The sequence below is a fragment of the Chenopodium quinoa genome, unplaced genomic scaffold (genome assembly GCF_001683475.1).
Source record: "Chenopodium quinoa cultivar QQ74 unplaced genomic scaffold, ASM168347v1, whole genome shotgun sequence".
NCBI classification, from domain to species: Eukaryota; Viridiplantae; Streptophyta; class Magnoliopsida; order Caryophyllales; family Amaranthaceae; genus Chenopodium; species Chenopodium quinoa.
Window position 1 is genome coordinate 3,860,700 of NW_018743252.1, and position 144,179 is coordinate 4,004,878.

The 144,179-nt window shown below is 36.5% G+C and overlaps 5 protein-coding genes and 1 non-coding gene across 8 annotated transcripts; 4 read left to right on the forward strand and 2 right to left on the reverse strand.

Moving 5' to 3' along the window:
• The first annotated feature begins 315 nt into the window (after nucleotides 1–315).
• On the forward strand, nucleotides 316–7,200 carry LOC110735039 (proteasome subunit alpha type-3). Its single transcript, XM_021915158.1, has 9 exons — nucleotides 316–604; nucleotides 725–808; nucleotides 2,633–2,706; nucleotides 3,284–3,370; nucleotides 3,467–3,551; nucleotides 3,673–3,719; nucleotides 4,073–4,138; nucleotides 5,603–5,693; nucleotides 6,881–7,200. The coding sequence occupies exons 1-9, from the start codon at nucleotides 461–463 to the stop codon at nucleotides 6,950–6,952; spliced, it is 750 nt and encodes a 249-aa protein (XP_021770850.1). The 5' UTR covers nucleotides 316–460; the 3' UTR covers nucleotides 6,953–7,200.
• Nucleotides 7,201–60,482: 53,282 nt separating this feature from the next.
• LOC110735040 (pectinesterase 31-like) lies at nucleotides 60,483–67,934 on the forward strand. The gene is made up of 6 exons (XM_021915159.1): nucleotides 60,483–61,105; nucleotides 61,215–61,319; nucleotides 61,629–61,706; nucleotides 62,744–62,931; nucleotides 65,602–65,775; nucleotides 67,489–67,934. The coding sequence occupies exons 1-6, from the start codon at nucleotides 60,845–60,847 to the stop codon at nucleotides 67,649–67,651; spliced, it is 969 nt and encodes a 322-aa protein (XP_021770851.1). The 5' UTR covers nucleotides 60,483–60,844; the 3' UTR covers nucleotides 67,652–67,934.
• A 3,877-nt stretch (nucleotides 67,935–71,811) lies between these two features.
• On the forward strand, nucleotides 71,812–75,912 carry LOC110735041. Its single transcript, XM_021915161.1, has 5 exons — nucleotides 71,812–72,368; nucleotides 72,454–72,540; nucleotides 74,435–74,584; nucleotides 74,709–74,906; nucleotides 75,500–75,912. Exons 1-5 carry the CDS (start codon nucleotides 72,144–72,146, stop codon nucleotides 75,599–75,601), a joined length of 762 nt encoding a protein of 253 aa, XP_021770853.1. The 5' UTR covers nucleotides 71,812–72,143; the 3' UTR covers nucleotides 75,602–75,912.
• A 3,725-nt stretch (nucleotides 75,913–79,637) lies between these two features.
• On the reverse strand, nucleotides 79,638–79,710 carry TRNAA-UGC. The gene has a single exon. It is a non-coding gene; the product is annotated as a tRNA-Ala (tRNA).
• Nucleotides 79,711–79,776: 66 nt separating this feature from the next.
• Nucleotides 79,777–102,208, forward strand: LOC110735042 (CSC1-like protein HYP1). 3 transcript variants are annotated; one of them, XM_021915162.1, is made up of 11 exons: nucleotides 79,777–79,884; nucleotides 82,799–83,219; nucleotides 83,307–83,459; nucleotides 83,671–83,734; nucleotides 87,814–88,023; nucleotides 90,830–91,000; nucleotides 92,778–93,076; nucleotides 93,981–94,257; nucleotides 96,150–96,425; nucleotides 99,598–99,831; nucleotides 101,669–102,208. In XM_021915162.1, the coding sequence occupies exons 2-11, from the start codon at nucleotides 82,939–82,941 to the stop codon at nucleotides 101,828–101,830; spliced, it is 2,127 nt and encodes a 708-aa protein (XP_021770854.1). In that variant the 5' UTR covers nucleotides 79,777–79,884; nucleotides 82,799–82,938; the 3' UTR covers nucleotides 101,831–102,208. The 3 variants fall into 3 exon arrangements, with proteins under 3 accessions (XP_021770854.1, XP_021770855.1, XP_021770856.1); XM_021915163.1 differs by having other exon boundaries at nucleotides 87,913–88,023; XM_021915164.1 differs by lacking the exon at nucleotides 87,814–88,023.
• A 16,323-nt stretch (nucleotides 102,209–118,531) lies between these two features.
• LOC110734850 lies at nucleotides 118,532–119,964 on the reverse strand. Its single transcript, XM_021914991.1, has 2 exons — nucleotides 119,248–119,964; nucleotides 118,532–119,165 (listed from the first exon to the last, which is right to left on the reverse strand). Exons 1-2 carry the CDS (start codon nucleotides 119,302–119,304, stop codon nucleotides 118,845–118,847), a joined length of 378 nt encoding a protein of 125 aa, XP_021770683.1. The 5' UTR covers nucleotides 119,305–119,964; the 3' UTR covers nucleotides 118,532–118,844.
• Between the last annotated feature and the right edge of the window lie 24,215 nt (nucleotides 119,965–144,179).

The following is a 144,179-nucleotide window of genomic DNA, read 5'->3' on the forward strand; positions in this document are numbered from 1 at the left end:
TGTACCAAAGCCTGAACAATGGTCGAAAATACTTCACCCAAATTTTAAACAAACACGACCCAAGTCAACCCGACTCAAACCGACCTGACAATTAATACGTAGTATATAAAAATGACTCAACTCAAATCAAACCTGTAATAAATAAAAATTAGACTAACTTAAAACTTTATCCAGACAACCCGATTGTCACTTTTTAATTGTGTGACGTGGTCCAAAATAACAACTCGCAAGGAGAGTCCGTGAGGCGCACCAATTTGTGTCTCCCCCCTTGGCCCTTGCTCTTTACATTGAAAACGAAACACATATCTCTATCTTGCTCTCTACGAAATCACCTGCTTTTCTACATTTTCTAAGTCCGCCTTTATAACTTTGTAGCACAAAGCAGCAAAAATACACTCACACAAACACAACCAAACCAAAATTAGAGGAGAGAGAAAAAGCAAAGCAAAGCAAAGCGAAAATGAGCAGCATCGGAACAGGCTACGACCTCTCGGTCACTACTTTCTCACCCGATGGTCGAGTTTTCCAGATCGAGTACGCTGCTAAGGCTGTCGATAACAGCGGTACTGTTGTTGGCATCAAATGCAAGGATGGAATTGTTTTGGTAATTTACCTTTTTTAATGTTTAAGTCGAGATTAATTATTGTTTTTAGGGTTTTAATTGGTTGATATTTTGATTTTGAATTTGATTTTGATTTGAATTTGTGAATTATATTGAATTTAGGGTGTGGAGAAGCTTATACAGTCGAAGATGATGTTACCGGGTTCGAATCGACGAATTCATTCAGTTCATCGTCACTCTGGAATGGTATTTTCTATCCCTTTTTGTACTGTTTTTGAACTAAAATTAGGAATTGGAATGGAATCTGTTAATGTGGAGGATTAATTGCATTTCAACTCTCTTTGCCTTGTTATTTCCAGCTAGTTTATTAAACCTGAGAGTATGAAACCTTTAAGTTTGTCTTTGATTACTTAGTTACGGAGTGCCATTATTTGGTTTTGAGGTGTTATCGAGCTTGTTTCATTGGCTGGTTTGGTTTTGTATCTCTTGTTCGTTTCGTTACGTGGAAGTGGGAAGGATCATTTTGGCTGTTAGGTTATGTGGCGATACTGATAGTTTTGGGATGATAGTGAAGTTAAGGCTGCCTGGGTGGTGATAATGAGTTATGGAGTCGAGGGTATATGATACCCATGGGAGGCGTAAGGTTTTAGTAAGGAGGACCGAGATTTATTATACATAAGGAGGGAGTGGTTTTTCATTTTGTTTCTGCAGACACAATAACAGTGAGTGAAGCCAAATGATTCTGTAATCTGTGCTTCGTTGGCTGTTCAAATTTCTTTACTTCGTTTATCATATGCTCTAGTGTAGGGGCATTGGACAATCTTTTAGTGTTAGTCTTATAAGGAACAAAGAGAAATGTATTTGGTGGCTGGAGTAGCAGCTGTATACTTGATGCAATTTGGGGAAAGAGACTAGGTAACAGTGCCAGTTGATGGCCTAGAAGAGGCAAAATTATATGGGTTTTTAAAAGGCAATATCTTTGGTTGTTTGATATGATTGTCTGAATCTTTAGGAAAGAGTTAGTGAACTTGCTGATGATCAGACCTTGAGAAAATAAGATTTTTATGTTAGTCCGTCCCAAAACGTCTCTCTTTCTACTTATATGCTGAACTATCCAATTTATATTCTGCATAAAATGAAATTCAATTTAAAGGTTTGATATAGTGGTGCTGTACTTAAGGGGTTTGTACAAAATATTTAGCAGTAGTTGTGATTTATAGAGATGGGATTAAAGATTCCTCTCTCTCTCTCCTCTTACTAGACTGTACATCTCACCAACCTCACTTGTTCTCAATTGATGTCTTTGTACTCTTTGTGATTTTGGCCTAGTGCTTGGTCCATAGCTAACTAGTTTACTGATAGTATTATGGGTTTTAATTTTTAGGGTTATTAGAGATTATCTATGTGTGTAGGTTAGGTAACTTGAGTACTTGACAACATCAAAATTCACTGTTGGATCCATACTTTTACATTGGCCAGTTTTTGTTGTTGTGGTGATTTATTCAGAGTGGGTGGGTAAAAGGGGGGATAGAGGGAGGAGTATAGCAAAAGGCACAAAGGTATGAAGATCTTGCAGATGAAATGATGTTTAGAATCTGATGAGCTTTTGATGACAGGGAAAGGATTTTGAAGATTTTATTATTTTTTAATGTTGGTTTTTTTTATCCCCCTCCCCCCCCCCCCCCACACACAAAAAAAAAAAAAAAAAAAAAATGATGGATGAGATTTAAGTGTGTTGAATAAAAGGTAGATTAAAGCAAAAGATGGGGTACACAATTCCTAGCATGTGAGGTTTTTTAAGTTCTATATTTTGCTTTCATTTGTTGACTTTGTTCATGGCCTGATATCTCTTTCAAGGATTACTTTCACTTCTTTGGTTCTTTAGCAATGTTTCTTTTTTTGCTATCTGACTGTGTGGGTTATTAGACTATGTAACTAATCTAATTCTTAGCACCTTTTTCCATTTTCATTATGTGTATATGTCTATTTGTTATTGTTTTTTTCTCCCAGTTGTGTGTATTTGCATTTTCTCACCCTTCCAAACTTGCCATTTCTTTGTTTGTATAACAGGCAGTTGCTGGATTAGCAGCAGATGGAAGGCAAATAGTTGCTCGTGCTAAGTCAGAAGCTACAAATTATGAGAGGTTGGTAATGATACGTGCTTATGCCTATGTCTTATGTGATCATATACTCATTCGGCCTAGTAATTTTTAACTGTCTTTTGGTAGTTTGTAAGCTGTAGTTTGGCTTTAGTAATTTATCTTGTGAAATTCACAAAGGTAGCCTCATACATTAGCTGTTGATATTTGGTAACCTGAAAAAGTAACCGAGTAATTTTAATTAGTGGCGATGGAGTAGCTGTTTATTTATTAGTTTGAGGTAACTATGACTATGTATGTTTATGCTAGCAAAATTGTATTAACCTCAAAAGTTGGTCACCACCGCTATGTGGCACATGATATTTTGCTCCCCAAATTATACTTTAAATTATTTTATTTTATTATTATTCCCCTCCAATTCTATTCTCTTTCTCCTTTTATAGTCCCCTTCCCCTACTTACACCACTAGCAGTCCCCCTCCCTGACCTTTACCTAGCCACCACTGCTCCCCTCTCCCTAGCACCACCACCACCATTTCCACAATAACCCCCACTTGGGTAACATATTTACAATTTGCTTGCTATTTTCATGAAAGCTAACTCTGGAAAATACTCTTCTGTAGTACCTATGGTGAAGCTGTCCCGGTGAAGGAACTTGCTGACCGCGTTGCTAGCTATGTGCATTTATGCACACTCTATTGGTGGCTCAGGTGCTATAGAATATGCCATAATTTAAATCACTATGAATTTTTTGCCCCTACATATGTTTAAGTCTTGTTAGTGATCTTTGATGATTCGTGGTGCAGACCTTTTGGATGTGGAGTCATTCTTGGAGGTTATGACAGAGATGGACCTCAATTATATATGGTTGAGCCTTCTGGAATTTCATATGTAAGTTAACAGGTTTATGCTTCCACTTTCTTTTGCATTTTTAGAGTTAAATTTACACTTTTATTTTGTAATTGCTCTGCTAGCTCTATGCTTAAACTCATCTTACTATATTTTGACGCAGAGATATTTTGGCGCTGCTATTGGAAAGGGGAAACAAGCTGCTAAAACGTAAGCTGGACCTTCATGCTCTAGATTTTCCTAATAAGGGCCTCCTATTGAATACTGTGACTAGTTTTTTACTCCCCCCTCCACCCCACCTTAAATGCATTATTGATTGTCAAATTGCAGAAAAATGTGGTTGTTTGATTTGGGTTGCGTTTGAGTGGAGATAATGATTAATGCCTTTTTTTTTTTCTGAATAATTTTCTTATGCTATAAGTAACTATTTTTTTTTTTTTTAGTAACTAATTATTCTTCCTATGTAATTATATTATCCATATTCTGTTATATGTAATGCATCTTCTGTAATCTTACTTTGTTATTATATTAAAATTGAGATCTTTAGATTTATTACATCTCAGGGAAATCGAGAAGTTGAAGCTCTCTGAAATGACCTGTAGAGAAGGGATCATTGAAGTAGCCAAGATGTATGTGCCTTTTTCTTATGGAACAAATTCCTTATGGTTTTATATTTTCCTCATTATTTTTTGCCTTCTTTTATAATGAAGATATTGTTTTGCAATTTAATTGTTCTGAAAAATACTACACTAGTGAGTTTTTGGCAGTTGGAGAGCTATTTTTCTGTGCATATGGACTATAGTTGATGGAGATGGTGTCCCATGCATCTTTTAGGGGTCTTGATGCTGTCCTTTCTTCTTGTATGCTCCATATTTTAAGTGTTCAGTTTGACTTTTTTACTATTTACATTCACCACTGACTTTGACCAATGTTTGTGTATTATACATAAGATTAAACAGTCATGTGGGTGCTTGTTAGAGTTGTTTCAATGTATAGTTTCCATATAACAACTTTTTATAATCTATTGATGATTTAAGATATTGGTCAAGTTTTGCTTTGTTATATGTGTCGGTCAAACTAGGGCACTTAGAAAAACAGAGGGAGTATTAATTTGAATGCTCTCCTCTTTCCAAATGTAATTGTTCACATGTGCCTTTGTAGGCAAACATTGATGGAGAATATTTTTCATGATAAACAACCACTTATTTTAAAAAGATGATCTTTTAAAAGTAATCATAAAGATATCTCTTAGAACATTTATGTTGAATCATATATCATTTTAACAATTTAATTCAATCAACTCAATTGACAATTATGGCTTGTTAATTAGTAAATTAGAGATAGTGTCTGGCTTTTGCACATTAAAGTTGGTTTATGGAAGCTGTGTGATGCCCTCTTTTTGCTGATACACCTAAAGCCTTAATAGATAACTAATATTGACTTATATTATCATTGGAGATTACTGGAGCTCATGATCAAGTTGATCTTCTCTATGAGCCTTACCTGGCCATTTGGATGCTTTATATCTTGGCTGTTCTAAAAGGCATTATGCAGAATTGTGTAGCATATCAAAGGTTTAGGATATGGAAATGATGTAGCACTTTTCCAAAGAGTAGGAAATGGAAAGAAATAGTTTTTTTCATTAATATTCAAAATAGCAGCGGGCTTCATTTTTAAATGAGAAAGAACTTGGTTTGTTATTTCAAATCTGAAAAATTAAGATGTTAAAGTAAATGAGTTTTAATTCGAAAATGTCCCTACCTTCAACTGGTCTTACCACGTTTTAAATGTTTAGCCCCTACTTTTGCATTGTTTTTCGTCTACCATGATTGATCATTGATACCACAACTTTTTTCTTGATTGATAAAATCCCACTTTTGATATTGGGTAGCTTTGTATCTTTTTTACTTTTGATAAGTAGCTCATCATAGAAGATGGGAACTGTTAACTGGAAATCTTATGAAGGGTCACTTGGAATAGTTTGTATATATTTTTCTGCTATCTCATCCGTGTGTTTAAAATGAAGTTTGCTAAAGTGTTATGATTGCCTGCTGGGATCATGATTGCATTCTCACACTTGTTTGCAAATCCAGCATATACAAGGTTCACGATGAAGCAAAAGACAAAGCTTTTGAATTGGAGATGAGTTGGATTTGTGATGAGTCAAAACGCGAGCATCAAAAGGTAATCTCTTGTACTGTCCTTATTTGGCATTGCACCTTGTCATGTAGAGCCATGGATTAGACTTATATATAGGTTATTTTTCTTGAAGCTTAAAATTTTGTGTAACTCAACTCAAATACATTTATAAGCCCACCAAATGTCCTTGTTTTTATATGAAATTCGTCATTTTATGTGAAATCTGTCAAAGAAAAGTATCTTGACAAACCACCTATTTGTCAACACCTTTTGGATATTTTATGAGCCATATGATCCTATACTGCTAAAATTACATGGTTCAGTTTTTGTGCTTTCATTTACTGTTCTAAAGTTTTTTATGGTCAAGATGGAAAAAGGTTTTTATTGACTGAAAGGAAAGAAAGAACCGAAAAGTAATCATCAAAGGGAGAGGATGGAAAGGAATCAGATTAAGGGTTTATGTTGTTTCGTTGATGTAGGAACTGGGAATAATTATCTGTGAATCACCCCCAAGCATCAGTTATCCTTCATCACAACTTTCATCCTCTACCTATTCCTTACCATTATGGGCATTATCATCCTCCCACCTGCGCTGCTATTAATGCCAAAAATCATGGATGTTCTGGTTTTTATGGTTAGCTGCTCTTGGTTAGTTATTATGGTGTTTGGCGGTCTGATTCCTGTACTGAGGTTTGTGGAGTCCTTACAGTGAGGGCTGGTATGGTACTGGGCTGGGTGTTGGATGGTTTATCAAGTACTCAGAATTTTGCACAGGTGGAGGTGATTCTTAGTAATTATTGTTTAGTAGCTCCTGTGGTGAGGGTAGAAAATAGAACTGATGGTGAAGTTGTATGGCTGATAGTTTCAACTCTGACGGTGGGGCTAGAATTGGTTTTATGGTAGTGCCGTGGTGGTGCAGGTTGTATTGATTTTTGAGGAATTCTGAGAAACTTGGGGGGGAGGGGTTGATTAATCAGGATATTAAGCTTTGAGACATTAATAAATGCCAAAAGTGGTGAATAGGGACTTGCAGAAAATTCGAATTATTCAACCAGGGAAACAAGGATGTTCATTCCCTTATTTTTGTTGTAAACCTATAGTGTGTTTTATGGTTTCATAGATCAGCAGTAGATTATTTCGCTCTTGTATATCCAAGATGTTCATCGTTAATTGTTTTCTGTCTACGGAGTAATATTTGCTCATTTATCATTCTTTTCCCTGTTGGATGGCAGGTTCCTGAAAATCTTCTACAAGAAGCCAAATCTGCCGCAACTGCTGCACTGGAAGAGATGGATGCTGACTGATATGGTTATACGGAGTTTATAATTAGAGTCATGTATTCAAGTGAACATTTCTGGAGTTTGCGATTGGCAGTAATTTGTATTCACTTCTTGACAGTTGCCGATGTAGCTGGCCCTTTATTCCAAACTTTTGAGCTTTTAGATATGTCCCTTCAGTTGAGCTGCAAAATTGTTCACCCCCTTGGGTAAGTTTAGTTTTTAGTGGTGATAAAATTCTTAATGAGAGGAGGTTGAACCCAATTTGCTTTGTACTCAGCTATTTACAAATGGCATTAGATGTTGATGTTGGGTGTTGATGGTGTGAGTCAGATCAATGCGAGTACAGGTGATTAGGGGATTTTTCCCCACCAATCACCATCTGACAAGTGGACCAATCAGGTTCCGCCATGTGTCCGTCACATGGGCCAATAGGAGCCTGCCACGTGTCAAGCAATGATCCGTCCACTATGGACCAATTACGACACGACACGTGTCCTTCCCATGACACCTAGGATAACCGGTCACCTAGGCATAACTTCCGTGGGAAGCCCAATCAGCCCAAGGTTAACCTAAACCTAGATTGACACGTTTCCCGAGGTTATAAATACCTCCCTTAATCCTCATTAAGGGAGATTACGCAGATTACACACATTAAACTCTCTCACCTAGAGAGACCCAATCACTTTAATTTCCGCATTAATTACTCCTTAATCAAGTACTAACTTGACCGTCGGAGGCGGATCTCCAATCATCCGGAGCATCCGTTTGTTTTGTAGGTACAGGCGTCCGGTTCCAGTCTCGGAATTGTAACTCTCCCGCAGGACATCAGAAAACCCCGAAACATCTTGGCGCCGTCTGTGGGGAGAGTACTTCTGAGATGGCATCCACGTGTACCGGCTCCTGAAGAGAGACGTCCCCTGGACGACCCTCTAGTTCAGTCGGACCACGATACTGAGAATGAATTTGAAGTTGAAACTCACACAGCTTCAGACGGGACCCTAAGGGCCCGACGTACCCGTCATACCGAAAGGAGGGAACGGGAACATCTTCAAACTGGAAGCGAGCCAGCAGGCGCACCGCCTGTTCGGCAGCAGCCGACTGATGGGTCTGCTCCCATCACAAGGAACGAACTCATGACCTTCATGAGGGACTTCAAGGGAGAAATTCAAGAGTTGATCAACAAGAAGCCGCCTGCTCTGGACAAGGAGCAGTCGGCTAAGAAACCCTCCACTTCACGGAAGAGGAAGCCAGTTCAAGGGCGAGAGGCGACCCCTCATCCTAAATCTAGGAAGTGGGAGCCACCTGCCCTTGATTTCACAAAATACCGTTTTCCTACTCTAGGAAATAGGAAACCTGTTCGTCATATTCAGGCGGACGGGTCGAGGAAAACATACACAGACGCTCGGCTACTGCTAGAGCAGAAGAAGAGTGACCGATTGTCAGAGTCGGCCTCTACTTCAAACTTCCAAGACAGTCTGCGAAATACCTCGATGAGGCATACTCAGTCGTATCATGAGAGTCAGTCAGGCGGCACCTCCCATCAGTCCGGCTTTCATAGCGACCAGGCGGTACCAAACTTACCGTTTGTACCGCAACAACAGTATTTTTTACAGCCACCTCCGTTTGGTGGACATGCAGCAAAAAATGTCCAACCTATGGACTGGCAGCTACGGTTGCTTAGACTTGGTGAACAGCCGTCGGCCTTCTCCAAAGAAATTACTGAAGCCGCTCAGCCGGTCAAAGTGAAAAATGTATTAGTAGGCGCCTATGACGGCACTACTAACCCAGAAGACCATCAAATGACATTCACCAACCTGATGTACCTTCAAGGGTTGGATGATCCCACTTGGTGCAAGTGTTTCCCAGCGACTCTCAAAGGAATCGCACAACAATGGTTCGACAACCTGCCGACTGGTTGTGTAAATAACTTCAAGACGCTTGCTTACTTATTCACCTCCAACTTCGCCATGAACATCCCTGCGAAGAAGACGACCCTTGATTTAGGAACAATTCAGCAGGGCGAGAAGGAGGGGCTTCGTTCTTACATCAGGTGGTTTAACCTAATGAGAATACAGATTCAAGGGTTACCGGATGAAGTAGCCTATACTGACTTTTTCAGAGGTCTCAAAGACGGGTCGACCTTCAAATTTGATTTGGTCCGAAAGAGGGTGGCGACTCTTCAAGAGGCCTTGATTGAAGCGGAAGCTTATATACAGGCGACTGACCTTTGTAGTACGGTAAAACAGTCAGACGGGAGAAGGTCCGACAAAAGAGAAGGACGACAGAAACAGTCGTCAAACAAAGACGAGAAGAGAAAAGAGGTCTGGGCGGCTGATTCCTCTAAACAGCCGGCCCAGAAAAGAAAAAAGAATTCAAACCATACTCCCCAAAGTATGCGTTTAACAAGGATAGCCAATTTATCCTAAAGGAAATCAAGGGACGGATCTCAATTGAGAAGCCGGTCCCCATGAAGGGTTCTGCAAACAACCGGAACCAAGAAAAATTCTGTGATTATCATGAAGATGTTGGTCATCACACCAATGAATGCATCAATCTCATGCGGTATCTGGACCGCCTGGCTGAGCAAGGTGATCTTGACACTTATGTCAAGAAATCTACGGGGAACACTTCCTCGAAAAAGCAGTCGGCCAAAAAGAATCAACAGGCCGACAATTCCGATACAGATGATGCAGTCGTCTACACCATTGCAGGCGGCTTCTCAGGAGGCGGCCCCACTATTAGGGGCAACAAAGACAATATCAGACGGTTAGATGTAAATTCCGTTCACCAAGAACGACCCTCCAAATATTCATTTCCTGAGATTGTCATCACTGAAGAAGATCTAGGAGGGGTAAGAGGGCCGCATGATGACCCTATCGTTATTGAATGTAAAGTGGCCAACCAGAGAGTTGGCCGAATCCTCATAGATACCGGAAGCTCCTCAGATCTCATCAGTAGCAAATGTCTGCCGAAACTAAAATATCAGACTGATTGCATACATCCGGCATCCCACCCTTTAGTAGGGTTTGGAGGAGGAGTCGTCCACCCAGTGGGACGAGTGGGTTTACACGGTCATGTCGTTTGGTCTTAAGAATGCCCCGGCCACTTTCCAGCGAATGATAAACACTGTGTTCTTTGATCAGATTAGGAGAAATGTCGAGGCATATATTGATGATATGATTGTCAAGTCTAAACTTCAGAAAGATCATCTGTCGGACCTCCGAGAAACTTTCGCCACACTCAGGCGGCACCATGTCATGCTCAATCCCAAGAAATGTGTCTTTGGAGTTGAGTCTGGGAAATTTCTCGGATTCCTTATCAATCAGAGAGGAATAGAGGCGAACCCTGAGAAGGTGCAGTCGGTCATCGACATGCAGTCGCCTCGTACCATCCGAGAGGTTCAGAAGTTAACAGGTTGTCTGGCGGCCTTGGGAAGATTTCTAAGCCGATCAGGCGACAAATGCCTATACTTTTTCCAGGAAATTAAGAAAAAGGCAAGGTTTGAATGGGGGCCGGATGCTGAGGCGGCCTTCCAGAAATTGAATGTTCACTTGCATTCCTTGCCGAGGCTGGTCAGCCCTTTGCCCAAAGAAGTACTCTACATGTACCTGGCCGTCTCTGATCATGAGTTAAGCGCTGTTCTCCTTGCTGAAAGAGACGACTGTCAGCTCCCGGTCTACTTTGTCAGTCATGTACTGAAAAATGCCGAGTTGAGGTATCCCTTAGTGGAGAAATTTGGTCTTGCACTCTTCATGGCTGTTAAAAAATTGAAGCCCTACTTTTTGGCACATGCAGTCGTCGTGTATACAGACCAACCTATCAAGCGGCCACTGACCATCATGGAGTCGTCAGGCCGAATGATCAAATGGGCCATAGAAATACAGAGCCTCGAAGTTACCTTCGAGCCTAGAAAAGCAGTGAAGGGGCAAGCCTTTGCTGACTTTATTGTTGAGATGACTCGTCCTCCTGACTCTCAAGTTCCAGACCAAGTCTGGAAGGTATATGTGGATGGAAGCTCTACTTCAAATGGTTGTGGAGCAGGCGTCATATGTCAGAGGGCGACATGTACGAGTATGCTCTACGCTTCAGTTTTCAGGCCTCAAACAATGAGGCAGAATATGAAGCTTTACTAGCCGGAATCCGCATGTGCAAGGCGGCAGGGGCAAGAAAAATAGACGCCTGTTCCGATTCACAATTGATAGTGAGTCAGTACAATGGCGAATACGAAGCAACCCATCCGGCCATAATCAAGTATTTACAGGCGTTACGATAGGCGGTCGGATCCCTTGAAGATTTTCGTCTGACCCAAGTGCCGAGATCAGAAAACAACCAGGCGGATGCACTTTCAAAATTAGCATCATCCGCCTCCTGTGATACTCCTCGAACTGTTTTTTGGGAAGTAATGGAGAGGAGAAGCATTGAGGAAGAACCTATTGGAATCTTAGACAGAAGCTCAACCTGGATGGATCCAATCAGGGCATATCTGACAAAGGGTACCCTGCCGGATGATCATCAACAGACGGCAGCACTGAAAAAACGAGCAACCAGTTTTGAAATAATAAAGGGAGAACTTCACAAAAGGGGGTACCTTCAACCCTTCTTAATGTGTGTTACTCCAGAAAAGGGGCGAGAGATACTAGACGATCTTCACTCTGGTTACTGTGCTTCCCATATAGGCGGTAGGACGCTTGCTCAACGGGCAAGGCGGCAGGGCTACTTTTGGCCTACTTTAGAAGCAGATGCTATGGAGATGGTGAAAAAATGTGACAAGTGCCAAAGGTTTGGCAAACTAATTCACCGTCCGGCTACTGACCTCACTACCATTCATAGCCCACTACCGTTTGCTAAGTGGGGCATAGATATTCTGGGTCCCTATACGCCTGCTATAGGCGGAAGGAGGTACATACTTGTTGCAGTCGACTACTTCACTAAATGGGTGGAGGCGGATGCTGTAAAGGGAATCAAGACGAAGGATGTAATTTCATTCATCTGGAAAAATGTCATCACTCGGTTCGGGGTTCCCATGTCTATGGTTTTTGATAATGGTCCCCAATTTGAGACGCTTGTTCTCAAAAGCTGGTTGGGTGACCAAGGAATTGCACACTACTTTGCATCTGTCGGCCGTCCACAAGCAAACGGCCAGGTAGAAGCCTTTAATAAAATAATCTCAGACGGTCTCAAGAAAAAGATTGAACGAGCAGGCGGCCTATGGGCGGATGAATTACCACATGTTCTCTGGGCCATTATGACGACTGAAAAAGGGACGACTGGAGAAACTCCATTCCTCCTAACTTATGGTGCGGAAGCTGTTCTTCCAATAGAACACTACGAGCCGACTCTTCGAGTAATGCTATATGACGAAGAGGCAAACTGGGAAGCCATGCGCCTGGCATTAGATTCACTTCCTGAAAGGAGGGGCAATGCTCTCTTGCGCCATGAAATTTACCGCCTGAGAATGACTAGATCATACAACAAAAAAGTACACAGGCGTCCACTCAAAGTGGGGGACTTTGTACTTAGAAAAATGGAAGCAGTTGGTAGGGCTAATGAGTCTGGCAAACTAACTCCCAACTGGGAAGGACCCTACCGAATCTGTGAAGAGGTCAGGGACGGTACCTACCGGCTGGAAACACCAGACGGACGACCGTTGCCTCGAACTTGGAATGTAGATAATCTTAAGAAATATTTCTTTTGAATGATGTAAATAATCAAGAGCTACTTAATAAAAGTTTGCATACTTAATATTCAATTTTGTACTAAGAGGGGCACGCCTACTAACAAAAAGTCGGCTACTCTCCATACTCAGTTTTCATTTTTACCTAAGAGGGGCATGCCTACTGACAAACAGTCGGCTACTCTCCATGTTTAATTTTTATTCTTATCGGCTACCCTCCTCTTACTTAGCACCTACGTTCACCAAGAACTAACCAATTCCACAAGCCGAATGATCAGTCCAGGCGCCAAGCCAACTGATCTAATCTTTAAACTAATACGACCTGTCCCAACATCATAGCAGGCGTCCGGCGGCATCCCTCCGGATGAAATTCGTCGCAGAGAGCAGCTCCCTTTTGGGTGGAACATTGCTCTATAAACTAATTACACGACACCTATACGACTGTCCCCAAGGGCAACCACGTAGCCGTTTTTGAGACAAGGATAACTCTATCACTAACCAAACCAGTGGTAGCAGTTGGCATCTGAGTCAGATGACCGCCTGTATTACTTGGGATAAATGCAGGGGGTACATCTTGAGTTAATAGCCAACAAACATTGGCGAATCAAAAGGTTCAGCCGGCCTCCGCCGCCTGGTACCTTTACTACTCAAGCAGGAGTGACGGCGACTGAGTAACACCAAAGTTAACTCATAGTCACTCTCTCAAACTTAGTATGGAGCCTAAAAGGTATGAGTCGTCCGCCTGTTTTTAGCAAACAGGGGCTCTCAACCACTACTCTTGCTAAGTTAACAACCTATGAGTTAAAAGCCAACAAACATTGGCGAATAAAGGGGAACAACCGGTACCCACCGCTTGATACCTCTACTACTCAGTTACTTGGCGACTAGGTAACAATCATGTTTACTTGGTCACTCCTTAAAAATTTTAGTATGAAACTAAAAAGGTGTTCATACAGCACCTGTTCACACTAGATTTAATATGGCGGGAAACAGTCGGCCTAGACGGCCTAAAGTCTCTAGCCTAAAAGCATGACAAGTAGGAAACAACTTTCCTACTTGGTTAAATTTTATAAATGACAGGACCGCCTGTCTAAAGGGGATCTAGTCTTTAAAATGGTTCGAATACCGATTGGATAAATGGCCGACTGATCGTCTAGCCTGGAAACAGACAACCAGTCGTCCAGGGGCATAGGCGGCGTGACTAACTATCCGTACCTGTTTGCAACTATCGGCCATGTAAAACAGTCGGTATACTGTACAATTGGATATCAGAATATTCAATACTTAAACAAATTTGAAGCAAAACAAAAAAAAATTCATTAAAAAGAAGCCGGTCATCAAAGACCGACAAAATATTTAGAGCCCCGGCCCCCTGGCCGGGTAAATACAAACAAACGGCACGCAGGCCGTGGAAAGAAGACATAAAGCTTAAGAAGGGGGCAAATCTTCAATATTAGCAGCTGCCGCCTGGTCAGCACTCTTCTTGCTGGACTCGGCTTCAGCTGCATCCTTCTTTGATGCATTACCCCCAAGCGGTACAAGCGCCACTACCGGCTGCTCCTCCTCCTCCAACGCCTCTTCCTCAGCAGCCGCCAGGATCTCTTGATTATATCTATCAGAACACTGGCGGTACGTTTTTTCCCATGAGACAAAGTCAGCGTTGGGGAAGTGGCGGCCCCAAGTCATGCGCTGGATTTGAGCAGTCTTCCGTCATCTCCCGGACCAGCTCTTTCTTTTCTTGCTCGGCCTTTTCCGAGAGCTCCTGAGTAAGACTCTTCTCCTGGGTCACCAGGCGTACCTTTACGCTCGCCAAGGATTTCTCCAAGGTTTCGTATGAGGACATCTTTTGGCGAAGAGGTCTCAGCTTGGCCTTGAGGTTGTTGATGGTCGCCTCCAGCTCGCTATTCCTCTTCTGGGCCGCCTCTAACTGAGCCCGGATAGCGGCGGTAGCCTGCGCCTGATAATAAAGAATATCAATGGTCAGAACTTCATTTTGGGCAATTTGAAACATTGCCTTATCACAGTCAGAGGCGGCCATAGCTTTTGCAGCCTTTACCTCTTTGTTCTTCCGGTCAAGCGGCTTGCGAAGGCCGTTCACCCGGAGCAGGGCCTAAGTAAAAAGGGGAACAGGCGTCAGTTTCCAAACAAAAAGAAAACAGGCGTCCTGGAATTCAAATACTCAAAAATATGCTAAGTATACCTCAGCAAGGACCCCTGCAATCCCGTCTAGGTCAAGGGTGCCGACACCCCTGACCGCCTCCCTTTCAGATGGAGGAACGACCTTGATCATAGACTTAACCACCTCGACCAAGTCAGGCTCCTGAGGGCCGGCTGCATCAAGCATAAACAAACGGATTAGACCTAGTAAAAAGGGAGCAAGTCTAAAATTTACAAGGACAACTTCATACTTCTAGGCGGCCCAGCTGGAGTTTTAGAAGAAGTGGCCGGCTGTTTCTTAGCCGCCGCATGTTTCCTGGCAGAACCAGAAGAGCTCGCAACAGTCGTCCTCCGGGCCTTGGGGTTCGGCTGTTGGGAAGAAGAAGCTCTTGGAGCGCCCGTCTAAAAAAGAAGAAAAAAGTCAGTATATGCATAAACACAACTCCAAAAAAAAGGGTGAAAGGTTCGAAGCCCACCAAGGGTGCCCCCTTCTTGGGGGAGTCGGTTGAAGCTTGTTGCATGATGGAGGCCCGCAACATGGCCGCCGCAGTCTTGGAGGCGGTAATTTTGCTCATGGCGTCCGCTGCAAAAACAAACAGCAAAGTTAATAAAAGTTATAACAAAAATGCACGGAACATCAGAGTATTCGACAAGCCGACTACCTCTTGAGGACCGACTGTTGAGGCCACAGGCGGCCAAAAAGTACTCGTCGTAGAGTCTGAACTCTCAATGATAAGGAAGGTGCTCCGCCAGTCCTTCCATTTGTTTGCTTTACATCTCGTCATGAGGTAGCCCCTGTGGCTCGTCAATTGATACCAGTCGGTATCGCCTGCCTTAGGGGTCCGACTGAGGTAGTTCATGTGGGCGAAAGCCTCGAAGTTCGGCTCCACCCCGTGCAGTTCGCACCCGGCCACATAGCCGAGTACGTTGACCCAGGAGTTCGTGGCTAACTGCCATAACCCCAACTCATACCCATCCAAGATCCGCTGAACAGCCGGATGTAGTGGGAAGCGCACCCCAGCCTTGATGGCCGCCTCGTAGCAGCCAAAGCAGGCGCTATCATAACTAGTACCAGCCGGCCAGACGACTGTGTCTTCTGGATCCGGCACGAACACTAAAAAGCCGGGGCCCATTGTGTGGTTTGCGATAAATCTCTCCACTTTCTCTTGCATGGCTGTGATCCGGCCCTGAGGTGCCGTGCAGTAGTAGGGGGTATTTTGCTCTCGTTGAGAGGCGGATGGCTCCGCCCAATCGTCCCCCTTCTCAACTGCGTGAGAAAGCCTCGCCTCTTGCAGGCGACTGTTTTTCTCTTCTGTGTCCAGAGAAGCATGGCCAGAAGAGCTATACTCGGAATCGTCCTCTGAAGAGTCCGAAGAGGACGACTCCTCCCCTCTCCCGGAGGGGCCCGCCTCCTCTCCTTTAAAAGGAGCAGGAGAGAATGTAGAATTGTCAACTGTAAAATGGGAAGGGGTCACTTTGACTCCTCCCTCAGAACTGCCGGCTTTCAAGCCGCTTTGTTTCATTTCCACATCTGGCGCCTGGTCAGATGTTTCACTAATCGGCACCCTGTGGGAGGAGCCGTCTGAGTTTGAGATCCTGGCAGTCTTTTTTGTTCTGGCCATCATGCTCTGCATAGACACAGATACAGTCGGACTTTGTATAAAGGGCAAAGATGGGTCTAGAAAAGGGCAGGCGGCACTCCTAGTCCTAGATTCAGCCGTCCCCGGTGACCGGCTGATCACTAACCTAGGTCGTGTCGTGTGCTTCCGTGGTGCCATTTAAAAAAGAATAAAGTATAGAGAAAATTAAGAGTAAGAGAACCGACGGTTACCTGAACGAGTGACGATTGATGAAGTTCTGAAAACCCTTTGCAGTCGGCTTGTCAGAGCAGGCGGTAGGCAGAAAGGGTCCAAAATGTCAGAGCAAGTTTAGGGGTCCGAATGTTCTCTCACAAAGTTTTCAAGTGTGAAAATGACCGAAGTCAACACTCGTTTATATAGGCGAAGTGAGAAGGCGAAGGGTCACTTCCAAAATTCAAAATTTTGGCGGGAGAATCTCTCGGCCTCTCGCCGAGTGACACCTGTAGCAGGTCGTCGCCTGTTACAGGGCGATACCTGTCACAGGTAACACGTGACCAGTCACATGCCACCTGTGAGGGGCAAATGATTAGGGGATTTTTCCCCACCAATCACCATCTGACAAGTGGACCAATCAGGTTTCGCCATGTGTCCGTCACATGGGCCAATAGGAGCCTGCCACGTGTCAAGCAATGATCCGTCCACTATGGACCAATTACGACACGACACGTGTCCTTCCCATGACACCTGGGATAACCGGTCACCTAGGCATAACTTCCGTGGGAAGCCCAATCAGCCCAAGGTTAACCTAAACCTAGATTGGCACGTTTCCCGAGGTTATAAATACCTCCCTTAATCCTCATTAAGGGAGATTACGCAGATTACACACATTAAACACTCTCACCTAGAGAGACCCAATCACTTTAATTTCCGCATTAATTACTCCTTAATCAAGTACTAACTTGACCGTCGGAGGCGGATCTCCAATCATCCGGAGCATCCGTTTGTTTTGCAGGTACAAGCGTCCGGTTCCAGTCTCGGAATTGTAACTCTCCCGCAGGACATCAGAAAACCCCGAAACAACAGGCACGAAATATAAGTAAAAATTCAGAAAAATGTAAGGTGGAGCTAATCATGAACGACTGATATAGAGTTAAGCATATAAAAGAGTACTAAGTTTTCACATTTTTCACCCTTTAGGTACTCCTTTTTTTTTCCACCCTTTACGTACTAAGGTTAGAAATCCGGCCAAGTAACCATGATCTAACCCACTGTTAACCATACATAATAATAAAAAATAAAAAAAGGATAGTGATATATGTAGCCCTTAGAGCTATATATAAGCATTAAATATACTTCTTAAAATGAAAATAAGTTAGAAATTCATGACAAAATTATGTGGAGATCGATGTAGTTAATGTTACTTTATTTTTAATATTTCCTTTTTTAGCATCTTATACATAGCCCTAAGGCCTACGTTTATCATTTTCCTAAAAAATATAAAATAATATAAAAAAACGGAAAATTAATAAATGCAACTTACCTTCAGTTATAAAAAATAGTCGTTTGAGCATGAATTAGCACTAAACCTGGGCATCGTGCCGTGCCGGGCCGCCGCGAGCCGTGCCTGGCGGGCCACGGTCGCCGGCGGGCCGTGCTGGGCGTGCCCAGGTTTTCGTGTCGTGCTGTGCCGACCAATTTCAAAGGCCAGCCCACGGCCTGGCAAGGCCCTCGTGCCTGGCGGGCTTGTGCCGTGCCAGCCTTCGTGTTGGCCTGGCGGGCTGGCCTTGTGTAAATAATATTTTTTATTTATTTATATTTTGTTAATGGTTAATAACTTATAAATTATAAAATTATAATTATAACTTATAAGTTATAACGTATAATTTATAAAATTATAATTATAACTTATAACTTTTATAAGTTATAAATTTATAAGTTTATAACTTATAAGTTATAAAATTATAATTATAACTTATAACTTATAAGTTATAAGTTATAAGATATAAAATTGTAAGTTATAAAATAAATTAAGTTGAACATGTATGTTTTATTATTTTTTATATTCAATAGTTATATTTATATATTTAGTTTATACTATTACTTTAAAATTCAATGTTTATGATTTATTAAATATTTTTTTGTATTATTAATTGGTATAATTTTCTTTTTGTTATATTAATATACAAATTATAACAAACGGGGAAAAAAGGCAAACTGGAGTTTGGATGTGAATAATGCATACTTCATATTATTATTACTTGAGTTGAGAAAATTGTACAATGATAACAATGAAAATTGGATAATGATAATATTGATAAACGATAATGATTAAAATCGTATAATATACAAAAATTGTCTATTCTTCTTGTTGCTCGTCTTCATCTTCGTCGTCGGCTTCGGCTTCATCAGCTAGTTGGATAGATTGGGAACTAGCCGAACCCGAACGGTCGAAAGCGGAGGTTCCTTCATCGTTGTCCTCGTAAGAACAGTCTTGTGAGCGATTTTCCGCATCCAACCAATCTTTGAAACACACGCACATTTCTAGTGTTTCGGGTTTTAGACTTGTTCTTCTATCGTCCAGAACCCTTTCGGATGCGCTGAAAGCTCGTTCGGAGGCAACAGAGGAGACTTGGATACCAAGAATGTCTTGTGCCATTGCCGCCAAAGTTGGATGTTTCCCGCTTTGTTGTTTCCACCATGCAAGGAGGTCGAGGTTGTTTATCTCATCGTCGTCCATGCCTTTGGTGAAGTCGTAACTCAGGTACATCTGCAACTCCGAGACGTCGGTTTGCGTTCTCCTGATTGATGAATCACCTGAAAACCTTGAAATCAAGTTAGTAGCTTGTGAAAATAAATGTTTGGCCTTCTTACTTACGTTTTTGGATGTCTGGGAAGGGCTTGAGCGAGGAACGGTGCCATATTTGATTTCATAGACTCTATATAAAGCAAAAAACTGATCCTTCACATGAGTCTTATAGGTTTCTACATCATCGTCAAGATTCATGCATTGAAAATAAATGTCAACTAACATAAATGTGTTTTCATACTTTTGCCTAGGATCTAATATAGATGCAAAAATATAAATCAAAGGAATTCCACTATAATATTTACGCCACTTTGTTTCCATTGCTGGAAGATACTGATCATAATCACTTTGGCTGCGATGATTAGCGAAAAGTTGGGCGAGTAAACATGCATTAGAAAGAAAGTTTTGAGCACAAGGATTGTAAACAGAAGAAAAACAATACGTCATGTTATATAATAACTGTAAAAATTGCATATATCTTTCACAGTTATACCAATCATCATCATATAAAGCAGTTTGTGGAAATTTTTGGTTGTAAAATATTGTTAACGGATTCTTGTACTCAATTGCCTTGGTTAACATGTCATAGGTGGAATTCCACCTAGTTGGGCAATCGGTTTTGATTTTTATTGCCCTTATCTTTTGTTGTCTTAGAAAATTCTTCCATTCTTGGTACCTCATGTTTGAGCTATTAATAGACATAATAGCATCTCTGATTTTGTTGTAGTATGGGCCAATTGCCCGAACTCCATCCTGTACACATAAGTTAAGTACATGGCAAACACATCTAGTATGAAGAGCATCACCGTCTAATATTACATCGGTTAAGTTTTGTTTGACAAGATTAGCTGTGTATGTCATAGAAGTTGCATTGTCAAAAGTCATAGACATCATTTTATCTCCAAGGTTGTATTCGTCTATTGCTTGCATTAAATGGTGAGCAATGTTAATGCCGGTGTGTGGGTATTCCAGCATTTTGAAAGGTATTATTCTTTTTTTAACAACCATTGATCATCTACCCAATGGCAAGTCACACATAAATAGTGATATTTATAACCACTATCCCAAGAATCGGCTGTCAAAGGCACTCTACAGTTAAGGTTACTCAGTTCGGCTTGTAACCGCAATTTGTACTCTAGGAAGTTTTTCATGGCGGCGGAACGAACGATTTTCCTAGAGATTCTTTTATGTTGGGGTTGTAGTGCTTTGTTAATGTAAGTGTTAAACGGGTCACTTTCCGAGAAAAGAATAGGTTGTTCGGCGTGTACTATCATTTTCCCTAGTTCATCCCTACCCCTCTCATAATTGTAGGTAAAGCCGTGTGGATGGTACTGGGAAATTTTTTGGCTGGGTTGGATCACTAGCTGGTTGTGCACAAGTTCTCATGTGTCTACTTAAGTGTCCCTTCCCGGATTTGGATAGTGCTGAGAATACACTATTACATGTTTTACATTTTGCATGTGTTTGGGGTTTATTTAGGAAGAAATAACGCCATACATCACTCTTTCGGTTTTTCAAAAGTAGCATCTCAGTTTCGGTTAACCATTCATGATGTGTGTTTGGGTTAGTAGTAGTTGAAGGGGTAGAACCGGAGGGAATTTGGGTATCTTCTTGTCTACTTTGGCTAGAATAATAGTTTTGTTGATCACCAAAATAATTAGGTGGGAATTGACCGAATTGTGGGAATTGCTGTGGTGGTTGAAATTGGTTTGGTGGTGGAAATCCCGACATATTATAGGGTTGAAAACCGGAAGTACCATCATGCCTAAATGGCTCAAAGCCCGGGGGGAAGTAACCGGGGTCGTTGGTTGGACTCGGAATTTGGGGGCTCGTTGTATTAGGTGATTCCCTAGAACTACTACTACGGCCAAGTCGGCCTTTCCCCCTAGATGATGGGTTGTTCGATGCCATAATTAACAATTAGATTTTTAATAAAAACCGATTAACAATAATAATAATTAATAACAACAATTTTAACAATAAAAATAACAATAATAATAATTAATAACAACAATTATAACAATAACAATAACAACAATAATAAATAATAACAATAATTGTAACAATAATAATAATTAATAACAACAATTATAACAATAACAAAAACAATTAACAACAATAATAATTAAACAAGATTATTCTAATAATAACAATAAAAAAAATAATAAATTAAAGATTAGTTTAGATCTTACAACCGTGCTTCAACGCTCCACTAATTACGATTACGAACTTTTTAATTTTTTTCGATATTAAGAAAATAATTAGAGAATTTAAGAGAATTATTAGAGAATATAAGAGATTAGAAGAAGAGATTGTGATTTTGTGATTTGGGAAGTGAATGGAGGTGGGTATTTATAGAAATTTTGGGGAGCAATTTGGCTAAAATATAGTCGTTAACTAGCCGTTAATGGCTGTTGTAAAACGGTAATATAGCCGTTATTAACAGCAGGCACGCGGGCTCTGGCGGGCCGTGCTTGCGTGCCGTGCTTCACAGCGTGCCACGTGCCGGGCCACGGTCGTGCTCGTGCCGGGCCGTGCCTGGAAAATCAGGATGTTGTCCGTGGCACGAAATTCGATGGTCGTGCCGTGCCGGACGTGGGGTCTGGCCGTGCCGTGCTGCGTCGAAGGGCGGGCCGTGCCGGGCGGCACGCGGGCCACCCTGGCGCGTGCCCAGCTTTAATTTGCACAAATACACAATGTACTTCAATTTCTAAATGACTATTGTTGCCTTAAAAAAATTTAATACACCATCCTTTGACCAAAAAAATAAGGCACAGCAAGCCACTTGAATATTTATATAGGAAGTTCTACATATTGAACTTATAAAATTATTTTGTGTTCACTAATTGTTTTGAAATGGTCTTGCAATAGTTGTTTCACAGGTATTCCCACCTTGAACATGTAATAGCTGAAGCAAAAAAAATATAATTAATAATATATATATATATGTGTGTGTGTGTGTGTATATATATATATATATGTGTATATATATATATATATGTATATATATATATATATATGTATATATATATACATATATATATATATATAATATTGTCTAATTATTGCAATGGTGAATGTAGTTATGTAACTGTGCTTGTCTTTGATGGCCATTAGGATAGGTGTATACTCCTACACCTCTGTGATGCATTGGTACATTACTTTCAGATTGTTGTGTAGTTTAGTATGTGCTAGTTTGATTATTGGACCGTCCTTCAGACGAGGGTGCTTGATGATGCCTGTGTATTCTACATGTTTATTTTTGTTGTTGTGACTTGTTAATCCACACATATGGCATTTGTGAGGTTGTCCTGCCCTTGTGACTTTAATACCCTCTGCTTCCCCAACAAATGGCCTTCTCTTTGTAACTCTCCTATTTTTCAGAACTTTAATTACAAGGGGTTCTATGGATGTTTCCATTGACTGTGGCCACTCATTAGGTCCATTTAAGGGCTCTAAAGGAAACTCATAAGCTTTCAAGTATGTTTCCTTACTAAACCAATGGGAAACATATGACTTAGGAGCTCTGTCACTACATGGTGGCATGGAACCCCACTAAACTGCCATGCATTGCAGTTACATGTTCTGTCTAACAAGCTCACAACATACTTGGATTGAGTCCTCCCCTCTCTGAATTCATAGGAGAAGTTGTCATCCCAAAATGCCACCCATCCTCTAGCATCAACCTTTTCCCTCTCAAGCCTCTTCTGTATTCTAGGGCATATGTTTGTTTCTTTCTTCATCATGAAACCTTTTTTTTTTTTTATGTATTCTCTCCATAAGACCCTCCCTAATGTCTTCAAGCATGGTTATAATGGGTTTGTTTCTAGATGAGAGGATGTAGGCATTAAAAACCTCATTTATGTTGTTGTCTACACTATCACATTGTGATTGACCAGTGTAGAAAGCCCTTACCCATTTTTCATAGTTCCAGTTCATCAAATCGTTCCCTGCATCAGCATCTGGAACCTTGAATTTGTCCATGTTTTCCTTAAATTCATTCTCAGTTGTACTTTTAGCCACTCTCCAAAAACCTTTTCAATACAAAAACCCACCTCCAAACTTACTTCTGAAATTGCAGTAAACATGTCTTGCACAACACCTTGTTTCTGCCTAGGCCACACTTTTGACACAGCTTTAAGGTGTCCTTTTTGCTAGTCAGACATCATAGTGTACCCGAATCCATCATATATGTGCCTAGGTCATTGGCAAGGAGCTGTAAGAACCACCCCCAGCTCTAAAAATCACACACATGTTTTCACCACCAATTAAGTGATCATAGTCACACACAATCATCAGCATTATAAAAAATACTACTGTAGATAAATACGAGTATGAAAACCATAATTCGAAAATAACATTCCAAAAGAAAAATTAGATGAAATCCATACCTCGTGCAAACACAATTAATAATGTGAGTTCCTTTCCTCTTTGAGATACAAAACAAGAGCAAGCTTTTGGATGAAAATGGCATCACATGAACCAATGTGAAAGGTTTTTTTTTTTTAATTGTTTAAATTTTTTTTTAAGAAAACCAATGTGAAAGTTAATAAAGAAGGAGCAATAGATTGAAGTGGAGTCAAAGAAAAATGCTTGTGGTCCACTTGTTTTGCGAGAGACGACTCGATTTGGGGAAGCTACATAAGTAAAATCATCTCCTATACGACTATACCCACATGTAATCTATATTATTTAATATAATATACTTCCTATGTTCTTTTTTACTTGACCTGTTTCTTTTATCACGCTTGCCAATGCAAAATTTTAAGAATCAATAACTTTAATTCTCTATAAATAAGAAATATAAAAGTTATATATTATGATATTACTTATTGAGACGAATATAAAAAGATCTCACATGAATATGTTTTTCCTTACATTATATTCACAAAAGACGGTCAAATGAGGTGTGGTGAATAGTGTAAAAGTCAAAGCGGGTCAAGTAATAAAGAACGGAGGAAGTACTATCCATTTTTTCTGGGGAAAAAAAAATTCATTTAATGTTGATTAGGGTACTATGCTTTCTAAACCAAGGTACTAAGTTTTTGACTAAATTTCACTGTTGAGTACCCAAACTGTGAAAAAAAAACATGAGAACTCAAACAGTGAAAAATATAGAAACATAGTACCTATTTGTGGGCTTAACGCACTGATATATGAGAATTAAATTGAGAAAAAAGATGCAGAAAATCTTATCATAACAAAACCCCTAAGGCTAAACTATCAAGTTGGATTGCGGATAGTAAGTTTGAGGAGGCTTACAAGTAATATATAGTTGTGATACAATAATTCTTTCTAATGCCTCCGTTTCGCTTTTTTTTTGCAATTTTTTCCAAAAATTGATGCTATACATTATTTGCAACAAATGTTTTATTTCCTTTTTAGGTTGTCATATCTCTCTATCTCTCTATTCATCACATGCATCCATTCTTTTTTCTCTCTATTTTACACTCACGAACAAATTTCGTGTAGGAGAATTCGTGCGCCCTCCAAAGTTGCAAAAAATATGAAATAGAGGTAGTAATAGTATGCAAAGAGGTCTCTTTGGCAAAATCTCATATTCGCCATAATATTTGATATTTAGCTTGTTTTATTAAAAAGATTGGAAGATGTTGAGTATGTGATTCGAAACCCTATAAAAGTATAATAGCTTATAATTTAGAAAGTTTTTTGTTTAATTGAGACGCTGATGCAATAGTTTAGATGGGAATTCATCGAGAATTTGAAAGAAACACATTGAGTGCTAGGGTTCTTGGTTTTGTACCCTTGTGCTTGAGAGTGAAAATTAGTGATCTTGGTTTTCTAACCCTTGTGCTTGAGTGTGAAAATTAGTGACAGATTACTCTTGAGGTGATGGGTTTTATAATATCATAAAGTAATTGCTTGAAGGACTTTTCAACCTTCCAATATCTTGTCTTATTTATCACTTCTTATTAATTGTCCTATTTGTTCGTTGCCAATTACTTTAATTATCAACCATTGCTCTCCTTACAGAAGTTCGGACATATAATGAGAGGAAAGATGAAGTAAAATCAACTCTTTTAATTATGGAGCATCAAGGGTGACATTATAGAATTAAATAACATGGCGGTAATCAAAGAGGATAAATCCATTCATTTGTGAAATAAGAAACATCAACAACACATGGATTGACGACTCGTGAGTAATTGTAACATCAGCACAACTTGGCTTTGATGATAGTTACTATGGTAATTGAGTTTATGAAAATGACAATGTTGATATATATATATATATATATATATATATATATATATATATATATATATATATATATATATATATATATATATATATGGTGTTTAGGTTACTCTGGCAATTAGGCATTTTGTTGATTCAAATAAAGGAGAAAATAATCCATGTATAACTTAGAGTATTCACGGAAGTAATATTTGAATGTGCAAATTTTAACTTTAGTAATATTTGAAACATTTTTCATTTTCATCCATTCGACCATTCCGAACTTGTGCAAAATTACGTCATTTAATTACAAGTTTGCCCTTAATAATAGTTACTGTAACATCCCATGTTTAATAAGAAGATAAACTTGTATTATCACTCAAGGAAGCCCGGATTAATATATGTGATAAACAAAAATTAATTCCTAACACCTACCCCCTAGTGTAGGTTCCACTACCTACACTCCCCCTAAACGCTGCGTATTGAATCTCCCCATTAACTACAGATTAACCGCCTCATCCCCCACTAATTGTAGTAACTAGTTAAAAACCGCCCCTACCCCACATATATATACATAAAAAAAAACCCACCATTTTCTCTCTATACAACCTTCTTCTTCAATTTTCCTGCATTTTCTCTCTCATAAAGCTCAAAAATCGAAGCAATTACAAGAAAAATTTGTACAAAATTACTTCAAAATTAGTAGAAATGTCTGACATTCAAGATGAAACTGTTCAATCGGAACATCATTTAACAAAAAAGTAATTTGTTCAATTTTGGTGCAATTTTATGTATGGACTCTAATTTTTGTTCAATTTCTTACGATTATCTATTCTAAAACGCAATATAGTAGAATATAACTAATTTTTATTCAAAATTGATTTAAATATTACTATGATTTGTGCGATTTTTCTAGAACAACAAAAAACAATTCGGAGAAGAACATTTTAGAGAAAATACTTCAGAGAAGAGTACTTTGGAGAAAAATTCTGACGAAATGTAAGTTTTCTCACTACTTAAAACTATAGAATTGATTGCAAAGTTGTTTTAGTGAAAAACATTAACAGTTTATTAAACAAAACAGAGATGATGATGATGTACCTATTCAATCAAAACTGGAAAAATTTGAAAAAAAAAACCCGCGAAAAGACTCTAGTTGTAGATCCAGGACTTTTAAAAGATATTAACAAATCAAGTGGTACAGATTTAAAAATGTCTCCATTTCCAAGGTATAATCATTTATAGTATATATTATGTTCATTTGTTTAATATGTTATATATATGGTTGTCATGATTTTGGTTATATACTATGATTTTAGTATTATAATATATTTGTATTTGTTCATTTGATTATACAAATATGTTTATATGCCTAAATAACAAATGTTCATTTCTGTGGAACTTTATGCACATTTATGAAATTGATAATTCATTGCAGATTTATGTATTCAAACTAATATTTCATAAACAATCTATATTGTAGCGATGTACCATTTAAAGTGAAATACTTGCTGCAATTAAGAGATGCAAATTCTGAATCATTAAGTCTAAAGAAGGTTATAGGAAAAAATGAATTGGGTAATATGTATCAAAGATACAGTTTGAACACCAAGTAAGTTTATATATATGAACATAATAATTCTATATACAAGCATTGTGTATTTTATATAGTGTATACATCAAAATTACTAGATAATTGTTAAAATTTTAGTGAAAAAAAAGGTCCGACTAAAAATTATAATGTTAAATCAAGATTAGAGACAAATCAACAAATGAGGTTCAAAAAATTTGTACTAAATATTGTAGTTCATCATTATATTTATTATATCACATTTAGTATAACAATTATTTTGATTTTAGTTTTCAAATTAAGGATGCTACTACTATTGATGCACCTAAAGATACACCTGATGTTACTGCTGTCAATGAAAATAAACCAATAACAGACAAATGGACAATTGAGATAGGAAAGACAAAGTAGGTGCCAGAAAACACTGAAGCAGATAAAAGGTAATATGAAATGTTCATACTCATAATGAACATTTTTTGTTAATATATTATTTGTTTCACTTGTTCAAGTTAACTTTTATTATTTTAAACAGGTGATAAGGAGACAACAGAGATAACAGACATGGAAAAGAACAAGATTGTGTCATCAGCAAACACTGAAGCACAAAAGGGTAATATGTTAAATGTGATTAATGATACACAAACATACAATGTTCAAATTTATAAAGAACAATGAACATTATTGATTTACATAATATTCATTTTCATTTAACTAATTTAATTTGATAAATTTAAACAGATGATAAGAAGAGAACAACAGAAGATGTAACCATTGAGGATGAAACACACCATTTGTACAGTGTCTTTGAATCTCAAATGAGTGAAGAATCATCACAGAAGCAACCAAGAGTTAAAATGGTTGCGAGAAAAGTCCTGAAAAAGAAAATTCACTCAAACTTGATAGAAATGCTCCTGCAGAAAATGTTGAGGATGAGGCTGCAGATGATTGCGAAAAAAGTTTTGAAAAAGACAAAAGCTCTTGCTGAAAAACAAGTGAACGTACCAGCTTCAAACGGACAATCAAAAGCACCTGCTACAACAAAGGGTAAATGTTCAACAAGTTTATCCTTATTATAATTTTAAAATGTTTATTTATTATATTTATAATGTTTAATTTGTTTATGTGGGAAAAAGAGACTTGCTCCCACTACAAAAGGTGGAGTGAAAAAAGCTTCTAAGAAAGGAGGTATAACATGTTAACATTTAAATATTCATTATGAATACATAGAATAATCATTTATATTAAACGTTTGGTTTATTTTGAATTTTCAGAAAACATTACCAGCCCTGCCAAAAAAAATGTAGGAAAAAGGAAAAAAATTGAAGAAGTACCATACGATGAACCTTCACATGAAAGTTCACATGAAAGTTTCAGTGACAGTTGTTTCGGGGTTTTCTGATGTCCTGCGGGAGAGTTACAATTCCGAGACTGGAACCGGACGTCTGTACCTGCAAAACAACGGAGACTCCTGGTGGTGGGAGCTCCGCCTCCAACGGTCAAGTTAGTACTTGATTAAGGAGTAATTAATGCGGAAATTAAAGTGATTGGGTCTCTCTAGGTGAGAGTGTTTAATGTAGGTAATCTGCTTTGTTAGCGTGATCAGCCTGTTATCTCTGTGTAATCTCTGTCCTCCCCCTTAATGAGGATTAAGGGAGGTATTTATAACCTCGGGAAACGTGCCAATCTAGGTTTAGGTTAACCTTGGGCTGATTGGGCTTCCCTCGGAAGTTGGGCCTAGGTGGCCGGTTATCCCAAGTGTCATGGGAAGGACACATGTCGTGTCGTAATTGGTCCAAGGTGGACGGATCATTGCTTGACACGTGGCAGGCTCCTATTGGCCCATGTGACGGACACATGGCGGAACCTGATTGGTCCACTTGTCAGATGGTGATTGGTAGGAGCAAAATCCCCTAATCATTTGCCCCTCACAGGTGGCACGTGACTGGTCACGTGTTACCTGTGACAGGTGTCGAACTGTAACAGGCGACGACCTGCTACAGGTGTCACTCGGCGAAGGGCCGAGAGATTCTCCCGCCCAAATTTTGAATTCTGGAAGTGACCCTTCGCCTTCTCACTTCGCCTATATAAAGGACTGTTGACTTCAGTCATTTTCACACTTGAGAACTTTGTGAGAGAACATTCGGACCCCTGAACTTGCTCTGACATTTTAGACTTTTCTGCCTACCGCCTGCTCTGACAAGCCGACTGCAAAGGATTTTCAGAACTTCATCAATCGTCACTCGTTCAGGTAACTGTCGGTTCTCTTACTCTTAATTTTCTTTTTATTTTATTCTTTTTTTTGAAATGGCACCACGGAAGCACACGACACGACCTAGGTTAGTGATCAGTCGGTCACCGGGGACGACTGAATCTAGGACTAAGAGTGTCGCCTGCCCTTTTCCGGACCCATCTTTGCCCTTTATACAAAGTCCGACTGTACCTGTGTCTATGCAGAGCATGATGGCCAGAACAAAAAAGACTGCCAGGATCTCAAATTCAGACGGCTCCTCCCGTAGGGTGCCAATTAGTGAAACATCTGACCAGGCGCCAGATGTGGAAGTGAAACAAAGCGGCTTGAAAGCCGGCTGTTCTGAGGGAGGAATCAAAGTGACCCCTTCCCATTTCTCAGTTGACAATTCTTCATTCTCTCCTGCTCCTTTTAAAGGAGAGGAGGCGGGCCCCTCCGGGAGAGGGGAGGAGTCGACCTCTTCGGACTCGTCAGAGGACGATTCCGAGTCTAGCTCTTCTGGCCATGCTTCTCTGGACACAGAAGAGAAAAACAGTCGCCTGCAAGAGGCGAGGCTTTCTCACGCAGTTGAGAAGGGGGACAATTGGGCGGAGCCATCCGCCTCTTACCGAGAGCAAAATACCCCCTACTATTGCACGGTACCTCGGGGCCGGATCACAGCCATGCAAGAGAAAGTGGAGAGCTTTATCGCAAACCACACAATGGGCCCCGACTTTTTAGTGTTCGTGCCGGATCCAGAAGACACAGTCGTCTGGCCGGCTGGTACTAGTTATGATAGCGCCTGCTTTGGCTGCTACGAGGCGGCCATCAAGGCTGGGCTGCGCTTCCCATTACATCCGGCTGTTCAGCGGATCTTGGATGGGTATGAGTTGGGGTTATGGCAGTTAGCCCCGAACTCCTGGGTCAACGTACTCGGCTATGTGGCCGGGTGCGAACTGCACAATGTGGAGCCGAGCTTCGAGGATTTCGCCCACATGAACTACCTCAGCCGGACCCCTAAGGCAGGCGGTACCGGCTGGTATCAATTGACAAGCCACAGGGGCTACCTCATGACGAGAGGTAAAGCAAACAAATGGAAGGACTGGCGGTGCACCTTCTTCATCATTGAGAGTTCAGACACGGAGCTGAACAAGCGCCTCAACAGGTGGAACAGGAATCCGCCCCTTCTTGCAGGCGGCCGTAGCATGCCGCTTGTTCCCCCCAAGGCTAAGAAAGAGATCCTGGATAAAGGACTCTTTAAAGTAGAGTCGAGGGTCGACTCTACTTCAGGGGTACGAGAGCAAGTACCCCTGCACTGCGTCCCGAGCTTCAAATGGCTCTACGACGAGTACTTTTTGGCCGCCTGTGGCCTCAACAGTCGGTCCTCAAGAGGTAGTCGGCTTGTCGAATACTCTGATGTTCCGTGCATTTTTGTTATAACTTTTATTAACTTTGCTGTTTGTTTTTGCAGCGGACGCCATGAGCAAAATTACCGCCTCCAAGACTGCGGCGGCCATGTTGCGGGCCTCCATCATGCAACAAGCTTCAACCGACTCCCCCAAGAAGGGGGCACCCTTGGTGGGCTTCGAACCTTTCACCCTTTTTTTTGGAGTTGTGTTTATGCATATACTGACTTTTTTCTTCTTTTTTAGACGGGCGCTCCAAGAGCTTCTTCTTCCCAACAGCCGAACCCCAAGGCCCGGAGGACGACTGTTGCGAGCTCTTCTGGTTCTGCCAGGAAACATGCGGCGGCTAAGAAACAGCCGGCCACTTCTTCTAAAACTCCAGCTGGGCCGCCTAGAAGTATGAAGTTGTCCTTGTAAATTTTAGACTTGCTCCCTTTTTACTAGGTCTAATCCGTTTGTTTATGCTTGATGCAGCCGGCCCTCAGGAGCCTGACTTGGTCGAGGTGGTTAAGTCTATGATCAAGGTCGTTCCTCCATCTGAAAGGGAGGCGGTCAGGGGTGTCGGCACCCTTGACCTAGACGGGATTGCAGGGGTCCTTGCTGAGGTATACTTAGCATATTTTTGAGTATTTGAATTCCAGGACGCCTGTTTTCTTTTTGTTTGGAAACTGACGCCTGTTCCCCTTTTTACTTAGGCCCTGCTCCGGGTGAACGACCTTCGCAAGCCGCTTGACCGGAAGAACAAAGAGGTAAAGGCTGCAAAAGCTATGGCCGCCTCTGACTGTGATAAGGCAATGTTTCAAATTGCCCAAAATGAAGTTCTGACCATTGATATTCTTTATTATCAGGCGCAGGCTACCGCCGCTATCCGGGCTCAGGTAGAGGCGGCCCAGAAGCGGAATGGCGAGCTGGAGGCGACCATCAACAACCTCAAGGCCGAGCTGAGACCTCTTCGCCAAAAGATGTCCTCATACGAAACCTTAGAGAAATCCTTGGCGAGCGTAAAGGTACGCCTGGTGACCCAGGAGAAGAGTCTTACTCAGGAGCTCTCGGAAAAGGCCGAGCAAGAGAAGAAAGAGCTGGTCCGGGAGATGATGGAAGACTCTTCTCAAATCCAGCGCATGACTTGGGGCCGCCTCTTCCCCAATGCCGACTTTGCCTCATGGGAAAAAACGTACCGCCAGTGTTCTAACACATACAATCAAGAGATCCTGGCGGCTGCTGAGGAAGAGGCGTTGGAGGAGGAGGAGCCGGTAGTGGCGCTTGTACCGCTTGGGGGTAATGCATCAAAAAAGGATGCAGCTGAAGCCGAGTCCAGCAAGAAGACTGCTGACCAGGCGGCAGCTGCTAATATTGAAGATCTGCCCCCTTCTTAAGCTTTATGTATTCTTTCCACGGCCTGCGTGCCATTTGTTTTGTATTTACCCGGCCAGGGGGCCGGGGCTCTGAATATTTTGCCGGTCTTCAATGACCGGCTTCTTTTTTAATGAATTTTTTGTTTTGCTTCGAATTTGTCTAAGTATTGAATATTCTGATATCCAATTGTTCACTATGCCGACTGTTTTACATGGCCGATAGTTGCAGACAGGTACCGATAGTTAGTCACGCCGCCTATGCCCCTGGACGACTGGTTGTCGGTTTCCAGGATAGACGATCAGTCGGCCTTTTATCCAATCGGTATTCGAACCATTTTAAAGACTGGATCCCCTTTAGGCAGGCGGTCCTGTCATTTGTAAAATTAACCAAGTAGGAAAGTGGTCTGACCAAGTAAACATGATTGTTACCTAGTTGCCAAGGAACTGAGTAGTAGAGGTATCAAGCGGTGGGTACCGGTTGTTCCCCTTTATTCGCCAATGTTTGTTGGCTTTTAACTCATAAGTTGTTAACCTAGCAGGAGTAGTGGTTGAGAGCCTCTGTTTGCTAAAAACAGGTGGACGACTCATACCTTTTAGGCTCCATACTAAGTTTGAGGGGGTGACCATAAGTTAACATAGGAGTTACTTAGTCTCCGTCACACTCTAGATTGAGTAGTAGAGGTACCAGGCGGCGGAGGCCGGCTGATCCCCTTGATTCGCCAATGTTTGTTGGCTATTAACCCGAGTGGTTACCTAGTAGGAATAGGGGTTTGAGTGCCCCTGTTTGCCAAAAAACAGGCGGTCTACTCAAACCTTTTAGGTTCCATACCAAGTTTGAGGGAGTGACTATGAGTTAACGTTGGTGTTACTCAGTCTCCGTCACTCTTGCTTGAGAAGTAGAGGTACCAGGCGGCGGAGGCCGGCTAGACCCCTTGATTCGCCAATGTTTGTTGGCTATTAACTCAAGAGGTACCCCCTGCATTTATCCCAAGTAATACAGGCGGTCATCTGACTCAGATGTCAACTGCTACCACTGGTTTGGTTAGTGGTAGAGTTATCCTTGTCTCAAAAACGGCTACGTGGTTGCCCTTGGGGGCAGTCGTATAGGTGTCGTGTAATTAGTTTATAGAGCAATGTTCCACCCAAAAGGGAGCTGCTCTCTGCGACGAATTTCATCCGGAGGGATGTCGCCGGACGCCTGCTATGATGTTGGGACAGGTCGTATTAGTTTTGAAGATTGGATCAGTTGGCTTGGCGCCTGGTCTGATCATTTGGCCTGTGGCCTTGGTTATTTCTTGGTGAACGTAGGTGCTAAGTAAAAGGAGGGTAGCCGCCTGTTAGGCACAGGGTCGGCCAGGCCCTAATCTTTTTTAGCTAAGTATAAGGGGGGTGGCTGTGTGTTTGGAACCAGTCGACCCTCTTCTATGGAGAGTAGCCGACTATATGTCCAGACGACATGCCCTTATGGTGAGTAAAATACTCGATGGAGAGTAGCCGACTGTAAAGGTACAGACGGCATGCCCCTCTGAAGATAGAGTAAATACTCAATGGAGAGTAGCCGACTGTAAAGGTACAGACGGCATGCCCCTCTGAAGATAGAGTAAAATACTCAATGGAGAGTAATCGACTTGTAAAGGTACAGGCGGCATGCCCCTCTTAAGTAAGAATAAAAACTATGGAGAGTAGCCGACTGTTTGTTAGTAGGCGTGCCCCTCTTAGTACAAAATTGAATATTAAGTGCAAACTTTTATTAAGTAGCTCTTGATTATTTACATCATTCAAAAGAAATATTTCTTAAGATTATCTACATTCCAAGTTCGAGGCAACGGTCGTCCGTCTGGTGTTTCCAGCCGGTAGGTACCGTCCCTGACCTCTTCACAGATTCGGTAGGGTCCTTCCCAGTTGGGAGTTAGTTTGCCAGACTCATTAGCCCTACCAACTGCTTCCATTTTTCTAAGTACAAAGTCCCCCACTTTGAGTGGACGCCTGTGTACTTTTTTGTTGTATGATCTAGTCATTCTCAGGCGGTAAATTTCATGGCGCAAGAGAGCATTGCCCCTCCTTTCAGGAAGTGAATCTAATGCCAGGCGCATGGCTTCCCAGTTTGCCTCTTCGTCATATAGCATTACTCGAAGAGTCGGCTCGTAGTGTTCTATTGGAAGAACAGCTTCCGCACCATAAGTTAGGAGGAATGGAGTTTCTCCAGTCGCCCCTTTTTCAGTCGTCATAATGGCCCAGAGAACATGTGGTAATTCATCCGCCCATAGGCCGCCTGCTCGTTCAATCTTTTTCTTGAGACCGTCTGAGATTATTTTATTAAAGGCTTCTACCTGGCCGTTTGCTTGTGGACGGCCGACAGATGCAAAGTAGTGTGCAATTCCTTGGTCACCCAACCAGCTTTTGAGAACAGGCGTCTCAAATTGGGGACCATTATCAAAAACCATAGACATGGGAACCCCGAACCGAGTGATGACATTTTTCCAGATGAATGAAATTACATCCTTCGTCTTGATTCCCTTTACAGCCTCCGCCTCCACCCATTTAGTGAAGTAGTCGACTGCAACAAGTATGTACCTCCTTCCGCCTATAGCAGGCGTATAGGGACCCAGAATATCTATGCCCCACTTAGCAAACGGTAGTGGGCTATGAATGGTAGTGAGGTCAGTAGCCGGACGGTGAATTAGTTTGCCAAACCTTTGGCACTTGTCACATTTTTTCACCATCTCCATAGCATCTGCTTCTAAAGTAGGCCAAAAGTAGCCCTGCCGCCTTGCCCGTTGAGCAAGCGTCCTACCGCCTATATGGGAAGCACAGTAACCAGAGTGAAGATCGTCTAGTATCTCTCGCCCCTTTTCTGGAGTAACACACATTAAGAAGGGTTGAAGGTACCCCCTTTTGTGAAGTTCTCCCTTTATTATTTCAAAACTGGTTGCTCGTTTTTTCAGTGCTGCCGTCTGTTGATGATCATCCGGCAGGGTACCCTTTGTCAGATATGCCCTTATTGGATCCATCCAGGTTGAGCTTCTGTCTAAGATTCCAATAGGTTCTTCCTCAATGCTTCTCCTCTCCATTACTTCCCAAAAAACAGTTCGAGGAGTATCACAGGAGGCGGATGATGCTAATTTTGAAAGTGCATCCGCCTGGTTGTTTTCTGATCTCGGCACTTGGGTCAGACGAAAATCTTCAAGGGATCCGACCGCCTATCGTAACGCCTGTAAATACTTGATCATGGCCGGATGGGTTGCTTCGTATTCGCCATTGTACTGACTCACTATCAATTGTGAATCGGAACAGGCGTCTATTTTTCTTGCCCCTGCCGCCTTGCACATGCGGATTCCGGCTAGTAAAGCTTCATATTCTGCCTCATTGTTTGAGGCCTGAAAACTGAAGCGTAGAGCATACTCGTACATGTCGCCCTCTGACATATGACGCCTGCTCCACAACCATTTGAAGTAGAGCTTCCATCCACATATACCTTCCAGACTTGGTCTGGAACTTGAGAGTCAGGAGGACGAGTCATCTCAACAATAAAGTCAGCAAAGGCTTGCCCCTTCACTGCTTTTCTAGGCTCGAAGGTAACTTCGAGGCTCTGTATTTCTATGGCCCATTTGATCATTCGGCCTGACGACTCCATGATGGTCAGTGGCCGCTTGATAGGTTGGTCTGTATACACGACGACTGCATGTGCCAAAAAGTAGGGCTTCAATTTTTTAACAGCCATGAAGAGTGCAAGACCAAATTTCTCCACTAAGGGATACCTCAACTCGGCATTTTTCAGTACATGACTGACAAAGTAGACCGGGAGCTGACAGTCGTCTCTTTCAGCAAGGAGAACAGCGCTTAACTCATGATCAGAGACGGCCAGGTACATGTAGAGTACTTCTTTGGGCAAAGGGCTGACCAGCCTCGGCAAGGAATGCAAGTGAACTTTCAATTTCTGGAAGGCGGCCTCAGCATCCGTCCCCCATTCAAACCTTGCCTTTTTCTTAATTGCCAGGAAAAAGTATAGGCATTTGTCGCCTGATCGGCTTAGAAATCTTCCCAAGGCCGCCAGACAACCTGTTAACTTTTGAACCTCTCGGATGGTACGAGGCGACTGCATGTCAATGACCGCCTGCACCTTCTCAGGGTTCACCTCAATTCCTCTCTGATTGATAAGGAATCCGAGAAATTTCCCAGACTCAACTTCAAAGACACATTTCTTGGGATTGAGCATGACATGGTGCCGCCTGAGTGTGGCGAAAGTTTCTCGGAGGTCCGACAGATGATCTTTCTGAAGTTTATTCTTGACAATCATATCATCAATGTATGCCTCGACGTTTCTCCCAATCTGATCAAAGAACACAGTGTTTATCATTCGCTGGAAGGTAGCCGGGGCATTCTTAAGACCAAACGGCATGACCGTGTAACAGTATAACCCCTGATCAGTGACGAAGGCCGTCTTCTCCTGATCTTTCTTCCAAAAAGGAATTTGATGGAAACCAGAGTAGGCGTCCATAAAGCTCATCAAAGCATGGCCGGCTGTTGAGTCGACCAGGTTATCAATTTTTGGCAGAGGGTAACTGTCTTTGGGGCACGCCTTGTTTAAATCTGTGTAGTCTACACACATTCGCCAGGTGCCATTCGGCTTTTTAACAAGCACCACATTTGCAACCCAGTCTGGGAAGTAACATTGCCGAATGAACCCTGCATCAAGTAATTTTTTAACTTCGGCGGCTGCCGCCTGACTTCTTTCTTCGCCATGGTTCCGCTTCTTCTGCCGTACCGGCTTCTTTTTCGGATCCACGGCTAGTTTATGTACCGCCAGATCAGGACTAATGCCTGTCATTTCATGGACTTCGAATGCAAAGATGTCCTTGTATTCTTTCAATAGTTTGTAAAAGTCGTCACCAAGGTCTCTCAGAGCAGTCGTCCCAACTTTGACTGTTCGCTCAGGACGTGAGTCGTCTAAGATCAAGTCCGTATGCTCACCAGCCGGCTGAGGGCGGAATTCATCCGACCGCTCCTCTGCCAATGATTGCTATTTTTTGTCTTTTCTTGCGGCCCCTGTCTGGGATGCCTTTCTCTTCTTGTCGCCTGCTCTTTGAACAGGCGCACTCTCCTTGACTTTGTCAAGGTCTGTTTTTCCACCAGTCGACCCAGTGGCCATAACAGTGGGCTTGACATCCGAGAGATAGCACTCTCGGGCCATCCTCTGATCTCCCCTTAGGGAGGCGACTGTTCCATTATCCCTCTCAAACTTGAGCAACATAAGAGATGGGATTATAACAGCCTTGGAATTATTCAGGGTTGGTCGTCCCAGAATCATGTTGTAGGCCGAGAGTTCTTCTACTACCAGGAACCGGACTACCATGTGTCGTCCTTCCCCTTTTTCGCCCAGACGGATGGGTAAATCCACTCGTCCCACTGGGTGGACGACTCCTCCTCCAAACCCTACTAAAGGGTGGGAGGCCGGATGTATGCAATCAGTCTGATATTTTAGTTTCGACAGACATTTGCTACTGATGAGATCTGAGGAGCTTCCGGTATCTATGAGGATTCGGCCAACTCTCTGGTTGGCCACTTTACATTCAATAACGATAGGGTCGTCATGCGGCCCTCTTACCCCTCCTAGATCTTCTTCAGTGATGACAATCTCAGGAAATGAATATTTGGACGGCCGTTCTTGGTGAACGGAATTTACATCTAACCGCCTGATATTGTCTTTGTTGCCCCTAATAGTGGGGCCGCCTCCTGAGAAGCCGCCTGCAATGGTGTAGACGACTGCATCATCTGTATCGGAGCTGTCGTCCTGTTGATTCTTTTTGGCCGACTGCTTTTTTGAGGAAGTGTTCCCCGTAGATTTCTTGACATAAGTGTCAAGATCACCTTGCTCAGCCAGGCGGTCCAGATACCGCATGAGACTGATGCAGTCATTGGTGTGATGACCAACATCTTCATGATAAGCACAGAATTTTTCTTGGTTCCGGTTGTTTGCAGAACCCTTCATGGGGACCGGTTTCTCAATTGAGATCCGTCCCTTGATTTCTTTTAGGATAAACTGGTTATCCTTGTTAAACGCATACTTTGGGGAGTATGGTTTGAATTCTTTTTTCTTTTTCTGGGCCGGCTGTTTAGAGGAATCAGCCGCCCAGACCTCTTTTCTTTTCTCGTCTTTGTTGGACGACTGCTTCTGTCGTCCTTCTCTTTTGTCGGACCTTTTACCATCCGACTGTTTTACCGTACAAAGATCAGTCGCCTGTATATAGGCTTCCGCTTCAATCAAGGCCTCTTGAAGAGTCGCCACCCTCTTTCGGACCAAATCAAATTTGGAGGTCGACCCGTCTTTGAGACCTCTGAAAAAGTCAGTATAGGCTACCTCATCCGGTAACCCTTGAATCTGTATTCTCATCAGGTTAAAACGCCTGATGTAAGAACGAAGCCCCTCCTTCTCGCCCTACTGAATTGTTCCTAAATCAAGGGTCGTCTTTTTTGCAGGGATGTTCATGGCGAAGTTGGAGGTGAATAAGTAAGCAAGCGTCCTGAAGCTATTTACACAACCAGTTGGCAGGTTGCCGAACCATTGTTGTGCGATTCCTTTGAGAGTCGCTGGGAAACACTTGCACCAAGTGGGATCATCCAACCCTTGAAGGTACATCAGGTTGGTGAAGGCCATAAGATGGTCTTCTGGGTTAGTAGTGCCGTCATAGGCGCCTACTAATACATTTTTCACTTTGGCCGGCTGAGCGACTTCAGTAATTTCCTTGGAGAAGGCCGACGGCTGTTCACCAAGTCTAAGCAACCGTAGCTGCCAGTCTATAGGTTGGACGTTTTTTGCTGCATGTCCACCAAACGGAGGTGGCTGCAAAAAATATTTTTGTTGCGGCACAAACGGTAAGTTTGGTACCGCCTGGTCGCTATGAAAGCCGGACTGACGGGAGGTACCGCCTGACTGACTCTCATGATACGACTGCGTATGCCTCATTGAGGTATTTCGCAGACTGTCTTGGAAGTTTGAAGTAGAGGCCGACTCTGACAATCGGTCACTCTTCTTCTGCTCTAGCAGTAGCCGAGCGTCTGTGAATGTTTTCCTCGACCCGTCCGCCTGAATATGACGAACAGGTTTCCTATTTCCTGGAGTAGGAAAACGGTATTTTGTGAAATCAAGGGCAGTCGGCTCCCGCTTCCTAGATTTAGGATGAGGAGTCGCCTCTCGCCCTTGAACTGGCTTCCTCTTCAGTGAAGTGGAGGGTTTCTTAGCCGACTGCTCCTTGACCAGAGCAGGCGACTTCTTGTTGATCAACTCTTGAATCTCTCCCTTGAAGTCCCTCATGAAGGTCATGAGTTCGTTCCTTGTGATGGGAGAAGACCCATCAGTCGGCTGTTGCCGAACAGGCGGTGCGCCTGCTGGCTCGCTTCCTGTATGAAGATGTTCCCGTTCCCTCCTTTCGGTATGACGGGTACGTCGGGCCCTTAGGGTCCCGTCTGAAGCTGTGTGAGCTTCAACTTCAAATTCACTCTCAGTATCGTGGTCCGACTGAACTTGAAAGTCGTCTAGGGGACGCCTCTCTTCAGGAGTCGGTATAGACTTGGATGCCATCTCAGAAGTACTCTCCCCACAGACGGCGCCAAATGTTTCGGGGTTTTCTGATGTCCTGCGGGAGAGTAACAATTGCGAGACTGGAACCGGACGCCTGTACCTGCAAAACAACGGAGACTCCTGGTGGTGGGAGCTCCGCCTCTAACGGTCAAGTTAGTACTTGATTAAGGAGTAATTAATGCGGAAATTAAAGTGATTGAGTCTCTCTAGGTGAGAGTGTTTAATGTAGGTAATCTGCTTTGTTAGCGTGATCAGCCTGTTATCTCTGTGTAATCTCTGTCCTCCCCCTTAATGAGGATTAAGGGAGGTATCTATAACCTCGGGAAACGTGCCAATCTAGGTTTAGGTTAACCTTGGGCTGATTGGGCTTCCCTCGGAAGTTGGGCCTAGGTGGCCGGTTATCCCAGGTGTCATGGGAAGGACACATGTCGTGTCGTAATTGGTCCAAGGTGGACGGATCATTGCTTGACACGTGGCAGGCTCCTATTGGCCCATGTGACGGACACATGGCGGAACCTGATTGGTCCACTTGTCAGATGGTGATTGTTAGGTGCAAAATCCCCTAATCAACAGTGATGATGATAGTGAGGATTTAAACTATAAGGCTAAGAAAGAGAATGGAAGTGAGGAGGATGAAGAGTTAGAGGAGGAAATTGAGTTGCTATAGAAGAAAAAGCAAAGACAAAAAATTAAAATGGTACGTCTTATATGAAGAAGAACCAACACCAAAGAATGTGGTTAGAGGAGGAAAGAAAGTACAAAATGAATTAGTTAAAGTGAAGGAGAAGGTTAAGGAGGAAGATGAAGAAGTAATTGAGGAAGAGAAATCAACAACCAGAGGGGGGCATGTGAAGTAGATGCAGTGGATAAAAAGAGATGAGTGATGAACAAAAATTAGAGGGAGAAGAGATTGGATTAGGGCCCCTGCTTCATATCTAGTTACCTCAGTTGGAGCAAAGTTTTTGTTTTTGGATTTTAAATAGTTTTGAAGAAAATAGTCAAACTTTTGAACTTCCAAAAAATCAATCAATAGAAGTGGAAGTAGAGGATGTTAGAGTAGTATATGGACTACCAATGGGGGAAATTCCCATTGTTGAAGGAAAATTAGAGAAAGCAAGTGAGGAAATGGAAGGGAAAATGGGATGGAAAAATTCCTTCTATAAGCTAAATTGTGGCAAAATACATCAACAAAAAGTTTAAGAACAATAGACTTGACAATGAAGATTTCATCACCAACTTTTTGGTGGTAGCAGTGAATGCATTGATAAAGTGCATACAAAACCATCAGTGCCACTACAAGTTTCTCTATACAATGATGCATAAGGAAAGAATTAGAAACTTGAATTGGTGTCAATATGTTTTTGATTCACTGATGAAGAATCATGTTGATTGAAGAAAACAGTCAAGCAAGGAATTCTACAAAGCCCCTACAATTTCTTATGGTATGAATAATCTATGCATAGTTTATGACCAATTTCGTTTTATTAAATGTTCATTATAAAAAAAACATGGAATTGACTGATTGTTTATTATGTTTATATAAATGTTCATTTGTTGATTGATAATTGTTCAAATCTATTTTGATAATTGATCATATATAATCTAATAAATGTTCATTATCATTTCTTTTGTAGTTGTTCAATTTTGATAGAGTTCAAAGATTGGATAAAAAGCCACCAAGAACAATCCCCATTGTTTCTGTATGGAAAAGGGACATGGTTCTTGAAAGAATAAAAATGAATTGGAATTGGGATCTGGTAAAGGGAAAATACTTCCTAGAATTGTAGAAAAAACTGAAATTAGTCCTCAGGTATGCAAAATGAACACTTTTAAATACATAAATGTTCATTTTTGTAATATGAAATATGTTATTTAAAATCTAATTATTTCTTTATAATATAGATTTTGATGAATGATTTCATTGATGTGGTGAATGAAACTAATGTTTGCTTGTCAAAACTATCAAACAAATTGATGAAAGCAAAGGAAATATTCCCCGAAAATAAATTGGTGAAAAAAGTTGATGAGGTTCTGGGGAAAATGGCAAGGGAACCATCTATCTTAAGCCAAGATGAAGAGATCTATGGCTCGGATGATTTCTTAAATGCCATTACAAAAGCTGAAAAGGAGTTGCTTAAAGCATCTGAAAAGTAAAAAAAACAAAAAACAAAAAAGGAAAGCAGAAACAAGAGGAGTACAATATCAAAAAAGAATTTAGCTTAGGATTGTCTCCTCCATCTCCAGCAATTGGTAAATAGTAAATTATAAATGTTTAAATGTAATACTCAATATATCTTATAATAAGTTTTACTAACAATTTTTTATTAAAAACAAAAGCAGATCCAAGTCATCCAACATCTACAACAATGGGTGTTATTATTCAAACCAAAAAATGTGAACAAGCCTCTGCTTCTGTAGCAGTTGAAAAGGCTGGGGAAAAAACTTCTTCTACAGGTAAAATAAAGAAAAATGAAAATAATATGTTCATATTTATTATTAATAATGTTCATATTTATATTTGATAATGTTTCATTTTTAGTAACTGTAGGATTAACAGATCCAAAGAGTACTGATCAGCAAAGAGCACCTACTGAAAAAGAAGTTGAAGATGAGCCCATTAGACAAAAAAATGGAGGAGACATTTCCGAAAACATGTCAACCCCGGCAATTAGTGAAGTTATGAAGAACAAGGACAGTGAACAGGGGTAAAAAAAACTTGAAGATGATCTATGTATTAGTAGCAATACTATAGTTTATTATGATTATGTAACTCTGAAGAATGTTTTATTAAATCAAGAACAATTAAGGTTTATGTAATTTATGAATTTTAATGTGAACATTTATTGTAATATTAAGTAGTTTTTCTATAATATAAAATAATTATAAATGAACTTCTATTGAGTATTTGGTTGTTAAAAGATAAACATAATTATGTTACTAACTTGATTTGATTTTTCAGAGAACAAAATAAAATTCTAACAATGGAGATAAAGAAGAAAATCTAACAGTAAAGAACAAGGAGAAAGATATATCTTCCTTAGAGACTAACCAAAGGTAAATATATTCCTCAAAAAAGAAATGAACATTTGTGGAAACCAACATGTTCATTGGGAAGACAATATGAAAAAAATAATAATAAGTAGAATAAAACAAAAGAAAGACTACCATGTCAAACAATCTAGAAAGAACATAGATGAGAGGTATAAAATAACATTTCTTTATTTCCTATTTGTATTTAATGTTCATTTGTATATACGTATATGATCATATTTAATTTATTATATGTTTAGTTCATCAATGAGGCCACATCGTCAATCCCAAACACTTCATCTTGCTTTTAGATCTCCATACATGGTCAAATACAAAGATCTTTATAAAGATGAGAAAACAATGAATCAACTTGTATGTGACTGTGCTTATAGTGGAGAAGACAAAAGGTAATTTGTTCATATTCAAATGCATTAATTTTTCTTAAGTTTCATGAAAATAACTCATTTATACATTGCTTAATGTTCATTTGCAGTGAACTTTTATATCATGATGGACTTAATCTCATAAATAGAGCAGAGATGAAAACACTTGGAGATGATGTACAAGTGATGAATTGTATTATAGATTCATGGGCAACAATCCTAAATCATAAAAAGCCAAAAAAAACAAGATATATTTCTGAATAATGCCATACGTAAGTTCACATCATTTATTTTTGATTTAATTTCAAAAGATTTATTAATTAATATTCACATGTTCAAAATGCAGCAAATTATGTGTACTGATCGAGTCGGTAAGGAAGGATCAACTATGGAAAAAAAAGATTTAGAGAATTCATAGAAAGAATAGACAGTGAGTGGTAGTTGTACAAAATCAAAAGCATTGTTGGATAAAAACAGGTAACAATAAGTACATTTACTATTATTTGTTCAATTATAATGACTTAAATGTTCATTAAAAATTTATTATTTGTTCAGATATTTTTTTCAGTAGCAACTTCCCAACATTTTTTCTTCTTGTGCATCAATCATATGAAGGATACAATTCATATCATCGACAATAGAAAGCTATCACAACATGTGTCAGTCCCTCAAAAGTATCTCGACCAACCAAAAATGATTGTAAGTTAAAATTTTAGAACAATTTGATAATTGACTAATTGTTTATTATGTTTAATATAAATGTTCATTTGTTGGTTGATAAATGTTCAAATCTATTTTGACAATGAAATATAAAGAACAATTTTCATAGAAATTGTTTAGTTATAAAATAATTCTCTAATTGCGTCTATAAAAAATTTATTCCCACGGTACTGTCCACGTAGGATTGGTACAAGGTTCGCTAATTTTTTTAATTTTTTTTTTTTGGTTCAGCATAGAACCGCTAATGGTGTTAGCGGTTCTATACAATAAAACCGCTAACACCGTTATTGGTTCTAATACATAATACGCAAATGACATTAGCAATTTTAACCAATAATAAATTGCAAATGTTAGTAGCGATTTTTAGCAAAAAAAAACCGCTAATGCCATTAGCGATTTTTAGCCACGAACCGCAAATGGAATTAGCAGTTTTTTGCTAAAAACCGCTACTAGCATTTGCAATTTTAACATGTGAGACTACCAATATATACCTGAACTACTTAATTAATGCAAATACATAGGTAGGCTATATGGAGAATCAAAATTAATCATGGGAAGTAACAATATAAGAATGCTACTGTACATTTTTGCTTAACCAATTCCATCAAATCTTCTTTCAATACCAAAAAACAGAAGTAAAGTTTGTAATAGAAAGCTATCAAAGTCCACAAAAGTAATAGAAAGCAAATGCAGGTCACCTTTTGATTTGTATTTGCCTCTGATAAGCCAAATAGGGCTTCCATTTTTATAAAAAAGAACAAAAGGAAAATAATTCTAAGGTACTCTACAAAATGACCACCACAAACCAAACTTAAAGAAGAAACCATACACAGCTGCTACCGCACCCAGGTATTAGTAGAGTTCAGCAAATTGCATTTCATTAATAACAAATTTAAACCAATTCGAAACCAACAACTCAAGAAACCATATACATCCGGAGATTAATTTAAAAGTTTAACAAAATGATCAAACTAGCAAGCATATGAAAAGTATTTACATAAGCTATAAAAAAAAAAAAAGCATTTCACTTGCTAACCATCTGTCCAAAGAACCATTTGCTAACTAACAGTCCAAAGTATCCAATTTCAACCTCAGACTCAAAATTCCAGCCACAAGATTCTAACAGACATTAATTTCATCAAAAAATGAACAAAATGTTATTCACATATCATTTAAGACCAAAAAAATTGTACTCAGCTATCTAACACCTAGGATCCACGCTGCTTCTTTGAATGATGTTCCGATGATCCAAACGTAGATTCATCAACCTCTGTAATGGGTGACAGCTCTGAAATAGTAGAACTCAAGGTGCGTGATCGTCTCAGGTAGGTTAATGGCAGTAGGGGAGTACAAGATTGAGGAGGAGGAGACTCGTAATTCAAAGACAATGAAGATAGGCTGAGTGTGGTATGTGGTGATATGAGAGAAGTAAGTGGTAAGGTAGGAGGACGAAGAAGAGGATTACATTGAGGAGGATTGGCAGTAGCAGCAAGAGTGGCAGTAGCAGCAGAAGAAGCGGCGGAAGTAGCAGAAGAAGTGGTAGTAGCAGCAGAAGGAGTGGCAGTAGCAGCAGAAGGTGTGGCAGTAGCAGTAGAAGTAGGAGTGACAGTGGCATTAGAAGTGGAACCGACAGTGGTAGTAGCAGAAGCCGTAGAAGTAGGAGTGGTAGTGGCAGTAGCAGTAGCAGTAACAGATTGAGGAGAAGCAAGGATACCTGACGAGGATGTTGATTTGAGTGGTGACACCTACATCATGGAACATGTATGCTTTGCCTACTGTATGTAAGGTCTCGGTGCAGGAACTTGCTAAACTTTGTAAGGTGTACAATGCCAAATCTAAAGCTTTGTCATCAGGTAAATCGGAAGTAGACTCTTCCGCACGATTGCACTTTCTCACCACTTCAACTACTGTTTCAGACTAAATAAAAAAAAAATATAGTTAGCTCTTTAAATTTTAAATGTCATCAGAATAAAAAAAAATAAAATAAAAAGAAAATAAAAAAGCTAATCTAATTCACATAAGCAACATTGTGTAAATCTTACAAGCACAAATTCATTAGAGGCGGGCCGATATTTAGTTGAAGGGCGCTCTTGGTCCAGCGGAGTTATAATAAGCTTTATAATTGTTCGATACCAAGATAAATAGGCATCCAGTGTTGTTGTTTGACCCCCCGGCCAAAGTGCCATTTACAAATCTATCTTCCCGCTTATTCCACTCTGCTAAATACTTGGCATGGATCTTAACATAATTCTTGTTTTTTGAACCTCTACGATCAATACGATGAAGTGAATCACCCGTGTTACACGGAAGAGGGATAGTTTGGTCAAATCCAAACTGACGCATCACTCGATCGGGATGATGATACTCAATAATGTCAAAGCAGATTAGTGGTGAGTAAGTGTGTCTTTCGCTTCGACATATGTCCGGAAGTAAAGCAAGAATATCCTCCGTAGACGGCTGCCATGTCATCTATTAAGAGCATATACCAAAGAGATGACATTCAAATTGTAAGTCTATAGTTTTAAAATAGTTGTCCTATTGCCTCAACTATTTATGACTTGGTAATAAAAGGCAGACACATAATTAAAACATATTTTCAAGATGACATAAAACCCAGAAAGTTAGCACTCCACAACAAAGATAACAAAGAAAAGACATAGCAGTTCTAGAAATTTTTACACCTAGTACCTGTTGTTTCAGTTCTTTTATTATGGAATCAATTGAAATATTCACATTAATGCCACTTAAATCTAGTTAAAAAAGAATTCATGAAATTTCTTCACATGAATATCATAGTATCATACAAATGCTGCATATTTCTGTAACACAAAAACCCATAGATTATTAACAAAAAAAAAGGACTTACTAGTTGAAACCCCACATATATAGCTAATGACAACAAAAAATCTTGGAATAAACCAACAAAAAAAAAAAAAAAAAAAAAAAAAAAAAAAAGGAAAGCTTGCTTCATAATGCAATGCCACTGCCACAACTTCACAATACATGGCAAACTCACACTTACAATTGCATATGATACATTGATAGACTATAGAATTGATACCTGCTCATCACTTTGGTGATCCAATGCATATGAAAGGCCACCGCTACCTGATTCCACATGCGTAAAGTACACACGTAACCAACTGAAATTAGAATATAAAGTTGAAGTGAAAAAAATAAATAAATAATAATTTACAGAAACTATATCTAGAATCAGACTGTTAGTACCACCTGCATGCTAAAGGGTCAATGCCTTTCTTATGTTGAGAACCAAGAATCTGAGAATCTGTTGGATCCTCAGGTTGCTGATCTGGAGGATTATTATCGGCCTGCCGAAGTCGGGAGATCGCCGGTACACCAATGTATATATGCTCCCATGACCATAGTTGAAGCAATAACAAAGGCCCTCCTATCTCCTTTGCCTCACGACTATAAGCTCGGCATAATTGCCTATACAAAAAGGCAAGAGTTACACTACCCCAACTATAGTTTCCCTGCTGTATGAAAATCTCTCAAAAGTGGCAAGTAAATAAGCTGGACTGCATCACCACTCTTATCAGCAAAAAGCACAGATCCCATAAGCATAAGTATATATGCTCTCGCAAATCTCTGCATGTGGTTCTTCCCATCCACTGTCCACCGCGGTCATTGTTTTCAAAATCCAGGCATGCCTATTTGAAATGACACAGAGACCCTCTCTTTGAGTAACAAATTGTCGTATGCATAACATGAACCAATCCCATGCATCACCCGTCTCACCTTCAACAAGGACAAAAGCAAGAGGAAACAACTGAAAATTAGCATATGTGGCAATGGCAATGAGAAGTGTCCCCTTGTAATAAACATACCTGTATTACAAGACAATTACAAATACGGTCATTTTGATACTGTGAAAAATTAAAATTAAGAAGAAGACCATGGCTATCATAATGACCAATGGTTCATGGGATTGGGTAATACATAAAGTAAGGTGAGACGGGTAATACGGCAAGTTGAGGTGAGGGAGTTGGAGAAGTCACATCCGATAAATGATCAACAACATCATGATCATCAGTAAGCATTCTTGTAAATGATACCCTCCCTTCATTAGGAATTCTTCCCGGCGGGTTTGAGACCATACCCAATATAATTGAACAGTAGGAAAAGAATTCGTGTTGTCCACCACACTTGCTTGCTTGGGAACCAATTCTAAATACAACTGAATATTAGACATTATATTGTCTTACAGTCCTACGTGAACAGTACCGTGAGAATAAATTTTTAATTGACGCAATTAGGGAACTAATTTATAATTAAGCAATATCTACGGAAATCGTTCAAATATAAATGTTTAATATAAATGCTCATTTGCTGATCGATAAATGTTCATTTGCTAATTGATAAATGTTCAAATTAGTTAAAAGGATTGACTGCATACATGAAACACATTGGGTATGAAGATGCAAGTTCTATTGAAGATTATGAAATTGTTTTGGAAAAAATGAAATACCGTAGCAATGCAGACTACACAAACCGTGGAGTCTAGATAATGAAGCATATGGAAATTTTCACTGTTGATCCTAATGAACAATGGGTTTGTGACTTGAAAGCAAATAATGTAAGTATATTAAATGTTCAATTACCTATGACATAATGTTCATTATATAACATAGAATTGTACTTAACTTATAATTCATTTTCATTTACAGCTGGACCAAATAAGGAAGCTGAGGATGCAATACACAGCTGAACTGATGCTTTTTTAAGAAAACACCGAGTCTAGGATTAATAGAAGAAAAGCAAGAAAGTTTGCAAAACTGTTGTATCAAATGTTCATTTATAAATAGCAATATAGTCATATTTCATACATAGACTGGTAGTTATTATTTTAAAAAGTTTTGTATTTGGATATTTCTTTTTAATCAATTTTATGTATAAACAATATTACATATATATTAAAAAATTGCAAGTGATGATAATATTCTTTCTAAATTAATGAATTTTAAAGTAATATTACATATTAAAAACAATAATATTTTATAGAAACACATTATAATATCAGTAATGTTTTAAAAAAATATATAAATTGACAATATAATTATTCTTTAATTTCTACAAGTACGAAATACTAATGAGCTCTCTTATTTACCACTATTAGCCAATCTCTTAGCTACATTAGTATTAAAAAAAAGCTAAAAACCTATCATACTTGGTAGAAAACTGTCCAGAACGAACATGATCATTTCTTGTAACATTTGAAGCACTTAGATTATTATTCCTTAAAACACTAGCACCGGCTTGAACATTCTTTTGAATAAAAGGAAGAACTTGATTATTTTTTGAAACAATAAAACGTATTGAAACTCTTTGAGCAACAACAGGATTAATTGGAGCACTAGCAACAACATTATCATTCACGGAATCACTAGATACAAAATGGATCCTTTTAGGGACTCCATGAGCGACATGAACATTTGTAGAAATATGTGAATCCTTTTCCTACACGAGAAAATTAATCATTATGAGACAATTAAATGTTCAATTTCTAAAACAAAAATAAACAATTAAGATAATATTACCTTAGCAATAGCAGAAATATCTGGATCAATAGATACATTGGATTGAAAAGAGCTTTCACCAGTAGCCTTTGAAATAACAAATATAAAAAATGTTAATAATGTACATATAAAATGGAAAGTAAAAAATTCAAATATTAAACAATTTTTAGATACCTGATCAACCTCATTAAGAACACTCTTATGAGATTCCTTTGAACTAGAAGGCATATCTTCTACAGCTAAATTACTACCAACCTACAATTTATTTTTATAAATTAATCATTTATAAAATATATATGAGCTCATTAATAAAATAAAAAAAATAATAATAATTTAACCTAATGTAATGGTTTTTTCAGCGCAATCAAGTCAGTAGGATCATTTATAGAATTGGCATAACTAACTGCATATCCATTCTCATCAAATTTCTGATAAAAAAACAAATAACAATATATTTCAGATACATAATCAAATATAAGTATATAAATGTTCATTCCTGAACATATAACTGTAATTAATGAAATAATATGTACATATACGAAAAGTAAATGAACAGATACGAAAAGATAAATGACCATAATTACCTGTACTACAGCTTGACCTTTAGCTTGTATGTGAGGAGTATATATTGCCTTTCCCTTCCTCCAATTACCCTTTGCTTTGTTGCATGCCTTCTCTAAGGCACTCTTTGGCCTAAAATTCCTCTCACCAACAGGCCTTGATTTTGGTGGATTCTTGACTTCATGATCAACAATTTCAATACCCTCAGGAGTCTCACTAAAATCAATAGCACCGGAAACACTCTTAACCTTTTCCTTTAAAAGGTTAAAATAACAATCAACATATGCCCTTGCATTCAATGAGTTTTGACAACTTATTACCAACTTTACAAATTTTCTTAGTGTTTGTGACCTCCATACACTAGTAAACACAACATTAGTTCTCAAAGTTGGTTCTTCAATACCATAACTACACATAGCAGCCTTTGTCCAGCGTTTCATTATATACTCTTGTGGAATATTGCGCACACAATGCAAATGATATACTCGAAGAGAATGAGAACAAAGCAAACAAGTTTCACTAAAGAACATGTAAGTGCAACAGATTGCATGTGTTTCTTTATTGAAAACAACTTCATGTTAGTCATATCCTTCCCAGGACGCCAAAGATGATACGAATATTCAGGAAAACGCAAACCAAAATCTTGATGATCATATGCAGTACCCTTAATGAACTACTCTTTAAAAAGCAGATAAGCTTGAATAGTATACAAAGATCTTGCATGAACTAAGATCCCAATGTTAGCAAAAGCTAAATGTCTATTTCCTCTCAAAGTATTGAATTCTTTGCCACCTTCCTTGCTTCTACATTACGAAACGACATCAAGAAAACATGGTAAAAGTCACATAGACCTTGTGTCTTATTAAGTCTTTGAGAAACTGACTTATTAGTTGTTTCACTATGTTAAGAAGGTAGAATAACACCAGACCAATACTTCTTAGAATAAGCTGGACACTATATCTTCTTTATTTTGTACAAATCACAAAACCAATATCATTTTCACAATTATATTTCACCAACATTTGGTGAAGCAAAAATGAACATTTATCATCTCAAAAATGAACAAACAACAAGTACTTGTATGAACATTTATATAAATATAAATGTTTATAATTAAACATATAATAAAATATGATCACTTATATAAACATAAAATGTACAGATTCTTAATAATAATACTATGCTAAATGATCAAATAACACAACCAATCTTAATCTGCACAATTATATTTCACCAACATTCTTTGAAGCAAAAATGAACATTGATCATATCAAAAATAAACAAACAACAAGTACATGTATGAACATTTATATAAACGTAAATGTTCATAAATAAATATATATTAAAATATGATCACTTTTAAAAACATAAAAATGTACAGATTCTAAAAAATATAACTATACCAAATGTTTAAAAGTAAACATGTAATGGTCATAAATAAATCGTAATATGATCATATTACCAGCATAATCAAATAGGAACAAAGTATAAAATATAATGATATTACCTTTTCCAGAAATGCTCAAACTCAGCAGGGGTTTCACAATATTTCAATAGATAGCTGAACAAATCTGTAAAACCATCTAAAGCTCTCAACGCTGCAATATGCTTCTTTGAATTTTGTTTAAGATGTCATACACGTAACCGATGATGGACAGTTGAAGGAAAAATGCTTCTTATACCCGCTACAATTGTTTGTGCTTGGTTAGTCATAATAGTGATGGGACGTTTCTTTCCCATGGAATAAAGAAATGTATCGAACAACCAATCAAAAGTCGGTGCGCTCATTAAGAATAAAATCCATACCAAACATCACATTGTTACCATGATGGTTCATCCCTACAAAGGGAGCACATATCATTCTATATTTATTAGTTTTATATGTTGTATCAAAGACCAACAAATCTCCAAAGTAATGATAATCTCTCAGCATTCTTCCATCACGCCAAAAAAAACTAAGGCGCCACTCTCATCTTACTCAAAATCATAATAAAAATCTGTCTCACCTACATGTCTCTTTGCAAAATAATTTATCAACTGATTGCTATCGCATCCATCAAGTTTGGCAGCTTTATCACATGATAATGCATTATACACATCCGAAGCTGTAAAAATAAGATTAGGAGATCCACCAACCTCCTTTTTTAAAGCCCTCAAAGAATCAAAAACTTTGACTCCACTCATTTTCAATCTAAAAATAAATCAAAGTTGTTCTTCATTAACACTCCTTTGAGACCTTATTAAATGCCTCTTTTCAACAGGAATCATATCATGAATATGAACCATTTCATGTCTTGTACATGTCCAAACACCATCATGATCAATAAAAAACTGTATAAAAGCTGAACAACCAGTTCGAACGCCAAGCGTTTTATAAGACCTACGATTCCTACACTTATCATCCTTATAACCCTCATTAGAACAAATAAATCGTTTCTTCAATAATGATTCATCTCTATGCCGCTTACTCTTCCCAACTCGGATTCCAAAACCTTTTCTAAAAGCATACTCATTATACATTTCATAAGCTTTGGCTTCATATTTAACTACTTTATGCAATAATTCAGACTTACTTGCTTGATAAGCGATACCATCCTTTTTTCCCATTGCATAAATATATAAAGTATAATTATGAATTTAAATAGAATTTTTAACATATGATCAACATCAATGTATAAAATGTACAATAACAAGAAAACAGATAATCAACTATAAAAAATGAAAATTTAATCTAATATAATTAAAAATGATCATTTATACACAAATGATCGTTTATCACTTAAAAATGAACAGTATTCAATTAATATATCAGTAACAAGAAAACATATGATAATATAACAATGATTATTTAGCATACTACATTTGATCAAAAAAATTAAAAATATTAAGCCAATTAAACAAAACAAATTAAAACACGTTAAAATTAGGATCTAGCAAAACAACATAAATTTATTAATGTAACTAAACAAAACAAATTTAAATACACATTACAACATAAAAACAATTAAAATTAGGATCTAGCAAAATAACATAAATTTATGAAACAAACACATAAATAAAACAAAAATACAAAACAACAAATCGATATACAAAATCAAAATTACAGGAAAAAAAAAAATCAATTATCGATATACAGAGCATCAAAATGCAAAAAAAATTCAGAAATTATAAATAAATTGTTCAAAAATTGGTAAATAAGAATAACAAAATTAGGAACATAATAGGTCAAATTGATGAAACAGAGCAAAAGATAAACAAATGAGCACAAGATAAATGAAGATCAAAAATTAAATATAAACAGAGCATAAGATAAACACAATAAATTAGTAAAAAAAAAATAATAAAATTAGGATCATAATAGCTCTCATTGATGAACAAATGAATCAACCAATGAAACACCAGATGGAAGAACAGCTTCGCAATCACGATCAAAATCAACAATAGAAGAGTTATACATTAGAAGAGAACGCACATATCAAAATCAAAGGTAGAAATTAGATGAAATCAAATCAATGAAGAGAAAACAAGAAGAGAGAGAAAGAATAAAAAAAATTCAATTGAAGAGAGAGAAAATGAAGGTTTAAAAATCATATATATACATAGCTTGAATGAAAAGAAAGGTAAGAAATTAAAAAAAAAGAAAAAAATAAGAAGAAGAAACTAACCAAAAATAACAGAAAAGAAAAGAAAAGGGAAAAAAAAGAAGGAAACACGTAAAAAGAACAAAACGACATCGCTGAAGGGGGGGGGAGTGTAGGTAGCAGACGATACATAGGGGGTAGTATAAAAATTGTAAACAAAAATCGTTTATCACGTGACATTTTGGTAAATAAATCAACAACTTTATCCCGTCAACATCAATGTGGGCCTATTTTAAGATAAAAGTTGTTAATGATTTATTTACAAAAATGACATGTGATAAACAAAAATTGTTAATATTAGAGATCAACTTGTATTTACCCTTATCACTTCGCACAAATTCTCCAAAAAGGCAGGTGTAAGTTAATTTATTGTAAGACGGGTTAAAGTTATCTTAAAAGTATTCAAAGTTACCCTTTATACTACAAAAGTTATTATTTTTCTAATAATAAATTTTAGAGAAGGTATTGGGTGCGGACTGCCGTATAAAAATTTACGTACGACAGGCTTGGCTGATATATTTCACTTGTTGGCTGATATGTTTCATGTGTTAGCTGATATGTTTCATTTGTTGGTTGATATGGTTTTTGTATAAGCTAATATATTCCTTTTGTTGGCTGATATGTTTTTTTTTTTTTTTTTCATTTTTGATATGTTCCTTTTGTTGGCTGATATCTTTATTTTGTTGGTTGATATGAATATTTTAATTGTTGGCTTATATGTTTCATTTTGTTAGCTGATATGTTTATTTTGTTGGCTTACCTGTTGCTTTTGTTTGCTGATTTCTTCCTTTTGTTAGCTGATATGCTTCATTTGTTGGCTGATATGTTCCTTCTGTTGTAAGTACATTTTGTTGGCTAATATATTCCTCTTGTTTGTTGATACTTAATATGTATCTTTTGTTGGCTGATATAATCCTTTTGTTGGCTAATACGTTTTTATTAATGTCTGATATGTCCCTAATGGTGACTGATATCAGACATCAATTGGCTTATATGTTCATTATAATGGGCTAATGGTTGATATTTCTCTCTCCTTCGCAAAATCCCTTCCTTTCTCTTGCCTCTACTTCTCATCTAAATGTAAACACCTTTTTTTTTGGAAAACATTCACTTTCTCTCTCTACAATCTGGGTTCAACAACAAGGTGGAAACTACCAAGCAGCTTCAACAATGGCGACGCATGGAATGTCGGTGATTACCTATAAACTCCTCGCTTCGTTGATTGCCGTTGCTCTTACTCTTTTCTTTTCTCTCTCTTACTTCGTCTTTACTCATAATCCTGATTACGAAGATGTTGCCACTTCTGTAAGTTTGATTTAGATATGTTTTTTGCATTTTTTTTTGTAATTAATTTAATCAAATTTCTGAAATCAATCAATTTTTGCTGTTGTACCTAATATCACCATAATCGCTTCACATCTTCCGATGCGATTGGTGGTGCGATGGAGTTTTTCAGGTGGAGATTTTCAGGTGCATTCACATCCTCAAGATTCAACATTCAATGGAGTTTTTCAGGTATAAGAAAGAAGAAAGAGGAGAGAGAAAGGTTCTACCGCACGAAACTATGGGTGCGAACTGCCTCACCCAATAGTTTGTGCAAATTTTATTTTACAAAAAAACTTATAATGTATTAAATTAATCATATTAGCATTACAAAAAACTTATAATGTATTAGATCAATCATATTAGCATTTATAGCATGTAATTATGAATTTATAAGAAATTACACATTAAAATAAAATTCAAACCAACGATAAATTAAAAGTTAATAGGGGTGGGACTTTTCAAACCGAACCGTGAAACCGCCCGTTACCGAACCGAACCATCACGGACCGATCCGTTTATAAACCGATAAATGTAAACCGAAAACCGAACTGAACCGTTCAATATCAAACCGAAACCGAATTGAACCGCTCAATGTCAACCCGTTACGGACCGTAAACCGATAACAAACCAAACTGCGCAAATCCGATCCGAAACGAAACCGAACCGAATGGTTTATAAACCCGTTAATGACCCCCGAACCGTTTATAAACCGAAACCGTTTAAACCGAAAAAAAAACCGTCAAACCGAACCATTTGTAACCCGCTAACCGTTTAAACCGACCCGTTTATGAACCGAAACCGTTTAAACCGCACGTATAAACCGAACCGTTATAATCCGCTAACCGTCTAAACAGAACTGCCATAACCCGTTAAACCGTTAAAATCGAACTGTTTTCGAATCGCAACCTGTTTAAACTTATACAATTACAAACTGCTTAATTCAAATTGAATTATTTACAACCTAAATGGCTAAATAGTAAATACAATTAAATAATTAATGTTAATAAATGTAGATCTAATCAAACGGCTTAGGTTTATACAAAGGTTTATATCACCTAGATCTAGGCCAACGACATTATTAATATCGTTTTAGATTACTTATTTATTTTAATTACAAGATATATCATTTGTATCTTTTCATTCCAGTAATAAAGTCCACCCAAATTATCTTCATTGTTCCTTGATATTCATGATCATCCAATAAGATAACATAAGATTGGAGATAAATAACATTAAAATTAGAGTAATATCAACAAGCAATTAAAAAAAGTCACCATTTTCATTGATTAAAATTCACAATACATATACCAATACATAATGAAACTACTATCACTACTACCCAGATTAGATTTCAGATTTATCAACTGAAACATCATCAAGTTTAGGGTTGCAAAAAATGATACATGATAAGATGAAGGGAGGAGTGAGAATGTGAGTGATTTGGGAGCAGAATCTTGAAGCAGCAGCCCAGCACCCAAGAGCAGAGGAAATAGCAGCAACAAGCAGGAACCAGCACACGCAATAACAGATCAGCAACTTATCCGAAGCAAGGAATAATATAAGCAGAAGGGACTCAGCATGAACTTATTTTTGTTTTTCAAAATTGCTCTCAGATTTACGTTTATCGTATCATCACTGAGCAATGGCTGTTTTAACTTAAAACTTGAAAAATGCTGCCAGCAAGTACATATACATTGAAGTCTCAACATAAATGACAAGGGCAACGATGATTCAAGAAAAATTAAAACAACAAGCATAAGAAACAGCAGCAACAAAACTTATCATAAATTCATAACACAAAAGGCAGCAACACAACACCTCAAGCTGGCAGGAGGCAGGAACCAGCTCATGCAGGCAACAATATAGGCAATAACAACTCAGCAGAGATAACAACCAAAAGGCAAAAGCACTACCAGCAGGCAGCAGCTCATAACAAGTTCAAGCAACTTCAAAATTATAGCTTTTGTTTTTTAAAATTGCTCTCAGATTTACATCACCGAGCAATGGTTATTTTAACAAAAACTTAAGAAATGCTGCACCTTAGGATTCAAATATGCATGAAGTTCCCTAAGATATTCATGCTCCACAATATTTAAAGGATATGCATGGCAGATTATAGCTTTAGCAAACTTTTGTAAATAAGTTTTTTGATCAAATTGTGATTCGTTACCGGACTGGAGACCATGCTTTTCTAAACATGCATTAATATGAGCTCTACAAGTTGAAGTACCCGCTTTACCAGGTGCTTTATATTCTTTGCCACACAAATTACAACGAGCATAATCTACATTTTCATTACCTATCGTCTTTACAAAAAAAGTGTAATGCTTCCATATACCTGCGGTTCTTTGACGTTTATTAACAGAAGGATTGATAGTGGCAGTATTACTAGCATCATCAACCGAGACAGAGGCAGCTTGAGAGCTAACAGTATCAAAATTTGATTGCCTCTCATAGTCAAATTCATCATACTCGCGAGACATGACTGAAACAAAAAAAAAAAAACAGCATTTATAACTTATAAGTACCAAATTAAGTGACAGATTCTACTAATAGTGAGCAATTAAGCATGCATTGTCTCATGTGACTGACACTGAAGTCACGACAGTGAATCCTATTCACTCAATACCAAAATTCAACTAAATAGATAGTTCATATTTCAGAATTTTATTTGCACTAGTCAATGTTTCAAAATTCAGAATTATACAACAAACGTGATTACAACATATATCCTAACAGAATATAGAAAGTTATATACGATACAGTCACATATGTGTACATTTTAAGTACTAACTTTAAGCCAATCATATACAATGCTTGTATTCCAACAATATGGGTTAAAAATATAAAGCTAAAATCCCAATAAATAAACAATGCATGTATTCCAACAATAATAATCACATAATCTGAACAACCCATCATCATTACTTTTAAATCGAGCATAATAAACAACAAAACAGCACAAATCTACCATTTTCCCGTAAAAAACAAAAATACAATCAACAACAGATTTTACTCATTTTAGGCATATTTCGACTATATTCAAGCAAGAACAACAACAATAATCAAATACAAAAACAGAAAAATTGTATTAAAAAAAAAAACAAAAAGGAAAAAGTAATTACCTTTGACGGCTTGAAGGAGATTTGAAGATGGAGAACTACCTGAACTGGAGATCAAAAGAAAAAATCAAGAATGTAGATTATCAGAACTTGAAATAAAAAAAATAAAAAAACCGAAACGAAAACGAAAAAAATCGAATAAATTAACAAAAAAATTACCTTAGGGTTTGACAGCTTGAAGGAGAGGAAGATTTGAAATCAGAAATCAGAAATCAGAACTTAGATCCAAAACAAAAATGAAACGAAAACAAAAACCCTAAATAAACAAACCGAAACAAAAACGAAAAAAATCAAAACGAAAACAACAAAAATTAACAAAAAAACGAGAATGTAAAGCGAGAAATCAGAAATGTAGATCCAAAATACAAATGAAACGAAAACAAAAACCCTAAATAAACAAACCGGAACAAAAACGAAAAAAATCAAAACGAAAACAACAAAAATTAACAAAAAAACGAGAATGTAAAGCTAGAAATCAGAAATGTAGATCCAAAACACAAATGAAACGAAATTGAGCTTGAGATTCTTGAGAATTTCAGAACGAAAGAGTGAGAAACTGAGAAGTTAGAGAGAGAAACTATGACAGATTGTGAGATTGAGAGAGAAACGGCTGAATGAGTGAATGAGAATGGCTGAGAGAGTGAGAGTGGGTTTTTTTTCTAGGTTTAGGTTTTACTTCAGTTGATCTAACCGTCCATATTCAATCTCAACATCTAAGTTAGATCTAACCGTTCATTTTTTTTTTGTAGATTCTAGAATATTCATCTAGATCTAACGGTCTAGATTTTCTTTGTGCTTTTCTAGGTCTTTTTGACCGTTTTTTTTAATTAATTATTATTATTATTATTATGTTAGTATAATTATTTGTTAATATTATTATTATTACTAGTTTACTACTACTATTATTATAATATTATTATAATTATTATTATTATTATTATTACTATTATTATTATTATTATTATTAGTTTATTACTTATAAGTTATAAATTGTAAGAAACGCAAATGTTTCAAAATTGAAATTGATTCAATACGACATAGTTAATGACTTAATGAGTTAATGGCTTAATGCTCATCAATATGACAATATCTGACATCTGTGAGTCTGTGATTGTATATCAGTATATATAATAAACTATAAAACTAATAATAACTTAATAAGTAATAATACTAATAACTAATAAAGTAATGAAAATCTAACCATTGTTTTTCATGGGCATTCAATCTAACCGTTGTATATTTGACTATTCGTACATTAGTATTGCATAATGCTTTCATCACCACTTTAATTAGTGATTTCGTGATTTCGTCCATTTAACTTATTAAGTTGTTTGAGTTAGTAATCTAAATAAAGTAACAAACTAAATAACGAATCCATTTAATCTCGTGTAAGTTATAATTTATAAGAAATGCAATGTTTGGAAATGGAAATTGATTCAATACGATATTGTTAATGTATATGTAATTATATTATTATGTATATGATGTATATCATATCGTACGAATGTACGGTTGGTATCATTATCATACTATCATAAGTATCATTGCCTCATTGAATTATTGGTATGTACTATAATCGATAAACATATTTAGTTATTTACATATCTGATCATTAAAACTTAAAAGTTTAAAACACTTGTTGATCAATCTAATTGAATACTTGTACATTCTTAATTATCGATTTATCGTATTATAAGTATCAACTCATTAAATCATGGTCATGATTTCGTGATTTCGTCCATTTAACTTATTAAGTTGTTTGAGTTAGTAATCTAAATAAAGTAACAAACTAAATAACGAATCCATTTAATCTCGTGTAAGTTATAATTTATAAGAAATGCAATGTTTGGAAATGGAAATTGATTCAATACGATATTGTTAATGTATATGTAATTATAGATTAATTATTATGTATATCATATCGTACGAATGTATGGTTGGTATCATTATCATACTATCATAAGTATCATTGCCTCATTGAATTATTGGTATGTACTACAAATCTACAATCGATAAACATATTTACATATCTGATTATTAAAACTTAAAAGTTTAAAACACTTATTGATCAATCTAATTGAATATTTGTACATTCTTAATTATCGATTTATCGTATTATAAGTATCAACTCATTAAATCATGGCCATGACGCGATCTTTAAAACAATCATGAATTCAATTCATGACCCAAACCGCTTATAAACCGAACCGACATGATCCAAACCGTTCATAAACCGAACCAATTGAACTGTGTAAACCCTCTACTAAACCGGCCCATTTCAAACTGAACCGACATGATTCGCACCGTTTATAAACCGAACCGATATTGACCCGGGTAAATCCGCCCCTAAACCGACCCATTTCAAACCAAACCGGCTTGATCCAAACCGTTTGTAAACCGAACTGACATTGACCCGGGTAAACCCGCCCCTTAAACCGACCCGTATCAAACCGAACCGACATAATCCGAATCGTTTATAAACCGACCCGCTTATGACCCAAACCGAATTTAAACCGCAAAGAAATAAACCGAAACCAAACCGAGCCGTGACTAACCCAAACCGAACCAAACCGACCCGCCAGCTAAACTAAACCGTTTCAATCCGAACCGCTCCAAACCGAAACCGACTCAAACCGAGGTCAAACCGAACTGACAGACCGAAGTCCCACCCCTAAAAGTTACCCTTTAAAGAGTTAAAGTTACGATAAAAATAGTTAAACGTCTTGCAATAAAATTAACGTACATTTGCCTTACTCCAATTAATTAAACTTTTATCCAGCAGTTAAAAACATAATAAAAAAAATTAGTAAAAAAAAAAATAAAAAATCCTAGATTCCACAAACACCCGACAAAATAGCTAAAATTCGATCATCTCCATCTTTCCCAATTCCATTCCATTTCCCTGCGTTTACTCTCCGCACCTCTATTCCATTCCATTTCATTCCCACCATTTTCGGGATTCGATTCTCTCTCCTCCATTTTATACAAACCATTTTTTCCCGAAAAAAAAAAAAAAAAAAAAAACAGGTGAAGGAGGAGAGGGAATGGCGGCTTCAGGCGCCGCATCCGCGGTGGTGATAACAGTGGCGCAAAATGGTAGTGGAGATTATAGCACGGTGCAACAGGCTGTTGATGCTGTCCCATTTGGTAACACGCGTCGCACCATCATTCGTCTGTCACCTGGGGTTTACAGACAGCCTGTTTATGTACCCAAGACTAAGAATTTCATCACTTTCGCGGGGTTGTCTCCTGAACAAACTGTTCTTTCTTGGAATAATACTGCTACTAAAATTGAACATCACCAGGTTTATTTAATTTTATTTTAATTGGGACTTTTTTTTATTATTATTTTTTTATTTTTAAATTTTTGTGGGTTTTATTTATTGGGAATTGTTTTGATTAATTTATGAGCAGGCATCAAGGTTGATTGGAACAGGAACATTTGGATGTGGGAGTGTGATTGTTGAAGGGGAGGATTTTATAGCTGAGAATATTACATTTGAGAATTCTGCACCTCAGGTAACAATTTACTGTCTATTTTTTTAATATGTTGTTTGAACTTGAATACTGAGTTTTGTTGAATCAAGCATATGTGATTGAGGGTCAGGTTTCGATACTCATTTCGAGTTGTCGGTTTTTTGGGAATAATTCTAGTGGTAGAGTGTGTTTATATTTTGTCAAAGTTGAGCTTGTTGAGTTGTACATGTATGGTTATAAAATGTGAAATTGGAAGAAAAAGAGGTATGACTATATTTGAGGTAAAGGGACATGAAATTTATTCGAGGTGAAGTACTTCATATTATATTTTTTTTGGATTGTTTGTTGTAGGGATCAGGACAAGCGGTGGCGCTTAGGGTGACTGCGGATCGTTGTGCATTTTACAATTGCAGGTTCTTAGGGTGGCAGGTACAGATTACTCTCTATTGTTACTTTGTTAGAACTGATCTATTGTACTTGTAACAATCACTGGTTGATCAAGGTGTAATGTCCATCTCAGAATTTGAAGCTGCAATGATGGTATTAACAGTTCTGTGTTTTTTAGCACTGTATTAGAATGCAGTCTAACTATTAAGTGTGATAGCGATTAAAAGAAGTGTTGCTCTGCCTAAGCTAGCATGTGCTAGAATGATGTCCTAGTGTAAAAAAACAATCAATTTGATAGCCACAATTAGAATATGTCGCTTATCAAATGTGTGCATTTTGGTTGCTGCACTGTAGGAATTATATCAGGAAATCATGCAATTCTACCTCTACTATGTTGATGCTTTTGTAATCAAGGGTCTGACAGAGAGTAAATACTCATTATATAGGGTTGCAAGACTGAGACTTTTATATTTGATTGCTTGAATAATCATATTTGATAAAAAATTAAAAAAAAATTATGCTTTGTGTGAAGTCTAGCCAACTGGTAGTTTCTGGTCAAGGATACTAAAGATTGTTTCCCTTTTATCTAGTGGAGTTTTGTGAGAGGCACCAGGTCTGTGCCTTGCAATGGATGCTAGGGTATGCTTCCTAACTGATGTAGGGTTAGGGTCACATGGGGTATAGCTGATGAAGTTAATAAATACTTCCTTGGTTCATTAATAATTGCAACTTTTGAAGTTTTACGTTTGTCAACTCAATATATTTGATAATTTGAAGAATTTATGTTGAGACCAACCAAGTTATTTTGTTAATTCTTAGTATAATTTGTGGTCAAAGCTAAGTATATGGCTATTTGACTAGTGCAAAGTCCAATTTTTGTGATGATGAAAGAAGGGAACATATTTTTCTATGGTTAATCCTGTGTACTTAAGCTCTTAAGGATGTTCAAGGTGGACTATGGATTGAAGATCATTCTAATTAGAATTTCTGCCTCTGAAATTAGTTTTTGTTATCCTTATTTTTGGTTACTTGAGAATACCCAAGAAGAATTTATTGCCCCTTTTGTGCTTTGTTATCAGGATACTTTGTATTTGCATCATGGGAAGCAGTATTTAAGAGACTGCTATGTTGAAGGAAGTGTAGACTTTATCTTTGGGAATAGTACTGCTTTATTGGAGCATTGCCATATTCACTGCAAGTCAGAGGGTTTTATAACTGCACAAAGCAGGAAGTCATCGCTAGAGACCACTGGTTATGTTTTTCTAAGGTAACCGAGAAGCTTCTTTTAAGTTCATCTGCTATTTAAAAATCCGTGTTACACATTGAGATATAAAATGAATATTAATTAAAAAAATTTGTCCTGGGTGGAGGTGCATATACCTTCATTTTGTGGCTAGAGATGATTTATTTTGGCATCTATTTCTTTCAGTTTTTTGTATCTCCTTGAAACCCAATTTTGAGCCGTTGATTAGTCATTAGTAGACCAAGTTATTGGGAGGGTCGGGTTAGGGTCGATTGCGAGTCGGGTCGAAGAGGGTCATAATTTATAGGGCCAATAGCGGGTCGTGGGTCAATAATGGGCGGGCAACAAACTATCGATTAAATTAAATATTGGACAAAGCCATTATTGAGTATATATGAATACGAGATTTTGATAAACAATGTACCAAAAAAAACTGATATTTTACAAAAAAAACCCTGGCCTCCTCTTCTCTCTCCTAAACTCTAGCCTCCATTGTTAATTTCAAAGGGGCTTTCATCAGATTTCACCCGTGGAAAGCCCGTTGGAAGCCCCAATTTTTGTTTCTTTTAAGTTTTTTTTGTTTCTTAGGTTATAATAATGTCCCCCTCAAAAGAAAGGGTTTATCTCCTTCGAAAAACATCGATCTCTTTCGAAAGACAAGGTGTTATTTGCGTTTATTGGTCTCCATTTGTACGAGACTACGATTGATTATTGCTCGAACTCGGGTTACAAAAACAGCAAAAGAATTTTCTTTTTCACAAAATTATTAAGCGGCAACGGATTTACTCAAAAATTTGTATGAGACAACGAATCGATAATGTACCGAATTGTTATATTTATGTATTTAGGTTCCTAGGCCTTCGCCGATTATTCTTGTTTGATTTTATTAGATCTGTTTTCATTATCGTTAATTATCAATTGTAGATGTCGTATGACTTTAATTAATGAAATATAGTACTATCATTTAAGACTTCTTAAAAAAAAAAAAGCATATATGAATACGAAAATATTTTCTCTATGTAATATTTTTTACATTACCTATTTTCTTTATCAATTAAATTAGACAACTATTTTGGCCCATATTAACCCTACCTAATAAGGGCCTGTCCATTAAAGGCCTTGTCCATTAAGAGCCCTTTAAGGTTGGCCTTGATCCTATTATCATTGGGCTACCCTACCCAATAACCAGGTCTAGTTGTCAGTATTCAAAGTATAATTTATTTTATGGACTTTTGTATGTCTTGTTTAGAATTTGAATTATAGTGCAAGGACCCATTTACTTGTCGCTGGGTGATGTAGGATTTACTTTTTTTGCTGATACATGTTTGCCTTTTGCTTTTAATGGCAACTATTTCTCTCCCTTGTTCTTTGCTATTTTTTTTTCTCTTGCCAAAATTTATTTGAACATATATAAGAATATGAAAAATTGTACTCCATGAGCTCCATGATTTCGGTCCAAAATGAAGTGTAAAGGATTTCTATATGTGCATGAGTTTCCAAGATCTTGGTAAAATGAAGGGTCTGAGTAACATACTAGATGAAACGTTGCTACTGGCTAGTCAATTTGAATATGAATGCAATTAACTTAAAAGTCCTTTATTTGGGTACATAACCTTCGGAGACACACTAAAAAATGAAGGTTATATAACTGATTATGACCTGGAATAGGTCTATCTTAGTCTTTACAATGTAATACAATCTAAATAAGCACATAGGCTCTGATTAATTTATAACAGATGTTATAATGCATTGACCCTAGATTTATTGTGTTAATTGTTGCCTTTCTTTATGTATCAGATTTCTCAAATTTGTGATGCTGAAATAATCACTTAAGTTTAGTTTCCACTGTAAGAGATTACATCTTTTTTTGTTTGTTTGTTTGGCTGTCATTGTGCAAAGTATATTAAAACCAAAAATGAATGATACATTACTGATTTAGCAACCTAAGCTCAATTAAACCCAACCCTAAATATGTATTAGAATAGCAGCAATACTTATTCCCTTTACCTTCTAGGAAAGGTTAAGCAACAGAATCTTCACTAGCCAGAGATAGCTATACAGCTTCTCACTCGGTAACTGATACCTACAAATAGCATTTATAGTTCAGGTGGATAATAAACTAATAGAGAAGAAGCTGCCTCTGAACTTCAGTAGTTTTACAAGAAATTTTAAAGATTTATCTCTGTGAACCTCCTAAGTCCTCTGCTGGGTAGTGAATCTCTTTTCAACTCTTTGCAATCATGTGCCAGAAACACATTCCATAAATAGGGTCCCTTATCCTGTATTGTATACATCGTACATCATTTCTTTTTAGGCAATGTTTCTCTCATTTATTGGAGAAATAGTTTCATAAACATTAGACAATTTAACTTCCAACATATATCCATTAATCCATGAACTGAGCCCACATTTCAGTTTCCAGTTTCCCCAATTCAGACAAAATTGTTAGAGTCCAGTAGTTAAAAGTAGAAATGAAATTTAATTACAACATATTTGGAATGGTCTACACCCTGAACAACATATTGGAGCTGAGGCTTGAAATTTCAATCCAGTTGCTTCAGTTCCCTGCATAAAATAGTTTATCAAGGATGGTTCTAATTCTTGCAGCATACTGGTTTGTCTCTTATAAGTTTTGCACCATCTGTAGTCCTGTATATATTTCTAAAAGCGACAGTTTGCAACTTTCTTTTTCAGATGTGTGATCACCGGCAATGGGAAGGCATCATATGCATATCTTGGGCGGCCATGGGGACCTTTTGGAAGGGTGGTTTATGCATACACTTACATGGACCAGTGTGTTAGGCATGAGGGTTGGCATAATTGGGGAAAGTGTGAGAATGAAAGAAGTGCTTGCTTTTATGAGTACAGGTATGTCTACTCGCTACATTTAGAGCCTCTGTTTTGTATTGATGATAATCTCATGATGCACGTATGTATGGACATGTAGTGAAGTTCATGTGCTAGCCGAGATTGTCAACTGAATATAGTTTGTTCAGCTACTTAATTCCACTTTTCATCTGACAAGTATGGCTGGGAACTCATTAATTGTATTTCTAATACAGTTTACAAGCTCTGATTATGAATCAAAATTTTGGTTCTGCTACCATAAAATCCCAAGGTTTTTACATAAATTTAGCATTAACAAGATGTCATTTCGGCACCATAAAACTCCCTGTCTGTAAAAGGCCACTCAATTAGTTGGGGGATTATTTATAAGAACTCAATACCTCACTATTTTAACTTATAATCTTGGTGGATATCATTAAGATTTTTTTTTTTTTTTTTTTTTTTTTTTTTTTGAAGAATATCATTAAGTTTAATATGGTACAAAGTTTAATTTGCTAAATCAAGAAAGTAGACTGTTTAATTTGGTACAATTTACTATAGAAATGTGGCCTATTATTTAGGGATAGTGGAAGTAAGTCTTTAATATTTTTTGCTTACTTGTTTATTTAAAAATAAAAAAAAAAATCCTTGAAGCTGTAGCATAGAAGAGGAAACAGTTCCTGGTCAAGATTGTGAATTTGCTTGGATTTTACAATTTGCAGAGTTTGCACCTTCTAGTTTTGGTGGTGTAATTTATACCAAAATACAACTGTCCAAGACAGAAACTTCTTTATTAGTATTTAGTACTCTCAAAAAGAACAACTATTTGGGTGGTGATGTGAATTTTAGTCCTAAAACTAGAACACACAAGGATATGAATCAAGCTTAATTCTATATAGGAAAGTCCACCAAGAATTAAACAAGAAACTAGATTAATTAACTTAGAATCCACCTAATTAATCAACCTAAACAAATGTTTTAACTAAAACAAGCAAAACAGCAATTGAAATCCATCAATTAGAACTGAAGTGTTTAAACTCAACAATGCAGTAATAATCTGATTAAATTCGTGTGCTTACAAACATATTTTATAGGCTAGACTCTCCTAGGAAGACTAGGACAATTCCCTAGTTTAATCCTAAGCAAACTAGACTTCTAAACCAACTTGGAGAACAAGGAAACAAATCCTTGAACCGCAAGCTTAGTACACAAGGTTTACATAACTAATCAATTAAGATATAATTTGATTAGTTATCTAATCCAACTAGAACTCTAACTAGCCCTAGGATAAGATTTGCTTAGTTTCCTAAAACAAACCAAATCCTATCTTAATCAAGCTTGCTCACCAAGCTCTTAATTACACGCCTAAACACACGCCTAATTAAGCTAATTAAAGAAACAAATTTAACTAACTCCTAACTTGAAGAAACTAATTAAAAGCTTAAAGATCCTAATGCTTGAACCAAGAAAAACCCTTTCAAGTGAAAGGTAAAAACTTGTAAGCAAAATCTAAGTAAAGAAAATTAAAGAAAGTAGTTTAGACTCCAAGAAACGCCACCAAGCAAACCGTAGTTTTGCTTTGATATCCAAGAAAGTGTCCATGCAATGCTCGGCTTGAATCAGGTGGAAATTTTGGTTGGCTATGCATCACCAAACAGTAACTAGAGACTAGGAAACCTTTTGTTTGAAATTTGATGCTCTCTCTGATAAATGTTGATACTAACCAACAATTTGACATGTTTGTGCATGACAAAGGTGTTTCGGACCGGGATGTTGTCAATCAAAGCGGATTGGGTGGGCAAGAGAATTGATGGACGATGAAGCAATGCAATTTCTTGTCCATACTTACGTGGATCCTGATCCACAAAGGTCGTGGTTAGCCCAGAGAATGGGCATAAGAATACCTTACTCTGCTTAAAGGCTCCTTATTCGAAGTCTATCTATAAAGCTATATCATTGAAGGTGTTTGTGTTATCAGATGAATGTATTTGGAGGCCCTTGTAAATGAATATACTGGGATTACTGGGTGGGGAATTTTCAGGAAATAGCTTCTGTAAAAGCAGCTGTAGAAGTTGCCCTGTAATATAATGATGATCTGCAGTAGTAGTCATCTGGAATGCAAATAATGTGAACTGAAGTTTTACCCTTATGAAAAATAGCAAATACAAGTATATAAATTAAAACAAAAGTTAATCCCTCTATTTTTTCAAGTTTTTTTTTTTTTTTTTTTTTTGACAACAGCAGAAAAATGAAAATACATGAGAGCAGGAAACCTAAAAACATCAAAAACAGTAGGAAAAGAGAAATTATTAAAAGAAACCCGACACTGGTTTGCTATGTGGTGGGAACGACTGACTTCCATCCTATCAACTAGAAGTGTTTTATTTTGACAGGCAAATACCCAAAGCAAACTTTGACAAATAAATAATCTATCTTACAATTTCTCAGTTTTCCAAGTCTTACTCACTTTTTGCTTTCATCTGCTTTTTATTTTTTATCATCCACAACCTTGTTTTGTGGGGTCCAAATTTATTTAATAAATTTCTTAAATCTCTATCTCTTCTTTAACACAAAAATACTCGCATGTTTGGTCTTCATTTTTACTTTTTTCTTGGTTTGCGTAGTTACAGACTTATAGTAACTAAGTAACACTTAACAAAATAGAGGTAGTATTAATTATGAGTATAAAAGTTTGATATTCGAAAACTATTTATTGCAATGACTATAGCATGTATTACATGACTATGTTTATTCTTATGTACGAATATAAAACACCCTACAATAACATTTTTTGTAAAAATTAATAAAAATAAAACACTAACATTGGTAAAAAAATAAAATAAAAAAATGAGTATGTGATTATCTGAATAATGCTAAAGTCAAGTCAAATTTATATTTTACTAACTTCATAACAGTATGTTGCTTCACACTTAAAAATTTAAATTTTATCTATATATTTTCATATTACTAAAATGTACCATGTGCTAATACACGGGATATATTATTTGTGAAAGAAAATAATATAAAGTACAGTATTCCGTACTTTGTATTAAATAATGGAATCCCTTGAATTCTCATAAAATACGATTTTATTGGTATAAATATGTTTTAATGCATCGCTTTTATGTATTAGGATTTTGGAGGATTGTGGTGAAGTACTGAAGTTTTGTCAAAATGACTCTAGAACATTAAGATATTACTCCATATCTTGAATTTTTTTTGTTGTTGTAGTCAAGGGCAAGTTTAGTTCTCCTTATATTTACTAATCAGATCTTATATAAAACTTATTTTTTCTAATTTGATTTGATCTGAATATAATACGTTTTTTTTTATTTGATTAGATGGTCTTATTTATTAAACTTTGAGCTTATATGTACGCTAATTCATACACAAAAAATTAGATCGGTAAAATATATATTTAATTAATACTCCCTCTGTTTCGTAATAATCGCAACACTAGGAAGGACACAAAGTTTTAGGAAAATTATAGGGTGAGATCAAATGCGAAATTTTATAATATAAAGTGTAGCTAGTGTTGATATATTTAATTACAAATAGGAGAGACAAATAATAAAAAGATAGTGTTAGTGGGGTTGGTTGGAAAGAGAAAATAAAATATTACTGGGTCCTTATCAAATAAGAAAGTGTTGCACTTATTATGAAACAGATGAATAAGAAAAGTGCTACGGTTATTACGAAACGGAGGGAATATGTGATTTTCATAATTTTTTTCAATAATGAAATTAAAGGTATTTAGCGATAAAAAAAAAAAAAAAAAAAAAAAAAAAAAAAAAAAAAAAAAACTCATATAATACGATAAAGGATGTTAGAACTTATTTTTTCTAATTGGAAGTGAAATAAATAAGAAAAATTTAATAAAAATAATCCAACTTTTACTCCATTCTCTCAAAATAATTTTATCTTTGGATTATTTAGGAATAATCCCACCTTACCCATTCAATCAGTTGCCAATCCACGTGTCAGCTCCATATTGGTTAAATTTTTAATTTTAATCTTTTAATTCTATTAAAAAAAAAACTCCTTTCTTCTTTCTCCTCCTTGTTCCTATATCTCCTGTCACCTTTCGTGGCCACCATTAACCCCATCCACCACTGCCACTTCCATGGTCACTATTAACATCCACCATGCCGTACTTCCTCCGCCCAGATAAGGAAAAAAAAAACTACTCCCACCATTATCAACCAACATTACCCACCCACAACCACAACCACGGTCATGACTATGACCAACCCCCACCCAACAATCAAGCCACCAACATATCACCCACACCACCTCACCAAATCCTGCACCGACCATTACCATGAGCACAGAGCACACACCACCACTACTAGCGGCACTTCCTTGCACCACCGACCCACAACCACTTTTCCTAGCATCACCAACCAACATAATTCACTAACATCAACTTCCCAACACCAACAATAATGAAACTACTCCAGGAAGCAATCACCCACTTTGTTCAATCAATCAATAAAAAAAAATCAACAAATAGTTCTAAAACAAACCCAGATTTCAATTTAGGATTTTTTCACTTTCGTATAAAAAAATTTAAAATTGTAGGGGTTTGGGTTTTACTAGTATTGCAATTGGTTGGGGTTTTGGGCTTTTGAGGTGGTTTTCAGCCAAATTGGGCGGTGATGGGGTGGGTAGCAGTACTGTGTGGTGGTCGGAGGAGAAGTTGGAGTGGTGGTTGGTTGTGATTGTGGGATCAAAGGAAGACGATGGGTTTGTTGTGTTTGAAGGTGGAAAGGCATTGAAGAGAGAGGAGGAGAGAGAGGGGAAGCCATTGTTCATGGTTGGGGCTGCATCCAGCCATTGATGTCAGTAAGGAGGTAGAAGGAAGAAAGAACAAGAGGAGAAAAAAAAAAAGGAAAAAAAAAATTTACCTGATCTCTAGGTAACCGGTCACGAAGGTTTGTTAGGAGAAAATGGGTAATAAAGGTTGGATTATTCAGGACTAATTTAAAGGTGAGATTATTTTGAGAGAATGCAATAAAGGTTGGATTATTCTTGTTAAATTTTTCAATAAATAAAAATAAGGTGAACTAAATATGACCCAAATATTTAGATGAAATATAAAAATCTTTCAATTAAAAATCTAACAATATTGCAAAACTAAAGTAACTAAAGCGAAAATATCAAAACTTGAGACATGCAAAGTTAGAAAATGCCACCTAATATAAAAATTCCTTATAAAATTAATTTAGATTGAATCCAATAATTAAATTCACGTCAATTTACCTAATCTACAATTCTACATGATGAATTGACTCACTATGTTGACAACTACTTCGCACAATAATCATCGCTAATCTAATATAGAGATTATCGGTTAAATTCCGATCAAGTCTAATTAGATCGAGTCATTTGGGGTCAGGCAATAACAATTTTTCCAGATCTACTCAACGGCTTAACCTTACTGAAACTAGGGGTGAGCAAAGATCCAGGGTATTCGGTATCGGACCCGGAACCGGTTAGGACCCGCCGGGTCCGGACCCAGAACTAGTTTCACCGGTTCCGGGACCGGGTCCAAAATTTCGGACCCGGTTCTAACCGGTTCCGGTTCCAAATCCTAAAATTTTGGACCCGGTACCCACTGGGTATCCGGTTGTATATGATATAGTATGTGGATTGTTTGTATTTTTAAGAAACTAAAGAGTTATGTACAGCCCATTTTAATTTCTAAGCCCAATTGCTTATAAAACTCTCAACCCACTATCAAACAAAATCCTAAAACTTCTAGATTTTTCTCTCGCTCTACTATACCGGTTATCCAACATATATTGTACAAAATATGTTTAAGAAAACAAAAATATGTTGAATGTAACTAATTAGTAAAATAAAAAAATAATATTAATATTTAATATAATTAAAATAGCTTAATGTATATAAAAATATAAGTATTAAACGCTAAAAGTAAAAATAAACCAAAAAAAATATTATGATTTGTATTATATTTCAACACTTATATATATAAGTGGGTACCCGGTGGAACCAATTCCAATTCCTAAATTTTTAGGACCCGGTTGTACCGGTTCCAAAATTTAGGATCCGGTCCCAACCAATTCCGGGTCCGGATCCTAAAATTTTGACCGGGTACCCGGTTTGCTAACCCCTAACTGAAAAATATAATGCATTCGGCTTCAAGCTGCTTCAAATTATGTTGAGTTATTTGGATTGGATTAGTTTTTAACATCTCTACATAATCAAATATAAACATCAATCCACGTGGCTCCCTGCTGCCATGTTGTCCAATCAACTTATAACGTATGATTACACTCATATTTCCACTTATCGTCCTTGAACAGAAAAAACTCATGATTTCTTTCTTCCTTCCTTTCCTAAAATAAAAACAAAAATAAAATAAAAAATTGCCAAGAATTTCAACAATGGCTGAAACTGCAGTAATCCCTAATCACAATTTTCCAGGTATAATTCACATTAATGCTCAATTAAGTGAAAAACAAGGAAGCAGGGCGTTTCTAGCGTGCCATGCAGTGAGCAAATTCAAGTCACAGCAGCCAATCAGATTCAAGTGCCAGGCTGTGAATCAACGCCCTTCAACTTACACTTCCCGGAATTCCACTGATATTCCCTTTTACGAAAATCCTGGGGTAATTTTTTTTATTTTATTTTTTAATTTATCACGAAATTAATACTAATTTTCTGGGTTTTTGGGTATTTTACTTATTTTTGCAGGCTACATTTGATCGGTATTTAGAGGATAAACCCAGAGTTTTTAGAGCAATTTTTCCGGATAAAAAAAGATGCCAACAAATTAATGAGGTATTAACTTTATGTTATCAATAATGCAACTATTTTGTGAAGATTTTCCACAATTTTGGGTGTTCGAGGTAAAATGAATAGTAGATAAGAGTAATTTCAAGTTTCATGGACGAAAGATGTTTCTCAAATGAAACTTGTAAATAAATAGACTAAAATGTGTACTACCGCTAACACTAGTGGTTTTATCCCAAAATTTGCGCTATTCATGTTAGAATCGCTAGTACCATCAGCGGTTTTAGGTAGCGGGTCTACCATGAATTATGCAAATTTTAGAATATCTATTTACAAGTTTGCCATTTCTTGCATTTATCAATAAGAGGAACTGGGGCTCGCTCCGTAGATGATGAGCCAATTATACAATATTGTCTACAATAATGTAATGTCCATGTAACTTGAGTAATTATTGCATGGTCTTAGATCATTAAATCGTAGTTTTCAGTTGAGACGATGGATGTCACGTCGATCCCTAAGAGCATCTACAATGGTTGCGTAAATGGACTTGCTTGCAATTCCTAAATAATTAGAGCTATATGCTAGCCATTGTGGAGCTACATAGGTTGTAGATAAGGCCAAACTACGTAACTCTATAAAGCTATGTAGTTTCCTCCGGTCCTCCACCCAATGCACATATATTGTGTTGGTTAATATTTGTTATGTATTTGTTTTTTATTTTTTTATGGTTTATTTATTACAAAAGTAAGTAGTTTGCCATTGTAGGGGTTGTAGCTTAAATCATGTAGCTTGGGGAATAATGATGTGGTAACCCAAAGCTACATGTACATGTAGCTAGCCATTGTGGATGCTCTAAGCAACCTAGGTGTGGTAATAAATGGAGTGTATGGGTTGCGTGGAAATTGGAATCGGTATATTCAATATTGTCGAGGAGATATTAGTTGGTTGAAATATTACTACGAGTATGTAATATTTAATTTGTGTTGGCAACAGTGAATATTGTCTTTGTATGTAGAGTTCATTTTGGGTTATGTGTGGAATTGAATTATTGTGTATTGACTTATGATGTTATCATATGTTCGACGGCCTTTGAAAATCTTGACCTTGGAGTCATTTGCATATCATAGATAAAGAAAATACTTCGTAATAGTGTTGTATGAATTGGAGGGATGTTCGAATCTTTTCAATTTCTGTTGTGAGTTGTGACATGCATATTGGATATTATACCCTTGTATCGCGATCGTAACAACCTTGGGTGTGAATTCTAATCATTGAAAAGACCACGACACATGATTGTGATCAATTGCATAATTGCTGTGTGTGCTTGTAATTGTGTAGTCTTGTGAGAAAATTATAGTCGTGATAAAAGAATAAAAGGTTTCTAATTCTCTGCTGCTACTATTTTATCTGTTAGCTTAAGCTTCTGTTCCCAGCGGCATGATGATTAGCTATCTTATTTAGACTTTTTTGTAGTTCCCAGCGAGCATGATGATTAGCTATCTTATGTAGACTTTTTTGTAGTTCCCAGCATATTGTTGATAGCATAAGGCTTAATTAATCAGTGCCAACCCTAGAACCTTTACATAATAAATCATTGAACATTTTCCAGATGGATGCCTCTTTTATAAACGCCTTTCTGGAAATTTTGAATGTCAGTCTCGATCTGCAGATATGTATGGGCCTTCATGGCTCCATTTTAAACTGATAGTCTTGTATGCCATGGTTAGAGAATAAGATTTACTCCATAGTTTAGTTGGTTCTGAGGTTGAATGGCATCCTTATTTTTCAACCAAATCAGCTTTTGACAATTCGTAGTATTAAGGTCTCACATTTTACAGGGGATGTAATTCAGGATTTTATATTTGTTTGTCGTCTAAACTACGATTGTCCAACTTTAGGTTTCCTTTCTTCTGACCTCATTGTTTTTCTTTGCTTTTTGTAGGGAGAATGGAGAGTACACATGCTACCCATACAGTTTTTCTTCTTTACTGTATCGCCTGTTGTAGACATGAGGTTAAGGTGTATAACAAATGGCAAAGATTATCCATCAGGGATTCCACCTGTCATCTCTAAAGTTCTTGAGCTTGACATTGTTCGTTATAAACACCTCATGAATAGAAGAACTTGATCCTTTATTATTTTTTTGTCTCTTTAGATCTGCTGATTTTGTTTGCTTTAAACTAAGGGAGTATCACTAGTTATTAACTCTTATGCAGGTGAGATGGGAGCTTCAAGGGCTAGATAATGTGGTGGAACCAGATCAGTTTAGTCTCAGTGTTAATGGAATTTTATATTCAGATAGACGAGGGGTAAGAAGCAGATTGAAGGGTCAGTTGGAGATGAAAATAAGTGTTATTCTCCCGCCAGTTCTCGCCATGGTCCCTGAAGATGTTCTCCGAGGTGTCTCAGAAGCGGTTAGTCTCCTAAACTTATTTTACCTTACTGAAAAATATAAGGTTTAATTGTTACAATGATTCAACTATGATGTTCAGACTCAAACATGATTGTTGGACATAAACTATAAAGGGACTCTGTGATATGCTTGTATGTGTCCGAGGTTAATAACTTACTATACAGACACAAAAATAAGAAGTTACTTCCTACGTACCAACTCAATGCTGAAACAACAAGGAATATCTGTCAAGATTACTTTAGCTGAAACGACTAGTTCAAGCATCATAGAATAACAGCTTTTCACAAACTTCCACCGGTTTTTTTTTGCTTGCAAGTAGCAAAATTTCTGTTTTTTCACGTTTGTCCATGCATAACTTTAATAGTTTCTATCTTTAATTTGCATTCGTAAAATTTATAAATATTATATTTTAATAATGTAGGCATTGAGGCGAATCTAACAATATCTCATATGACTGTTTTCTTTAACTATAAATCGTGAAATGTAATTGAAGTTGAGTATGTAAAATAGTGTACACTATTGAAATGTTGCAAGTAAAAAAAAAAAAAAAAAAAAGTACATATCAACTAAGAAAATTAAACCTGTTGTTTATAGGTGCTGAGGGGACTTGTTGAGAACATGAAAGACAAGGTCAACAGCAATTTGATAACTGATTACAGTAAATTCCGCAGAGAGCAACAATTGAACCGAGTCTAGCTTGTAGAACTGAGAAAAGATATCATTGTGTGAAGTGGACAATCTGGGAAATCACCAGCTATGCACATTGTAGATTAACCCCTCCCCCTGTTTTCTTTTGTCAATTTCGAGTTTTGTAAAGCAGAACAAGTTTCCAGTTTGTCTAAGAGTTGAAAATCAACTTCATTTAAGCACGCGCGAATGATATCTTGTATATTGGTAATCGTCCTCTCCAATAGTATCTCGTGTTTAAACATGTTCAAGGCTTCCTGTATTATAATTTCACTAATCATGCAACAATATGATGCCGACAATTTTGATGGCGCTGGTTACATATTTGTTCTATTCAGCAAATTTATAAGATTATTAAACGTTTATTATCATAGGAAACAATTTCATTAGTTATTAAAACTTGCTAAGAGCTTGTTTAACCAAGAGGGTGCATACCTCGAAGTTTTCTTGGAAATGCGGTCTATGGGGCATTTCAACTTTTTCAAGTCTTGTGGAAGACAGTATGAATCATGTTACAGAGAGATGAACCCTATGGAAGGTTTGCACCATGTTACATTCTACACACAACAGGTCTCACACAATGGGCTGTGCCACTCGCAGTTTCTTTCGCTAAGACTCTCAAGAGGTAGCGCGCCAGGTCTACTCAAAGGGCATACATGACTCATTATTGATCGTGTCATCCCAGCAGGCCAGCATGAGTACTCAGTTGTGGAAATCAGAAATTATTATCTCTTGAACCCTATAAATTCTTTCACTTGCACCCATACATGGATCAACAGCCAACTGCAAGAGGGTCACCTTTGAGAGCTAAAAATGGGTGCACAGCGATAGGGATAGGATCTAAATGTGGCCTGTAGAAATGAACCAGTTCACCATCTTGATCCTGACTATTCTTTACAACAACCATAGACAGGTTCGCGGTACCCTTAATTATTTTCTCTTCTTTGAGGCTTCTTGATCATTGTAACAAGGTAATCAAATTGGTCAATGAGTATCCGCCATGAACATACCCTCTTGTAGGCATATCTCATCACTTGATTTCGAGCTCATGACAAGCGACTCGTTATAGTCAGAGTGTAGTCCAGAACAATGAGGTCTATGAGGTGGTATTCCTTGACTGCTGAGGGGCCAACATATCACAACTACAGTTTAAGTTTTAGGCTTCAGCTAATCTTGTTTTATCCTCTGTAAACCCATCCCATTTATTATACTTAGTACATCTGAGATTACAGGAAATTAGCATATGAATTGCAAAAGAAATAAAACATCCAATTTTATTGATATAATTTGTATGTTATTTCATGAAAGGGTATAAAACATTCGCACAAGGAAAATTTGAGTTAAAGAGAGGAGAGTAGGAGGGTATAAATCTGGGCGTTTCAGCCTAGGGTTTCTGAAAATCCTAGGCGTTTTCCTGGGTTTCGATTTTTTTTTTATTGTTGTGGTTGTTTGAATTTTCTAAGCGATTCATCTCAACCACCCAGATCTTTCGTACAACCATACGGTTGTTCGAATGAACTAGGCGTTTGAGCCTAGGTTGTTCGAAAAAACAGGGCGTTTGAACCCGATTTCAGAAAAAAAAAAAAAACAAACCTTGTCTTCGGCGACCGCCTTCCCCTTGTCCTTCCTCGTCATATCTGCGGCTGTGTAGATCGAGAAACCGAAGATTAAAGGAGGCGGTGGTGGTGGTAGTAGTGGGTGGTAAAAGGAGGTGGTGGTGGTGGTTTAGAGAGAGAAGAGGTAGTGAGGGTGGGTAAATTATGTTTGAGGGGGGTAAATTTTTTTTTTTAAATACAAGGGTAAATTTGTAAAATATATTTTATTTGCGGGCGTTAGTTAGATATTTGAGGGCGACGTTTAGCTTTCCACTTTAATTTTCTAAATGATTTTCAAAAATAAAATAGATTTTCAAATAATATAATTATGTATTCTTTACAAAAAAAAATACATGTATATACAATTATACATATATAACTATTCATTTTAGCTTTTAAAAATAAAGGTAAAATTGACCAACCATCACATGCCACGTCAGCATGTTATGGTGTCCTTTTTTGAAAAATGAGACAGTAGAAACATCGAAGTTAAAGTACATGACCCACTAAATTATAATTATAACAACCTCTCACCTTTAATAAATCATGTGAACCTCACTTTTCTTAGGGTCCGTTTGGTTCGCACAGGGGAATCGGAATGGAATTCAGAAAGGGAATGAAGGAGAAAGGAAAGGAATTCCTTTAATTTGGCCTGGTTGTTTGGTTATGTCCAAGGAAACGGAATGTACTGCTCATTGATTACCTTTGTAACTGTTTGGTTCAAACCAAGGAATCAAAAAAATTTTAAATTTCTTTTTATTTTTTCATATAATAACCTGTTACTATATAATAAGCAAAAAAAAAAAAAAAAAAAAATCATATTTTCTTGTAAAATGAAAAAAGTGAAAACTTGTTTCGTATGTTCCTGTAATATGAAAACATAAGAAATAAGCAAAAAACATATAATTCCTAATGTAAGAATGTCTTTAAATCAAACAAAATTGCAACAAATACAGTATAATCAACAAAAAAATGCAATATAATCAGCAAATGCAATATATTGGATGAGTCCTATTTCCAAGAACTAATCCTTCCATAATCATGGAAGATGTCAGCGATGATTTCGGCGAGTTATACGCCGACATTGAAGTTCATACGAGTTCAGCAATCAATGGAGTACCAGATTTTTATCAATTGCAGAAAAACCAGCAACAACAGGAGCATATCAATGAGGTGGGAGTGGATGAAAAGAGAGAGATTGATTCTGGAAACGGAGGAAGTGAGATGAGTAAGAAGAATTATGAAATGGCTATTAATGGGGTTAGTGATTTTGGAGTGGAAAATGACAGTGATAGTGATACTGATGATGATTATTTTGATGTGGTTGACAATAATGACGAGGATATCGGGCCGAAGAAGGGAGGTGGAGATGGGAGGAATTGTCGCAAGGAGGCGGAGGATGGTACGGAGGCTGAGTTTGTTGCCGGGGTTTCGGAGGGGAATTTGCCCGGAAAGAAGACAATGCGGATTGATGTCGATAAAACGGAGCCGAGTGGCGGTGATTGTGGTGGTCGACGGTCACAGTTTTGTAGTCGGACGGAACCACTCACCGGCGACGACAGCTTCTTCAAGCTGGCTACGGTTCACTTGAGAGGCTTGAGAGGAGAGAGAAAGGGGCGTGGGTAATGAAGAGGAATGGGAATGCAAAAGGCTTGGGGGGGATGGGGAATGAACTTAGAGGGATTTGGGGGAATGAATGGGGTTAAGGGGATTGGAAAAGTGGCCTAACAAACAACAACAAAGGGAATGATTCCCGTCAATTCCCCTTCTCTTTGTTGAATATCCCCAATCAAAAGGCCCCTTCCGTAAAAAAAAAATTGTATGTTGTAACTATTAAAAAAACGGAGAAAGTATAATTATAAACGGAGAAAGTATCAATATTATTTGAACCCAAACAAGTGATGACATCTAACAATCATAAACTCATATGAGCTCCACGTATATAATGGATGGAGTATAAAAACGGTTTTTTCACCATATATCCTTGAGTTTTTTGTTTATTCATCATATACCCTTGAAATTTTTCAAATTCACCATATACCCCTAATAACAACAAGATAAGTGGAATTTGGCTAATTATGCATCGAAATCACCTTACATCTCTCTCCCCCATCTCCTTTCTCCAACCCCCAAAACCACTCCAAATCTCCATAACTATATCCGTATGATTGATTTTGAGGATGAGAAAAGGAAATTTGGGGTGGTTTTTGGGGGTGGAAAAAAGGAATGTGGGTGGTTTCGGGGGTAGGAGAATGTATTTAGGGTGATTTCGGGTCATAATTAACCCTAATGATTGACGAAAATAACAATGATTAGTTATCAAGGGTATATGGTGTATTTTTGAGAAAACTCGGGGGTATATGATGAATTTTAAAAAGTTTAGGATTATATGGTGAATAAACAAAAAACTAAGGGGTATATGGTTAAAAAACCGAAAAAAAAAATTGTAATGGAGATGCGGGGGATCGAACCCCGTGCCTCTCGCATGCAAAGCGAGCGCTCTACCATTTGAGCTACATCCCCTATTTTGATGATACATGAACTCTTATTTTTGATAAATCAAATTACTCTGAGAATTACACTTTACACCATATCACAAAAGTCGATTCATTTCTATTTCAATATACTACACTATTAATTTTACTTTCCTTTCAAAGAAGACATAAGCTCCTACTTCTGCGCCAACACCGTTTGCTGGTTAGTTTGTTGATCTAATTTTTTTTTTCTTTAATTTCTTCTTATAATTTTTTTTGGTTGAATTAACCTCTTCTGTTCAATTTGTATGATTATTTACCCTTTTTCATGTATTTTTTTTTGTTTGATTTTTATGTTGAAACATAGGAACGAATGATCATCACATATATTGATTGATTTTAATTTTTTAATTGCATAAATTAATAGATGTATGAGCTTTGAAGATAATTTCACAAAATTTTGAGGAGTTTAGTAAGGGAAATTAAAGGGGTTTAATGTGTAAATGTATGAGAGAATAATGAAGTAGTAATCATTATTTGGTTCATAGGAAGCCACGAAGGGCAATGATGTAGCCGGGATTTGATTGTAGGACGAATGGAACCGTTTCGGCTTACAATTAGGGTGTTATTGAATGATGGGTTTTGTAATTAATTTGTATCTTTGTCAAATTGAAGCAGAATAAGGGTGGATTGAGGAATTTGGTATGTAAGTAAGAAGAGCAAAATAAAAGCTCAAAAAACTGATTTTTTATTTATTTAATTATTTTGGCAAATCCTTTATGATTGCTATGCTGTAAATTGAAATGGACCCTATGAATTTGCTTCATTTTTTTTTAATGTTAATCGCACCGCAGGCCGAGTTTTTCTAGACTTCTAGTGTTCCTGAAGTCGTTTATTCTATTGATGTTGTTGTGATTGAGTAAATTGAGCGGTGAGTTTTGGATTCTTAATTTAATAATGAAAATTAAGTCTTTTAGCTAAGCTGCCTAAGTGGTGACGAAGATTTGGTTCTTGAGAAGATTGTTAAGAAGAGAGGGTATTTGCTTATATGGTGCAGAATTTCTTCTTAATAATGATTCTAGGTTGTTGATTTGAGTTAGGATTTTGTCAGGAAGGGTATTGTTGATCCTGATCCAGAATGGTATCTAAAATTTGCCATTTAGATTTTGGATTGATTCTTCGGCTCAAAGATTTTTTTTTTCCCTCCAAGTTTGTCCATGCGATTTAAAATTTTTATTTAAATGTTCATTTCTTCATCGGTTCGAAGCTATATATAGTCATAACACACACACAAATACACAAGTTGCCTTGTGTATGCTACATTAAGTACAATATTTAATAGAATTCTTACCTTTGTTGTATAGAATTTCTCATGGAGGTCACGTGTCTCTCTTGGGATAATGGGAATTTAAAAAAACTCACTATAAATCTCCAAAAGTCCAAATGACTTTTTGTAATTTTTAGTTACATAATCCCTACTATAAATCCAAAGTAACTCTATAACCTTCTTTATCTATTTAACTATTATCTTTTAACAACAAAGAAAGGGATTTAATATCTCTGGATTAAAGATACGAGTCATTGTTTTACAATTTATGCTTCCACGTTTCCTTATCGTTTGGAAAGGGAGTTGCAGATTACATCCTTTAAATTTAATCGCATTGGATAATTTTTTGGTCAGTATATAGGTGATTAGATGAGTGGGTCATTTGGGATATTATTAAGGTTTGTAGATAGTGTTTAGTGCAATATGAATTTCAGGTAAGAAACCAACAAACAATTTTTATTTCAAGGCATTGCTATTAAAGGAGTTTAGGAGGTTCGAAGCTGCCTTTCTGCAAAAGATTAAGTGTATGTTTTTCTGGAATACATGCTTATAAGTTTTTTGATTTGTCGTATCAACTGAGATGAGTGTGTCATATAATACTGAATTACCGACTCTTAAAGTCCCACTTTTGCCTATAATATTTAGTTGAAGTAAACATATGAAAACCTGTACAAAAAATAATAGTACTTCGTAACATGAAGAAAAGAAGACATAAGTACATTATATTTTTGAATGTAAGAAATTATAATACAAGATACATACCTCAAAATAACATCCACATTGATGAGAAGTTTTGAGTTATAATTGATCAATTCGTATGAATTGTTTTAGCAAGAGAATTGCATATGATATTTTGCTGAGAAAGCTACCAATTTAGTTGTTATTTAGTCTCGGTTAGATTAAATAGCTTCATATCCCCGAATTTCCTAAAAATCTTAGGCAATATCAACGGGCTTCAAGGAAGACATCTTCTATTGGTTCCACATCTTTTGCAGAAGTAATGATTTGAACTTTTTTTTTTTTTTTTTTAAAGTAAACTATATGTAAGCCTTGATGCTATTTTAATTATTATTTCATGAATTAACCAAACTCTCCATTTCATGACCTTATTAGGAGTTTTAGTTGCAATGTCATAACATTTCTCCAATGTTTGTGTGGTGGCTAATGACATTTGGGACAAGGCCATGGTAGCGATGACTTACTTTCATGTTTCAAATCTATTGATGAAGCTAGTAGGTATCTTATTGGTTTCTGTTTTCATGACGAGACTTTTGAATGCTAGCTTTGAGAATTTAGTAAAGTCCACTAGTATATTCTAGCCTTAGGAAGGTTTTCTTTTTTTTAAATTTTTTTTATTATTATGTTTGTGGCATTGGACAGGGTTTTAGCATTGCTAGGAGGCTGATATGGAGATTTCAGTTTGCAAATGGTGTTAGTTTATTGTTCTTCTACATAAGCCATCATTGTCAATGCTCTTCATGTGTTGGACTAATAAATAATACTTGCATTTTGGAAAGACTAAACTTTTGGGTCATTGTGCTGTTACATGTCCCAATATACCAGTGCAAAATCTAAAGAAGATTTTGGGTGCTTTTGTGAAAAATCTTCTTCTGAGAATGATAATATAGTGATCATGGAGTTAGTTTGCGCAAGGCAGCAATGTCTTATGCATTTTATCTTTTCTATGCATTAATTTTGCCAAAACTTACTAGAATAGAGTATTTTTAATGACATGTCTCCATATGATGTATGAATTACAAATGCTCAACTATTATATCCATCCGGCTTACAATTTTTCTCTTCATTTCAGAGGATTTGTTGTTTGGAATATTACAGATTTCTTGTGGTCACTCACTAGTCTCTATACTTCTTGTGGGTAACATAAACGTTGGGATTACAAGGAGGTCTGCAGTTTGCTGCTGGATGTGTTTTTGATATTATCTGAAAGGAATGATCCTCTCAGCACTTTTGACGTCTGTTGGAATAAATCTTGGCCTTTGTTTTCTGTTTTTCACTTTGTACTCTATTTTAAGGAAGCAGCCGAGTAACCTCAGAGTTTATGCACCACGTCTAGTTGCTGAAAGAAAGCTTAAACAAAATACTGATTTCAACTTAGAGAGGCTTTTGCCTTCAGCTGGTTGGGTAAAAAGGGCATGGCAACAATCAGAAGAGGACTTGTTGGAGAAATCAGGTCTGGATGGTGTTGTATTTATGCGACTCTTTACCTTCAGGTAGTCTGGAACGTGGAAAATCTACAAGTAGTAGAAAAATTATTTTTCCTATTTTAAGTTAACTTATTTATTTTTTATTTTTTGCAGTTTAAAGGTATTTTCCGTTGCTGCTATCATCGGTGTTTTCATTCTTCTTCCCATAAACTTTTTGGGAAATCAGCTGCTTATTGATTTTTCTGATCTTCCCAACAAGTCTTTGGATTCTTTCAGCATTTCTAATGTCAATAATGGCTCAAACAGGTGAATATTCTTTTTTTCATGAGATGTGCAATTGCAGCATCTACCATGTGGTAAAATTGATACTAAAAATTTGATAGTTTAAGTGTAAGCATAGAACAATTTTGTAGAGAGTGATTGTAAGAATTCCTTTATTCTATGGTCCATTATTGTAATCTATGAAACAGTTTTTTCTTCAAGTCTGCTGATTTTGTGCATCTTTTCTCTTGTGAAGGTTATGGATTCACTTTTGTGCCGCATATGTTTTTACTGGGGCTGTGTGCTATCTTCTTTATAATGTAAGTAGGGCTAAAACCACCTAAGGGTTATTATAAACCTGTCACTTAAGGTTTATGTGTTTTACTGCTGCAAAATTGTTCATACACTTGCTATTACTCTCTCTTAGAAAAATTATGGTTTTGCAAGATTCTTTTGCCTTGTGTGTTAATGATATGTTATTTAATGAGTCTATATTAAAGGGAGTGTCTGAGGAGAGTGTACATTAGGGGTGAAAGTTCGGTTTTCGGTTTGGTTTATGGCCCAAACCGAAACCGAACCACTCTAATTCGGTTTCGCGATTTTAGAAACCAAACCACACCACTTTACTTTAGAAACCGAACCAAACCAAACCGAATAAATTTCGGTTTCAAAACAAAAAACCGAACCACACCGAATTGTTTTTGGGCCTTGTTTTTTTGGGCTTTATTCTGCTATTTTTGATATCTTAAAGCCTTAAACAGCAAGGAGCATGTAAATAGAGCATGTAATACATTAATAGCAAGGGCTTAAACAGCATAATAGATTAATAGCAACCTGAACATGTAAATAAAGCAAGGCAGACAGGCAGTAGGCCCATTAGCAATGCATGTCAAGTTGTCAACAACTCAACATCACAACATTCACAAGTCACAACAATACAACATTAAAAGTTCTAATTCAAAGTTCTAACTTCTAAGAATTCAACACTTCATCCAAAAAAAAAAAAGTGTTCAACATTACAACTACAGCAGTAGCATAACAATATCAGCAGCAACATCATAAGATTCAGCAGCAGCATAGAGGGAAAATCAGCAGCAGCAGCATAAAGGGAAAGTCGGCAGGCAGCAGCATAGAGGAAAGGCAGCAGGCAGCAGCAAGTTAGCACAGCAACATCAAATTAGCAAAGAGCCCACATCAGTCTATTATTTGCACTTCATCAATATCAGCATCACTAATTGCCATATTCTTCAAATCTATCATAATTCATAACAAAAATAACCAAGTTAATATATATATACATAAATGAAAATATGTAAATTTTGATTAGATATTCTTATATATTACCTTCTTCAAGCAGCTCAACTTCCTCTAAACATTCTTCAATACTTGGAAATGGTGAAGCACATAACCAATTTTGAGCACAAACAAGACCTTCTACAACTCGGGGAGTTAATGAGCTCCTAAACTGATCTAGAACTCTGCCACCAGTGCTGAATGCACTCTCAGAAGCTACTGTCGAAATAGGGACAACTAGAACATCACGGGCAATTCTCCCCACGGTAGGAAACCTTGAACAATTGAACTTCCACCAGCTCAAAATATCAAATTCACCTATATCATCTGCCGTATCCTCCTCCAAATATTTGTCCAACTCTATTTTTGCATCTCCATCTTTCTCACACTTGTGTTTCTTATACTTACTCTTTAAGACTTCAATCTTTTTATGTTTGGGAGACAATGGAGTTTTGTCATCCTTACTTGAAGACACTTCCTCCCTATTCATATCATTAGATGAAGAAACACGATACTCCTCATACAAAGCATTCAAAGTTATCTTCACATTATCAACCAACTTTGATGCAACAATAGGATCATAAATTTCAGTTATCATCCACTGAACATAATCAAGCTTATAACGAGGATCAAGGACAACGGTAATAAAAATCAAGAGGTTTATTTTTTCTGGATCACCCCCATACTTTTCATATTTTTCTTTCATTCTACAAGCCATAAGACACATATCCGGATCATCACTTGAAACCAAATCTTTCAAAAGTACAGCAACACTCACCAATTCATGAAAAAACAAATTGGAAGTGACATATAAAGAGCCATAGACATGCAAGGTCAGATCATAAAAGGCTTGTAGAAATTCAGAAAATCTTCTCACATTATTCCAATCATCAGAATCAGGGCTACCCTTACCATCCCTCTCATTCAAATCAACTACATAGTGGGGGTCTTCCTCAGAATACCTCTCAAAAGCATCCTCAAGTTCAATAGCAGCATTCAACATCAAATAGGTGGAGTTCCACCTAGTAGGCACATCAAGGCACAATCCCTTTTTTGTGTTGATTTTTTCATCTAAGACACATTTTTTAAACCTTTGCAACCTAGCAGGAGATTGTTTGATAAACCTAACAACATGCCTAACACGTTGAACCGAATCATTAACAATTTTCAAACCATCAGAAACAACCAAATTGACAATGTGCGCAACACGACGCATGTGAATGAAACGACCCTTAAGAACCCCAGTTTTCCATCCATTTATTTTCCTTCTCAAATACCCAATTGCAGTATCATTTGAGCTAGCATTGTCAACAGTTATGCACATGATATTTTCAACCCCCCAATCAAGCAAACACTTTTCAATTTCTTTGCCAATATCATCACCCTTATGACTAGAAATAGGACAAAAATTTAGAATTCTTTTGTGTAATTTCCAATCATTATCAATGAAGTGGACAGTGAGGCACATGTAATTGATTTGTTGTATTGAGGTCCATGTATCAGTGGTTAAAGAAACTCTTGAATTACACCTCTTTAACACATTTTTCAACTTTCGTTTTTCAGTTAAATATGTTTCAAAACAATCTTTGGCTACTGTAATGCGAGAAGGAACATTAAATCTAGGTTCCATTACACCACAAAAGTGTCTAAAACCTATACCTTCTACAAACTTAAATGGAAGTTCATCAACAATCACCATAAATGACAAAGCTTTTCTAATACTACCAGCATCAAATTTGTGGTATGTCAACCCACTAGTACTACCACTTGGTACTTTAGCACTTTTGAATGAAAGCAAACTTTGTTTTGAATCTTTAGGGGTGTTTATGGGATACTTACGACATCGCGAAATATGAGCCCATAACACACTGGTGCCGTTTTTCTTTGCCCCACACTTGTAACTCATTCCACAATACTTGCAAATTGCCTGCCTTCCACAAGCCAAATCTTCTTTAATAAAGTGCTCCCAAACTTCAGAGCGCTCTTTCATCCTCTTCCTTTTTGCTCCTTGTTCTTTATTCTGATTTTCTGAGACTTGGTCAGTCTCATGTTCAGACTGAGCCTAGGACATAAATAAAACCAAATTAATAGAGCAGAATGCAGAATGCACAATGCATCAGAACAACATCACAACACAGCAGAACAACATCACAAGTTCACAACAACACAGCAGCAAAAGTTCACAACACAGCAGCAAAAGAACAGCATCACAATTCACAACACATGCATCCATGTAGTCTTAACCATTTCTTTGAAAATACAGTTACATTTCTTTGAAAATGTACACTGTAAATAGCTATGAAACTAATACAGAGTGTATCTGCAACTACTTAGGCCTAGTGTAGCATGTAGACTGTAACAAAGTATTTCGCAAATAAAACATAAACGAACATTGCCTCACAAACAACATCACAATTCACAAGTTCACAATCAACAATCGAGTGTATATTCACCCAAAGATACTAGAGAATTCAAGGGAAGGAACAGCCGAACAGATCTGAATTTTTTATTAAATTGTACATGTAAATTGTAATTTTATCATGATTCAAACTCATCTTTAATAATCATTTTCGTAATTAACACTACTCATAATTAAAACCTTAAGAAATTAACTTTCATTTTCCAGATTTGAACCAAGTAAATGCTTAATCGCAAATATGAAAAATTACCTTTGGACGGCAGGACGGTGGAGGAATGGACGGTGGATGCTGGACGCCTGGACGGTGAACGGTGGTGGAATGGACGGTGGAATGGATGAGAGTTTGAGACTTAGGGTAAGAGGCTGAGAGCGTGGAGGATTCAGACTTTCAGAGGAAAACGCAAATAGATTAGGTTTTTTTTTGGGTTTATATACTTAGGGTAAATTGGGCCTAATATTTCGGTTTTTTCGGTTTTATTCGGTTTTTCGGTTTTTAATTTTCTCAGACCGAAACCGAACCGAAAACCGAATTTTTTTTTTAACAAACCAAACCGAACCACTTTAGGAAAAAAACCGAACCATATTTCTTATTCGGTTTGGTTTTCGGTTCGGTTTGGTTTTAAACCGAATTTGTTTCACCCCTAGTGTACATTCTTGTAATATTCCTAAACTGGTATTTCAATGCAGGAAAATAAGGTCATTGCTCTGAAGCGGATTGCTTATTTTTATGCATCCCAACCTCAGTTTCACCACTTCACCATTTTAGTTCGTGGTATTCCTGTCCAGGCTGGGAGCAGTTTAAGTGAAAGCATAGAACAATTTTTTAGAGAGTATCATCCTTTGACATATCTTTCTCATACAGTTGTTCGTCGGACGAGCAAACTTCAACAGCTTATGGTAAGTATAAATTTATATGTTATAGATTCTTAGCATAACATAGATCCTAAATATAGATGACAGCCAACTTTGTTGAACTTCTTTTTCTAGTCTCATCTTCCATATATTCTGAAATTCGGACTTATTATTACAACAGCCTCTTCTTTGTTGTTTGCTATGTTTTAGCATATTGATATGTACTACATGATTGGACATGATTTGTAGATCAGAGTTGTATGTGATGGGTTGTTTTTGCATCGATTAGTCACTAGCTAGCTAATTACTTCGAGGAAATACTTGTTGATCTACTAGATCAACAAAAATTGTCAATCATAAGGGTGTAAATGGGATTTCCATCATTTTAATCAGTATGGTGTGTTTGTTGCTGAAATGCTGAGAGTTGGCATTCTTGCCATATCACTACTCCAGCTCGGAGTATAAATTTCACGCCGTTAACAACATTTTCCATCCAACTTTCTGTTTCCTCACTCTTCTCTATCTCTCAACAATGGAGGGAGCTTCCAAGACAAGAGCTCACTCGATTGGCGTCTCCAAACGCGAAAGCACTCCACCACCACCAAAACCACAACCATCATCACAACCACCGTCATCTTCTATCTCCTCTCCTTTCGCCGCCAACCTCACTTCTTCTACCATTTTCGACCCATCTTCGAAAATCAAGCTAATGGAGGGAGCTTCAATGGAAGACATGATCACCCCTACCCTTAGGGGTTGACCATGCCCTTAATTTCATCCTTTATTCATAGGATGTTCGTTTAAGATCGGCGAAGGTGGGTGGAGATTGGGAAGCTTCAATGATGGTGTCGGAAAGCTTCAATGGTGGTGGAGATGGGGAAGCTAGCTTCAATGGTGGTGGAGGTTGGTGAAGCTTTAATGGAGGAAGGAGGAAGCTTTTCAATGTTTAATGTCAAGTAACCCAAACAGATGTTGCTTCATCTTGCTTATTCATCAAGTGGGGGTCACAAAAGCTGAGGTGGAGAATTTGATTGACAAATTATGTCAATCATGAAGATTAACCTGGGTGCGCTCAATTACTTCCATTTCTATAAGTCATACTTAGATTGTGCAAATGTTTTGTGTATTTCACACCCCATTTCAAAGCTGTTTGTGTTGCTTCTCTTATGTAATCCATAAAAGGTTATAATTACCTCCGTTAAAAACAATTTTTTCTGTATTAAATCTCTACTCATTCTGAAAGTTAATCTTGATGTTTTTGGCCTATAACCATACCATCTTCAAGTAACACACAATTTGGTTACAAATGTCATACATATGGCTAGTTAGTCTGTTTGCCTGAAAGTTTTATTAGCATAGTTACCATATAAGAAAGTTGCTGGGCTTCCTAATGGTATGAAAGAAAAACATCTGCTCCCAATTTTCATTTTCATAGCTCCCAGAATATTACTTCAATGGTGAAGTGGATAATAAGTTTATTTATTAATCATAGCCGAAGCTTTCTTTGAGTCTCTTGTGATTTCTTTTACCCTATCTTTCTTGTTTGCTACATTCTACTGGTTTCACATCTTACATCTTTTACTTTTTACTGTTACACAAAGTTGTTCTTAGTTGCTATTAATTCAGTATTTTGGGATTCTCCAACAAGAATGCTCACTTTCATTTTCCAGTAAAAAACCAATACCTCTCTCTCTCTCCCCAATACTTCCTCTAACGGTTTCTCCCTGTTAGTCCGTTGTAAGACCTCTTACATTTTCTTACATTCAATATATATTTTTAAAATTCTGTGCCAATATAAACTAGGAACTTCTGTGAGACGACAACAACAGCAACAATAAAACCTTAGTCCCAAAGTGATTTGGGTAGGCTAACATGTCCTAAGGAATCATTGTTGAAAAGGGAAACACAAAAGGTAAAGAAATAAGTTAAGGAAACTAAACAAATAAAAGTGAGAAAGTGAAAGTGTAAGAAAACTGGAGAAAACTCAGGGATCAAGAAAACGAGGGTAATGTAAAGTGAAACCCAAAAAAGGAGAATACAAAAATTAAATTGAGGAAGTCTAATAAAAGAGGGGTAACAGGAAATGTAAAGAGAGGAAAAAAGAAATATTTGAATAAATAAATATTAATATTAAATATGTACAAAGTCATGTCATGTCATATGCATAGCTTTCTTCCTCTGTCCTATCCAATGCCATATGCTCCTCAAAATATGTTCATATCACTCTCAATCACCCTCCTTTAAGCATTTTAATGTCTTCTCCTACTCCTCACAATCTTGTTACCAGTGCATCTCACGAATTTCATCGTACATGGCCAAACCTCCTTAGGAGATTCTTCCTCATCTTATTCTCAAAAGGTGTAACCCCGAATTTATGTTTGATAGTTGGATTGATATTTTCAATTCTCTTTGTAATGTACTTACTCTAAATCCTTTTTCTACTTTGTTTAAATCCAAAAATGTCTACGAAACATATAACATCATGAGTTCATGATTGATTTGTAAGGCAACTAGAAGACAAAGGGAAGGATAGATTTGGAAAGTAAAAGGCAAGAAATCACAGTTTTTTTTTTTTTTTTTTTTTTTTTTTTTTTTAAATTTTAATTTTTAAAGTAGGCTTTAAAAGGAATCATATATATGTTTGTCAGTTTGTCTAGCTAATTAAAAAAGAAAGTGAGAAATTGTAAGGATTATGTGTTTGAAATCCAAACAACAACTAGTTATTTGAACAGTAAATTGTGTATTTTGTGCTAGCTTTTCCCAGCTGCTAAATAGAGATCAATTCTAAAAGATGTATAAATTTTATCATTTTGTTAGTTTGGAGCTTTAACATCTGCATACTTTGTTCTAGGACAATGCAGAAAAACTTTACGGAGCAGTTGACCAGCTTAAGTCTGAAGAACGTTCTAGTCAAAGGTTAGGGCTGTTTAGCAACAAAGATCGTCATTTACGTACATTGGAGAAAAAGTTAGAGGTTACGGAGGACAATATGAGGATGGAGCAATCATCATTACATGAAAAGGTGTGTGCCTGTGTGCTGCTTGTATTTAGTAATTGTACCTTTGGAAGTCATACAACACAATTACGTTCTATTGTCTTATTTGTGTGGAAAGATTTGCTGGAGTAAATATTTTTCCATTTGTATGCACTGCACCACAAAATCTCATATTATTTTCTGTCCTTTATTGCATGGTTTTTTTTGGGAAAACCCACAAAACATGTAGACGTTATGTTAATGTTAAAAATGTTGATATAAGGAATCTAGACAATTAATTTTTGCATGCTAAAGTGATTGTAAGACTTAATTTTTGGACAGAGTCCACCAATACCTATAAAGAGGGGACAAACTCCTTAAACAGTCACTCATTAATCCTACTTTGTTTGGTGATTTGCAATCCTTTTTTATGTTCATGTGTTTCGTCTCTAAATTCTAGAAGTCGATAATTTTTTTTTTCAGAGGTTAGAGGCTAGACCAAATGTTCAAGCTTTATTTTATTTTATTTATTTTTCTTTCCAGTTGTACAGGCTGCTATCGCTTTATGAAAAAGCTAAATTACCTTAAGGAGAAGTAGAAAGGGTTGAATATGAAGTTTTCTTATATTTAAGGCAAAGGATGGAGGACCTTCAGAAACAGATTTTTTCCATTGATTGAAAAATTTGTGATGAGAGTCAGAGAGGAAGAGCTAGCATAAAAGAGTCCATTGAAGGAGGTGATTGTGATAAAGAACGTAGAATTTGTACCAAGAGATGAAAGTGAAGTGAGCAAGAGAGGAAAATGCTTGCTTTATACGTAGTACTATTTATTAAGTAGTAAATGGAAGGAAAAGAGGTACTTTAGTGATGATATAGGAAGTGAAATTGGGGTTGTTGATGCTGTTAGTAAGGACTCTAAGGAGGTCTCACAATTTTATAAAAGCATTTTCACTAAAGATTGGGCTTACTGGTCTAGGCTTGAAGGTCTTGAAATATTTCCACATGTGACTGATTGGTTAGAACGATTTGAGGAGGCGACAAAAGCAATTCTCTCAATGGATTGGGAAGGCACCACTTGCAGATGTCATTTTTTTCAGGAGTGTTGAGGATTTAAGTCTGATTTGTTGGACTTTTAGGCTGATATATATATATATATATATATATTGAGATTCTTGGGAAGTGCATGATTGCAAACTTCAATGTCTTTGTTCCTAAAATGGAATGGTTTGATAAGGTTATGGATTATCGGCAAATTAATTTACTTACTAGCACATGCAAAATTATCATTAGTTGGCTTGCCGTATCTGGGGGAGGTGTTTTCATTCACAATTTCACAATCTCGATGTGCTTTTGTGGAGGAAAACTTTTGATACGATTTTCGTAGAAAATGAAGTAGGTGAGGCTCACTGAAAGTCTTGATGGGGTTATTTTTTAGGTTAGATTCTGAGAAGGTCTATGACAGGGTGAGCTTGGAGCTTTTAATGGACAGAAATTATTAATTACACTTAACTGTTTTGTTGTTTTTTCTCTCTGTCAAAATTTCCCAATTTATCTCCCCCTTTCCCTCCTGTATATTTTTAAGTGACATCATTGAAACTGTGTACTGCATGAGGCACACCTTCACCTTGTACGTCTACTCTAGAGACCCTTAGCTCCTGGACGGGCCTTTAACAAAATACAATTGATAATATATTCAAGACATGTTTGTGAATTCACTCTACCATCCACTCAACTGCTGTGACTTTATTGGGTTTTACTATTATTAGCTTTATCTTATAAAGATTATTGATATCTGATAGCTCCTGCTCTTAAGTTGTGATTTGTAGGAAGTTCCAGCTGCTTTTGTTTCTTTTAAGTCACGATATGGTGCTGCAATAGCAATACACATTCAACAGGGGGTCAATCCCATAGAGTGGGTCACTGAACAAGCTCCTGAACCTGATGATGTTTACTGGCCTTTCTTTTCTGCATCATACTTCCGGATATGGATTTGCAAGTTGGTGGTGTATGTCGCTTCGGCTGTTCTTACAGTTCTATTCCTCTTTTTTGTCTTGATCGTGCAAGGTCTTACTCATCTGGAACAACTGGAGAGCTATCTTCCTTTCCTTAAAAGCATCTTAACGATGTGAGTGGTTAACTTTACTATTAGAAATACTTCAACAAAGAAGTCATCCCATGGAACTTGATTCCCATAATTTATAGAAATGAGATTAATGCAGGTGTGGCTTGGGGTTGTTCATATTCTATGAAACCCTATTATTATGAGAAGTTAGTCACTGTTCGATGACAAAATACTTTACTCTCTGTCCCAATTTGCTAAATATTCTTCTAGTCTTGAAACGTATGGAGGCATCTGATCACGTTAGTGGAATGGAGATAGTGTCGAAAAATGCTAAGTAATTCATCCATTTGGAGTAGTATGTTTGAATAAATGAAACTCTCTCTCTGCTCAATATAAAATTTCCTTGATTTAGGCATTGGTAGTCTGGTATGCTAACAGGGACCCTAAAAATGTGCTTGAGTAACTGGATCATGTAAAAAAGAGTGTGAGAATATATACTAATAGATGGTTTAACAGGGACCAATTGATTGTGGTATCACTAGTCTGACAGTTGTTCACATACCCATATCCGACAAATCTAGCCTAATTAATGTAATAAAAAACATAAGTGAGAATAGATAGTCAATTCATCTAAGTTATAGGTGTGAACAGAGAAAACATTATATCATATGGTTTATAAATCACCTATGGACTTTGGAGTACTTTTTTTGGCCAATTAGCTATTTTTAATATTTTTTATACATGTTCCGTTATTTATATGTTTATTTGGATTTTTAATTATTATCATATTCTTTATTTGGGAATTTTCTTGAAATTCACCAAGTATCAGGGTGGTTATTTTCTATATAAACTACAAGGTTTAGACTTCTAATTTGCTCTTTTAGAATGCTGTTCATCTTTTCACTAAAAGCAGTATATTTTATGTTTGATTACTTATTTACTTGTTTATTGTGGCATTGCTTTACAGAGCTTTTGTAAGTCAAGTGATAACTGGATATCTTCCAAGTCTTATTCTTCAGTTGTTTCTATCATTTGTACCACCCATAATGAAGATGCTGTCCTCTATACAAGGCTACATTTCCATGAGTGCGATACAAAAAAGTGCTTGTAATAAGGTGCTCTGGTTTACGATATGGAACATATTCTTTGCAAATGTGTTATCAGGAACAGCTTTAACTCAAGTTAGTGTGTTTTTTGAACCCAAAAAAATTCCTGAATTACTTGCTCGAGGTGTTCCTGCTCAGGTAAATATCTTCTCTGGTAAATTTGTGCTATTTTAGTTTAGTATATCTGCTATAGCTGTCCATTCTTTCTTGTCAACATGGAGAGGAAGGGAGGATTAGAAAGTTTGGCATATATGCAGTTTTCTCTATATGAACATATTCTCTCTTCTATAAGCATGAATCAACTATTGTCTTGAAACGTTTTCAGTGTTAGTGTTATATTGTTCTCAAGATAGTATCAAGTACCTAGTGTCATTCACAGTGCCCTGGCTCTTAGAAACTCTTCCTTGAAGGGTAGAAATGTTCTAAGAAGTCCCTACACTTTCAACAGAAGTTCACCAGGTAAAAAATGAATATGCTAAGATAACTTGGATTTGGAAATTCAACTTTCATCTTAGACTTGTATGGAGACTCTGTATCCCAATCATTAGTATACGTGTAACAGAGTGAGCTTTGGCCTTCATTGACTATTTATTGGTTTTTAATAAATTAACTGCTAAACCAAGTTTGCCTTTGAGTTAATCATGTGATAGATAAGGTTAAAGCAGATAATTAATTAAACGTATGTGATGTGGATGTGAAAATTATTGAACGATGAACAATGTATTAGTCTACAAAAAATAAATATAATAATATGAATGTCATTGGGGATACCTTCTATTGAAATTTTGTTCAATAAATATTTAACCTCCCCCCCCCCCCACCCCCCCAACCCCCTTCTACACATAATTCTTCTCTTATTCATTGATATGTTTTTTAGATTGTGATAGTTTGTATTGAATGAAGAAATTCATTTGTCTAATTATTGAATATCGAAGACATTATTGTCCGTAAAACATACTTTGTGTCTTTGGTAAATTGGTATGACTATAGATAAAGTATAAATTAAAATTTACTTTTAACTAATCAGCTTTTTGAATGGAAATTTCCAAACGTCCAATATGTTCTTATGGGTTAATACATTAATGGCTTCGATAAATTGGTATGACTATAGATAAAGTACGTGCAAAGATTTCCCAGGAATAATGATTAATCCAACTGAATTTTATATGTGAGTTGGAATATTTATTTGGAGTTTTTGGACTTTAGTATGTCAGGATATCCATCTCGAAGAGCAGCAGTACTAGGAGAATTTTGGAGGAAGGAAAGAGGACTGTATGATGGGAAAAGGATGGGGATAAATAGGAACACATTTATAACTTAATAAGTATAGCACAAAATCTTTTTAGAGTACTGTACATCAATATAAGATCTGGGATACCTTCGATATTCTTCAAGATTTGAGATGCTTGAATATGACCACAACAATAATATCAAAGCTTTATTCCCAAAATTACAGGGTTAGCTAAGTGAAATGAATGTCGCTCTGACTTTGCTGCTTGATAATGTAGGTGGGCATACCTTGGTTCTTGGTCAGTCCTGGAATCAGACTGGTTTTTAGTCATCTGTGGGGTCAGTGTATTAGGTCCAATATCTAGTTTATGCTCACCAGGTAAATATATTTGGATTGATCAAAACTGGAATGGACCTATTATGGCCCATGTATTTCAGACTTTTGAAACCATTTTTACAAAAGAAACCATCGGGAGTCTCGATCAGTTCTAGACCTGGCTGGTAAAATATGTTTCCCTTTTAACCTTGAATCATCCATTGTAATTTGTACAGAAGGTTTGGGCTGTTTGCAAATAGACCTGATATTCAGCTTTTTCCTTGGAGGATATAGATGCCATATTCTTGAACAATCTGCTATCTCGTGTAGTTGATAATTATTAGAATTTTGTATCTTTTGCTTATTTCCTTTTTACGCAGGAGTATTGTTTTATTCTATATTTTGAATAAATGGTAGTTTCTAATAATACTCACCTAAAATTGCAAAATCTGGATAAGTAATTAGTTGGCAACTTCTACTGCAGGCTTCATTCTTCATTTCCTACGTTGTGACGAGTGGATGGACTAGTTTATCGTCAGAGCTGTTTCAGCTAGTCACTCTCATCTGGAATTTTCTGAGAAGAATTTTTGCTAAAGAAGAGGCTGATGATTTAATAATCTCATCAGTCCCCTATGAGAGTGAAATTCCCAGGATACTTTTTTTTGTGCTTCTTGGAATAACATATTTCATTCTTGCCCCGCTAATTTTGCCGTTTCTTCTAGTTTACTTTTGTATGGGATATCTCATCTACCGAAATCAGGTAATCTTCTTTTCTTTACCTTTAAACTAATTGTAATTTTTTTGCTCTTGGTATAACATACACGAGAAGCAGCTGATGTGAGAAGCCCATGTCAACCTAAGATTACAGCAATTGCAGACTGTTTTCTGTTTTTTTTTTTTTTTTTTCTTTTATTAGCAAAATTTTTTTAAAAAATTTATTCTTGCATTTTTCCTAAAAAAAACACCACATTCACTTTCAAATGCACCTTTTAAGATTTTCTAGTGTGGTTGGTTTAGGGTATATATACTAATATACAATTGGCTGAACTTCATTTGGAGCGTTATTATTGCCTTATTTATGAAATTTGTTCAACTTAGGGTGTGTTCTAGTTACCTGATGTTTACTTATTAGAACTTTATCTTATCTTATTTGAACTTATAAGACCTTATTAGAACTTATTTTAATTGTAAATTAAACTTAGCTACCCCTTATCAACCCTTATTAGAAATTATTGGAACTTATTTTTCATGAACTTATTTGACTTATTTTCTTGAAATACGTGAAAATAAGGGAAAAGAACATGCTCTAACTGAGATAAATACATGAATGAAATTAAATGTTTTGCATTGCCTTGTAAATTTATTATGGAAGCATAGAGCCAAGTCATGTTGTATTATGGCTAGTCCTTGTTAGAGGGTATTGATTAGACAAAGTAATCCCTATGTTTGGGAAATTCTCAATGGTAGCCCTTTATTTTGGCTAACTTGGTTTGAAATGACCCTCAATAAAAGAGATTCGAAGAGGGGGAGAAGAGTGAAAACGGTTTGAAGGGGTAGCATGGGCTATTCTTCAGCGATTCTAAATTCTGGCGAGAGCCCATGGGTGTTGTACTGGTGGTAGTGGAGGCAGTAAAGTGTTATGAGGAGGGAGAATGTTGATGATTGTAGGTGTATTTAAGTAATTTAATCATTTAGGTCAACTATGGTTTGCATTTTTATGAAAATTAACCCAACAAGATCATTAATGTCATTAGTGGGAATAAAATTTTAATTAGGGTAAATCAGGGTAACCAAAATACAAGGCTACCATTGAGAATTCCCCCCCCCCCCTTTTTTTTTTTTTTCAATTCCTATGTTCCTTATAGGGCGGATCCATAAATTTTTTCTTATGGGTTCGGATTTGTTAAACACATATTTCGTATATTGATGAAAATCAAATAATATAATTCAAAATACATTACAATTGATAATTCGGGTGTGCACATTTGTAACTAAAAAAAAAAAAAAACTCCGTACATATGTTACAATGGTTAATTTTTATACTACCTTCGTTACTTTATAGTTGCAACAAAGGAATATTTTATGTCTCACAAATAATAACCGTTTATTGCAACTAAAAAATAACGGAGGTAGTAGGTGTTTTAGATAATGATGGGTAATTGCGGTATTTATTATGTATTTAAAAAAAAAGTAATAGCAAAAAAAAATAAAAAAAAATGAGAAAACGAAAAATTAGGAAAAAAAAAAACGTTTTGATAAAGAAGAAAAAACGACAGATAAATGTCAGGAGTGGAACTCGCGACCTTTGTTTAAAAGTTGTTGGGTTTTTACCACTGGGCCGCATGGGAAGTTTGATTTATATTGCTGCGTTGTGTTTTATTTATATAATGTTTATAGCAAAGAAATCTATTTAGAATTTTCTGGATCTAGTATGGGTTCAGCTGAAACCACTGAACCCATACTGGATCCGCCACTGGTTCCTTAGGTGATGAAACTAGGGCAAAATATTTCGGAGAATAGCTGCCTATCCAAATGTTATGAAAGGAGTTTTTTTTTTGTTGGGGGGGGGGGGGAATCATGCCTAATGCTTAAAATAACCCTCAAATCCATAAATGTGACTACCCATTACATTTCTTCATTATTTCACATTTATCCTCCACTCCCTTTTTTACTTTCGAAGCCTGGTTTTCACCCACTCTAAGTTGTAGGTGCACATAGGAAGTGCCTTTACGTCAAAATAAAATTCAAGAATCACTTGTTATGAAGGGAAAAGGAAAAAAAAAAAAAAAAAAAAAAAAAAACAAGGCAAACAAAGAAAGGAAAGAAAAATAGTTTGCCCAAAAATTCACAATAGGAAGAAAATTGGTAATGTTAGTAGATGATCTTGGTATTCAGCTTCTAATCTGGTGCCAATCATTGTCTTATTTATGGATAATGTTAAGGATAGGGAAAAATGTGATTGTGAGAGAGGCTATCCATTGATTAAGTTTGGAGGTGCTTGGGGATGCCTTGGCTTTTATATTTGGTGTTTTTCAATACCATTGTACATGTCCCGAAGTGGACCATTTTACTTCAACCCAGTTGACTAAGCTCTTTTTTGCAGCATGCAAAAATTATGTCTGGCTACTTTGTGACACTAGGCAGGTGTGGATGCATCTGTTTTGTTGGTTTGATGTGAATTTTTTCTATAAACAAAAATTAAGATTTTTGAATTTGATGTTGCATCTTTATGTGTTGAAATGACTGCCTTTTATTTGGTTTATATTTATGATTTTAACTGTGCTCAAATTTGATTAGAGTTGGAGAGGTAAGGACTGAAGGGGAGAAAAAGGAAGTGGTAATATATGAACTAATACAACAAAATAGAGCTGCATTTAGTAGTACAGGATTACTCAAGGGTAGTCTTCTGAATCTCGAACTAAAATTTATGAGAACTGAATGGATATTTCCTTGCTTTTATGGCATCAGTGATGGAGTCCCTTCTTCCTTTATTCCAAAAGAGTTGGTTGAAGTTCACAATTTCTTGTACTCTAAGGGACGTCCGTTTGAGATTTTATTTTGAAATATTCTTGGAGTAATTTAAACCTCTTGGCTCCCTAATCGTTGATCGGTTATTATTAGGTGTGCTATCCAAGATTTATTCTTCCTTGATTGCCTTCTATGTCAATCATGTTGCTGGTGCTTCATAGTGTGCCCTTTAGGTCAATAGTCATTAATGGAGGTTGTCGATTACATGTCAATTTCTTATTTTCTTTTCTAAATTGTAATTGCTAAAACTTTAGCTTCTTCTTTTGTATATTGTTCAGAGGGTGAATTAGGGAGTTTTTCTTTACTTAATGGTTTGGATATGGTGGGTTTCTAATTAGAATAACTTATAACCTATAGGCCTTTGTGCATCTTAGCTTTCTGATGTATATTGCTCGTTATTGCAGCTTCTGAATGTCTATGCACCGAAGCATGAAACTAATGGCAAATTCTGGCCTATAGTGCATAATTCCACAATATTTTCCTTGGTCCTCATGCACATTATTGCTATAGGAATATTTGGGCTGAAGGATCTCCCTCTGGCATCTAGCTTAATCATCCCTTTACCAATACTCACACTATTGTTTAATGAGTATTGCCGCAAACGCTTCCTTCCTATATTCCAGGCGTATGCTGCTGAGGTATTTCTCTCTCTATCATTTTCTTATTTTTGCTATCTAGCTGAATAATTTTATTTACCGGTGTGTTATTAAGGCTTTCATCCACGTTTTCATCCAAAACCAACCTTTAATGAGCATGTTCTACAAACCATTGTTACTGAAAAATATGAATTGACCCCTCTCATAACTCTACACATACAAACTATTCAACTACTTGTTTCAGGTTTCTTTATTTAGCCATTAGTAAGTGGTGGTATTCTTAATAATGACTCCACTTAAGAGGTTATTTATATAAAAACTAGCTTTTCTTGTTTGGTACATGAGATGCGCTACAGTTCATAGAAGAAAAGAAAATATTTTTTTTCCCCCTCAATCTTAAAAATGTGTAATCGTAAAATGAAGATATGTTTTTTTTTGAAGAAATAAAATGAAGATATGTTAAAATATATAATAAAAATGGGGAGATAATCATCTTCTTGTGTTTAGGTAAGAAGCGGAAATACTACTGAGTTGGTGTGTGAGTTATGTCTAGATGAGAATTCTATGTAGAGGCTTTATCTTATCTGCGTAGATTTGATTTGTTTGCACATTTTGAGGGGACTTCTGTCTAGTAAAAAGTGTCAACTATGAACTATGATTCGTCAAACCCGGTTACCCATTCTTAATTACTTGACTTTTTAGGTTCAACAAATCCTGGCTATGTTCTTGCTTGTGTTTGGTTAGTGAATGAAATGAAGCTATGAATAAATGAAAGTACTAGAAGGTACAGTGATTTTCTAGATTGCTACCCCTAAATTTTCTAATTGTTGTTCGCCTGCTTCTGATTTGATGTCAGTAGTTTTGGAACATGCACGATCTTTCTTCAGCCACTGTCTACATTTTATTCCAGTTCATAATTTTCTCATTAGAATTAACTCTATGGGATGAATATGTAGAACCATCTTTGTTCTGTTCATTCTCCTCTTTTTCTCTTCACCTGTCTTACATAATAAGTTCTCATGGCCTTTTTGCAACACAAAATTGTTTTAAAACCTTCCTAGTTCAATGACCATGAGAATTTTCTCATCCTGTCATTGTCTTTTCATTCATTGTTACCAATTCAAGGGAGTAGCAACTGAAAAGATCAAATGATAGTGTTGCGCTCAATCAAAGATGAATTAGGCCAGTTTTCATGATCAGCCTCTTTCAGACCTTTGCTGCAACCAATTTTACCGTAGCAATAACCTTAAAGTACTCCCTTTTCGATGTCAGAGATTATTTCAAGGTACTTCAGAGTGGCCGATTCAAAAGCTCTACAACTGAGTTAAAATAAATACATCCTCACTGGAAGCCATATAGGCTAGCTAAAAACGTCCTCATTGCAACTTTAGATTATTAAAACCTTAACATCCATTTTACATGTGTATTTTTATTTTTTATTTTCCCTTTTTTCTTTTTACCTTCTAGTAAATCACAGGTTAACTATTAACTACGAAGTATACTTTTTACTTATTCAAACTCTATTTAATTACATGTGATAAGTTTTCTCAAACATTTATCTTTTTATCTTCCCTTACTCTTTCATAAAATTTCTCAAATTTTATTTTTTATATCCTCTTTTTGGGTTTTCGCTTAACACTGCCCTGTTTTTTTTCTCTTGCTGTGGTTTTTTTCTCGTCCACTTTACCACTTTCCTTTGTTCCATTTTTTGCGGACACTTGTGACAATTTATGTTGATGGACTCTCAATCATTTTTGGGACTAAGGCTTTTATTGTTGTTGTTTTACTGGTATCATTTTTGTTTTGTAATGCCTAAAAAGTTGCCCTATCCCAATAGCATCTTTCCTGCACTAATATTGTATAACTGTTCTTGTTGCAGTGTTTGATTAAAAAGGATAGGGAAGAACAGAATGATCCCAGAATGACAGAATTTCTCGATAAATTAATCGTTGCATATCAAGATCCAGCTCTAAAGCCAAGTCAATATTCTCGGAACACTGACAGTCAAACCTCTCCTCTTCTTCAATCTACTGAAATATGAAGTACCAATCTTCTCCGTGAGGGGTATGTAGAGAGATTGCAGAGATGAGGGATACTTGTTTGAGCTACACTTGGAGATGGATCATCGTAGTTCACTTGTTTAAGTTATATCTGGAGATAGTACGGTTTATCGTGGTTTGTAAAGATTTTCCATTGATCTGCAATTCTTTCGTAACCGGTTTGTTGTTGATGGTGAAGACTTAATACTTTGGGTTGATTGAATTTTCCATGTTTTAATTTGTTGGATTTAGGTAAGCTTAGCAGTTTTGAAAAAAAGTTATCTGTTTGTATTAGACATTGTCCTCTTGTTTTGTCTTTGACTTAACATTGTTTAACCAAAGTATTTGGACAAATTTAGTGTTGCATAAATTGTTAGCTAGACCCTAGTCAGTTGGTCCGTGGATAGAAATATGAACATTTAATACGTTAAAAATGAATATAATTATAATACAATTACACTTTGTATATATATATGTGAAACCTGTATTTATTTTTCATATGTTAGTTAAAGTTGTCCATAAGCTTCTTTTATTAAAAATAAATAAATAAATATGCTTTTACCATTGATGACTTTCATTTTGTGTAACAATTTGATGATGAATTCTCTATACTCTCCCATTTTTATTTATTTATTTATTTTTAAATTTTTAATTTTTTTAATTTTTTTTATGTGAAACGTTTTTATTTTTTCCACTATTTATCCAATCCACTTTGACTAATATTCATAATTTATATCTAAGAAAAAATATAATTTGTGTATTCGTTGGAATTGTCTCGATATAATTAATATTTAATTATTAAAATAAAAACATTTATTAGGTAAAAAATTGAATACGGAGTAAAAATGTAATATCATTCTATTTTTCTATTCTTCAACTAGTTATTGGCCTGGCAGTGTCCCGCATCATCATAAATTTATAAGTTTGATCAAAATAAATCAGGAAGGAAGCTCTAACCACTTGAGCTATCCCTCACTCTTTACTACATATTAATAAGTAAATGACAATATAACAAGAGGATATACATATGAACAGTTTTTCAAGTAAATTACACATTATTATAGAGAATTAAAATTATGCATGTGAAGAGTTTTTTAAAGAGACAAAACAATAGTACAATTTAGTGTGGTGAGAGAAAGCCATAAAGGTGATGACACATAGGGTGACATTGACACATAGCGCACATGTGGCACCAAATCATCTTGAAGAAAGGGTGACACACGATGTTAACATGTAATAGGAAAAATTAACAACAATAAGTTGAACTTAAACTTTGGTTGATCTTCCAATATTTAAGTTCAACTTTACATAATTCAAAAATTAACCCAACTTTGATGTCAATTTTTCATAAATGAGTATTTTTATTTGTGACCGGCCAAATAGGTCATCAATTGACTTATACCAACTCTTAATTATTAAATAAAAATTAGTTTAATGAATATAAAAATAACCTTAATATTCACTTTAAATACAAAAAAAAAAAAAAAAACTAATTTTAAAAAAATTGGGTTGTTGGATGGGTGGGATGGAGGGCTAGATAGCGCTAGGCACCGGCTAGGAGAGGTTGTAGGTTCGATCTGCTAAGGTGGGGGTTAGGTGGAGGTTCACCGACGAGGGCAAGGGTAAGGCTAGTTGGGTTTTATGAGCAGGGGCTTGGTGGAGTTTGCACTGGTCAGGTTTCAGGATTGTACATTTGGGTTCGAGGTGGGGCTGGGTGGAGTCACCGACTCGCCGCTAATGTATGGGTCTGGGTCGCTGGCATGGGTGGAGGCTAGATCGCTGAATTGGATGGGGTTTCGTGGGCAAGGCCGCATCGTGTGGGGTGGCTAAGGGTTTTGCAGGCAGGGGAAGGGTTGGGTGGGGTTCGTCGACTTGGAGTGGTGACTGGGTGAGGTTTTTCCGGCAGGGGTGGGTCTAGCTAGGCCGGGTTCGCCAGGAAGGGTGGGGCAAGTGGGGTTTGTCGGCGGGGGTTAGGGTCCGACAGTTAGGGGTGGCTGTGTTTTTTTCTTTTCATTTTAGGAATGTTTTTTTTTCTCATTTTCTTAATAATAAATAATAATAATATATTATTATTATTATTATTTAGATATATTATTTATTGATTGTAAAGTGGTTAGATTAGGCTTTTTTTTTTCTTTTTTTTTGGGAAAGATAGAGCTTTCATTAAATGGAAAAATCCAACTGAGCTAAAGATATAATGCTTGGCGGAAAATCAGTAAATCTCACAACTTCCGTATTTCCGGCCATATCATCCCTAGCTATAAGATGAGCCACTGTGTTTCCATTTCTTTTCACATGAGAAAAAGCACAAACATTAAAAAGAGCTCTATCGATCCTAATATCATTGAAAACATTGTAAATCGGGGAGTAGCCAACATTGTCATTGGAGATTGTGTTAATAGCACTCAGTGCGTCTGACTCCACCCACACATCCAAATTGCCGAACCTCCTAGCAAGGGCTAGAGCATACCTGATTGCCTGAACTTCAGCATACTCCGGTGAGGTTTGGTAGATTCTCTTTGTAGCCGTCAACCAAATGTCACCCCTCTCGTCTCAACACCCAAGCCAGCCATACCCCCAACTGCAATATGAGCATCAGTGTTTATTTTTTATAGAGCTTGCCCTTGGTGGTTTCCATGCCATGGTACTTCGGCTTGTACTGCTACCTCTCTGAATACCCACCTTCTACGTATATTGCATATAATCAGACACCATCTTGCAAAATCCAGAAGCCATCTTCACCGCATCAGGCTGCTGATTTTCAAAAATATGCACGTTACGACACCTCCAGCTTGCCCACATTAAAGCAGCCAATGTTCGAATTCTGTCAACAGATAAGTGACTGCACGGCCATAACCATCTCTCCTCAAACGAGTGTGTAGGGGCAGCATCTAACTCCTCTATAAAGTCACTGCATTCCCAAATCCTACGAGCATACGAACAATAAAAGAGGGAGTGTAAAACTGTTTCATTTGGGTGATGACAGACCTGACAGGTCGTGTTGGTGGTAATATGGCGTTGACACAACCTCTCCTTCACAGCAATATTACCCCGCACAACACTCCATATAAAGAACCTCAGTTTTGGGGGTCCTTGCAGCCTCCATATACTTCTCCAGCACTTACCAGATGAAACACTAGGAGCGCTATTCTCATTACCTAACCGGGCCAACCAATAACATGATCGTACAATAAATTCTCCATTATTCGTGAGCCTCCAATAAATAGTATCCTTGGTTGGATTCGCAGAAAGAGGAACGGCTAATACACGTGCAACATTTTCAGCCCCTAGCATAGTTCTCACCATGTTAGCATTCCATTCGCCACTCTCCTCATCCAATAATTCCGCAACCTTCATATTAGCATTGCTATTTGGGCATTGATGGAGTATAATCGGTCCCTCCTCCTTGACCAACCAATTATCTTCCCACACCTTGATGTCTCTCCCATCTCCCACCTTCCACACCATACCATCAGGAAATACCCCTTTTGCGTTCCATATGCTTCGCCATACAAAGCTGGGATCATGGCCTCTATTTGCTCTAATCACATCCGAAGACTTGAAGTAATGTGATTTCATCACTTTATGGGTGAGAGAATCAATATTTCTGTTTCTCCAAATTTGCTTTGCCAACAGTGCAACGTTGAAGCATTTCAGGTCACGGAAGCCAAGACCTCCTTTTCCTTTCGGCATGCATAATCTATCCCATCTTTGCCAATGTAATTTTCTGTGCTCACTGGTTGAACCCCACCAAAATCTGATAAGCATTGAGTGAATTTCCTCAACCAGACCACCCGGAATCATAAATAAACTCATCATATACGTGGGAATAGCCTGCGCAACTGATTTTATAAGAATTTCTTTCCCCGGCTTAGAGAGAATTTTTTCCTTCCATCCCTTCAACTTTTTCTAGATTTTCTCTTTAATTACAGCAAAGATGACCTTTTTAGATTTACCGAGAACTGTTGGGAGCCCTAAATATTTTTCATGCCTGTTCACCTCTCGAACCCCTAAAATGTTGACAATTGCCGCCCTTCTCTCATATGTAACATGTTTACTAAAAGTGATCTTTGTCTTATCTAGATTGACTTTCTGACAGGATGCTCGTTCATATGTCCTGATTATTTCAGTAATTTTCGAACATTCCTGCAGAATAGCTTTTGCAAACAATATACTGTCATCGGCAAAAAATAAGAATGAGACCTTTGGAGCAGACCTGCAAATTTTTGCACCAGTTATGTCTTTCCTGTTTGCAGCTTGTGATAGGAGGCATGAAAAAGCATCGGCACATAATAGGAACAAATAGGGTGAAATCGGGTCTCCCTGCCTTAACCCTCTCGAAGGAATCACAGCCCCACATATCTCCTCATTGACCTTAATTGAAAAAGACACAGATGAAATACAATCCATAATCCGGCAGATGAACAGATTCGAGAACCCCATCTTCTTCATTACTTGTTCCTGGAATACCCACTCAATTCTATCATACGCTTTACTCATATCCAATTTAAGAGCAACCGATCCCTGTCTGCCTGCACCTCCACGTTTCATAGAATGAAATATTTCAAAAGCTATCATGGCGTTGTCTGTAATTAAGCGCCCAGGAATAAAGGCGCTTTGATTTTCAGAAATTATATCATTCAACGGCGGTTTCAGTTTATTTGCCAGCACTTTTGATATTATTTTGTAGACAACGTTGCAGCAACTGATAGGTCTGAAATCGGTCATATTTTTTGGCTGATTGCATTTAGGGATCAATACAATACAAGTTTTGTTTATATCTTTTAGCTCCGTCGTACCCTCCCACCATTTATGAACCAAATCAACAATGTCATTCCCAACAATATGCCAAAATTTCTGATAAAATAAAGCATGCATACCGTCCGTACCTGGCGCTTTATTTGGGTGCATTTGAAATAAAGCATCCCTGATCTCAATTGTTCTGGGTTTCGTGTCCAACATTGCATTCATGGCTCCTGTAATCCGCTGCTCCAAGCCTGAAACAACACTGTCAAAATCAGTAGGATACCCCGAAGCAAATAAAGCCTCAAAATACTCTATGGCAATGTTCTGAATTTGCTGACTTCCCATCTGCCAATCCCCATTCTTATCATATAGGCCATTAATCCGGTTTCTGCTTCTCCTGTTACTAGCTTTCCTATGAAAGTATGCGGTGTTTTTATCACCATCGCGTAACTCATTTGATCTCGCTCTTGCGTACCAATATGATTCCTCCATCCTCCTTAACTCATCAATTTCTTCAGAAAGATTTTTACAAGTTTCCAGCATATTGGCGTCAATAGGAGCAGCTTGTGCCGTATGGAGTTCACCCTCAGCTGTTTTGATTTTCTTCTTAATATCTCCAAAGGTAATCCTGGCCCATTGCTTCAACTATTTTGTAGCAATACGATCCTGCATTGTACACCCATCTCCCTCCTTCCATGCTTCCCTGACCACCTCCCCGGATTCATCATTAGACAACCAAAGAGCTTCGAACCGGAACAATTTCTGCTTCTTACCCCGCTCAAAATAATTTACCGCATCCAGCAGAATAGGTGAGTGATCAGAGGAAGTTCTAACTAAATGCTTGACGTTATAATTTGGAACGTCGTACACCAGCTGTACTACCCATAAACCTGTCTAATCTCTCTCGTATAACTGTATTCTCACTTCTTCCTCGCTGCCATGTGAACAAGCTTCCAGAGTAGCCCAAGTCACGTAACCCACATACATCAATGGCATTCCTGAATTCGTCCATTTGTCTTTCACTACGGATACTTCCCCCTTCTTTTTAAGATAAGCTAACAATTTCGTTAAAATCTCCAAAAAATAGGTACGGGATAGAACAGTCGCGTACCATTGCTTGCATTAATTCCCACGTTCTATATCTATTAGACACCTCCGACCACCCATAAACTCCCACAGCTGAACAACACGGTACCCCCTCGGTATCACAGATGTTTGCAGCAATGTGATGGTTCGAGTAAGATATAACCTCGATTTCCAACTCCCTCCACCAAAGACACAAGCCGCCGGACCTCCCCGAACTACTAACATTAATGCCACTAACAAAACCACACCTCCTCATAATTCGCTCCATATAACTCCCATTCACCTTTGTTTCCATTAAGAAAACAATATTTGGCCGCTCTCTCCAACAAATGTCTCGGAGAGCTCTCTCCGTTTTCATTGCTGTTTGAGGGGTTGGTTATGCCCAACTCCCTCTACTTGGATAGTACTGTCCCCAGTGTCCACACAATCAAATAACTTCCTCTTTTTATTTTCTAAGTCAACAACCCATTCTTCCTGCTCCACACTACTGTCCTCCACCCCTCTTTTCTTTGTTTCAAGAATCACAGCTCCCCTAGTCATCCCCTCATCTCTTCCGTACCCCATTTCCATCCTATCCCTTCTTCGCCACCCCTTTGAAATTTTCCCCCTCTCCTTCTGTTTATTCATCTCCCTAGCAGTAGGAGTAACCCTCTCATCAGCCAACATAGAAGGAACTGCCAACCCCATCTGGTCATTTTTGTCCGTATTCTCCTCCCTCATCACACTCGGTCCCTCCCATATGCTATCCACCTTATTACCACCCTCATTGTTACCAGCACATGCATCAATGACATCAACATTCAGCCCACTCGCATCTCCTGCCCACCCCATATTATCATTCATCATTTTACTATCCCGCACCCCCCTTTCCTTCCCATCCTCCCTACATACAACCCCCCTCCCTTCAGTTATATCCAGCGTAGTATGCGTATCAAAAGATTGGGGTTTATGAATACCTTTCGAGGATGACCTATATGCAGGTTTTGGCATAAACACCAATGATCTCGACGCTGACCTCAGACGATCAATTTCTTGTCTACGATCGTGGCCTTTCCTAGGGGATGATTTAATCCACAACCCCCAATGTTTCTCCTTCTCATCTGCATCTTCATCAACGTTTGGACAGTCTTTTTCCGTATGCCCTATTATTCCACACAAGGAGCAGAATGTGGGAAGGCGTTCATACTTGTATTGAACCATTGTAATCGAGCCTTGTTTATTCTTTATCTTTTGTATCCTTCGCAAAGGATTTGTGATGTCAATCATCACTCTCACCCGCTTCGATTTGTCCCAACCAAGGTCATTCTTCTCTACCTCTATCACCGTGCCAAGTTTCTCAGTAATTCTCCGAACATCGTCATCATGTCTACTATCCATTGGCAAATTGTATAGCCTTACCCAGAATGGGCAGTGTTTGAGTTCCATATTTTCTGGTTGCTCACCTCCGTGTATGTCTTTCAACACCAATAACTGATTATCAAAGTTCCATGGAGAACCGTCTAAGACCTTCTCCTTATCCCTCCAATGAAAGAATTGGATTACAAATAGGTTATTTTCGATTCTCCGAAACACAACTCCACGAAATAGGGACCATACTTGTTTTAGGGTATTTTGCAACGCATCAAAATTGTATGCTCTGATCGACATCAATTTCCCCACCAATGATAATTCTAAATTAGGGTTTGATGTATTTGATGATTGTCCTCCTAAATCCGCAACTTCGTTCTCCTCTTCCGTAATACATAGTTTCTCCCACTTCTTTGTAATCTCTTCCGTCATCCCTACCTTCAGATTACCCAGAAAAAACTAGACAGAAAAAGCGCCTCACCGGGGAGGACACCGCTTGGCCTGAGCAAGAGACCGCTCAAACTCACCAGAAGGGTTTTACGGTTTCGCTAGAGACGAGACTTGAATAGTGGTTAGATTAGTTAATTGTGTTAGTAAGGTTTTAACAAGGATTCTATTTAACTTTTTTTTAAAAAAAAAATTAAAACAAATGTCACCAATAACGTTTTGACACGTGGCACATTAACCGATTATTAACCCATGAAATTGGTCATGACTTAATATTGGAAGAGTGATCATTAAGTTGTGCTTATTTTTGAATTAATTAAAGTTGAACCTGATATTAGAAGACCATCTAAAGTTCAACTTATTGTTATTAATTTTTCCTTAATAATATTATATAATCTTCCTTTTGCCAAAGTCTTAACTTTATAATGCTTTTACTACTAGAATGAACTAAATTGAACTTATTCTAATACGAAATTAACTAAATTGATCTATCTAATCTGAACTAGACTGAAATGAACTCATCCGAATTAGACTAATACGAAATCCTAAAATAAGTCCAAAAGAATAAGGTCTTACTCACTTTTCCCTCTAATATATAGTATTTGTTGGAGTCTTAGAGAATTTAAAAAATTGAGCATACAAACCTTACTTACAAAAGACCGACACTAGCTTGGCATGATGCAAGAACCATTTCAGTACGACCCATTTTAGCATATAGTTCTGCTTGCATGCCATGGATAACTATGCAAAAATTAACATTACATGATATCAGTCAGGGAGATGAGTTTCTCCATGTGAAGCAGCGTGAAGAATATTTTAGTTTTGAGTTATTTGAATATAATCTCCTGTACTACTTTTACCAGTACACTTACATAATAAGCATATGGTTTGTATGCGACCATGTGAGCAATTACAATGCCGAATCACTTTCATTAAAATTAACACAACGACAACTAAACCCTTTTTGTACAACACCACACCTTGATCTGCCCATTGATAAGTGTCATTCATGACACATTTTAGGGCTTTTTCCTCCCTTAGTTTTAGGTCTATTTCGGTGTTTCTTTGTTATTTCTTGTACGTTTAGTCTTGTTTTAGTTATCTTTGTCTTATTTTATGGTTTTAGGTCTTAGTTGTGAATAATATACTTTTTGCTCGGTTTCTAGCTTGATTTACGAGTTTTCCTATGTGTTCTTTCACTCTTTTCTCTCTCGGTCTATTTGTGTAGGTGCTTGGCGCTTTCTTCGATGCTTATGACCCGAGAGAAGGCAAGGAAGTTTAATAGAAGAAGCTTGAAGCTAAGAAAGAAGCTAAGAAGCTTCAGGCAAGAAAGCTTGAAGCTCGTAGAAGGCCTTAAACCGTGTCTTGTTCACTCTTTCAGCCATAACTTTTGATCTACAATCAGATTGAGGCGTTTCAAATTGCGTTGGAAATTAGACTTGAAGAGCTTTCCAACGGTAGGTTGCATGCCGCAAGAGGCCTCCTAGAACAGAAGTTATGGCCGTTTGAATCTGCAAGACACTGCCAGGCTGCGCAGTCATCGCGGGAGCGGCCAAATCCACCGCGGGCTCGGCTATTGGTACCGCGGGCGCGAACCTCTTTTCTTCCCAGCCTTTGCAAAATCTGGAGATGCCTTGGAGAAGGCTCGGAGAGGCCTTTCCAGGCCAGGCTGTGGGCGCGGCATAGAAGGGAGAGGGCGCGGCGAAGAGGGTCTAAAAATCCGGATTTCCTTCTTTCTCTTCTTGTAATATAAATAGAGGACTTCTTAGACTTCCTTAAGAGAGTTTTAAATCTTCTCTCTCCTCTAATTAGGATTAGGTTTACATTAGGAGTTTCTCTCTCTAGTATAGGAGTAGTTTTAGAGAGAGAAAGCTAGGATTTCAATGGAGATTTGAGAGGTTGAAGAAGCAACTTTGTGGATTCTCTTCTCATCTATTCAATGAACTTTTCTAAATTTCTCTCACCTTTATTTCTTTGTTTAATTCATTGTTGATTAGAGTAGTTAATTAGTTTGGTTGTTTGATTTTTGCTTTAATTCTAGTTTTATCTTGTTTTCCATGTTCATCTTTATTATGTTTGCTTAGTTTTTGTTCTAGGGAAATGGATGAAGGTTAGGTTGATGAATTGAGTGATTGGTTGTGATTAGTATGCAATTGATTCTTGATTATTGTGTTTGGATGATACTTACATTGACTAGAATCTTTTTAGCTAATTGATTCTAGGTTCTTCATTGTGCTTGCAATCAATTGTACGGAAGTGAGTTGATTAAGAGTCTAGATTCTTCCATATACCTTTGCTAGGCTAGTTATGCGCGAGTGAATTAGCTTACTAGGATAATTAACATGCTTAATTGCGCGGGAGTGAGTTGAGTGTGTTGATCGTTCCTAATTGAGATCATAATCATCTAATTGTGACTTGTCATTGAATTCATTAATGTAACTGGATTCCCCTTTCCCTAGTACCTTGTTGATTGCTTTAAGTAGTGTTTTAGTTATTTCTCTCTCTATCTCACAACCCTTCCTACTAGTTTAATTAGCTCAAATTAATACACTTAGTCCTTATGGTTCGACCCTAGCTTGCTACTATCTAGTGTAAACTTTATAGAGTTAGGTTAGGAATATAAATTGTTGATTTGATCTAGGATAGTAGACCATGACCTATTATCCGCCGATCACCCATGGGCGTGAGTAGTCATTGGACAAAGAAGACGTATTGTCATGTATTGCTTGTTTACAGGTTCACATTAGTGCTTCGAGCAATACATATTAGTCAGCCACTTCACATATAAGCAATTAGTTGAGTAATGGGGGTTATATGGATAATTAAATGGGGTTATTTTGACGGATGAGGGTTATTGCGATAAAAAAAATGAGGAAATCCTTTGAGCTAGTGGATTGGAGTTGTTATTTTAATTGTAAAAAAAGGGGGGGGGGGTTACTAAATGAACAAATGATGTAAATTTTTTTAATATAACAAATGATGTTATTAATGTTTTTTAAATTAATTAATGTTAATGTATAATAGTAGATTGAGGTTATTCTTATTGGTAAAATAAGATTACTCATAAGAGTGATTTAGATTACTCAACAACATGTCTTGTGTGCGGTTGATGTGACCACTTGTAAAAGAACAAAGTATCCCTTATAAGTTATAACACTGATCGAGTAACCCCTATAATAATATCGACCGAGTAAACCCTATAACACTGACGAAGTAACCCCTGTAATACTAATCGAGTAACCCTTATAATATTAACGAAGTAACTCCCATGATGGTTGGTTACACATATAAGAATTTGTAAAAAGATACGGAGTACTTAGTAATTTCCTACTCTTGACAAAATTACAAATATTATAAGGAAAAAAAAAATATTAAGGTGTTAAAAACATTACCGATAGAAATAGGTAAACAAGTAAAGAAGTAGAAATAGAGATTGAAGTAATGTGCAGTGTAGTGGAATTATATTTTTCACTGCTTCCGTTCACAATTGTGAACTTGCCCTTTTATAGGCAAATTTTTACAATATTAAAACTAGCATTATTGTACTTAATTTTGTACTAAGATTACATGCATGTGAACTTAATCAATTTAGTAATTTTCTCAACACCCCCGTTAGAATGTTCACGTGAAATGGGGTATGAGTTGCCTCATTAAAAACCTTACTAGGTAAAACCCTATGGGATAAAAACCATAGTTAGGAAAAACGAGTACAACGATATAATATTAATTATACGCTTTGGTATACTGCTTCGTTAAAAACCTTGTTAGGAAAATCCTAGCGGGATAAAAACCTGACCGAAGGAAAATAGAGTGCAGTGCATATAATACTCCCCCTGATTTCAGTGTAGTTCATGAAGATGTCGCATTCCGATTTTGTGAATTAATAGCTCAAATTTCTTCGAAGGAAGTGATTTGGTGAACAGGTTGGCAAGACTGAATTTGCTGAACATCTACTTTTTCATCCTTTTGCGGATTATGTGTGAAGAATAGTTTTGGGGATAAATGTTTTGTTCTATCTCCCTTAATATATCCTTCGGTTACTGAGAGATGCATGCCGTATTGTCTTAAAAGATGATGGTTTTTCTGTTATTACGTTCATCCCACATTCTTCTTGGATATTACTGATCATCGACCTTAGCCATATACATTCTCGTCCTGCTTCAATAAGAGCTATCAATTTTGCATGATTCGAGGATGTTGCGGTCAATGTATGCTTTGTTGATTTCCATAATATAAGAGTGATTCCATAAGTGAACAAATATCCAGTTTATGACTTGGCATATTGTGGATCTGATAAGTATCCAGCGCCTGCGTACCCAACGAGAGTATCATCCTGTTTTGGTTGATAAAACAAACCAAGGTCTTATGTCCCTCGTAGGTATCGGAGTAAGTGCCGAATTCCCTTCCAATGTCTATATGTCGGTGCGTTGCTATACCTGGCTAACAAGTTCACAGAGAAAGTTATGTCGGGTCTAGTGTTGTTAGCTAAGTACATTAACGCTCCAACTGCACTTAAGTATGGTACTTTTGGACCAAGAATTTCTTCATTTTCCTCTCGGAGTCTAAATGGATCGTTTTTTCATATTCGTAGAGCGAACAACCATTGGGGAGTTGATTGGATTTGCTTTGTCCATGAAAAATCGTTTCAAAAATACCATTACTCAAGTGCTCAATTTGAATTCAAGGCAAAATTTAGTTTTTCCAAGGTCTTTCATCTCAAATTCTTTCATCAAGTATTTTGCAGTTCTTTCAAGCTTATATGGGGTTCCAATGATATTTAGATCATCAACATAAACTGCAATAATAGCGAATCATGATTGTGATCGCTTTATGTAAACACAGGGACTGATTTGATTATTTTTGAACCCTTCTCTCATAAAGTATTCACTGAGACGGTTATACCACATTCGCCCATATTGTTGCAATCCATAAAGTGACCTTTTTATTTAGTTTTATGGAAAGTAATTGTCTAGGCTTGTGGTTTTCTGGTAGTTTTAGTCCTTCGGGGACTTTCATGGAAATGTCTGTATTAAGTGACCCATATAAATATGCAGTCACTACATCCATTAATCGCATTTGCAGTCCTTTTGTAACTGTCAAACTTACCAGAAATCTTAATGTAGTTGCATCAACTACTGGAGAACATGTTTCTTCATAATCAATCCTTGAAATTTGAGAAAATCCTTAGGCTACAAGTCTTTCCTTGTATATAACTATTTCATTTTTCTCATTATGTTTTATCACAAATACTTATTTGCATCCAACTGGTTTTACACCTGTTGGTGTAAGGGTTATTTTTCAAAAACTTCTCGTTTTTCAAGTGACTTTAACTCAGCTTGCATTGCCTCCTTCCACTTTGGCCAATTACTCTGTTTTCGACATTCGTCCACTTTCTTGGTTCAACATCATTTTCATCAGACACAATTTCAATTGCAATGGAATTTGCAAATATTTCATTTACAATTACATCTTTTCTATTCCAATGAATCTTGGTAGAAATAGTGAAATTTCATTGTCATCGATGTCTTTGTCATATTGTTCATTTTATGTTGGGTTGTCTTCTTGTTCATTCCCTTTCGGATTATTATCGTTTTCTTTATTTTCATCCACATTTGGTTTTTCTTGACCTTCTAATAAGGGAACATCATTATTCTCATTTTCTATTCCATCCAACCTTTATAATTTTCTTAGCTTAGAATCTTTTGAACCAAGTGGTCTCCCACGCTTTTGGCATGCTTGAGATTCATTTTCAATGGCCTTATTACCAGTTGGAATTTCAATACGTGCAAGAGCAGTTTCTGCTGGTATATGTGATTTTGTCACCTTCTTTGTGTTTACGAATGCATTGGGCAATTGATTCACAACACTTTGTAAATGAACAATTTTCATGACTTCTTGTTTACACGCATTTGTTCATGGGTCTAACATTCATAATTGTGTTGCATTCCAAATGAGTTCTATTTCTTTCTTGCGTGTGTCTACTTTCTCTCCCCCTAAGGTTGGGAATACTATCTGATTAAAATGACAGTCGGCAAATCTAGCCGTAAATAAATCACCAGTCAATGATTCAAGATATTAAATTAAAGAGGGATTCAAACCCGACATAAATTCCCAGCCTTCTTTGTGGACCCATTTTTGTTCGTTGGGGTAGAGCAATGGGAACATATACAACACAACCAAAGAGTTTTAGATGTGAGATACTTGGTTCTCGACCAAAAACTAGCTGTAGTGGTGAGAATTTATGATAAGCTGTAGGTCTCAATCTAATTAGTGTTGCTGCATGTATTATAGCATGTCCTTAAGCAGATGATGGCAAATTTGATCTCATTTATAATGGTCTTGTAATCAATTGTAGTCTTTTAATTAGTGATTTAGCTAGATCATTTTGTGTATGAACATGAGCTACAACAACATTTCCAATTGACATATAATAATCATTGAATGTATAGGATGTAAATTCCCTTGCATTGTCGAGTCTTATTTTCTTTATTGTATAATCTGGGAATTGAGCTCTTAATTTGATAATTTTGGGAAGTAATTTTGCAAAAGCAACATTTCTACTTGAAAGTAGACTAACATGTGACCATCGTGTAGAAGAATCAATTAAAACCATGAAATATCGAAATGGTCCACATGCCGGATTAATTGTCCCACAAATAACTCTCTGAATCCTTTCCAAGAATTTTGGAGATTCAGTAGCAATTTTGTTCGTAGATGGCCTTATTATTAACTTGCCAAGTGAACATGCTGAACATGTTAATTCATCTTATCGAAGAATTTTGACATTCTTATTGAATGTCCAACCGGATTTGCTATAATTCTTTGCATCGTCCCAATTGCTGGATGTCCCTAACGATCATGCCATGAATTAATCAAATGTTTGTCATCTAACTTCTGGTTGGATACAAAATTGATTTCCGCGGGTCGTATGCTTATACGATATAACCCCGAAGAATATGCTTGCAATTTTTCTTAAATATGTTTCTTGCCATACTTTTCTACCGTGAAGCATAAATACTTCTTTTGATCTGTTGTCATTGTTTCTAAATGACTATTTTGGCGTACATCTTTAAAGCTTATGAGATTTCTTCGACATTTACTCGAATATAAAGCATTATTGATTATCGATTTTCCATTTGAAAGCATTATACAAGCCTTTCCAAATCCTTCAATTAATTTAGCTGACCCGGAAATGCTATTTACATTGGCTTGAGAAAACTTTTGTTGTGAAAAATATTTTCTATCCTTCAAGATAGTATGTGTTGTTCCACTATCCAAAAGACATTGATATTCGGAACCAACTTTAGGCAGATCCATATCTTCATAAAATAATAAGTATGAGATTAGTTTAGAATAATATCATACAAACTTTATTGATGGTAGAAATAAAAAGTACATGACTAGAAATTTAATATACAGAAAAGAAAATACATTAAAGAAAGGAAAATTTGACTTTTGGTACCTCAAAAATGGAATGGGTTGACTTTTAGTACCCATCTAATTTTATTTTATTTTTTTATTTTGACACCTATCAAATTTTAAAATTATAGGTTTTGGTACCTTCGTCCAACTGCGGTTAAAATTTCCGTCAACCGGGCCCCGTTGCAACGGCTAGTTTGTTACTTCACTCTTTATAAAGATTCTCCTTCTTCGTTTTTTCCCTAAGTGAAACCTATTTAGTAGGCCAAACATTTTGAAAGTAATTGACTAAGATTGTTCAAAGCCATTCACAATAAATTTAGGGGTAATATCTAGTCCTCAATTGCGAAGGTATTTGGAAGAGATTCGGTACAATTGCGAAAGCAGTTTACAGGAAAAAAAAGGTTCGATTTTTTTTTGTTTTTTTTTTAAACAATGAAGAGTTAAATTCAATATATATTTGGTTGTGGTTCATAGCTTGTTTATGAGTGATTTCAACTATCAATTTAGGTTGCAATTAAATGAATTTGTAGTAATTTAGAAAAACCAAAAAATTAGGGTTCTTCAGTTAATTGAATTTAAGGATTTATTGTTGGGGATTAGTTTACTAAAATTGAGGTTGTATGTTAGTAATTAAACTGAAATAGAGCGTGTTTGTTGTATATTTGTTGAATTTTTTTTTTTTTTTTTGCAAAATGGCTGAGAATAAGGTGGTTTTGAGATTTAAGTACTTGAGTTTAGCTGTTGACATTGAAGTAGACTTAGATACAAGTAACTTGATGGATACTGCAATAGAATTTGAAGATCGACTTCGTGAAATGGATGATCCAGTAGAAGGATCAATAGACCTCATGTACCCACATTTCAGTATGTTTATAAAAGGATATATTGGCCATTATTAGACGATGGTGACTTCATCAGGATGTTTAGGAGGTTTCTTAATGATGACATCATTACCATCTTGGTTGGCACCACTGATGATCCTACATTTTTGAATGATTTAATCTTGGAGTATAGGATGAAACAAAATGGGACTTGGCCACCACCTGGTTATCCTCATTTTGGAGCTCAACCACCACTTTGACAAGGTGTGTTTGAGTTTGATGTGTAATACAGGTGGTTCAATTAAAGTGATGAGTTTTACTGACACTTGTTATGATATTTGTAGGTTGGAAAATGTCCTGGAATATCTCATCCCCATCAAACAAGAAGAAACGTAATTGTGGATTGCCACTTGCAAGACTGACATCTTGGACCAGGGACAACACAGGCCGTAAATATAGGGCATGCAAATTCTATGATCCAAACACTGAAACAAGGGGCTGCAAATGTTTTAAATAGGTTAACTCAGATGATGGCACTGATTGGCAAAGGGATGTGATAAACCAGATGTTGCTTGATAAGAAATTAATGAAAGCTGAGGTCAACTCTTTACAAATGGAGGTGGATGATCAGGTTGGCCAAAGAAGATGTTTGCTAATTGAAATTGACACATTGAAGACCAAATGCAAGGCTCTGAGTGGTGACAGGGAAAAGATAAGCAGCAACAATTGCAATTCTGACAAGATTTACTTGGTTGTATTAGTTGGCATTAGTTTTGTTATTATGGTTTTAGGATTAAGTGTATTTATGAAACTGGTTTAGGGGAGTTTGAGTGAAGGCAGGACATTATGTTTGCTGATGTAATGATTAATTTCATATTTTATTATGATGGTACTTTATTTGCAAATTAGGGTGTTAGTTAAGCTAGGTTTGTGTAAGGATTCTATTTAAGAATGACTAGAAATTTGCAAAGACTTTGAATTGGCTATTAATTTTATTTGTCTTTGCAACTTGAATGTATATGTACAAAAGGTTGTTAACAGCCTTCCATGAGTACACATATTCATTAAAGGCTTCTATTTAAACAACTAAACTTAACTGCATAATTTGTTCAAAATTAAGATTACAATAACATGTACTTGATCACATCTAAACTAGACAAACTAATAGGCTATGACAGCTATAACTTTGCCACAATTTTTTGTTTTTCTTCCTAGCCTTGTTTGCTGATGGCTTGGGTCTTTTTGGCTTATGAGATGTAGTAGTGGTTGATGCTTGGCTGCAAAGGTTAGCTTCTGCTACTGCAGACTGTCTAGTTCTAGTATTGGCTTCCTGTGATGTTGATGTTGATGCTGGTGGTCCTGCTCCTGCTGATGTTGTTGATGTTGCTGCTGCCTTCTGTTTAGCTGCCTCTTCTTGTGGGAACTTTTTTTTTTTAGCAATGCTGTTAGGACTTGCTCCTTCTGTAGTCTATTTAAAAAAAAAAAAAAGTTAGATACACAATTACAAAGAATGTCAAGTCAGCAAATATACATAACCAACTGATTCTAACCTTACTCATAGAGTCATAGCCCTCTATTCCTTTTTCCTCCTTTGTTCTACCATCCATGGATTGTTTAGAACTGGCTTGCCTTTTTGTTTTGGGTTGGGAAGAAGGTTTTGGTAATTGAACAGCTTCATTGACACAAGTTTTGGCATAATGACCAAACTGAGAACATTTCTTGCATCTTTTTTGCCTCCTCTGCTTGTCATTGGATTATGGTGGTTCTGCTGCACCCTCACCCCTTTCTAACTTCCTCTTTTTGGACTTGGGCCTGCTAGGCATAACCCTAACTGGTGGAGGTAGTGGCTCCCTCATCTGAATCTTCTCCCAATGCTTAGGACCTAGCATAGGCTGCACAGGAAGTTCATATGCTAACATGTATTTCTCCCTTGTGTAACAATAGTCTACATACATTTTAGGATTCACTCTCTTGTCAAGAATGCATGCAAACCCATGAGCACAAGGAAGTCCTGTTAATAGCCAATGATAGCATATGAAGTCCTGTTTTGGAGGTCCACTTTCACCTGGCAGCATTAAGTTGGACCTTATAGTTATCACCCCTTGATACTTGCACTATACAGTGCCTTGCAACCTTCTCCATTTTGTCAAACACCTTTGTCACATAAGTGTAGGGAATTTTTCAACTCTTCGCCCTACATGTGGGTCATATTTTTAAGCACGGCGGCGCTCCAAGGAAAAGAAGCTAGAGAAAAAGAGTCGCCAACAAGTTTTAGGAACTTGTAAACCATTCATGATTGTGAAGGTTACACCCCATTCACAATTTCAGAGATTGCTAACTCTATAGTGGTCTGGAACCATGACTGTTTGTTCGGGGATGATGGTACGAATATATCCTAAAGAGTTTAAACCCGCCCTAAATAGGCCTCTACTTAGTTTTTATTGATATTTATGCGCGCTTTTCGATTAACATACATTCATCAAATTAACCCTAAACCTGTTTAATCTATGTTGGTTGATTATTAATGCACAAACAAATCTAATATTGGTGATAACTTGAATTAAAATCATATCAAACCTAAATCCAATTATTAATTATCTTATTAGGCGTGATTGTCAAGGACAAATTCCCTTTAAAACCTGCAAGAAGGGGCGTGATCAAACAATAGCAATAAGTCATCGATAATTAAGCAACATATGATTAACATAACAATTATTATCATAAAAACATCGTTACTAGTAAGATCCTAGGCATGATCCTAAACGGATTAATAATAATCCTAGCATGTCACTACTAATAAAATCAACACGTTGTCCTAAACATGGTACTAATAATCAAAATCAAAGCGTTATCCTAAGCATGATTTCTATTCCAAAAGAAAGTAATAATTAATTTAATTACTTACTTTGATGCTTTAACCTTCTTGCTATTAAAACAATACATACGTTAGTAAACTTCAAGAAAGCGAAATCAGTAAAGTAAATAATAAACTAAATTAATTAAGAATTGAAATATAGATTTGGGACCAAACCCTCAGAACTATCAACCTTTCACGTCGAGGTTAAACACAACGTCGAGTATGGTTTGGAGTATTCGAATCACGCAAAGGAAGTATGGTGAATGATTTGAATGAATCAAAGATGTGTTTAGGCTCAGGCTAAGAACATGGATGTTTGAGAATAATGATTGATGATGGTTGTTGATAAGGATTCTTGATGATTGTGGCTAGTGATTCTTGATGGTTATTATTGATGATTCTAGATAAGGATTCTTGATGGTTCTAGTTGATTTTAAAACAAGGAAAACGACCTCTACTTATAAGGAAAAAAAGAGTGTCGAGACGATCAGAAAAAGATCAGAATTTGGAATGAAATAAAATTGCTTTTGATGCGACGCGACAGGATTATCGCGCCACGTTGGCCACTGTCACGACGCGTCAGGATTGTCGCGGTGCGATGCTCCCGACGTTACATGATGGTTCATAAGATAATCTAATTTTGTACGGAGTTTGATTTCTGATGGGTTTTCTATGCAAAATATATCCGAAAGTATTTGAATTCGAATAGAACAAGGATCATCAAAAAGAGAAGTTTTATTCGATTTTGAACTCTTTGATCTTTAAAGATAAATTAGAACCTTCTAGAAACTTCTAAAAGAATCCTAATTGATTTAGGATTAGGAGTATGACCATATAGGGCCTAAATAACATATTTGGACTCCATATAATCATTGGGTCATACTAAAGGTGGACCTAGGCTCGGTTTGGGCTCGGTTTAGTATTTTGGCCATAACTTACTCGATTTAAGTCGGATTTGGGCTTATAATATATCTTTGGAAAGCTCTTTTCAAACCCATCCAACTAAGAAATAATAAGCGCTAGCAAACGGGTCAAGCCGGGTCGGGTTCGTGTTCAGGTCGACTAATTTCGGGTCAGCTACCCCCCAATCCGAACCTGATCCATTTAACTTTTCGGGTTGAAAATCCCAACCTGAACCTGTTATTTTCGGGTTCGGGTCAACCCGAAATTGACCTTATTTGACCTTTTTTTTTCTTTTTTTTTTTGGGTTTAAATCAGGTTGCTTTAAACTGAAAGTAGTCTGAAACTGACTTGATTTTTATCTTCAAATAATAACGTGATTTTATCTTCAAATAATAATCTGATATTAGGTTAAGTGCTTCAATTAGGTGAACCGTATAGATTATATGAATAAGACCGTAGAAATTATGTAAACCGTATACATTATATCAACAAAACAACAACAATAGAAATAAATAACAATTTTAAGTGTATTAAACTTGTAATTTAATATGAACAAAAACAAAAATCTAAAGCAAAACAGTACGTACAATAACGCATAATAAAATTCAAAATTAGTAAAGACAACAAGCATTATCTAATGAAAGGGAGGAGCACTTAAAATTAGAGCACTTGCAACTTGAAGCTTGATGTCCGTGAAGGAGAGGAAGACATGAAGGAGGAGCACTTGCAACTTGTAAAGGATTTAGGAATTTATTTCTTAAGAGTTGAAGAGAGAGAAAATTGATGTTGACAGTTGATTTACCTTAGGAGATTGAACTTTGAAGCCCTTGAAGAGAGAAGATTAGAGAAAGAAGGGTATGGAGCAGCGGCTACATCTAATAAAAGTGATCCTTAGGGTTTTAATTTTTATAAGGAACATGAATTTGAGCTTAGGCTGGTTACTTTAGAGTTTTTAAAAATGTTTTATTCCTAGTTTGTTTTCGGGTTATTCATGTCGGGTTCGGGTTAACCCGACTTGATTTCGACCCAATAATTTTTTCGGGTTATATGGGTCATTTTCGGGTTAGAATTTTCAGCCTTAACCTAACCCATTTAATTTTCAGGTTGGGTTCGTGTCGACCCATTTAAGTTTTCGGGTAAAAAATCTCAACCCTAACCCGCTATTTTCAAGTCAGGTTCGTGTTGGGTTATCGGGTAGGGTCAGCTTTTGCCACCCCCAGCAATAATTGGACTAGGAACATGGACCAAAATAATCAGGTTTGGACTTTTTTTTTTTATATATAATTTGGGCTCAAAATGAATGTTTTTAAGGACGTGAAATGAATGATTTTGGATCTAAGGACACGAAATGAATAATTTGGATTAAAAACACTTTAGGTAAGGTTAGAAATATGGTCAAGGCTTAAGGAAACTTTGCGAGACTCTTCAACTCTTTACGAAACTCGTCAATCAAATTGTGAAAGGTACTCATCATTGGATTTGGTGTTTGGGAGACACAATCATGTGTCTATAATAAGGCATTAAATTCCCTTCCATTTTTTGCACAACCTCCCACTTGTCATTGTGTCCATTCATTAAATACCTCCTCATCCATTCCATTTAGGTATGAATGGGTTTGTCCCTTGCATCTCTAATACATGCATTGAATGTCTCACATATATTGTTTAGAAGCATGTATGACTTGCACTCAGTGGAGAAGACATGTCTAGACCAATGCTTTACAAGGATGTTATCTAAATACTCATATGCATCCTCAGACAGAAACTTAATAGATTCTATTACTATTTCAAAATCAGCCTACAATACACTAGAAAAATAACAGTATATCTAGTCAATATCTCAACTACCACCAATCCTAAAATGTTCGAAACAACAAACTAATAGCTTAACCACAACTAACTAAGACATGAAGTTCAAAATACAACTAGATCAAGTACATGTTCACTTTGAATACTTAAATGTCGTAAGTTCAAGAGTCAAGTAGTGTCATACCAAAGTAGTGGCTCTGGCAGCATTCTAGAACAAGTCTTTGAATGTAGAGCCAGTAAATTGAAGCTTGAAATTCTCCCATATATGCCTCACACAAAACTTCTTCTTAGCTAGGGCACCATTAACTCAAAAGCTTTAAGTAGACTGATACAGGTCGTTTACCACACCAAATTAATTAATTAAATACCTAACTTAGACCTTCAAAAATATTAACAGCTAGTAAAAAGTGTAAGTAAGGGTCGATCCCACGAGGAGATTAAACAACTCTATAAATTCAAAGTCAACTTAAAAAAAAAAACTATATACACATAAAGAATACTATTTATACTATATACATGAGAATGGGGGGGTCTAACTTGAATGAGCAACTAAACTAAACAAGAATGAAAATACTAATCTACTATATACATTTGACGACATACTTAACCAATTTTATTCATAACTTTACTCGAATTAAACTATTGGTGATAATAGATAACCGACGTTGCATAACTAATCAATTTAATTACTAGACTAATTATAGAGACTTTATTAATAAAGACTCCATGTCTTCCGTTACTTGAAACCAAATTTGGATTAAGCCAAAATTGACTCTAAACCAATCTAATTAACACAAATATGGTCGCAACTTGTATGAATTAATCTTGGAAGCATTAATATCTAGGAGACTTCATTAGTCTTAACTAATCTAAACACATAAATGTCAGATTATTTGGATGGAATTTGCCCTCTAATTTAAACCAAATCATAATCGCAGACTCGATTTAAAATTAGGGACTACTTTACTATACGATTTAAACTAAGCCAAACCATATAGATAGCAATAATTCATTAAACACTTGAAAGATAACAATCAATGTTAAATTTTAAAATTAATAATCAAGATCAAGAAAATTTCAAATAGTCAGTAGACTGAAAGAAATTATGCAAATAGATTATAAAATCGAAGACCAATTTATCACATTAATAATCTAATCAACGTAATTAATCAAACTAGCAAAGTAATCCAAAATAATAGTAATATGGAACAATTGAGTAAGAAAAAGACTTATGAACTATACTCCCACAAACCTACGAATAAACCCGGCTTCGACCCCGCAATTCACCTTCATCCTTGTTCAACCTTGGACTTGAGACTAATATTTCGTTCAATGGCTATCTTCTCTTCTCCAATTGCCCAATTACAAACTCACTCGAACTATCTTGCTCTTTGTATAATCTTTCGGCTAAGTAGTGTGTTTTGAGAAGGAATAATTGGGGATTTTCTTATAACCAAAATAGAACCTAGGTTTTCTGGTTTTGAAGAGATATAATTGTAGAATAGGATAGAGATTCATCTTCTCTATATTATCTCCTTGAATTTCGGATGGAAATTATCAATCTTGATGGAGACGAATCTTGAATATTTGTGGGTTTAGATATACACTGGTTCCGTGGTTTTCACACCACTTTCCTTCTTCCTTCTTATCTTCTTCTTTTCTTGTTTTTTTTCTTTATTTATTTATTTATTTATTTTTTTGGCATTTGATGGCATGTGATCTTGAGTAGTCTAACACAAGTGGGTTTCTTGTAGCTATTTTGCATTTTCCAATTCAAGTCCACTTTATTTCCCCCTTGCTTTCCTACCAAAAACACACAACATAATATAAAAGTATCAATGGTTATAAAAATAGCTATAAAATAAAATACTAACATAAAATATGAACTAAAATTATTAAAGTGAATAATTTCATAAAATAACTAATTAATATAAGGCAGTTATAAGACTAATATTAGGGACTAAAAATACTGTATATTATGCACTTATCATAGACCTTAATAAGACAACACATTGAACATTGTTAGACTTGAACCTTACTATTACATAACTCAGCAAATTATATCAAAATTCAAGTACATACCTTTTGTCTGTCAAGCATGTAAGTAAAGCCACCACCCTTAGCTAAATCATCAAGATCTTTCTTCAAGCATTCTAGGAACTAGCACCATGTTTTCTTATTTTCAACTTCAATAGTTGCCCAGGAAAATGGAAAGATATTGTTGTTTCCATCCTTTCCAACAGCTACCAAAATTTAACCAGTGTAAGGACCCCTCAAATGACATCCATCAATCCCTATAAGTGGTCTGCAACCTTTCAAGAATCCTCTCTTCAATGGGGAAAGACAAATATACATTCTCATGAATAGAGGTGGATCTGGCCTGTCGAGCTGGTCCACCACCACACAAACCCCACTCCTTGGGTTGTATTTTATCATTGCCTTGCCATAATCTTGTACCCTGGCATATTGCTCTGAGGCTGATCCATATATCATTAACTTTGCCCTAGCTATAGCTAGCCATACTTTGAAATACCCAATGTTAATTCCTAAATCACTCAAAGCTCTGTCCCTAAAACTCTTGATCTTCTAACTTAGGTTGCTTTTTAACTGCTCCACATATCTCTTATGATTCATAATTAGGTCCTGAATTTGCCAAGCAGAACTGTTGAAAAGAGGCATGGTAATGACCTTGTAGGTGCACCTCTTCACTTCTTCACTACATTTACATAAAGGCAGTTTGCTCCTCTTTGGATCCCACTCACACCCACACCTCCTCCTACAGAATGTGCTAATTTTCTCCTTATTATTTTGCAAATAATAATACTCATATGTATTCTCTATCGCATGAGTTCTTAAGGGTTTCCTAAGTACAATACTATTGTTAAACTTCTAGTTGTTAACTAATACAACTGGCTTCTTGAAATCTGTTTTTTCTCTGAACCATGGATTGTCATCTTCCTCCTCAGTTCATCTTCATCACTACCTTCTTCCTTATGTTCAAGATCCTTACAACCTAGATCTTTCTCAAGCTGTTTCAACTTGTCCTCACTCCTCACAATCCCCTGTTCTGAACCACCAAGATGTTGCACAACTGCCAAACTTTTTTCAACTGCCCCTAGAATGTCAGATTTTCCCTAATCCTACCCTTCATATTTAGAAGCACCCTCCTCCTCCTCTCTAGGCACCCAATGTATGTCCAAATCACTTAAATCTTTACTTGAAGATCCTGATCCAGACTCATCAGCAATGAATAGCTTCCTTTTCCTTTCAAGAATCCTTTTCCTTTTGTTTTCACTCTTCTCTTTCTAGTTCCAACCTCTTCAATCAGTTTAACCTTCCCTTTATCAGTAGCAGGTATCACATTCTCCTTAAAATTGATTGCCCCCTTCACAACATTTAACACTCTCTTATCAGAATCTTTGGAAAACCTAGGACTCTTCCTCACAATTGGCTCACTAGATGTTGCAACAGGTTTAGTTGGATTGCCTATATTTAACCTGGGGCTCCTCCTTACTACTGCAGCACTAGCCTTTTCTACAGTGTGTTTAGATGGGCTTGATTCAAGTGGGGGTTTGGATCCAGTTCAAAAATTGTTATATGGGGTGGGCTGAACTTGGATCCAGTTTCAGTCCTGTTGGGTTAGATGGGCTAGATGTTGAGTTTGGGGTTGGGATTTGAGTTGAGATTAGATCAGGTTGGCTAGGGGTATCTTCACCAACTATACTGAACAACTCTAGGTGGCCATCTTTGTGTTTGGCCTCAATAAACCCCTTAACTTCCTCCTCACTATCTATCTCCCTTTTCCCATTCATCCGACTCATTTCTGCTTGTACTACATGTTAAATATGGTAGGGACATCCCACCCTATGTCTCTAAACCCTTACCCACATAAAAATCTTAATACTGTACTTTTATGTATGATGACAGTGGTACTCTCAATCTCCAATACACAAAGCCAACCTCATATACTTGGTACTGACTCCCCCTTCTCTTCTTAAACACAAAACCCCCAAACAGTCTTAGCTTAATATCAACATTATCATCACCTTCATCCATTTGTTTAATCTACAAATCAACCAATGAACCTAAACTAATATGCATGTAATGCAATTAAAACTACTAAAAAAAACCCAATCACAGACCCTACCACTTGACTTATCTCAATGCAGCTGGACAAAACTACAACTAACGACAAGATAATCCTACCACATGCTTGTATAACCATCAATTATTAATAAATTACACAAATATGTTTAAATTAATCCAAACACATTACCCTAGGGTTTACTTCACTTTTTTCCAAAAATACCCAAACTTTTCTACACAATTGCAAAAATATCACCATTGTTGGACCACTACAAATAGTTCAAGGAATCATACTTGGTTGTTGTCAAAAGAATCTCCTACTTTTGTCAATGGAGATGAAGACTCAAAGCTCCATCCTTTCACTATGCAGCTACGTTATTCTAGTGATAAGCCTCCACGCTCTAGTCAATTAGAGAAAACTGAGTGTAAAAAAAAAAAAAAAAAATTAGGTCAACAGATTGTCAAGGGAGAGAGAAAGAAAATTGTGGTTGAGATTCAACAATGGAGTTAATGAATAAGGTTTGGAGATTTGATGATGGAGGAACAAGGGAGAGAGAAGGGTAAAAGGAGGGAATAAGTTAAAATCGTTGAGTTAGAAGGGGTAAAAGGAGGGAAGTTAAGTATGTGGGCCCCATTAACGGAAAGTTTAATGGAAGTTGAACGAAGGTACCAAAACCTATAACTTTAAAATTTGATAGGTATCAAAATAAAAAAATTTAGATGGGTACCAAAAGTCAACCCAGTCCATTTTTGAGGTACAAAAAATCAAATTTTCCTTAAAAAATAATAATACATATCGCATTAGTAAATGGGAAATTATCTAAGCATTGTTGTTTTCTCCAAATATGAAATCATTTCAATTTCAGTGTTATCCACGAAAAAATTAGACACATCAAGGCAAGGTCTAGGAGCATATTCTTCATTAACATAATTAATAAAGACCCCTTGTTTTAATTCAGGCGAAGAAAGATGGCATGAAAAAGTGGGAGCAATAATGAAGGGAATGAGCTGAGTGAGGTTGTAAGGCAGTTAGCAGTGGTCACCCAACAATTAGCAAGAAACTCGATCAACAATGGGGATGCTCAGGGAGTGTTGTTTAAGAAGGTGGCGCAAAGCAAGCCACCAACATATCAAGGAGAACCTGATCCAACAGTGTTGGAAAACTGGTTAAGGGAATTTGAGAAAATGTTTGGGGCACGCAGTAGGATGCCTAGAAAATTCGAAAGTAGGTTATGCTACCTATTACCTCAGGGGTGAACCTGACCTTTGATGGCAACAAAATGAGGCTACCATTAAAGCACTACCTGGGTTCAACTGGACTATGTTTCAGGAGAAGGTTAGGGATAAGTTTTACTCCAGTTTCCTACAGAAACAAAAAGCTGAGGAATTTTCTAACTTAGAAATGGGAAATGTGTCAGTCACTGAGTACTATACCAAGTTTATTGAGCTGTCATGATTTGCCAAAGAGTTAGTTGCTACTGAAAAGGCAAAGGCTAGGAAGTTTGAGAGTGGATTGACCACTGATTTGCAGCCAAAGCTGTGTGGACAAGTGTTCAAAACCTTGGATGAAGTGTATGGGAGGTCTACACACCTTTATGTGTTAGAGTTGAAGAAAAAGAAAGAATTAGCGGAGGTGGAAGGGAAGGAAAAGAGAAAAGAGATGAGGCAAAACACTAGAAACCCGCAAGGTAACCAGAACAACTTTAAGAAGAAAAAGTACCACAATAACAACAACTTCAACAACAACAATAACTTCCAGGGTAACAATCGCCAAGGTGGGCGAAACTGTAATGGAGGAGCTAAGAACTCTAACCAGGGAAATAACAAAGGACCAAGGCATCATTACTGCAAAAGGTATAGAAATGACCACCCTGGTAGAGACTGCGATGGTAACTTGGTTACTTGTCGTGCTTGCAACAAGTTGGGATACAAGGAGTACGAGTACTTCTCCAAAGATTCTAATCGAAGCAAGCAGCGCAATAATCAAGGAGGGGTTCAAAGGAACTTTCAGGGGAACAACAACTATTAAGGGAACAAAAAGGCACAACAGAATGGGGTGAAAGGCAACAATAATGGGAATAATTAGGTGAAGAGTAGAGCTCCAGGAAAACTGAATGTGATCAGTAGACACGAAGATGATACTACGAAGGATGTTATTACTGGTACTTTTTCTATTAACTCTATTCCTGTTAAAATTTTGTTTGATTTTGGTGCAACTTTTTCTTTCATTTCAAAAGCCATTATTTCAAAGTTATCATATTGTCTGAAAACCGTAGATGTCATAGATGTACCCATAGTTATTCCTACGGAATGGGTAGTATAGTGTACCAAAACTTTTAAGGATGTGCTACTAGAAATCAAGGGAAAGGTGTTTTTGTTTGACCTCATTGAGTTTGGGTTAAGTGACTTCGATGTCATTTTGGGAATGGATTGGTTGAGCAATTATAGTGCAGAGATTCATTGCCAATCGCAGAAAGTACAGATAAGTACAGCTGAGGGTGAGTTGGTAACATACTGGAAGCATGGTGAAACAAAGTGCCCAAGGATCATCTCTATGATGAAGATGGCTAAGTATATTAAAAAGGGGCATCCAGTATATTTTTGTAGTGTGAGGAATTTAGAACATGAAGAGACAGCTAAGCTTAAGGACATAGAAGTGGTAAACGAGTTTTTAGATGTGTTCCCAAAAGAGATTCCAAGAATGCCACCTAAGAGAGCAATTGATTTCACAATAGAGTTGGTCCCAGGGATAGCACCGATTTCTAAGGCACCATATCGAAATGACACCTGTAGAAATGAGTGAATTAAAGGAGCAACTGCAGGATTTGTTAGAAAATGGGTACATTAGACCAAGTTCTTCGCCTTGGGGAGCTCCAATGTTGTTTTTCAAGAAAAAGGATAGGAGTATGAGGTTATGTATTAATTATAGGGAGTTGAATAAGGTCACCATAAAGTACCCATTACCAAGGATTGATGAGCTATTAACCAGTTGAGGGGGGCATCTGTATTTTCCAAAATTGATTTAAGGTTTGTATACCATCAGTTGAGGATCGCAGACGAAGATATTCCCAAGACTGAATTTAGAACAAGGTACGGACATTATGAGTTCATAGTAATGCCATTTGGGTTGACGAATGCTCCAACAATCTTCATGGACTTGATGAATAGGGTGTTCCATCCATTTATGGACAAGTTTGTTGTGGTGTTCATAGATGATATACTGGTGTATTCAAAGAATAAGGAGGAACATGTAGAACATTTGAGGGCAATTCTACAAACCTTAAGGGAAAACAAGTTTTATGCGAAGTTTTCCATGTGTGAATTTTGGTTGGAGAAAGTAGCATTTCTGGGTTACTTTGTGTCCAAGGATAGGGTAGAAGTAGATCCAGCAAAGAATGAGGCAGTGAAAGGATGGCCTATGCCAAAGACGGTGTCTGACATTAGAAGTTTCTTATGTTTAGCAGGGTATTATAGGCGTTTTGTGAAGGACTTTTCTAAGATTACTAAGCCTGTGACCTCTCGAATATAGAAGGACAAGAAATTCGAGTGGGATGAGAAGTGTAAGGAAGCGTTTCAACTCTTGAAGCAAAAGTTGATTACAACACCAGTGCTTACATTGCCAGATGATAGTGGAATCTATGATGTATATAATGATGCATCCAAGAATGGTCTAGGATGTGTGCTTATGAAAAATGGAAAGGTGATTGCATATGCATCAAGACAGTTGAAACCTCATGAAGTAAACTACCCTACTCATGACTTAGAATTAGCTGCAACCATTTTTGCACTAAAGATTTGGAGGAATTACTTGTATGGTGTAAAATGTAGGATTCACACATACCATAAAAGTTTGAAGTACATTTTCACCCAAAGAGATCTAAACTCACGTCAAAAGAGATGGTTATAATTTGAAACGGACTACGACTTGGACATTCAATACCATGAAGAGAAGGCAAATGTAGTTGCGGACACTCTAGCTAAGTCGTAAGACCAGTCATGGACAAAACACTTTGAAAGTGGATGATGAGTAGTGTAGAGAAATGAGGAAAATGAACCTAGAAGTGGTAGAATAGGGAGTACTAGCAGGTATACTTGCAAACCTAAGCATTCAACCAACAATATTTGATGAGATAAGGGAAAATTAGGTAGGAGATGTGAAGTTGGATAGGATTCGTGAGAAAATAAAGCAAGGAAAGGCAACAAATTTCAAAATTAATGAAGATGGAAGTTTAAGGTACAAGGGTAGACGGTGTGTACCACAAAAATGTGAGGAATTAAAGAGAAAATTAATGGAAGAAGGTCACAATACACCATACTCAGTACACCCAGGAGGGGACAAGTTATACAAAGACTTGAAAAAGATGTATTGGTGGCCTAGAATGAAGAATGAAGTTGCGGAATTTGTAGCGAAGTGTCTAACTTGTCAAAAGGTGAAAATAGAGCACAAAAGACCGCACGGAATCGTGCAATCATTAGAAATTCCTTGATGGAAGTGGGATTGCATTTCGATGGAATTTGTGACTTGCCTCCCAAAGTTAAAGAGTGGAAATGATACCATTTGGGTCGTGGTGGATAGACTTACTAAATCTGCAGTGTTCATACCAATGAAGGAGACCTGGAAGATGGAGCAACATGAAAAAGCTAACATTAAGAATGTTGTGAGGTTACATGGATTTCCAAAGGATATTGTGTCTGATAGAGATTCTAGGTTTCTTTCAAAGTTCTGGAAGAGTGTTCAAGAAAATTTTGGTACAACACTAAAGATGAGTACAACATTTCACCCTGCCACAAATGAACAAACTGAGAGAACTATTCAAACCTTGGAAGATATGTTGAGAGCTTGTGTCATAGACTTCCAAGGGGGATGGGAAGATAGCTTTGACTTAATTGAATTTTCATATAACAACAATTACCATGCAAGAATTGGCATGGCCCCATTTGAGGCATTATATATAGAAGGAAGTGTCGCAGTCCTGTATGTTGGAACGACATAAGTGAAACAATGATCTTAGGGCCTCAAATGATTGAAGATACATTTAAGCAGGTAAAAGAGATTCAAGCTAAGATTTAAGCAGCACAAGATCGTCAAAAGAGTTATGCAGATTTGAAGCGTAGGGAAAAAGAGTTTGAAGTTGGTGACAAAGTATTGTTGAAAGTATCACCAATGAAAGGTGTCATGAGTTTGGGAATAAAGGAAAACTTAGCCCAAAGTGTAACACCCCCAAAATTCGGGTCATTGTAAACAATAAGAGTACACCTTTTCTTTTCAAAACCGACCATCGAACCTTGGGAGTGTTACTGCTACACTTATTTTTCCATAGAAAACAAGTGCAAAGCAAAAACAAAATACCATTTTATAACTAGGTGCTCTAAGTGGCAACAAAGAATTAAATATTCGTTACATCCAAACCGTAAAACATTTTAAAACATTAAATAAAAGGAAAATAACTAAGTTCAGGATGAACTAATTTGTCTTAGCTACGTGATTATTCTAACGTCTCCTCACACGTAGCCGAGTACCCTTTTACCAACCTGCAAAATAAATCAGAAACAAGAAAAGAGAGAAAGCTCCCAAAATCAGATAAACTGAGTAATTCCAACTCCATCCCGTAAAATAATAATTTTAGTTCGAAAAATATTTTACACAAGACAATTTTATCGACATTATAATAATAAGTCAAAATCAAGTTAACACATAAACTTTATTACTTTAGTTAAGAAAGGGAAAGAGAACGCCAGTAAGCCGGGACTAGTCCCTGTCACCACCTACTTTACAGAGGGTCGCGCGTAACCCCAAATGGCCATAAAATAAACAGAATGTCCCTAGTGTGCACACCCCTCACTAATACCCATTGATTAGGAGGAAGACTAAACAGAATATACGTCAATTTAAACCAACTAGTAGCAACCATAACCACTAGTGGGCAACCTGTTCTTCACCCTTTCGGGTTTCATTTCCCTTCTTAATTTAATATACATTTTAATAGACTAAATTGTCCGATCACATTGCACACGAGTATTGCACAGATCAATTTAATCCCAAGTAACAATATTTTAGTTTCAGTACTTTTAAAACAGAGTCATTTTACAAGACATACTAGTTATAACTCGTTTCTCAATAGGTCTTGGAGGCCATCAATCACATATAATCAATCATCCAATTCCCAAGATTTTAATTATATAAAACTCATACGATACCAAATAATCAAATTTTCGAAAATATTATACTAGTACACAATTATAGAAAACTAGTATATAATATAATTCCAGAATATCATACGGTAACACATCCATCACGTATAATTACGTAAGCACATAGTTGGCACACAATAATTTAAAACAATTCCTAACGGGATTCTAAAGATGATGGACATTGAAAATTACCTTGAATTGCGCGTAAATCTCAAGGTAAATAACCTCCAAAACGCTCACCTAGCAGCCTTTGTCTACAAATAAACAGATAAACGAGTCTAAGTTAGTCTTACGGCATTACTAATTGAAATAGTTAGTCATTACTTAGTTGTTTATAATACCCAAACTCAAAGCCCACTACGAAACTTTTCAATAGAAGGCAATATATGTGTGAGTGGCTTAAAACATGAATTTGTTTAACTATTAAAACAAAAAAAATCATCATTTTTTTTTTATAAAAAAAATCACTTTACTAAAATCCTACCACTACCAGAAGACCTGAGATTAGGAGAAAAGAAAGAAAAAAAAAACAAAGTAAGCGACATTGATTTGCAGAAGAAGACAACAACGACAATTGCAATCCACAATTGTATACAATGGATTAAGAAGGTGGTATATTATAGGTTTCCTTGATAATCATCTAAGATGGATGGAAATAGAAGAAACATGGTTTATTACTACACTCAACAACTATGGTTGATATGGTAGCAAGTACTACGAATTAAAGAAGAGTGTGGATATACGGCAACGGTGTAAACGGTAAGGGCTGAAGCTATGGTGGTCTAAGATGGAGACAAGAACAAGATTCAATTTGAGTGCCAAACGTCGGGTTCGTCGACGGAGTTACGGGTTTAGCAATGAAAGGTGTTAATTAAAGACTACTAGCCGAAAAATTGAAGCTTAATTGACTAGTTAAACATCTAAATAAAGAAGGGATTATGAGTTATTTGAGCTCTCATACCTATCAATCAATGGAGATGAAGGGTGGAAGAAGAAGAGTAAATTTTATTTTTTTTTGTTTTGTTCCCCCCTTTCTCACGGCCAGCAATCTTATAATGTGGGGATTTGGGTGAGATTAAGGTTTGGGATAGAGTCAAGTAACCAACTATGATAAGATTAAAGATTCAAATTTTAGATCAAATAGCTTTCAAATAATCAGTTCCTGAATTTTATCCCAAAATCAGTTTTTTTTTTATTTTTTTTTATTTTTTTTTAAATCCGAAAATGGAAATAAAAATAACAATTATTAAAAAGTTATTATTATTATTTTTTTATAAATTTGAAAATAATTATAAATTTAAACTATATACTAGAAAAATCGTTGATTAAATATAATAAAAAATTAGGGGTATTACACAAAGTATATTGGTCCATATTAAATATTACAGACGATAGGCAAAGTAGCTTATAGGTTGGCCTTACCTATGGAACTAAGTAAAGTACATGATGTATTTCATGTGTCTCAGTTAAGAAGGTATATACCTGATAAGTCACATGTGCTACAACTTGAAACAATTAAGTTCGATCAAAGCTTAACTTATGAGGAAAGACCTGTGAAGATCATTGACAGTAAAGTGCATAGTACACGCAACAAGGAAGTTAAGATTGTTAAAGTACTATGGTCTAACTAAGAATATGAGGAAGCAAAGAAATACCCTGAGTTGTTTAAGGTATGTTGAGTTATGGGGACGTAACTTGTTTTCTATAAGGGGGTAGAATGCAGTAGAATTTCGCGCTTTTTCCCTCTATTTTCAGTTATTTTAGTGCTTTTTGCACATTTTTAATGGTTATTTCGAGTACTTTTGATTTCAAGGATACATTAAAGGTAAAAGTATGTCAAAAGAGTACAACAATATTATACAAAGTGAGGAAAAAGTTTGATTTTCGTTACCCAAGTTTCGGGACGAAACATCTTTTAAGGGGGTAGACTGTAATACCCCGTATTTTTATACATATTTTAATTTCAATCATTATTTTATGAAGCATTTAAATGATTTGAAATGAATTATTTATGGTATTTTATTAATTTAAAAAGGTTTATTTTAATTAAAGGTCCATTTTTATTTATTTAATTGCTTTGAAAATATTTTATTTTTTTATTTAGAAACTTTGGGACATATTATTTTATAAAAGGAAGTTTTAAAGTCAATGGAATTTTAAAGGAAGTCAAATGACTAGTTTGAATAGTAGAAGGGATCATTAAGGGTGGAAAGGGAATTTAAGGTTAGGAGGGTTTTGAGAGGGGGTATAAATACACATCTTATGAGTAAGTTAGATCTTGCCCAAGGTGGAGAATACCCAAAGGTAAACTCTCTCTCTCTCTCCTCTTATTTTCTCTCGCTTAATTTTTCCCCCTCTCCTTTTTGCTTTCGCCTTGCATGACACACACACACCGCATGGGTGGCCGGCCACCACCACCACCACCGGCTGGCCACCACCAGCACTCGCCGGGAGCAGCCGCCGGTGGGAGGCGGTGGCAGCCGTCCTCCCTCCCCTTGTGCGTGTGGTTCAACAAAAAAAAACTCTCTTTCTCTTTTGTTTTAATTCAATCCAACTTTGATTTAATTATTGTTTTTAGTCTGTGTGATGATTTTATGGTGTTTGAATAATGATTAGTATGTATATAATTTTTAGATTTAGTTTTGAATTAAAAATCCCCAAATTGAAAACCCTAGGTTTCTAAATTAATGTATATTGATGGAAATTGATTGTAGATTGTTGGAATTATTGAAATAGGTGTTTTTAAACATAATTACAGCAATTTTAAATGTTTTTATAAAGCTGGAATTTCTAATAAAGGTTAGAATTATGTTTCTTGAAAAGATTTTTAATTATCCATTAATTGGGAATAAAATTAGGGGTTTTAAATTAATTTTTAGCTTGTTTAGAGGGTTTATAATTGATTTAAAGAGTGTATATATTGCTTGAAATTTATATTGAATAGATATTAATGTCTCTTTGTAATTTTAGGTTGTAGGAGATTTCCAAGTAAGCAATTTCGTGTAGTCGTGGTGATTTTGAGATCATATTCGAGGTACGTTCGCGTACTCGGTAAATATTTAAGTGTATAAATGCATGCTAGACTTTGTTTAATTAATTCCGAGGTAGTATCATGATAGGTATTGGTTGGAACTATTGATTGGATTGATGTTGGTGATTGATTTGTGAAGTATGAATTATTTGTGGTGAATTGATGATTGAAATTAATAATGTTGGCATGTTGAATATGAGCCATACTTTTATTATTGGCATGATTGAGAGCATGTTTAATTAAACTAAAGGTTTAATTTTGTTTGGAATATAAAAAGGAAATTTTATTATGGTTCATATAATTTTTATTTATGCTTTAAGCATGGGAATTGATCTATTAAGTGTCTTAGTACACAGGATTAAAATGTATCGTGGTGCCAAGTGCACTTAAGGTGTTCTAAACACCAAAGGATAGGATTTGCGGTGTTTATGCGCTTAAGGTGTTATTTAGCACCGAGATAGTTTAAAAAAGGGTTCAATATTAAATTAATGTGGTCACTAATTATTCAAAAATTATGTTGGTGTGTTTGATTGCTTGAATGATTCATTATGATTGATTGTATTATGGTTTGAGAGTCATCACCAAGTCTAAAAATATGTAAATCACGTAAAGTGAAAGAGATTATGCACCAAAACTCTTGGAACGTATATACCTTGAGTATGAACATATGGGGGGAGTTATACGACTTTATATTTGATCATAACTTCTACTTGGAGTATAGGATGTTGTATTTTCCTTTATTTATTTTATGCGCAGGATGTCCAGTCACTTTCATGTGGCATTTGCCTACCCGGTTAGCTCCCGGTGTAATTTACCTCAATTTATTTGGGGCAGGGATTTGGTGAGAAATCCGTTCGATGCGTAATCAAATTAAATAAGCAATTTATTTAGCTATTTATTGGTTGGTTGTGTTGTATGCTTGTAAACAGGTGCAACAAGGTAAGTTGTGTGTTGATAGGATGAAAGCATGTTAGTGTGTATTGTTTACGCTTATGTACTCAGTATTGCTGATTGTGTGTTTGTATGTTTATTTGGCCTTGTCTTTATCTTGGCCCTACGAAGACCCATTTCTAATGGCGAGTAGTGGGGACAAAGTAAAGAGAAGCTTTTCAGGTGATGAAGCATATTCATGATGGGCATGAGTGAAGAGTGAATCATGCTTAGTTTCAATAAGAATATGATGTGGTTTATTGTTTTGATTATCATATATTTTGCTTGTGAGACTAACACAAAGTTTTTTTAAAATTCTTTTTGGGTTGATAAGGGCTTACAATGGTTTCAAGTTGTTGGTTGACTTCATTTAACTTTGGTTTGACTTTACTTTCGTTTGGTTTGACTTTTTAAGTTAACTTGTTTTGAATGATTTTTAAAGTGAGTCTTCCGTTGTGAGTCTTTGATAATTGCCTTGGTTTAAAGGAAAAGAATTTCCTAATTCATATTTTAAACAGAGCAAAACAGGTATTTTAAAGGAAAAGAATTTCTAGGGTGTTACAGACTTTTATTATCTTTAACAGTATGCTCCAACCCTTGAGCTTTCAAATCATCATTATTCTTGGTACACCTGGATGAAAAACTACAACATTAGTTTTGATTTTTAATCAGTTTTCAAATATGATTTCCTTAATTGAAGGAATTTATTAATTTTATCCATATTTACAGCTTCCAAATTATTAATCTCCATAATTCTCTATAGTTTAATTTGTGAAATATAGAGAGAATTTTTTTAAAGAGAGAAAGTTTTACATAAAGAGAGAATCGACGGTGCATGGTGGATTTCATCAAGTTTATGATCAAAGATCTAATAATAATGCTTATTAGAATGATATTTTTAAAAATGAAGGTTGAATTAAGGAATTCATGACCAAATAATTAGAAAGTAATTTTTAGACTCTTTTTATTTTAAATTTCATAATTTTGGTGCTATTGACGAAGATGATGTTTTTTATATTATTATATTTGTTTATTTATTATTGTTATCTAATTTGTTATTGTAAGTATATAATCTTCAATTACTTTTAGTTTTTTCATCTTTAACTTGAATTTGTGTTATTTTCTAAGGTTGAAGATGATGTAATTCTTCAGACTATGCTGAATGTTCTTTTTAAATTAAATGAAATGGAATTTGTACTTTTAGTCTGATCAAATATGTTTGTTGAGTTTGAAATATATGTTCTTTACATAACAAATTATGTTCATTAATATATGTAGATTAAAAGTGTTTTTTGGATTTTAATAATACGAAGTTCTTTTTACTTGATTTATCCTTATGTTCTTTAGTTTTTTTTTAAAAATTATATTTTTTTATATTAATTTTGAATATCATCTAATAATTTTCTTTTTTAATCATCCAATTCATTGTTTATTTTCAATTTGATTTTTGATGAATCGGTATATTAATTTTGAGATAAATGTGACAAAGGTTGATGTTCTTTTTAAAATATTGTTATGCTTATTATTGTTAATAGCTTTGAAATCAATGTTGAATTGTAGTTTAATTCGCATGCTCTGTTAAATATTACTTATGTTCTTTTATGTATTCCTTATGTTTTATCATTATGTAGTTCTTGTATGATTTTATTCTTTTTGTTAATCTTGTATATATGTGTTTTAATGCAAATGTTCTTTTAATAAATCCCTTATGTTCTTTGATGTATTGAGGGATACATAATTTCTATTCTAATGAACATATGTCATTTTAAAATTATTTTTAGCGTCATTTTTAATTATTATAATATTAATTTTGAATATTATTTGACAATTCTGTATTTTTTTCAATATTAATTATCATTCAATAACTACGTTATTTTTTTCTTTTTTTTTTTGAAATTAGGATCATGAAGGTTGATGACAATATTGTTTTGGGACCTCCTTTATTGATGATTGATTTTTAGATCTAAAGTTCATACGTGATAGTAATAAAGAACATAATAACATTATATAATGCACATTACTTATATTTATCTACCATGAACCGAGAACAAAATTCAAAGAACATTTCACAATAAATAATGAATATAATGTGACTATAGAAGTACATTAAACTTAACATCAAAGAACATGGATGTTTAAATTAGTTTATTATAAGATCTAAAAAAAATATCATTGTATGATATAATAATGGACATATGGAAATAACATAGCGTTAATATATATAATACAAACAAATATAAAGTACATCTTTCTTTTTTTTGATAAAGAACATTATTAAATCATACAAAGTACATTACAACTAATATGCATGGCTATCAGACCAAATTATAAGTAAATATAAAAAATATTTATAATATTAATAATAAACATGATAATATTATGTAATGAACATTATTTAAATTTTGACTAGCATGACAATTTTGAAAATAAAATTTTGAATTTTGAAAATTAAATCTTGATTTAGTTTTCGGAAATTTTTTATAGAGACATAATTATTATTAGAAACTAATATTCTTAAAAAGATTTACTACTAGATGCGGGCTAAAAAGATATAGTAGTAATTATCTTTTACTTATTTAAAACCATGCTAAAAAATTATATCGTTTTTATATTTTAACAATGTGTTCTTTTCACTCTAATTACATGTTCTTACATTCCATCTCAAAGATTTAAAAGCACCGTGTTCTTTATGCGTAAACACTATATACTTTCCGCTTTTTTTTTAAATATAGATTTAAAAAGTGTCCGCATTTTATATTATTTTAGTTGTCATTTTGCATCCGATAGTGTACCTTGCTTGGTACACCTGGGTATAGGAACCAAATATTGGATAAATGTAGGATGCTAAATTGTCTTTTCACACGGTCTCACATTTTTTTTTGACAAAGGTTACAAGAATAAATAAAAAAACAAATACCCATTACTATTAAAGGGAATGAAATGGACGACAACTTCTTCTGCAATTTGGTGAGCCTTGTGAACACGCTACATAACTGTCTTGTAAATAATGTGGTGTTAAAAGTGGACCCTAAAAGATGTATCTGCTGCACCAACCATAAGTAATGGATATCCCCACGACCATTGTCCCGTAGAAGAGTGACCAGATTATAAGAATCCGTAAATGTTATAAGCGATTGAATGTTTGCATTTGAAGCTCATTGTAAGCCATACAAATAGGCTAAGGCTTCCGAATAAAGAGGTGAAGTGTAGAACCCAAAATTACTCCCACCAATAATCCTATCATCCAGAGGATCTGAATTATCAAGACATAAACCCATTCCTGCTCGTCTTGTGTCTTTAAACCACGATCTGTCGATCTGAATCTTAACCAAGATCGAGACTGTATGGTTTTTCCCTAAATGGGCTACATAAAACCCAGGCAGGGGCAAACCAGCGTGAATAGTAGAAGAGGGAGAAGTCTCCATACCTGTATCCTCATCCATAAAAATAGTATAAGAGTGAAGGATATCCAAAATTTACAATCCAACTGGTGTTGTAACAGGCATATCGGGAGTGAACACCTTGTTATTCCTCCATAACCAAATACCTCAAAGAGTACCAACAAAGGTGATTATATTGGGGGTCGAAATCATGTCTTGACTAATGAAAAGTCGGATATAATCTTGATGCAATTTAAGAGAGAAAGGTGTCCTGACGTAGGGAAAATTAGGTCGTTGACTAATCCTCCCTAAGGTCAAAAAAAATTTAAAAACACTTAACAAACCTAAATACAAGTATAGATGTAACTCAAGGGTCGAACCACTAGGAACGGTTATGTTCAAGTGCCTTCAATCAATGCCTAAGCTAGGTCAAAGTCGAAGGTGAGGAAAGACTATACAACTACCAAAACAAACAAGAATCAAATAAATGAAACACTAGAGAATGGGGATCAACATGTAATCATGACAATTGCAACAACTTGGGAAGCTTAAGCAAATCAATGGTTGCGAAGACTAATGATAAGAGCTATCAATTGGAATCAAGAGCTATCTCTCAATCGTGAAGCTAGGTTTCCTCTATGAATAACAAACTAGGAGAATCACACATCAAACCAATCAACAATTGAAAATCCTAAATCAAGTGGTCATGTCATTAGGATCTACAATGCAATCTAGCATAGTTCTTAAGGCCTAATCAAACTAATCACATGCAAACTTCCATTAATCAATTTAATCTCAACAATCAATCAACATAATTCCCAAATTAATCACAATCAATCAATCATACAAGTTTTACCCAAATCCTAGCAAGCAACTACTCTCTAACAATCATCATCAAATCAAACAAACAACTAAATGAAATCAAGAATCAATCAAACGTCAACAACAACTAATCTAATCAAGAATCAAGCAACGAAACTAAATCAAACAAATTTATTGGTAATTGAGATAGAGTAAGAAATGCTCATTGATAATTGAGAAGATCTTTAATACAATTGTCACCCTTGCATCTTCATTCTCTCAAATCACCATTGAAATCCCTCAATTTCTCTCTCTAAAACTATTCCTTAAACTAATCCTAATTTAGAGAGAAAAACTCTCAACTTAAGCTAAAAAATGAATTCTAAAAATTGCATAAATTGCTTGCTTAATGAAGAAATAAGGAGAAAAGTTATTTATAGTATAACTAACTAGAAGGAAATAAGGTTAAAATCACGAGCTAGCAAGCCCGCGAAAATCTAAGTACGGAACAGAGACCTCAGGATGCGCGCCCACGAAGAAAACTTGCACATTAGCACAGCCCTGGTGCGCACCCGCGCAAAGGTCGCATAACCCCCGCACAAACTTGTTGCTGAATTTATATTTTCATGCTTGTGGTCTGTCGTGGCGCGGCGGTGGTTGCCCTGGAGCAGTGCTTCCTTTCTTGCGCGCCCGCGCAGGTGTCGTGCCACCCGCGCTACCTGGAGCAGGGCACTCCTTCGGTGCGTGCATGATGTAGATGGTGCGCTCCTCATGATCGTCACTAGGCATGGCAGTCTCAAAATTAGGTTAACGATGGGTCCAACACCAAGATTTTATGAGAGCGCAAACACCAAGTCTTGGAGCTAGCCATCCCTTGCCTTGTGAGCTACACATAAGCTTCCACCATGCACCTTAAGCCTCTTCCAACCCGGGAAATCATCGTGACGAGTCTCAAACTTCACCTTACTCCTACAAACAAAGAGAAAATAACATATAAAAGGGAAAACACGAGAAAATCCACAAAAGTGGACGAAAACACAAAATAAGAAAGAATAAGGAAACTAAAGAACAAATGGACAAATCAAGCATTTATTAGGGAAGAAAGCTATAAAAAGAAGGTAAAAACAACCTAAAATTCTACCATATGAGTGCCATAAATGGCACTCATCAAATTCCCCCAAGCTAAACTTTTGCTCGTCCTCAAGCAAAACAAAATCAAACCCAAGGGAAAATGATGACATTATTCAAATATGGAATGAAGAGGGGAGATAAGAATATACACTAACTCACTTTTGTAGGAATCACGGTCAATTTTAGCAACTAAAGAAGAGCCATTTAAACCCCTAGATCGCTCTAGAGGACGAGTATGCACTCGTAAGGGTTTCCTAAGAGGTTAACCCATAACTCTCACAAACCAAACAAACAAAGCAAAGCATGAAAAAGAAATCAAAAGAAAAACAAATGCTCTTGTATGGACTTTTGCAAATGAACAAGCAAAAATGGATGCAAGTCTTTCTAAAAAAGTAGAGGAGTGCACATTTCAAGATACCCAAGGTTGGCTGAAACATAAGATATGCTAAGCGTAGAGAACTAATAAGACTCAATTCACCTTTCGTCCAACCAATCTTACCGCTTTCTCCCTACTAGTTTCAAATTCGCCTCAAGTGAGCATCTAAATGATTCCTCGAAGGAACCGGAAAATAAGAGATTTTAGGGCTGCTACTCAACATCTTGACTATGCAGACTCACTCCATAGGCTTGATTCATATCTCCCTCCACCGACTTGTGACTCAACCATAAGGGTCAAAAGGTCTTTGAAGGGTTGTAACGTATGGGCAAAGAGGGTAAAGGTAGGCTAAACTTTGATATTTGGTGGTATACCTAATTGTGAAGCAAAGGGTGATCAATCCTCAAAACCATAATCAAGTTATCGCCAAACAAAAATACCAACACCCCCAAGCTTATTCAAAGCAACACTACAAACATATATACAAAAAGCGTAGATACGCTTCCCTTAAGCTTAAATGGAGCATTGTCCTCAATGCTCTAAACTAGGGAAAAAAATAACCACATCAAAATCTTTTTGAATTTTCCATTTTTTCCATTTTTTTCTCTTTCTTTCACATTTAAAAGCATTTCTTTTTCTTTTGTTTTATTGTTTTGTCCTTGCCTCTTTTAACTTTGGACGGCTTTTTTTACATTGCAATTACTTTTATTCACTAACTATATGTAACACATACTTGCTTAGCAAATGAACCAAACATCCATACATTTATCGTCGTAAGCATCAACAAGCTATGGATCATATGCTTCACAAAAACCAAAAATGGAGATAAAAGTGAAACAATTGGCTTGAAAGCTAGTAATGTGGCTCGAAAAAAAGGTAAAAGGCTCAAATGGCTAGCAAGAAGGCAAATGTAAACCAAACCCCAAAAGTAAAAGAAATATCCTACAAAAGAAAATAAAGCACCCCGAAAAGATGCCTTTGTCCTTC

Coding starts and splice junctions, on each gene's coding strand:
- LOC110735041 (XM_021915161.1), top strand. CDS start 72,144: ATGGCTGAAACTGCAGTAATCCCTAATCACAATTTTCCAGGTATAATT. Junction 72,541..74,434: donor GATGCCAACAAATTAATGAG/GTATTAACTTTA, acceptor TGCTTTTTGTAG/GGAGAATGGAGAGTACACAT. Junction 74,585..74,708: donor AAGTTCTTGAGCTTGACATT/GTTCGTTATAAA, acceptor ACTCTTATGCAG/GTGAGATGGGAGCTTCAAGG.
- LOC110735040 (XM_021915159.1), top strand. CDS start 60,845: ATGGCGGCTTCAGGCGCCGCATCCGCGGTGGTGATAACAGTGGCGCAA. Junction 61,320..61,628: donor TTGAGAATTCTGCACCTCAG/GTAACAATTTAC, acceptor TGTTTGTTGTAG/GGATCAGGACAAGCGGTGGC. Junction 65,776..67,488: donor GCTTGCTTTTATGAGTACAG/GTATGTCTACTC, acceptor TGCATGACAAAG/GTGTTTCGGACCGGGATGTT.
- LOC110735039 (XM_021915158.1), top strand. CDS start 461: ATGAGCAGCATCGGAACAGGCTACGACCTCTCGGTCACTACTTTCTCA. Junction 3,371..3,466: donor ACACTCTATTGGTGGCTCAG/GTGCTATAGAAT, acceptor TTCGTGGTGCAG/ACCTTTTGGATGTGGAGTCA. Junction 3,552..3,672: donor AGCCTTCTGGAATTTCATAT/GTAAGTTAACAG, acceptor ATTTTGACGCAG/AGATATTTTGGCGCTGCTAT.
- LOC110735042 (XM_021915162.1), top strand. CDS start 82,939: ATGATCCTCTCAGCACTTTTGACGTCTGTTGGAATAAATCTTGGCCTT. Junction 91,001..92,777: donor AATCATCATTACATGAAAAG/GTGTGTGCCTGT, acceptor TGTGATTTGTAG/GAAGTTCCAGCTGCTTTTGT. Junction 99,832..101,668: donor TCCAGGCGTATGCTGCTGAG/GTATTTCTCTCT, acceptor TTCTTGTTGCAG/TGTTTGATTAAAAAGGATAG.
- LOC110734850 (XM_021914991.1), bottom strand. CDS start 119,304: ATGGATGGTAGAACAAAGGAGGAAAAAGGAATAGAGGGCTATGACTCT. Junction 119,166..119,247: donor GCTATGACTCTATGAGTAAG/GTTAGAATCAGT, acceptor TTTTTTAAATAG/ACTACAGAAGGAGCAAGTCC.